The sequence below is a fragment of the Varanus komodoensis genome, unplaced genomic scaffold, assembly GCF_004798865.1.
Source record: "Varanus komodoensis strain SLA01 unplaced genomic scaffold, ASM479886v1 scaffold7_3, whole genome shotgun sequence".
In the NCBI taxonomy this organism is placed as follows: Eukaryota; Metazoa; Chordata; class Lepidosauria; order Squamata; family Varanidae; genus Varanus; species Varanus komodoensis.
The window spans coordinates 3,978,408-4,090,437 of NW_025336480.1; the positions used below are offsets into that span (position 1 = coordinate 3,978,408).

General features: G+C 45.6%; 1 protein-coding gene across 1 annotated transcript; it reads left to right on the forward strand.

The window, feature by feature from the left end:
- The first annotated feature begins 13,921 nt into the window (after nucleotides 1-13,921).
- NSG2 (neuronal vesicle trafficking associated 2) lies at nucleotides 13,922-88,933 on the forward strand. Its single transcript, XM_044454412.1, has 5 exons — nucleotides 13,922-13,983; nucleotides 14,761-14,911; nucleotides 39,022-39,141; nucleotides 83,711-83,821; nucleotides 88,634-88,933. The coding sequence occupies exons 2-5, from the start codon at nucleotides 14,783-14,785 to the stop codon at nucleotides 88,823-88,825; spliced, it is 552 nt and encodes a 183-aa protein (XP_044310347.1). The 5' UTR covers nucleotides 13,922-13,983; nucleotides 14,761-14,782; the 3' UTR covers nucleotides 88,826-88,933.
- The last annotated feature ends 23,097 nt before the right edge of the window (nucleotides 88,934-112,030 follow it).

Sequence of the window (112,030 nt, forward strand, 5' to 3'; positions counted from 1 at the left end):
CCAGGCTGAAGAGACCCAGTTCCCTCAGTCTCGCCTCATACGGCATCCCCTGCAAACCAGCCACCAACCTTGTGGCCCTACGCTGCACTGACTCCAACCTGGCTATATCCTTTCTGTAATGAGGGGTCCAAAACTGAACACAATACTCCAGTTGCGGGCGCACTAGAGTCGTGTAGAGTGGTAGTAATACCTCTCTTGATCTAGAAGCCACACTTCTGGCTATGCAACCAAGGGTGGCGTTCGCCCTCTTGACCACCGCATCACACTGCTCAGTGGACCATAAGTCTTAATTGGCACTTGCTAGATTTTACACTCGGAAGTTAGTAGATGTACATCCTTTGGTACATCTACTATGTACCAAAATGGTGTCTCCAACCCATTTTAACCCCTGTTTGCCAGGAGGAGGACTAATCTGTGGTCTTTGTTATTGTGATCCTGTTTATCCAATTTGCTGCTGCTCCAGCTATTGCTTATAATATTGGAGGGTTGTGAAACAAAGGTTCCACTAGCTTTTTTCTTGCCTTGCTTTCTCACTAGATTACAAGAAGAGTTAGAGAGTTTTGGAGGGTATCATCTGCATTTTATAAAAAAACCAAACAAACCTCAAATCTAATAGTCTGCCCTGATGATTATGTAGTACTTTCTCCTAAAATGCATCTTCGTCCATTGGCCTTGGTGAGAGAAACCACAGCCTTGTCATTAGTTTTGTTTGTACATTTGGAGAAAGGAATGGCCATGGTTATTTTTTCCTCACATGTGTTTTCTGATGCCCATTTCTGTTATCACCCATTTCTATTATCAGCCATTAGGAATTACATAGTGGTAATTATCTTTGGCTATAATTTGCATCTTTCTGAAAGCCACCATTATATTACCCTCAGTGCTAATTGTAGCTCATTTTTCCAGAGCTTTAATTGTGGCTCACTTATTAAACTCTATTTAGCTGAAAGCACTCTATTCTAATGCTTTCTTTCTAATTAGCGGATTTTGCACAATATTGCACCAAGGAAGGAGATAAGTTTTCTATTGATCTGAATTCTTTATCAGATAAGTAGAAGAAATAGATTAGTGGAATCCTAGTAGAACTGCAGTCACAAAACAACAAATTGGAATCAAGAAGCCTCTTTTTCCAGCAAGATTGTTTATAAAAGCAAAGTATTTTTTAAGGAGATGGTCGATTACAATGCTAATAGTATACATTGCCTCACAGGAAATATGGGAGTTATTTTCACTACAAATGGAAGTGATATTATTTGTTCCTTCTCATGAAATTCTTCTGCAGGCACAGATGCAAACCAAAATGTGCAAAATGGGACTCCCCCCATTGACACTGTGAGTAAAATAACTGTTTCAATGACAGAGGAGTGACAGAAAGTCCTAGTTATGAAAAGTGTGGTACAAGATCAGTCAGGGGCCTAATGTAGGTCTTCCGCAATTTTGCTAAAGCGCAAAATAGGTCCCAAAGATAGAAATCTGTTTCTGTTTTGGGGAGGGGAACCCATTGGATGCCTTGGCCCCCTGGACTCCTGCCTTCTTTCTTGTGGCTGTGAATGTGACTTCCTGGTAAGCATGTGGAGTGTTTGTGGGGGGGGAGGGTGCCCACCAGGAACTGAGCCCACCTGAATGCTGCGCAAGAGGTGCCCCCCTCTTCTGCTCACGTGACTATCTAGCAGCCAGACTTAGTCTGTGCCTGACTTCTCAGATCTCCAAATGAGAGCTATTATATTTCTACAGGAGATAATAATATGTATATATTTAGTGGTTGAGAGTGTGGGCCTGAGGATCAGACCATGTGGGTCATACTCCCCACTCAGTTATGGAACTCACTGGGTGACTTTAGGCCAACTACAGACTCTCAGCCCAGCCTACCTCTCAGGGTTGTTGTTGTGAGTATAAGATTGAGGGGAAGAGCAGAATTGTGTAAGCAGTCCTGAGTTCCTTGGAAGGAAAAAGGTGGGATATAAATATAATAAACACATGAGAGTTACCTCTTGCAATTGCATACATCAGGCTGCTGTTAGAGGAACAATAGCAGTGGAAAGAATCGTGATTCTACAAAATAGTTCATGAGTGAGTCAACAATTCATGAATCAACACTCCTAGCAAGTATAACTAAGTCTGGAAGAATTCTGATTTATTTCAGCTCCTGGGTAATAATCCCCTGTAAAAAGCAGGTGCCTAACTCAGAGGCGGGCAGCCTTTTTGTTGCTGGGGACTGCCCTGAGCAGTGGGTGGTGTGTCAGGGCAGCACTGCACTGCATCTGCAAGCTTCTCTTCCTGCGAGCTGATAGCAGAGGGAGGCACATGGTACAGACGGAGAAGACAGTGTCTCTGTTTATGTCATGGTCTTGAAAGCTCACAATCAGCCGTTGTGGGGAGGCTACTGGAATGGCCATTGCATGGGTGACCAGGGCACAGAAGTGCCAGAAGGCAGAGAAGGGGAAGAAATCCGGGGGAAGCAGCAGCAACAGGTACCTAGACTAGGTCTCACAAGAGGTCTCTGAGGGCAGCATGCAGTTTGCAGGTTTCCCACACAAGCACTGCATATGGTGGTTCTTGCGTGCGTATGTCTGTTTACGCTTCACCTTTCCTTCATTTTATCCCGACAACCCTGCGAGGTGGGTTAGGCTGAGACATTGTGACTGACCCATGTTCATCCTGGAAATTTCGTAGCTGAGAACCAGACCGGATGTGAGGCTGGGATATATGGATTTTAAAAAGATAACAGATGTGGGAGGGCCCAGTTTCCACTTGTGTTTCACAGCACATGGAGAAGGGCGGCTGAACTGTTCCCCCTCCAGCTGCGATTCTGATGAAACTCCTCCCTCGCCACACACTAACACACAGCTGTTACCGTCCACTCAAAAGCTTCCATCAGTGCCAGTGGGAGTGCTCCCACCCCTGGGATAATAACAACGTCAGTGTGTGAATGAGTGATGGGGGGCATTGTGACTGGGGAGAAATGTCAGAAAAAATCTGACATTATTGTGCTCTGCAGCACTGACACAAATCGGGCACTTCGCGCCTGCTATCGTTTTCTAAAAAAGCTGGTGGGCTCCCCACAGACATGCTTCGTATGCTGTTTAGTTTGACTCTCAGTGGGGCTTTAGACTCTATAGACCCCAAGACTCTTTAGATCCCAATTTAGAAATTGGGGCGATACAGCGTTCCAAGCTAGAAAGCTGAGAGTCTGAAGGTGAGCTAGACAAAGAAGAAATGCCAAGGCTAACAAGCAAGCGGCTGGGGGACCAGGTGGCCTCTGCTTCAAGGGAGACACTGTGGAACAATTGGGGTGAGAGGGCGAGGGCTGTGTGAGTTTGCCAACCCAGCCAAATGAGTGGACCAATTAAGGTCCAGAATTTCTGCTGTTTGACCCACAAGCAGCACAAACTTCCATGGGGCTGGAGCCAGCTCATTTCAGGAGAAAACAGAGGAGGGGGATTCAGTTCTGAATCAGGTCCTGGCATGGGCAGGAGTTAACTCTACTCACCAGAGAAATCACTAATTTGATAGATGTCACTTGTTAACAACATTATTGCTCACTCTATATTGAACGGGCAGCCTAGCTCTATAAAAATTGTATTTTAGAAGCTTTTTGCCTTGGTCTGCTGGAAAGTGAAATGGGGAGAAACGTGCTTATGACAAACTCAGCTGTCCAGAGCCACAGTCTAATTATTTCAGCATGCTGATTCTCCTATTTACATGCAAATGCAGAAAATATTATATAGAGTTGATGAACTTCACAGATAGACAAAGTTAAACCAAAATATTTAGTGTTTGACATGTGGAGTAAGGTCAACTAATTATTCAATGCATTTTCTTAATTAAAACAAGATTTTAGTAACTAAGTTGTTTATTTTTTCCCATTAGGATGAAGCCATTTTTGGATGGGTGTAAGAACCAAAGCTACATAGAAATGAAGATTTATTGTCAGGTTATGAATTCGATAGGGTTTTTTCTTCTTGTTGCCATTATCCAATTAACTATTCAAGAGAAACAGAGTGTTGACATCTGAGGTGCTTGAATACAAGCCCTGTGTAGGCTTTATGGAATTTCTTTCTGCCTTTTTAGCATAATAGCTCCATTTTTATGCAGGTTTGATTACATTACATAGTCAAAGATATTTTGTTTAAACCTAGAGCAAAAAAGATAGCATTACACTTACTACTATTTCCTTTTAGAAATACAGCACACTATGGATATAGCACAATAAAGATACTATAATTGTACTGGATTGTACATATATTGTATTAATTACTCTTCAGAATAAAATACAGTTCTATGAAGAAAAGGTGCAAGTCTAAGGCTTTTATGTCTACAAACTGATTTTTTTAAATTCCATTAAAATGGTGTATTTGAATCTCAGGATGTATTTTGAAAAATACAGGGTGGGCAGATTACAGGTCACTGTGAATAATACTGTGGGATCATTAAAACCACAAGGTGTGAATTTATGATGGTGATGAAACTGGGATGCAGTGTCAGTTTTTTATTAGTGTGAAGAGAAATACAGGAGCTATTCAACTAAATGCAGCCTACTGTGGATTTGAGAAGGTCCTTCCTTTGCCCAATATCCATTCTGCTGGTGCAGCTCTTCCTTATTCCCTTCCTGCTATTGGTAATTACCTGCAACTGCAAGACTCACAACATGGGATAATAGTTCCGGAGTCACACAATTTCTAATACTTAAATGAAAAAGATACTTTTCTGAGGACTGGAGCACCATTGCATTTCTAGCTGTACCTCCTCCTTTGGCTTGGGTTTTTGGCAACTCTAACTCTCTCTTACCTTGATAGGGCCTCCTTCAGTTTGCAATGCTTTGCTTATTTCTGACCTGATGCTGGTAAGAGGGTCTTAACATTTATTGTCAGAAAAAAGCAAACATTATAATTCAATAATAAACGTAGACATCTTATTCCACACTGAGCTACCTGCAGGTTTTGCCAGTGCTATGGGTCTATCAACCAAAAGTTTGCCCTTGTTCACATGCTAGTGGCATCAAGAAATCCAGGATGGGGTTATACAGATAGGCATACACTTGGTGACCAGCCTTTCTGTACAGAAACACATGGACTAGATGTACTGTGTCTCCATACATACTCTTCCATCATAATGCTACATAGGCACGTCCCCACCTGCATTTTGCCTGTGAAAATTCTTTGAACTTACCTAGTTATAGTGCAACTGTTTACTACCAAGTGGTACTAAAATATGTCACTTCCTTCTATCAGTCATACTAAAGTGAGAATCAGAAACAGGTCAAAACTATGAGTCAGGCCTGAAAAGTTCTCAGCCTGACCAAGAAAACAACAAAACCAAACCAAAACAAATAACACAACCCCCCCTTATTCATTATACACATGAATAATGGTTTTGACTTCTTTGCACTTCTAATTTTTGTTTAAAATTTCATGTAATAATTCCTAAACTGTGCATGAGCAAGTTCACAGTTTTTTTAAATATTTATATACCATCTTTCTTCCATTGTGCAACTCAGGGTGGCTACATACAGTTCCTACGTGGTCTCAGGCCAGGCCCAACCCTGCTTAGTTTCAACATGGTGGATGCCTTCTGTGCCATCAGATTAACTATACACAAGACAAGTTTAGTTGTGCAGTACCTGCCTTGGGATGTGGTGGAGCAGTGGGTTAAACTGCTGAGCTGCTGGGCTGGTTGATCGAAAGGTTGACAGTTCGAATCTGCACACAGGGTGAGCTCCCGTGCTTTGTCCCAGCTCCTTCCCACCTTGCAGTTTGAAGGCATACAAATGCAAGTAGATAGAGAGGTACCACTTCAGTGGGAAGGTAACTGCGTTCCGTGCACCTTGGTGTGTAGTCATGCCGGCCACATGACCACAGAGACCGTCTGCAGACAAACGCTGGCTCCCTCAGCCAGGAACGGAGATGAGCACTGCCCCTAGAGTCAGTCATGACTCATGGGAAGACCTTTACCTTTACTTTACCTGCCTCAGATGTCTTGGATTTGTAGACATCTGTTGAACCTGTCAGTGAAATGGCTTATCAATCCATTCGTTGCACCGTGTTCTGATGCTCACCTTTACTTGTGAACAGCCCCACTAAATTTATTTGGACTTTCTAGCTCCATCTGGGCGGTGTGAAAGTAACTTCTGTGTAAATATTGTGCCCTTCAATATGTAATTGGTAGCCAGGAGTGAATATAAAAAGAAATGTTTGAGAAAATGACCGTTGCTTCTCCTCCTGATCTAGCTGCCCCTAAATGCAATGCCCCTGTGTGAAAATGGGGCTCCCTTGCCATTCACTTCAGTAGAAGGAGCACCTCCATACATTGAAGGAGATGCACGTGCATAAAACTCATTCTCCCCAGTGAACTGGGAAGTCTGTATAAGGTAAATATTTATGTGCAAATCTGCACATCTGGACTCTAGACTGGGAGAATTGCCTCTTGCATTAATCATTATATGGACTTAGATTTCATTAGGAAGCAGTAAATGATAAGAAAAAATAGATTAGCTCTTGAGGGAATTAGATGTGCTTTGTGAGAGATACTGTGTTCTGTTCTGGACACCACACCTTCAGAAAGATTCAGATAAAATGGATGAATTCAGGAAAGGGCAACAAAGATGACCAGGGGACTGGAAAGTGAGTCCTTTGAGAACTTCCTTTGGACATGAACAACCTTGAGAAAAGGAAGTTGAAGAGGGACATGATAGCATTTTTCAAGAACCTAAAAGGCCACAGCCTGTTTTCTGTCATCTGGGACTGTATGATGTGAAATAACAGGTTTAGATTGCAGAAAGACAGATTTCACCTGAACATCAGGAAAAGCTTCGTAATGCTCAGAACAGGTGGACAATGCAATGAGCTGCCTAGCAAGGTGGTGGGCTCTCCATTGCTGGAGACCTTCAGGCAGAGACTGTCAAACCTCCCGTGAAGGATACTTGAAACTGGATTTTTGCATTGAGCAAGAGGCTGGACTTAATGGGCCCTTTCAATTCTATGACATACGATTGCTTTTTTCTTTGATTTCAGCTTCTCTCAGGACTAGAAGCTTTTGCTTTTCTTATGAATTTTACATGGCATATCAATGAATTTCCATGTGTCTACCTTTTAAGTCCAAATGTGAAAACACAAGTAAGGAAGTTACTAAGTAAGGATGATACTAAGTTGACTATAAATGTTAATGATGAATCATGATGGAACAAATAACAGTTGTTCTGTGAAAATGTATGGAATTCTTGAACAAATAATGGCGCACAAAAGCAAGTTTGCTTTCAGACATGATGATCTTTGGATGATAAAGTTTTTGCCTCTCAGTCACCCACAGAAATCCTGGATATTTGCTTCCTTGAAGTGCATCCAGAATTGGAGAGTTGCTTGTATGTACCTATACGACGCAGCATGCCCTTGCAGTATCTCTCACTATAACAAGCTTTATTTTGGGTGGTTTGATTAGTTAATCTATACTCTTTCCTTCTTAAGCGTAATCTTACCTAGCATAGCAGTTCGTGGCAATTTTCTGCAATCATAAGCCATTCATGTTGATAAGAGGTGATGCAGTAAGAAAGATATAAATAATACAAAGACAAGGAGGACTAAAGAGGGGAGCAGAGCTACTGAATGCCCACTGAGCATCCTTAAGGACTCTTAGAGAGGGAGCACCTGGTATCTGCTGGAAATGGCCTTAAATAACTAACACCTGCAAATGCTGGCTGTGTTCACACATGATGCTAAGCAATGCCACATGTGGCATGGTATCGCATCATGTGTCCTAGGTTTGCATGGTTTCTGTGCTTCCCCATCTCGCCTCCAAACGGCAGCATCTATCCCATCAGCCCCCATGGCTCAGATTCAAACCCAAGGTGCACAACTCCTGCCTGTGTTGCTTGCTTCTCCTTCATTGGCCTTAACACACTGCCCTTTCCCTTTTTTGCCTGATCCTCTGCAGAGTAGCTGCCTACCTACTATCGCATTCTTGCTCTAGAGGAACACTACTGGAACACTTCCTGCTGCCGCCCTGCTCTTCACCGATGTGTAAACACACTGCCCACGCATCCACCTCTCTCCCCAACCTTGCTGCACATATTGCTATGCTCCCCCATGTGCAGGACTTGCACACACTGCCGGGGGTAACCTTCCTCTGGACCCAGGCATGTGGATGGCATCAATGGAGGGGAAGAGGGAGTATGTCCCTATGCTGGGGCAGAGTTTTCTGGCTGGCCACAAGGAATGTGTTTGGCCCACAGCTGGGGAGGGGGACAGGGAACAACCGTGCTTGTTGACAGCTTTCGGGAAGGCCAGGGGCAAGACAGGAGTGGTGAGGAGGGCAGGGGAAAGGAGAGCTGGGCTTCTCAGGACAATTGCCCTGATGGCAATGCCTGCGCACAGCTCCCGTGCTCCTCCTGTGAAAAGCTGCCTTCAAAAGAGGAGAGTGCTGGTCCCCTAAGTGGAACAAGCAAGCAGCCATTTCACATAACTGCTCCAGCAACCAGGCAGATGCACCAAGCATGGCTTCCTCCATGGCTGCTGATGCTGGAGATGGCAGGGCATGGCGTGATGCCCCACTGCCACCAGTCTTCCAGAGCTGCAGCTGGGCATCAGGAAGGCAGTGCATGGGCAGAGCAGCCAGCCAGTGTAGCCTCAACAACGGCTAGGCAGAACAGGGCAGCGCTGAGGCTGGAGTGTCTACTGTAGCTGGGTCCACTCTTGCTGTTGAAATTAAAGGCAGAAATGTGGAAACATGGGGAAGCATGGAAACCTTAGAACAAAGCATTGCTTCTCCATGTGTTCTCATGGAAACCAAAGGTGCCACACGTCATCATGGATGCCAGGTTCACACAAAACAAGAAGCCACGCCTGCATTGTTTCCAGCATGGCTTGTTGTTGTCTGCGAATTCAGCCACTGTGTGTGAAGTGGTTTATCTCTTATATTCACTAGGGCCACATTTGGATGATTGTACCTCAGGTTTAATAAAGCAGGGATATAAACAAGCCTTTTGCTAGACAGCACAGCCCCTTCTCTCCTCCTTTTGTTGCATGAATCAATAAACTAGAAAATCTCTAACCAGACTTTTGGAAGCTCTTGATTTACTGAGGACCACTGCAAAGAGAAGAGCAAAGAGGCTGCACGTGCTTCTCAATTTATCAAGGCCAGATATGATCATCTGAACTGGACTGGTGAGTATCAGCACTCAGTTCTGAAACATGCACATCACCAACTGCAATGTTTAGTTGAATTCACTGCATGTGTTGGGGACATCACAAGTGTATTGTCTCAAACTTGCTCTATGCAATTGGCACCTACCTGTTGGGACATTGAAATTCACCTTGACAACAGCCATTGCTTAGGAGAGTGCTCCCATTGTGCATGCAGAAAGTCCTAAATTGAATCTCCAGGATACTGTAAAGAGCCATAGCTGAAAGTCCGGAGTGAGTGTAGACAGAGGAAGCAATCATACGTGTCAAGAAATCCATTTTTTCCTTTGTGGTCTAGCCATCTTGTAAAAACTCCATTGTATGAAGATGAGCCTGCATATTTTATCTTGTTCTGTTCTGGTCTCGGGACCCATCAAGTCTGGAACAGAACTCTTATCAATCAGAATGAATTCATCTGCGCGTCTTTGGTAATTTCCTGCTTGCAAGAAAGCCCTTGGAAACAGGCTAGCCGGATGGCTATTGGCTAAGGAGGGCAACCTGGCAGCAGTCAAAGGCTTTTGCATGCAAAAGGAGCAAGCCTTTGGCTGCCCTTCACTTTCACTTGGTTTTGCTTGTCTTTGCCTTGACTTTGGATTCCATATCGATCATGGCTTAGCCCCACCTAAGACCTAAGCTGAGGTGTAGAGAGGAAAGTTAGGTAAGGTTCCTTGCTTAGTTTTTTTCACCTTAAAACACTGTTGTGTTTTAGTGTATGTTATCTCTTTTTTCCCCTTTTGTAATTAATTGAATCAGTATGCTTTATTCCAATTAAGGCTTGGTCCTGAGTCCAGAGATCTTTTGCTTGTTTATTACTAGTTTCAGGGCTAGGGTTTTAAAATGAAACACACCAACTTAAATCCCAGGGGTGTTCTGGCCTGGCTCAGGCTGACTTAGAAGTGAGGGATGGGGGCACCTGCCTTGCTTGGGCGGCATTCAGCCTGAGCCACCCTTTGTCCCTGCTTACCCTCCTGGGAGTCGGGGCAACCTGCTTCCTGCTTCCAGTCTGACATAGGATAAGGTAGCTTTCCATGTTCTGGTGAGTTGTACTAGATGATACAGCATGTCTGGGGGGTGGGGTTGCCACATGCCCTCTGGTGAATATAGTATATGGGCTAGCCCTATGGGCAACATGCAGCCTACCCCTGACCCTCTGCCCAAGAGCACAGTTTGCTTGCAAATGAGGGCCATGCGGCCTTCTCCTTATTCCTTTGCAAAATGTCACTTTTTTGCTGTCACTGCAGCAGCAAATGCAGGAATTCCAGCAGCAGTAGCAATTTGACTAATGAGGTGTGGCCCCCTATGGGTGCAGGAAGGTAATGTGGCACCAGCCCCTGGAAATTGGCTACCCCTGCTCTATAGTTTTGGTAACCATATGGGCATTATCTCCTGGTGTTAGAACAGCATGCTAACAAAATACTGTTGCATGTTCTTTCTCTCTGTATATATGTTTGGTACTTTTAGAGAGGGCAGAAAGGGTTGTATTATAACACAGCAGGACTGACCTGCTAATAATTTTGCTGGCATAAGCCTGAGCATATTGGCTGTGTAGCCATTTTAGGTTCCTACCATATAAAGGGTTTGTTTTAATGTTTCATTTCAGTACTGTGCACGACATGGAAAAATCTTATTTGGAGTGTTAAATGCATTCACAAGAAAAGAGCAAATATGCTTGCTTGCCCATATTTCAGACTTGGCTAGAAAAGCTAGGGAGAGAAATTTAATAATGAAGCTAGCTTATGTTTGATCAGTGCTGATGCTAGGTTTTTAAAGGCAGAAGACGAGCTTCTAGGTTGCCCCCACAATTGGCTCCTGTGTGTTGCAGGCACTGAATACCAAGCAGCGGGCACCTGAGATGGGTGTCCTGACCCCTTAAACAGGGGATCACTAGAAGCAATAATGAAAGCACCAGTTCTCTTCTGATTTGTGTAGCTAGAGATTTATATACTCTGGGGCTCTTATTAAAAGAATAAAACAAGGACAACAGTATTCTGTTGGCAGAAAACTGTGCTTGATATTCCCACAGACTCTTCTACAGTATAAGTTGGCCCTGTGTGGGTGGATATGTCAGATTATATCTAATATGCAACAAAATCTTCAAATTTCTCTTTGATTTGTTATTGCTAACTTGCTTTGCTGTCTGCTGTCTTAATGGTGTCCCTACTGAGATTTCACTTGCTCTTAGTCTCTGGGTATTACTGACAGCGTTAAACATTAAGCACCCAGTTTATATAAACTCATTACTGCTACTTCATATAAATGTACAAAGAATTGATTTGGCGAGTTTCAAAGAGAAGGCTTTTCAATCTTGAAATCAACCTTTTAAACTTCTAAAATAGCTACAGGGGGTTTCCTCAGCCTTCAGGAGAAAAGCAGTCTCTCTTTTGGGACTACCACTCTTCTTTTTTTCCTTCCATTTTTTCCCTTCCAAATGTATGGAAATAAGGAATGTTGGTACATGGATGGTTCTGGCCCTCAGAGTAATGTTGCTAAACTCTATTTCATTTTAAATCCAGAAGATGCATTTGGGCATCATATCTGATGGAATGACAAAGTCAAGAGCATCTTTCTGTGATGCTGAAAAATAATTAAATGCAATTTTGTTCTTGCATTTCCCCATTGTTACCTCTCACATACATTCAGATAACACAGTGGTAAGAAATAAAGAGCAAGCTTATGTCCCCCTGTGATCTCTTATTTTGTTCCCTCCCTGCACTTCTCAGTCCTGGCTTCTTACTACCTGAATTCCAGGGGATGAATCCAGAAATCTTCTGCATGTGGAAGTTTATCGCGTCCTATACCCTATTCTCTCCCTGCAGCCTTCAGATTTGCTCTGGAGGGTTTGGCAATGGTAACACTAAAAGTATGAAGAACATGGGATCTATATTGCACCTTCGGCATAATATCGGAAGAGGTCTTTTGTCCATGGAAATCAGTTTATTTGAGCTGCAGTGCCAGCCTGGCCTGCTCCATTCCTCCACAGACTAGTCAAATGGAGCACTGTGACTTTAAGAGCCTTCTCTGTTTTGCTGGTGACAGGATAGCTACCCAGGGTGCGAGAGACTTTGCTTGCTCCACTCTTCATAGGTTTCCATCAGGGGTACTACAAATAGGGAGTACCAACCATCTCAGCTTTTGATAAGGGTAGCATGACATGTGTATGCTATCAATGGGGAATGCAAATGATACTTTCACACTAAAGACTTTTTAAAAAAACAACAGACAAAACCAATGCTCACATTCATGTGATTTCTCTTCCACATTCTAGCCTCCATTTAAAGCACAACAAGTGTAATGAAGGCTCAACAGAGATTGTTGGTTTCACATGTGAAATGAGAATAAAGACACAATCCTGTGCATCTTTAGAAAGAAAAGGCCTACAACTCCTAGCATGTCCTCACCAGCCATATAGGTATTTTTCTGTCCAAACTAGCGTAGGATTGCACCTTAAGTCTGTCCTTGTTGTGGGGGATGCTGCTATGTAGATAGAAAATGAGAGCTGCTTCACTCAACAGAAGTAAGAAAGTGGATGAAATCCTTTGCCTCGCCCCCTCATCCCAGCCAGGCAAACTGATCTAATAATTAACACCGAGGATCAGATCAGTGGTGAGAAGGTGCATTATATAAGGAGCTTCATTTTTTAATGATTAAGCATCTCTCTGCTTGGGGCTGAGCTAAAATGCTGCTCAGCAATAGGTGAATGACAGCTGGAAAGAACGATTACGTCAAAGCAGAGTCCTTGACACTGCCATGTCTACTGCACTTGGATACATTATTGGCTTTTCAGTAGAAAGGCTAAAAGGAAGCCCTTATCTTATTTTGCACCCTCCACATCTTGCAGGCTGATCCTGAGTATGCGAGTCCCTCTGCACCTTTGTCCGAACTGACCTTCCTCAACCTGCTCTGCGGGGTGTTGTACTCCAACACAGCTGGAGGGCACCAGCCTGTGGGGGGCTCTCCAAGTAGCTGTTAGGACTGCCCCGGCATCGGCTTCATATTGCAAACCTCAGGTTATCACGAAATGCGCTTTTTTTTTTTTTTTTTTGCAAAACACTGCATTGCCTTGAAGCATCTTCAGTTGCTTCCAGTGGCTCTTTCTTTCTGTCAACTTCTTCAGGTTTTCCTTGAGCTTGCCTATTCCACAAGATCAGGGCAAAGGAAAATAATCCCTCCCATCCATTTCCTTAGTCCACCAAGGAAAGAGAACGCTGGTGAACATAAACGCACAATTGCATAATCCCGTTCAGGATTTCCTGCGATTGTGCTCGCCGTGCTGCGGCTACGGCTCTTGCACGTTAGGGTCCTGTTTCCTGAAGTTGTGCCTCTCTGCGGATGACATCATAGCCGAGCAGGCGATGCACCCAGCGCGCTCGGAAAGCTGCGCGGCCCGGCCGGAGCTGGGCGGTGCTGAGCCGCGAAATCTAGCCTGGCGTTCCTCGAGCAGCCTGGAGGTGGCGTTGTGGGCAAAGGCCTCGCTCTCCTCCGCCGCCCCCCCCCGCCTCCCTCGCCTTTTCTCTCGCTCCGTTCGTGGCGCGCGTGTGTGGCCCTGCGCTGCAACAGCAGGTGGTGCCAGATCCCGCGCAGACTTCGCCGCCGCCCCAGCTGGCTTGGGAGGGTTTGTGTGCCGCAGACGCGAGCCGCTCTCCGCTCTCCGCACTCGCTCCCTGATTCGCGTTCAGTAGCGTTGGGGAGCCAGCCGGCTGAGGAGCGAAGCGCTGTCCGTTCAGCACCACCCAGGAAAGGCGCGGGGGGGAAGCCTGCTCTTGTGCGCGTCCGGCGTGAGCCTCCTCCTCAGAGCGTGCTGTGTCCTGCAGTAAGTACTCAGTGGGCGGCTGACCGGGTTCTTCGGGGGGGGGGGTCGTGTTGGGGGTTTTGCGCGGGGAGGGGGTTCCTTCTGGTTCTGAAGCTTGTGCCTGAGCCCCTTCCTACTGATAGAGATTTCTTCGCTGTAGAAGAAACCGAGGCGGAAATGGCCTCTTTAATCACCATCCTCAATGTGGCTGTTAAAAAAAAAAAAATACAGCCCCGGAGTATAACCGTATTCATTCTTTAATGACAGATACCATGAACTGCCTCGGCATAAGGGACTGCTAAATGCTCATTCTTATTAAGCACCACACTCTAAGGGGTTAATGTAGGCATTGTGTTTTAACACCCCCTCCACACACACACAGTCAACCATCCTCCCCAGCCTGGGCCAAAACCATCCCTTGTGCAGTCTACTAGTTTGCTAGCATTTATAACAAAGCAGCAAGGCGGGGTTTGCTCCTTTGGCTTGGTCTTGATTTATAATTGTCCTTGTTGTGTTTGAATCTGAGCAAGCCTGGTCCAAACTCTTCTGGAGACGGCTCGGACAGCATTCTGGATGGTATAGCCATGTAATGGGTACCAGGAACAAGTGCTATGAAGCATGAGAGGCTTCCCCACCCCTCTGGAATTCTAGCAGAGGCATGGAAATGGTATGACCTGCAGGGGTGACTGAAGCATCACGAGGCAACATTTCCAGTTTTCTCTCCCTGCTTCCCTTCATCAGTGTCATGCCTGGACCGTGACGCTCCACATGTTTAACAGTCATCTCAATATGTTTTAGGTCTGGAACGTGAGGTCTAAGGATGGTGAAACTGGGGAGCAATTTGAATGACAAGAACAAGCAGCAGCCGTCCAATGAGGATGGTTTTCAGACAGTTCCTCTGATAACACCCTTGGAAGTAAATCATTTGCAGTTCCCAGCTCCAGAAAAGGTAAATGGAAACCAAACCAAAAAAGGGTTCAGCTCTGTTCTGTTTTTAAATAAGCTTTTATTGTTCCATGTACATGTAACTGTAAAAAGAAGGCATGATTTTGCTGTGTGCTCTTTTCAAAAAGCACAGTCGACCGGGACACAAAACCTGGGAAATTTTTCATGATGGAAGTCTGCAGGGTCTGTTCATCCTAGTATTCATTTAAAATACATAAATACATAAGCAAGCCTGCACCTGGACCACTAAAATGGTGTTGTGCCTGCACCTGCACTGAGATTATGGTGATTTGGGAATGTTACTTCACAGTTCTCAAGGTGATGTTTTGGCTTTCCATGTTCAATCCAGATGGGTCATTAGATAATAGATAATAAATACTCTTCTACAGAGTGGCAAAGGATTTTAATTCTTCTGTGCAATGTGCTACAGAAGAACATTCCATGCCTTCATTCTACCCCCTTTTTCCCCATCCAATTGGCTTATGGGTTGGGATCACTGTTGTTGATCTCCCAGTAAGAATGCACAGATTTTGAGTGGCATGATCAAAGTGGGTATCATTGATTAGCTTCTCATTGATCTGTTATATTTATATAGCCTATTGTCTCTTCCACACACATGGTTAACTCCCATCAATAGTGTCATTGGGAGACAGAGCATGGTGCCATTAGCACATCTTGCCACAGATGTACCCAGAACAGTTATGTGATACAAATCTGTTTGGTGGGGGTGGGGGGAGTATGACTGCATTGTGTTGCTGCGCCTGTGTATTCTAATGGTGCTTAAGCACCAGAGAAAAGTGTAACTTTCATGGAATAAGAACAAAGTACATATGTGCAATTCTCAGAATGTATGCCATACATCTGTAGAGAAACAGTGATACTATGTGCATGGCAAGATGCCAATATATCTAAATGCAAATAACAGAAGAAGGGTGCAGATGAGCAGGCTCAATTAGTTCACCTCAGAAACATCAACTTCCTGCCAAAAGAGTAGAATTCTGCTCAGTACTACATCATTAATACTGCCAGGTACAGAGGAATTCCATAATGTAACTTTGAGATGCAGGCTCTAAAGGATGTGATTGGTATAAATGGAAAAAGACAAAGATAATTTGGGTACTTGCATATCTGATTGATATAATGCCAGTGATGTCTTAGAAGCAAAGAATGCACAGTTTGTAAGCTGGGTGTTTCTTGCATGGTGTGAAATTCCTGGAAACAGTTTTGATGTTGGAATTCTGAAAATATAAAAATGAAGCCCCTTCACAGGCTTGCTTTCTAAGTGTTAGTTTTCTTTATGCTTCTTTTCCCTCCCTCCCTCCTTCCCTTCCTTCCCTACCTCTCTTCCTTCCCCCTTTCTTTTTCCTTTCCTTCCTGAGCTCTAGTGTGACTACAAAAAACTTATAAAATGAGATTGCATTTCTCCACTGCTCCAATTTCTCAAGCTCTACACACAAAGGCACACCAAACTCTCACATTTTGCAAAAGCTTCAGTAAAAGTGGGGAAAGTAAATCTGCCTCCTTGCCAACCTATATTTCCTTTTCTAAAGGAAAGCAGCAGTACTGCATCCCAGGAGGGTAGCCTGCTCTTATGGACTGTGGCATGGGAAGCAGTCGCTTGCTTCCTCAAATGGATGAAGTGGGCAGTGAAGTGGGCCCTTCATATAACTTGGTAATGGGGTTGATCCAATGAATGGTGTGCTCTTCCTGGGACTTGGTGGTGTGGGTTTAAGTACCCCTTAAGGCAAATGATGGGTGGTCTTCGGCAAATCACTTTCTTAGCCCCATTTCTCCATTTTTCAAATGGGAACAACAGCAAGAACTGCTGGATCTGTCTCTGTTTAGGCAAACAGGCCGCAGTGCAAGGGAATGAATAATTGGGTGCTGATATCAGCGATCCAGTCTCCCATAGGTTATGTGGCTCTAATATCTGGCAGTGGGGGCTTAAGCAGGTAGATGTAAAGACCTTCAAGTTCATATAGCCCTCAGTACCTGAACTAGAGTCTCTAAGCAGCTAAGTCAATATAAGATGCTGCACAAGCAACCGTTGTCCTTACACTAACTCTGAAGTGCTGCCACTCAGCCGGGTGCTGTGGCTCTTCTCACTAGTGTACTATTTCAAGTCACAGGTCCTGTTGAGTAGAAGGATTAGCTCAGCTGAGAGTACTGCTGCACCGGGTACCCAGGGGAACAATCGATAGCCAAGGATTCAAGCCCATTAGGCAAGTTCAGGCATAGGAGAGGTCAAGTTCCAGGATAGCAACACAAGAAAGTTTCCAGAAGTAAGGGTGGACAAAACCAAGGTCAACTTCCAGCTAAAGAAAGCAAGGAACGGAAAGCACCAGGAAGAGTTCAGCTGGGCTGGAAGTCAGACAGACTCAGCTTGTATGTTGCTCCAACAACTGGCAGACTCCAACTGAGCCTTAGATAGGACTTGAGCTTCTCAGAGGCCGCTAGTTCCTCCCATTCACAACACAGTGCCACCACTACTGTTACTCCCATTATATTATCGTACTGTATTTGATACAAGCATTGGGACCTCTTTCAGGGAAGGATGACTGTAACTCCTTTGTTGACATTAGAACACAAGATAAGGCATTAGAATAGCTACATTTTATCCTCCTGAAAATGGAAGGAAGCTCCTATTTTCTTGGCCAAGAATGTTAAAAAAGGACACAACTGAAAACTCCTTTGAATAATAAACTAGTTCTCTGCCAGTTTTCCTTTTAAAAAAATATTCTGATGCCATCCCTCCCATGTATGTGTAGTAAAGTTCATATTTCTTAAGGCCAGTAGACATTGTTTCCATTGGCAATGTAGGACAGGGCAAGCTGTTGTCAATAGGATGACAGGGACACATTGTCTTGACCCATACTATAATCTAGCCAAACTGAATTACACAGAAGCATGATGCCTGAAAACCATAACTGAATGAAATGTGGATAAGGAGCCCTGTAAGTTAGACAGATTTCTTTTTCTTCTGAGACATCTGAAATCAGACACTGCTGAAGACATGTCACTTGGTGAGAGAGACTTAGTTTTGTGTATCATTGATAGCTATAATATCATTATACATGGCGATCCTAGTACTGTTTAGAATCAGATTAGTTTGTTTTATATTGAACAGTGTTATCCAGAAGATGGATCTTGGGCAAGTCCTATTAACTCTAGCTTTAAGAAATGATCAGGTGCTGAGGACAAAGTTCCCTTACTCACAAATCAGTATTTGTTCAAGCTCGGGAAACAGATGAGGAGGTTGTAAATCTGTGGCTCCCATTCCATCAGTCATGCACAAGCATTGGCACAATCTAACACAAGTTAAGCCAGTCAGTACATAAACTTCTATTTTAAAAAATAGGCCTTGAGTCACATTTTTACAAGCCATTGCAACTGGCACAGAATGTGGGCCTTGGCTCCCCAGATTTGCCCAAATGGCAGAATGGAGCCCTGGATTTTGCACAAATCTGTAATTATCAGGCATTTCAAGATGGTCAAGGAGGAGTGTGTGCATCTGTAATAAGGAAAGCATCCTTCCATATTTCTTACGTGAAATGCTGCAACAACACTATACCGCACACAGCTTGAAACCAATGAACTGGCCCTGATTAGTGTACACAGTGCTAGAGATATTATTGTTGCATTCCATTACTATACAGCCCATAGCCAAAGCTTTCAGGGCCAGTCACAACATTTTCAGTCACCCATCCAGATTTCAGCCAGGTTAATTCCTGCTTTAGCGTCCAGGATTAGGCAGGATCAGGCACTTTAGGCTATATGGAAGCTATGCAGTTCTTTTGCTCAAATATTTCAGCAGAAATATTGTCACCCCACCCCTGATTCATGCTGATTTGGCTGTCAGGTCAGAAATATGTCAAATATCCCACTGAGCTCAAACAGGAGTTTGTCGGTGTCTCACTATTCCTAGCTCAAGCAGCCATTGAGATTTTTCCTAGGTGATGTCTCATAGAATAATAGCATTGGAAGGGACCTATAAGCCCATCAAGCCCAACCGCCTGTTCAGTGCTGGCCTCCAAGTTAAAGCATCCCTTTCAGATGGCTGTCCAGTTGCATCTTGAATGCCTCCAGTGCGGCTACCACAGTCTTCCCTCTCCAGGTGAAGCATGCCCAGTTCTTCAATCCCTTTTCAGGGCTTTGTTTCCAGACCGCTGATTATCCTGGCCATTCCCTCCAGCTTTTCTACAACCTTCATGAAGTATGGTGTCCAGAACTGGATATATACTCAAGATGGGGCCTAACTCATGCCAAATGGAGGGGAGCCAGTACCTTACAAGATCTGTGAAAGGAATGAACATGATATCCTGAAGTAGCATCCAAGATTTATCTGCAACACAGCTCTTACAGATTGTTTTTGGGAATGCCTCAAAAGTATTAGAGCCCAATAATTTAGGTCCCCAAATGGATTATTTTAGTTTTTCTTTCTGAAGAATGTTCCATTTTCTGAGTAGTTCATTTCACACAGAATCTATGGAATGCCTTCCATTAACCTGAGAAAGTGTTGATAAAGCCAAGTAGAACGAAGAAATAGAATGAAGAAATTGCTTTATCCATGTATGTGAAGGAGAACAGCCTGCCCATGGGGCAAAGGAAGCCGTTTCCAGTGGTGGTCGTACATGATGGGGAGCTTTTCTGTCTCCCTCCTGGAGTTTAGGTCATCATGCCGTCCTGCAAGGCACTGAGATGTGGTGGGTGGGGCAATCCATAGGACTGCCCTGGACATCACCCTGTCTCTTTGCAAGCCTGGCATTTCCTTTTGGGCTGGGTGCACTTCACTATAAAAGTATGGGATGGTCTGTGGGATGCAGAATTCACTGCTGGCAGATGGTTCAATTTCCATCTGGCTGCTAGCCTTTAGGGCAAGCCTAAGCAACTCTGGGTGGCCCAAAGAGCCAATTTCCAGCCTAGGAACACCCCTGCTCCATGCAGTATGCCTGCTGCCATTGCTGAAGTCAGTGGCAAACTGCTACAGAGCCTCAGAAAAGCCAAGACCAGCTAGAAAGCAAGCATTTTCTTGGCCACTGCCATATTCAGCAGTAGTTTGGGCCACCAGAGAGGACAAGGGGATGTGTGTGCTTGTGGGGCCTGGGCTGTCTGTTGCCCATCCCTGCTTTAGGATTATGCATAAAAGCTTGATAAATGGGCAGTATGTGGCAAAATTAGACTGTAAGCCTGCAGTCAAAAACTACCTTCTTTTTCTAGTTATTTGTAAGCTGCTTTGGGAAGCTTGGTGGGATCAAAGTGATACAGATAACAGAAGTATAAGAGGTCATGGCTAGTCTGCAGGATGCAGGCCTGTGGGCAGTGGGTGTTGGTGCCACAGGTGAGGTGTGGGTAAGGAGGAGGGGGCTTCCTCAGAAGGTTCATAAACTACTTTTTGGGGATGGGATGGGGGAGGGAGGGGTTGCTTGAGCAGGGCCAGCCCTGCTGGTAGGCAGGATGAGGTGGCTGCCCCAGACGCTGGGTCATGGGGACTAGGGAGCGGCAGTGAGGAACCGGAGGGCAGCGCTGGGTGTGCCGCCCTGTCTCTTCTGGGCTCCCAAGCTGGCCTCCTGCCCTCAAGTGCGGTGAAAGCCCCTGTCCTGACCGCAGTGTTGAAAGAAGGCTCATCTGTGCGGAGAGGGGAAAAGGTTATCTTTTACCTCACATAGCAGAGCTTCTTGAGCAGGCCTCTGCTCCCGGGCCGTGCCTCCCTCCCTCCTCACAGCTGCTGCTTCTGCACACTTGCTGGCTCGTCCTGCTCACCTCCCTCCAGGCCCCATGCAAGCCGTGGCCCAGAAGAATTGTACAAGGGAGAAGAAGGCACTGCTCCGTTTCCTTGGTCGCCTCACTGTGGGTCGACCTGCCCTCGCAGAGCAACCAGGAGCAGCAGGGGTAGGGCCAGGATCCTCGCGGTTTGGCACCAGGCCTCCTGCAAAGGCACGGCCTTCAGCAGGTGCCACACAGTGCTCACTCCACAGGGTGGCCCTGGTATTTTGACTCAGAATAGCCAGTCCAAATATGGACTATCCAGTGGTTCATGCAGCAGAATGAAGGGCATGGTCACACTGACACAGCAGAGGGGGTTCTATCCCATCATCACATGCTTTTTGGAGGCTCTCCCATTTAAAAACAGCAACACACATTCAAGTAGAAAACCAGCACATCAGGGGCAAAGTGTCCAGCCCAACACTCTCCTTGCACTGCTGCTTTTCTAGATGAAGATTTTAAAAACAGCAACATGGGTGAGTATTGCAAAATGGTTCCTTCTGAAGGGATAACTGAAGGTCTAATCCTGGGTAGGCGCAGACAGAAAAAAGGCCAGTGACACCCAGCAGGCATGCTGGGAGTTGTAGGCAGCTTTTCTGTTGAAGCTTGCATGTTGTGCTGTACCACGTTTGCTGCCTTTCAGGACACCCTCATCACTTGCTCAAGGTAGCTGCACACCCCTCTCCCTAAGGGTAGGGCTTGGGCCAGGGGGAAAAGTGGGCTTTGGCTCTTTTTCTATTACCACTCAGGGACTGCTGGGCTGCTAGAAACTTGGGGGAGCACCTGGCCTGGCATTTAGACCCAAAGAGGCACCATGATCATGAAAGGTAGGTCATGGTACATGTGGCGGCCATTCTTCCTTTGAAATCGCTCAAGCTGCCATTTTGAGAGCAATTTCAAAGGGAGAATATGTAGGTGGTGTTGCTATTTATGCTCCCCCGCATGTTATAGAAGATGCCATCTTAATAAATAAATAAGAAAAAAGTCTTGTTTCTTCTTTGTTAACCTTGCCTTTTTCATGTCTGCATATCAGAAGGGATGGCACCCTTTTGAGTGCGCACCCTTTTTAAATGCATTCTGCATCTTGTGGCCTTATGCAGACATTCAGCTTTCGAGATACTTTTTGTGGTAAGAATGCGAGAAGGGCCTTTCTGGGCCAGACCAACGTCCTCCATCATCCACCACATGTAAGACAGCAGGCTAGCTCAGGGGGCTCTGGGCATAAAAGTCTCCCCCCAAGGTCACCATCCTTCTCTGCCTAATGGAGAATTCATCTGTGTGCATGCTCTAGAATTGCAGTTGCTGAATGACAGAAAAATCCAGTGCTAAAGTATTCTAAATGATGCAACTGGTGAAAAAGGAGAAGGGAAAAGTGTACCATTGCTACTAATCAGTGATGATTACTAATATATTAGCCAGCAATCCTTAAAAATAGGTTTTGAATAAGTCACTGAAGGTGTCTCTGTGTGCTACAAAACCAAAACAAACTGTTGGGGACAAATAGAACAGGGAGAGAAAATTCATCCAAGCCCAGCAAGATGCATGTAATATTCTGTTGGGCACCTGGATGTGTGTAGCCTAGCACAGGCTTTCCTCAGCTGGTGCCTCTGGATAGTCATCTCCTATCAGCCCCAGCCAGCATGGCTAATGCTCAGGCATGCTGGTGTTGTAGTCTAGAGCATCAAGACGGCACCAGGTTGGACATAGTTGGCCTAGAGTTATCCTGTTTGAAGAGGAGATGATTAAAATGAGGAATGTTTACACTTTGGGATCTGCTTTCCCGCTGTACAGTGGAGTAGAAGCACAAAGGGACAAACACAAATATTTTGCAATGGGTTAGAAAATGGTGGCATAGAACCACCACTATATGGTAGTGGTGGCAACCACTTGGGTGTTGGGTGGGAGAGACTGAACAAATTCATGGGGAGGAGGAATAGCAAGCCTGGATGGGCACCATGCTTCAGGTACGTATCTGCATTTCAGATGGCTCTCCTGGGGGAACTCAGCTGAAGAGGGCATTTTTCTGTGATTCCTCCTTAGCCAAGGTAGGGAGCCTGTTGTCCCGCAAAGGTTCCTTTGTTTCCAAATGCATCAGCCGTGGCCAACAGGCCAAAGGTAATGGGTTACAAGAGCTGGAGTCTAATGACACCTGAAGGGCTGCAGATTCCTCATTCCTGCTCTCCAGTATCCCTGAGAGAGAAAGGGCATTGCACGGCCAGATCCAGAGCTTCATCTGGCTGTGTGGTGCATTTTGTCCATTCTTATATGGGAGGAAGACATTTCAGAGAGTGATCCATTTCTGCTGCCGTGTTTCTACTTATTCTGTTGGGCCAGGGCCCCCCACTGCTCAAACAATGAGCATTTCTGGATTAGAACAGGTCAGCAGAGCTCTTTAAGAATGATCCTGCTTTAAGAATTGCCAGCACCTGGGTGCACCAGCATCGGGGGGGGGGGGGGCCCTGCTTGTGGACGTGAAGCATAGCATACAGCCCTTATGCTGCATGAGGTCACATGAAGAAAGAGGAAACTGCGGGTTTTTAAGTGGCAGGATGGTGTGGCGTAATGTCCTGTCATAGCAACCATTTCTAAATGTAGCTAATGGGACCTGTTCTAAATACACTGCCGCAGAAGGTGATAGTAGGACGTTGAAGTGATATGGTGGTGAACGGTGCCACTTTTTGCTGCTAGTTGGGGGTTTTATTTCTGAATGCTTTTTTCATATAAAATACCCCTACTTGCTGACAGGGAAAAGGATTCTAGGCTGGCCCATTCCTTGCTGTGTTTGTCTAGCTGCATGACTTGAACAGTGAATCCCTCATCAGCAACCTCAAGGGAGTACCTCAGAACTGCACTTGCTTATTCTGCTACATCTTTAGGCAGGCCCAAACAGGATATGGAGAAATATTGATGCATCCATTTTGAAAACAATGGGTATGGCCTGTTGCCCAGATCTACATGAAGCTATGTGGGGCTAAGGTGGTGAAAACAGTGCTTGTATTATGTTTCCTTCTCTTGAAGGATAGGTTGTCTTCAGGAAATTTCTGAGGCACTCTTCTCCAAGTTGCTGCCCTCCATACGTGTTGGACTACATCCTCCAACATTTTCAGCCTGCCATTGAGGCCACTATAAGGCTTCTTTGTCACTACCTGAGTGTCCTACAGCTAAGAGTGTCCTTCTTCTCCTCAAGGAGTTTGCAGAACTGAAGGGAGCTACTAAGTGGCATAGAAGTAGGCCCGAGACCTTAGCATCTGAAAGCCCGTGTTCAAAGCAGAGTAACACACTGGCTACTGTCCTGTGCTGACATATAACTAGCTTTTGTTAAATCCATTCTATTGTGTTTCATTCATTGTCAGATATATTTCATTCCATTATCTGTCTATTGACAGACTTGGATTATTTTTAGGGATGTACAAGTACTTTGTTTTACTCGTGTTAATTCACACTAACACTAACTCACACTTGCCCAATAGCAAATTTGAGCATATTTCCCCTCACAGAAAAATAAAAGCACAGCTTGCAAGTTTGCAGATACCACACAGGTGGATTCATAGAAACCCAAGCTCAGCTGACTCCAGTGCACATTTTTCCAGCATCTGCATTTATTAGAATTAATATCCTGTGCTTACTCTAAAAGGATTATTCTGAGGCAGCTGTAGCTCAGAGTAATTTAGGGAGGTGTGGCATTTCCCCTTCACTGCCATGAGGTGGGGAAATAATGTAATACTGTAGGGTAAGATATGTCTTGTTAGAAAACAAACACCCTTCTCTGGTTGGGATTCTGAAGTTACTGTAGGCCTGATCCAACTGTTCTCCTTGGTTGCTGTCTTGTGTGTAGTTCAGCCTCTGTAAATCCAGTGCTTTGATTTTAAACTATATTTCTTGGAGAGTAGCAAAGGCACCCAGACATAGTTGGGTGCAGCGGGCTCCATTAATTTCAGTGGGATAGTGTAATGTATGCTTACATCTCCTCCATTTGAAAGTTTGCTGGATCGTGACCATGCTTAGGAAGTCACTTACTTGAGTCTTGCCTGTGGTGGCAATGGAGGAGAAGGAGGGTGCCCTCTCCAGAAAAGCAGTTTCAGGTCTGAAGCAGGTGTCTGAGTGATGCTCACTCACTGCATTCCAATCTGTGGGAATAAATCAAACCTGAGGGACTGTGTGGATGCTGTACATTTGAATGCATCCCCCCTCCATAATCCTGTGCAACTGGCCACATACATACATCTTTTGGGCTTGTGATTAGAACTGTGTTTGCAGATTGTTATCCTTTAAGCCAGCCATACTGAAACATGCAATGTAATGTGATAGTATTACTTCCTCTATCTTGGATCTTATCCATTTCTATTAATGCATCCAATAACAGTATTTTCCTTTCTTCCAACAACAATTCAGTTTGTCATCCAATATAACTTCCATTTTCTTTGCAATAACATTACAGCTTACCCTTTCAGTTTTTGGTTGACGGCTCATTTCTCATAAGGCATATTTTGCATTTTTGTTGTCGGGGTTGTTGCTCAATTTAAATGCATTGTGTATAGCTAAATCTTCAGTTTACCTTACAAATATTAGCAGTCCATCTTTCAATTACCAGTTTGCTGCAAATCTGATGAGGTTATTCCCCATTTTTGTTATTGTTCATGAATTGAGATACACAAGTAAATAGGATATGGTTTTATTTACATATGAGGGTGAGCTGCCATTTACATATAAGCCCTATTCAGGCATTCTACTTCTGTGAATAATGAATCTGAGATGTTGGAGAACAACAAGAAGCAGGCAAATGATTTGAAGATCTAACAGAGGGCAGTCTCTCTCTGAAGGTGTCCTATTTAAGGGGCTGAGTAGTCCAATTCCAGTTTCAAGATCAAGGGCCATAAGAAGGCAGAGGCCTTGAAGTCACCCATCAAAACTTAACACCTGAGCAGCCAACTGAGCAGCCATTGACTTCCCTGCTGTGGTGACCTGTCTTCTATCTATATTTAAATTACAACAATTCTTTCAAAATGTCTTTAGATAAACACGTGCACAGTTTATGGAAAGTACTGTCCTCCTTAATGGTAATGCATTTTCCCTCTTGGGGAAGGGTATGTGGAAGGGCCCATCTTTGTCAGGGACCATCCTATGGCAAAGAAAATGCAGGCAGGGTGAGACAGGTGAACCAGGAATGAATTGTTAAAAGTCTTTAGAGAAGGAATAGAAAACTGCAGCTTGGAAGAGAAGGGAGAACACGATGAGTGAGGCTTTTACAAGCAAGGGGAACAGCATGGCAGGGGACATGGGAATGAGGGGGGTTTAAGGGAGGTGCATGACATGCGCTTGAGAGTAGAGAACTGGATGAGAAACAGTGTAAGGATGGGGAGATGGGAAAGGGGTTGTAGAACTGACCCGGAGTGCAGACGGACTGCTTCCTGTATGAATGCTCTCCCGTGGCAAATGCATACTTGCCTGTGGAAAGCCAGCATGGCAGGTGCCCAATGGTTCTACAGGCAAGAATACCGTGAGGTACCAAACTGCAGCCTGCCACTGGCAGTGTGAAGGGATGTGATGTTGTCCCAGGAGGAACTGTACCTTGTGACGTATTTATTTATCTATCTAGCCACATATTTATATGCCGCCTATAATGGCCAAAATGGCCTCTTAGGTGGCTCACATAATAAAAACATACAACATTTAAAAACATACACAAATCAATATAAAAAAGTTCATCAGTACAGAGAGCTTAGGTATTTTTTTTAAAGGTACATCTTTGCCTGGTGCCAAAAAGAAAACAAAAATGGTGCCAAGCAAATTTCCCTAGGGAGGGAGTTCCAGAGATGGGGGGCAGCAGTAGAAGAGGCCTTTTGCCTATTTGCCACCCCTCTCATTTCCCTGAGGGATGGCTCTCTAGAAGGGCCTCCTGGGCTGGTCTTAAGGGGCAGGTAGGTATTTACGGGTGTAGACGGTCCTTCAGATAACCAGGCCCCATATCCTCAAGTGTAGCCCACTCCATAGCCAGGCCTCACCTGTAGCAAGGGCTTGGGAAGGGGAGAGTTTTAGACATAAGGGCTGTACTTTGATAGGAAATGCTAAAGGAACCCTGTGTAGGGATGTTAGAAGGTGGGTGAGATCAGAACGTAGGTGTGAGGTGGGGTGAGGACTGGTACTGAGATGCCGAATCAACTGGAGCAGGGAAATCTGGCTGTTGAGACGGAAGCTCTAGGAGTCCAGGAAGGCAACGAGGTCATGGGCAAGGGTATTAGTAGCTGGCATGAAGAGATGTCTGGATTGGTACATCACAGTTTCTGGGAGATGCTTGAAGTTAGATAATTTGGTGCATGACTGGATATGGGAGGAGGGAGAAAGTGGGGATATAAAGAGGAGTCACAAGCTGTTTATCTCAAAGGTAGGGGAGGTGACAGAGGCGGATGGGATAAGGGAGGATTTGGGAGAGAAATACTATAAACCTGATGTTGATTGTGTGCAACTTATGACATCTGTGGAATAGGCACAAGGGAATTTTAGAAGAAGAGGAAGTATACTGGGGAGGGAAACAGGTTCATTGTCATAATAATACTATAGGAAGGCATAGGAAAGAGTCCAGCCTTACAGAAGAATGAAGGGGGAAGAGGCAAGGAACAGGCGGGAGTCTTGCTGGGTCCCCATCAAGAAGGGTGAGTGAGGAGGAGAAGCCTTCAGGGGGGACAAAGGATATACAGTCAAGGTGAGGAATGCTGTAGCTTGTCCGCCCAAGAAGCGAGGAGGCTGCTGTGTTGCAGTGAGGAGAAACGGAGGAGCAGCTGTTCCATCAAGCAGCAGCAGGAGAGAAGGGGAGAGGCTCTCAATTTGTTTTGTAAGAGGATGGGGTAGTCAGCCAATAAATGCTTTAAAGCACAAGAAAAGAAACCATTGAAAAGGGGAAGAAGATGAGATCATTTTCTTCCGGCTCTGAAAATGAAAGGCAGAGAAGGGCTAGCGGAAAGGCATCAATGGAAAAACTTCAGGAGCAAAATGAATTGTTTGACGTACAAGAGATGTATGTAATGCTTTGCACAGTGTTCAGTGTGGCTTACTCCCAGGAAAGAGCTGTTAGGATTGCAGCCTTAGGAGGTATGTAGGTAGCAGTTGTGGAAATCCTCATGTGGGATTTTGAAGGTGAGATCCCTGTGGGCCCCAACGGGCACTTAATCTAGAACCAGGCTTGATCCCATGTAGCTGTCACTATCCTAGAGCAAGTGTGAAGGACCCCCTTTAAGGCTGAGGGCAAAATTCCATTTTGGAGAAGCTCCCAGTTTTTGGTGGCACAAAAGGCACAGGGACAAAAATAATGGCCTATGTTACCTTAAAGCTCTCTCTGCCAGGCATTTCAGCCTGTATGAATAGGGGACAAAAATGGCTTAATGCCAAATGATTGCTGGTTGGGGGGAAGGAAGGTGGCCTTCTGGGGCATGTGAGGTGGGTGTATTGGGCCCCAGGCTTGAGGCACTGCAGCCCAGTCCTAGGAAATGTAGCTGGGAAAACATCAATGTGAGCATGAATACAGATTTAGATAAGTCAGGAATTCGCCTTCTAAAAATGAAAATACATGGCAGGGGAGAGAAATCTGCCTTTTGCTTTTCTCATTTCTTCTAACTTGGGGAATGCCCTGGCCATGAGCTTTGTAAGAGTGAACAGGCCAATGCCAAACCTGGAAGCAATCACTCTCCTTGGCAGGAATAGCATGTTTTATTTATCAGTCTTGCCAATCCCGGGGACTCCTGCAGCGAGCAAGACTTTCCATTATTAATAATCCCGAGAAGCAGTATTTTAAAATTTCATGATCTGCACTTTTTACACCACCTGACCTGCAATATATTATATACTCCTTTGCAGCAAAGTGGGAATTACAGCACGGCTACATGTCCTTTTCTTAAATGAATAATTTAAGAATAATCACAGTGCCCCGTTATGTTAAATGTTACCACTCCATCCTTGCTGAAGAAAGAAGGATTTAAGTGCAAGCATCAAGTACCAGTAAATGTTACTGGATTTCCTCGAGTGAAGAAAGGGGTTCTCAATCAATACAAGTGGAGCTGCTGGGTCTTCTTACCTTCCGGCCTGAAAAGAGGTCCAAGGTTTAATATGGCATTATGGTAGGATGCTGCATCTTCTCCTTTCCTACTTGCTCCTTCCTAGTTCTCTCATGTATGCACCTGAGTTTCCATTAGAGATGCTAGCAAAGCTCACAGGGCTCAGGGCAGAATATGACCACTGGGGGCTCCTAATGCTAACTGAAAAGATGAAGCAAACTTTGAGTGATTCTTTGACCCAGATTAAACTTTGGAGAAGAGTTCGTGGCTTACCCCTTTCCCACCAACTCAGCCCCAGTGTTATAGGGTCGGATTTGAAGTGCATGTGCTCATCATGTCAGTCCCCATAGCCATGCCCCAAGGAGAGTTGAAACGTACAGGCAGTTTGTACAGATCAACAAACCAGTTCTACCAGTTTTCGTCTCCATTAGGAGCAGGTCTTTTGTTGAGCTCATGGATCTCAATTGCCCATTCAGTGCCAAGCCACCCCAAAATACACTGTATTACAAAAGCTAGCGCCTAACTCCATATTGTTACTAGGAGAATCCTCCCCAGCTCCCATCAGTGAGTGTGATGATTGCTGCTAAATTCACAGTGAGCAGAAAAGTCTGAAGGGAAGGCTGGCGGAAGATATAACTGCCCTGCTAGCATCCTAGCATTTTAGCCCTGAAACACTGCTCAGTCTTAAACCTGCCAAATTATGGCTCTGGGATGCCAGGAAAGTCTCCCCAAGACCTCCTCTGGCCATGCAACTACCCAAGGGAGCTATGGATTGAAACTTGCAAACAGCAATGATCTCAGGAGTGGGTGGGAGTCACAAAAACCGCTAGAGAAGGGAGCCCACCCCCCTCAGAAGATATGCTTGTCCTTAGGACTCTGTGGGGGGCAGGCATGGGTTCACTACCTCGAACCTCCCAGCATCTTTCTTGCATGCAGCCAGTTTCAATCCCTGTTTTCTGTCTAAGGGAGCCACGCTGCTTTCCTGGCTGTGCACCTGTCCTCTAACTCTCAGCTATTTTTGCAAGCAATCCCTGACCCTTGAATGGGGTAGGTAAGGGCATCTGGTCTGGCTTGGCCAATTCGGTGAGCAATGGTGTGGTTTCTTTCCAAGCCTATCAGATGCAAGCCATGAGTGGATCTCCTGTCTCTGCTTTCCATAGCTCTGCCCATCCTAGGTTCATTTTTTCCTGCAAAGGATGTAGACTCTGGCACTTGTAAGGGATATAAGGAGCTTCCCTGTACTGAACTAGATTGGTCTACCTGGTTTAATATGATTTATTTTGACTAGTAGTATGCTCCAAAGCTTCAAGGAGATTTTTCCGAGTCCTGCAAGTTGAGATCCTTTGACTGGAGCTGTCAGTGCTTGACCTGCCAAGGGAACACTTACCTATGAAGGCTGAGAGTATTCCTGATGAGCTGAACCCTCCAAAAACCTGAACTGTTTCCCCACTCAGATGTGGGAAATGGCTCAGTTTGTTCTGAGCCCAGTTCTGAACTGAACTCTGTTAAGGACATCACAAGAGCACAGAGGCCTACAATCCTTTCCCTTCAGGATGCCTTTCAGACCCCCTTCTCCTCCCTTTTATCTGCTTTCTGGATTTCTTCTCACCTTGGAACTCCAGCTCCTCTCACCTGTTTACCTGGCCAAGGTTTGCTACTGCAGTGATAATGGTGGCGGGCAGGCAGGATGCCTTCCTCTCCTGCATCCTTCCCAGGGCCCAGTTTACAGCCCCAGAAGCACGCTGCGTCTCCTGAGTCCCAGCCCCACGCCGATAACCACTATGCCACCCTGGCTCTTATTTGACTTGCTAATAGTTCCACTTTGGCCTGGTAAATGTGAAATGGGCTGTTAATCTTTGGACTCCCAGTCCACGCTCAGCTGTGGACTCCTTGATGGTCTCCTGCAAAACACTACCTGACCCTGCATTCCTCACATGTACAAAGGGAGCCGTGGACTGTCTTAATAAAAATTAGGAGGCATTCCCACATCATGCTGATAGCCATATTAGAAACTACTTGGAGAGCAGAACTAACGAGTAAAGGTCACAGCAACAAAAGTTAATGCTCTTACTCCCAAAAGAAGCAGGGGGCCTCTTTGGTAATGATCCTTAATTTAGCCTGGTCCATTTTTAGATCTAGGTTAGAGCAGATTTATTTTGGTGACTAGCAGGCTCTTGTCCTTGCCATGTGCCCTGTTGCTCTGCACAGGGAATTTCACAAAGCATTCTGAAGAGGTTGCACTATGGCATGAAAACCAAGGATGTGCACGTAAATCCCTCCATGCCCTGTGAAACAGCCCCAGAGCTGCTGGGTTCATGCAGACGTTCTGCAGAAAGCAGGACTCGCATTGCCTCCTCTTGAGCATCCGCTGCACTGTGCCGCGTGGGCTCCCCTGCATCTCTCCTGCAGTAAGATTACTGATGCCACACCTCCGCCAGGTCAGTTGGAGAGGCAAGAGTGGGTGAGAGTCACGAGTTCCAGCTTTGGGGATTATACTAGTAGCACGAATAGAGGAGACATCACAACACATTCACTTTTCCCAGTTCTGCACCTTCTTTGCTCATGTCCAATGCTACTCTTGTCTCTTAGTGATACGACGGAGACTTTATGGGGTGGCAGGTGTGCCCCCAGATGAAATTTGGCTGTAATGCCAAGCATCCCTGATTACTGGCCATATTGGCTTGGGCTGCTGGGGGTTTGAGTCCACAACATCTGTGGAGTCCCAGTTTGTCCACTCCTAGCTTAGCAAAGATTAGGAAGGTAGTTAAGGATTTCATTGTGAGACATTTTGAATATGGGAAGAAACAGTAGACAAAGCCTTTTGCAGGGCTGCACTGCTCTGTTGCTTCTCTGATTTCCAGCCAGGAAGTTGCATAAGCTGGTGATGCATTCTGGGACATGGGTTCTCCTTCTGTGAGCAGTCTGGGGCAATCTGTTAGGTTGGCTCATCATGCCACTTCCATTATCCATGAAGTTCTCTCTCTCCTGGTGACCTGTGGATCTTTGCATCCATGTTAGCATCAAACTTCTCCTCAGTTATCCTTCATTTTCATTTTATTCTTTCAGGGAACTTTTTGGTCCCCTCAGCTGTACTTCTTAGGCCCTTGCTCCAAGCATGTTGGACAGGAGTAACTGTGTCACCTTCTCTGCATGGCCCAGGCAATATTTTAAGGAAATAGCCAGGCATTTTTGCCATCCACTGGGCTCCATCTTTGAATATGATCCCCTGCAGTGGGATCATAAAACCTTCTGGCTCAGGTGTAGCAGACAGGAGGAGAAAGCGGAGATGGATAAATGGGGTGGGATGTGGAATGTTTAGAGACATTCTTCTGGTTGCCGTGCAGCCTCGCCAGGCTGAATGCAGATGGAAGCTTGGGTATCACAAATACTGCTTTTGGAATCCATCAGCTATGACAAAGCCCCCTGCTTTGGAGGTTTTGTTCTGAAAGACATTTAGGAGCTGATGTGGGATGATGAGCAGTTTAAGTGCAGGAAGAAAGTATGAAGATTATATTTTCTTTCCTTAAGGAGGATTCATCTGCTATGTTTTAATGTAGAGCTTTTCTGCAGTTACAGATAATGCCATGTGAGAAATGTTTAAAAAAAGGATGTTGAAAGCTAACAGAATTTATGCTCCCTTAGCATAGGCCTAATAAATAAGGGAAAGTCGATATTTAATAATCTGAGTGAAGAATTTGAGAACAGTGTGATTTTGCTTGTGTGTGTGTAATGTGCATGTCAATTTAAGACATAAGGCCTGCAGGAGAAAAGTAGCCACGTAAGATGTTACTTTTTGTAGTGTATGCCTATTTGAAACTATGAGCTATTCACATTGTCTTACAAAATAAACTACATCAGCAGCCAAAGCTGAAACCAAATAGACAAGTTATAATGAATGCAACTTGTTTTATGAACTTAAAAAACCAAGGAGAGCAGTAAATGCAGTATATTTTGCAGTAAAGCAATGTCTGAAAGCTGTTTAAAGCCACGAAGAACACGATTCTGAGGCTTCCCAACATCATATGGCTGCAAGTGGGCCTCTGAGAAGGGGAAAGCGGACATGACAGGGGGCAGGGAGGGGAGGAAGCTGGGATGGAAGGCCTGCCCCAGTTCCTATCCATGCTCCCACTTCATTCCCTTCCCTCCCTGCTGTCTTGCTTAGATGGCTGAAAACAGCCCCCTGGATAAAAGGCAAGGCATGAGGTCTGGCAGTAGCAGAGAGCATTGCCACTGAGTCTCCCTGCAGCCACTGGAGTCACTAGAAGCCTCCGAGCCCAGAGGCTGACTTGCATCTGCTATGGGAATGGCTGGATTACACCCTGATCAGTTGATCCCTAGAATTTGTCGGAGGGAGCATAGGAGAGTCTGGACCAGGGGATCTGCGCTCCAGCCCTGCTCTCCCACCCCCTTCCTGCTAGCATGGAAAGAACCACCCCAGCTACCTCTGAGGTTGGGAAATCCTGTTTGGAGAGGGATTTAAGAGGTATTTGGAGGGAGGAGGAGAGACTGGAGCATTCGGAACAGATGCTACTCTGATGCCTCTCCACCCTCCTCCTCTCCCTCTCCAAGATGCTCCAGCTATACAGGGGAAACAGCTCTAGCAAGGCCCCTCCACTGCTCCTCCTCCTTGGCATTGGATGAGAGCGAGCCTCTGAGTTGGGTTCTTGCCCCCGTCTTCATAGGATTGCACCCCAGGCGCCTCATGGCTGTATCCAGGTGAGGCTTTCATTGCTCGTTGCTCACACAGTTCTGTGTGGGCTCAAATGCCATTGTCTTTCACTCATAACCCCCTGGTAATTTTCCATCACTTCATCCTTCCTCTTGCAGCAGAAAATCTGTTCAGGAGGAAAAAAAGGCAGAATAGTTGCACAGTGCCTTCTGATCAGTTGTGCTCAGAGCCCCCTGACTAGAGAAATCTTGCAGAACTGGATTGTTCCAATCCCTGCTTGGCTATGGAGCTCTGTGGAAGACGTTTGGCTAGTTGTCTTTCTCAGCCTAACCCACCTCACAGGGATGTGAGATGGCTTGGGGGGACATCATGTGTGCCAACTCGAGCGCCTTCAAAGAAAGGTGGGATATAAATGTAATAATTGACTAATCAATGGCAACAAACAGCTAATAGCCTTGCCTCGCTCAGCTGTTGGTGGAGGCTTTTCTGTAGGTGAAGTTCTACCATGGAAAAGACTGACTTTTCAGCTGCCACATTCCTGAGTTCACCTGGTATGGGAAGCATGAGGATACTTCTGAAGCAGATCCTAGAGTTTGGGCAAGCTCTTGTGGGTAAAGAGAATCCTTTAGCTACCACAGGTTTAAAGCCAAAATTTGATTGTTGGTAGAGGCAGCTGCATGCTCTTGATCCTACTGAGTCTTTTGGCTGTGCTAGATACAAGGATAATGAGCCTACTGCTTGAGTGCCTTTACTCGCACTTAGAAGAAAGGTCCAAATGTTTGGCAATAGCTGATGGTCCACTAGCTAACCAAGAACTCCTGTGACATACTTGTCAAGGTATATCTTGTCTTATTTCACAAACATCTGGAATGCACAAGATCGGGGAAGGCTGGCATATGCAATTCCAAATTGGTGGCAATTGATGATTTACCACATTCAGGAAATTAAAGCATGCATCAAAGGACCTGCATGAAAGGCAAATGATAAATCAAGGATTCAGCCCTGTAATCTGTTTCTTTATGTCAGGTTTGAAATCTGGGAAACATTTTTTTAAAGACTTCTCTGAAACATACTTAGACTGCCTTTTCCTCCCTGTTCTATAGCCATAGCATCAGTCTACCCAGAAGGCCAGGACTTTCAGGTGAGAGGATGGAGTTTCTAGACTGGCTTCTGAATTTTCAAAATTTCCAGTTGATTCTTACTGTATGAGAATCATGATGAGAGAAAAAAGTATGAGAGAAAAGCCTTCCTTCAAAAGGCCATCTACATGTCAGATATAAATTAAGCAAGAAAAGGGGACTGAAGGGGAGACAAAGGGATTAAAACGGGAAATAAATCAGACACTGCAGAGGGAAAATGGATGCTCTGGCAGACGGTCGGCATTGCATTTCATGATTAGATAGTGGAAAATGTACATCCACATGCAGCAGAGCTGAAAGGAGCTGGAAGCAATGCCCAACTGGTTTATAAATAGAATGCAGATGCATTTTCTGAACATTACTTTCTCAGGTGTTAATGGGCCACTTTCTATAATTAATGGCCCAGGCTGGACAAAGGGCATGGAGAAAACAAGCGGAATGTGGCCCAGCCAGCAATATAAGCACTGCTGCAGGAACAGGGCTAGAGAGGGATATTAGTGCTGCTTGACTGGGGCCCTTTGGCATGTATAAACAGCACTGAAGTGCAGCAGGCTAAGTGAACATATTTTAGCAGTATTTCAGAAGGCCTCTCAAAATATGCCCTGGCCACTTGTTTTTGTGTGTGCGCCAGTTCTCAAGTACGCCGTGCACAAATAATCTTTGTGTGAGTGCAGCGGGTGTGGCATTCCCTTGTTTGTTCTTCTGTTTAATTAACCATCTTTTCAAGCCCCATTGTGTGGTTTGCCAGCGCAGTTCTACACTAGCTGTGGGGGGAAACAGGCAGGAGGGTGGTGGTGCATGCATGTCCTGCTTGTGGGTTCCCACAAGGTACGCCTCAGTTGCATGTTTCAGCATTTCACTGATGTGCCATTTTAACAGGCTTTGCAATTAAATGCTTCAGAGTTAAGCTCTTAAGTCACATTGGTTTCAGTGGGGGAGGTTCATGAAGGAGGAAGCTACCTTCCACTGAGTCAGTCCATTGGGCCATCGGCCTCAGGGTTTTCTACCATATTGTCCACACTGACTAGCTGAGGCGCACCGTAGTTTCACACAGTACCCTCCCTCCGTTCCTCATGGAGATCTGGAGATTTAAGGTAAGACCTTCAGCATTCAGAGCACGTGCTCTAACGCTGAGCCGTGGCCTCTCCCTTAAGCTGTTAGTCAAACGACTCAATGGGGGCTTTGGCAGCTTTGCCTGCGCTGCATATTGCTTTTACTCAGAAGCATCAGTGGACATATAATTAGGGCCAATATCCAAAAACACTCAGTAAGTTTCAAGTTTTCCAAGTTTCTTCTGAAGTCTCAATATTCAGTGAACCAAACAAAGCTCCAAAATAGCCGTCTTAAGATGGCACGTATCTGGCTGGAAGTTTATAGTCAGTAAGCAAAGCCTCATTGAATGCAATATCTATGAGCAGTTGTGAAGAGAATATCCAGATATTTTGGGTGACAATTCCCATCCTCCTTGACCACTGCCCATGCTGGATGGGTGTCATGGGAACTGTAATCCAACATTTCTGGAGAGTTCTACTTTGCTTAGCTTGGTAGGTGCAAAGAAGTATCAGGTTGAACTTGGGGCTATTGATGTAGGGAAGAATGGATATAATGAAGTGAGTTTTTGACGAAGAATGAAATAGGCTGAGCTGGGCTTCTGGATGATGGCACAAATTACATTCCAAATATTCAGTGCTAGGAAAGACGTATATCGTGAAGATATTGCATTGGATCCAGGGTCTTTCTGCAAGAGGGTTCTTCTGTTTTGGGGTCCCTCAAACTGGGACTTACTCCATTCAACAGGCCTCCTGACTGTGTAGTACTTTCAGGGGGCTGGGGGGGGGGCTGCCTTGGAAAGGAGGGGAAGGAAGTTCACTTTCATCAGTGCAGTTAGTCCAGCATAAACCTGGATCCAGCCTGCACTAATCACAGTCATAGTTGGTTGCAGGTCTGTGGAGAATGCTGCTATTGCATCATACAGTGTACACTTGGATCCTCCATCTCGCTTACTTATAAATAGTAGCACATAGGCAGAACAACACAGAAAGCGCGAAAGATGGGCACGTAGGCTGTGTCTAGGACACAGGAGTGAGGGCTCAGACGGACAACACAAAACTACAAAAGCTACAGACAACGAATTCGCCACCTTCCAAAATCATCCTCACGTACTGTTCAAATTCTTAAATGCTTATCATGTGAGGTGTATATCAGTAGCAGCATTTTAGGGCCTTTGTTTGACTGGAGACAACAGATATGGTTTCATGTACAACACTGTCCGATTTTGGCTGTCTAGTGGCAGGAATGGCTGCAGATGAGCTAGGGGAAAAGAAGTGAAGTCAAAAGAATGTCGCAAGACACATGAAGCAGGCCGAGAGTGTCTCTTTCAGGTCAGCCGGGGGCACCCTGGAGACAAGATTACCATGCTAAATCAGGACACAAAACCCAGAGGTCAGTGGTGGGTCAGATAAAAGAAAGCCAGGCAGTGAGGGGGATTACTGCTACTGAGAGGACAGATCAAACCAAGTTAGCAGGATCCACAACAGTAGCTGCTCAGTAGCTCAGGGTAGAGGCTTAGAGGAGCCGCAGAATTATGTACTGGGGACATGAGGTGCGTTGACCTGCCAGAGAGCATATCCATTCTGTACATAATAGGATGTTCTTAGCTGTTGAGGGCTAATGAGCTTCAGCAGGAGTCGGAAGGAAGTGATTTCAGAGGTCTGAAGCTTCATTTTGTCAGTTCAGATTGCTTTTCAGAGAGAGGCAGAGATAATAGTTTTTGGAGCAGTGGGACCACTCTAGAAGCAGCTTGTATCGCAGGCTAGTATGCCTCTGTGTACCTGTTGCTGGGGAACATGAACTATGGGGTGCTATGAGACTCATGTCCTACTTGGGTTTCCCCAGGTAGGGGGTGTATAGATTTTGTCAAATCCAATCCACCAGTTTTTCATGGCTTATCTGATGTCTTTTCTTTTGTCATCGGCTCAGTGATGGGATCATTTTTTAAGGGACATTTGAGAATCTTGTTCTGCTTGGATTGATAGACATCAACGAGAATTTGTGCCCCTCGAAGTAACTGGTACTATAAGAACACAGAATCTGCACAAATTTTAAATTTGTGCCAGTCTGCCAAGTTTGCAAGTCTTGCCAGTCTGCTGCCAAGTTCGTAAGCTGAACCTGCAGAAAACCACAGTCATTCGAATCCTTTGCAGAGTTCTCCAACATACCTAGTTTGGCTTAACTCTCCCCCATAAGTATAGTTTCCTCTCATTTATTTTAGTCAAGGTGAAATGTTGAAAATTACTTTCTCCCTATTGAGTCTCACTGGTACTCTGTCCTGAAGAGCCAGAAAAGGATCTGAAGCTAATTGTGTGGCTTTGCAATCATTGGTGATTCGAGTGGGTGGGCTACTAGCAATATATTTTTTCTAACTATGGATTTTAAAATATTCAAGTCTTGAGGTATGATGTGAAAGTGAGTGGCCATACAGGCTGTAGCCACTATGTTCTGGATAACACCAGACCTTTGGGTCTGGAATACAAGCTTTGCTTAAGTTCTAAATATTTGTTTAAGTAGGCAGACAGTTGCAATGAACATCATCATCACCAAAAACAAGGCAACCCCCCTTTTCTCTCCCCCACATTTTTTTCAACACTGTTCAGCCAAAAGTTGTATTCAAAACTAAAATGCAATGAATAATCCAATGTAACCTTAGGAAGTGCTTCATGTAGGAGTGAATAGTTCATGCATGCAATGTCCATGAAGACCTTCCTGAATTTGTCAGTCTTTAAGGTGCTACAAGACACTTCACTGTTACTGGGAAGTGTGTGTGTGTGTGTTTATGTGTGTCTTGTGAGCCAAAATGACCAGCAGCAAAACTTGTTTCTTATGGGGTAAAGTATGGCTAGTACGCTCCAAACTTGTAGACAAGAGCAGGGAAGTTGTGTCTGGCCACAGCAATTCTCTGGCCCCTAGAGACCTTTTAGACGGAGTACATGAAGTTATCAGTTTTCCATTCCCCCACATCTGATTTTTTTCAATTTTAAGTTCCTTTGGTCCTGAATGCAGAGAACTTTGCAAATTTTAAAATTATAAAAACAAAGTATAGCAAATTCTCATTTATCCCCAAGGCATGGGGATATATGAGGTGAATACAAACCTCCCATAACCAAGACTGCCAAAATATACTGTTTCTGTACACCGAATAGAGGGAGGGAAGAATCAGGCATCTACTGAGACCTGGAAAGATGGGAGTTGTGACCTTCTAGATATTTTGGCCTACAGGTTTTCTGCTGCTGGCCAAAGGAGATTCTAGCCTGACTGGGATATTTATCCACTTAAATAAACTTTAGTCTCTCAAGGGAATTTCTGATGGCATACCTAATTTAAGGACTTCACTGTTTTATTTCATTCTGGTTATTTCAGTACGCACAACTTATTCAGGGATTAAGCTGGGAAAAATAATTGCTTTGTCCTGAAAAATTAAAATGTCAACATTTGCTCCTAGGTGATTGTGAAAACAAGAACAGAATACCAACCAGACCAGAAGAACAAAGGAAAACTCAGAGTGCCCAAAATTGCTGAATTCACAGTCAGTTTCACTGATGGTGTAACAGAAAGATTAAAGGTAAGAAATGCTAATTGCTAACGAGGTACGTTCAGTGCTAATTTTCATAGAATAATTAAGAGATGACAGCTGTCTTGAGTCTACTTTAATAATAGCACAAATCAGGGCCAACAGACATGTTGAAGTTCCAGGACTGGCACTTTCAGCTTGACTTTATTCTTCTGAAAGCAGCCGTAGGGCAAGGGAGTGGGGCTTGCAGCATGGCAGGGGGAAAGGGGAAAGATCACCCATTTCTCCCTGTTCTGTCTCCCCAACATAGCTTCTCCAGTTGTTGTCTGCAACAGGCAGAATGAGCACACACACAAAAAAAAAAAAAAAAACCAAGGAGGGGCGAAAGCGTTAACCCTCCCCTGAACTGCAGCTCTGATCCAAATGGCGCCTTTCCTCCAGGCTGCTCTTTGAAGATCAACACCGCAGGACGAGGCGTAGTCGCAGAATCCCAGCTTAATAAGTAGTTTGGCCCTCAACTAGTGCTGATCCAACATGTCTGATTTAATATTCCTTTCCGGGCACGCAAGCTTCAAGGTGCTGGATTTTCACAATAAAATCCCCTAATTAAATCAGTTTGCAACACAACAAGACATTAGCTTTTTGTCCAGCTTCAGGGTGCTTTTGGCTTCAACCCACACAGCCACAGAAAACATATTTCACTCCTTTCAAGGAGCTAAAGGTTTTGCGTCATCCACTTGCCAGGAAGCAGACACTTCAATTCAATCAGCATCCTGCTTCATCTGTTTCTCATTTATTTGTTTATTTCATTTTTATACTGCCCCATGGCTGAAGCTCCCTGGGCAGTTAACAAAACTTCAGCACACAAAATCAAGAAAGACATAAAACAATAAGACAAGCAACAAGACGACAGCAATTGTAGCCAAACACCACAGAGGTATAGCAGTTCTTCCTGATAAAATGCACTATTGAAAACTAAAGTTAAAAATCAACTGTTAAAATATTGGGCAAACGAAACATTTTTACCTGGTTCCAGAAAGAATAGCGAGCAGGTGCCAGGTGCACCCGTTTGGGAAGCTCATTCCACCACCAGGTGCCACAGCCAGCAAGGCCTTACTCCTGGTAGCCTCCCTCCTTATGTCCTCCTGGAGCAGGACCCCTGAAGATTCACTCAGGGTCCAGGTAGGTACATATGGAATAAGGGTTCCCCCAGGTAACCTTGCCCCAGGCCATGTAGGGCTCTGAATGTTAATACTAGTACCCTGAAGCAGGCCCGGATGTCAACTGGCAAGCGATGCAGTTGGAAGAAGACTGGCACGTGATGATCTTGTAAGCCAGTCGCCATTAACCATCTAGCCATCTAGCCATCTAGCTGTTTTGCATCAGTTGCAGTCTCTGGACTGTTTTCAAAGGCAATTCCATGTACAGTGCACCACAGTAATCCAAAAAAGATGTTACTAGGGCATGGATTATGGTGGCCGGGCTCAGTCTGTCCAGATAAAGTCATAGATAATGTATCAGCTTAAGCTGATAAAAGGTGCTCCGTGCCACTGAGTCCACTTGTCATTCAAGTGGCATTTCTGGATCCAGGAGCACCTCTGAGCTACGAACCTTGTCCTTAAGGGGCAGTGCCGCCCATCCAGAACGAGTTGAATATCACCCAGGTGGACAGACGGTCTCTCCCCACCGTCCCAGCAGCACCTCTGTCTTGTCTGGATTGAGTCTTAGTTTGCTGGCCAGTCCGTTACCATGCGCAGTCACTGAGTCAGCACAGTCATAGCTACAGCTCACCTGGATCAGATGAAAAAGAGAGGTGGAGCTGGGAGTCATCTGCATATTGATGACAGCTCAGCCCAAACCTCCATAGAACCTCCCCCAGTGGTTTCATGTAGATATGAAATAGTGCAGGGGATAGAATGGAGCCCTGTGGTATCCCATGGCGTAGCTGCCATGGTGCAGAACATTAATGTCACAGCACCACCTTCTGGAATTGGCAGGTCAAGTGGGAGCGGAACCACTGCAATGCAATGCGTCCTACTTCCAACCCAGCCAGCCTGTCCAGACGAATACTGTGGTTGATGGTAATGAAAGCCCCTGAGAGGTCCAGGAGAACCAACAGAATTGCACTCCTCCTGTCTTTTTCCTAGCAAAGGTCATCCTGCAAGGTGACCAAGGCAGTTTCCATTCCAAAACCAGGCCTGAAGCCGGATTGAAATGGATCTAGATAGTCCGTTTCATTCAAGAGCACCTGGAGCTGTTCAGCCACCACCTACTCAAGCACCTTGCCCAGGAAGGGGATGTTGGCCTGTAATTGTTGCCATCCTCTGGGTCCAGGCTGGGCTTCTCAGGAGTGGCTTAAATACAACCTTTCTTAAACAGGCTGGCACTAGTCCTTCTCCCAAGGAGGCTTTCTGGACCCTTCCTTAATTCTTATAGTAAGCAATGATGGGCAAGGCTCAAGCACCCAGGTAAGGGGCCGGACTTGACCAAACACCTTGGCCATATCCTCTGTCCTCAATAACTGAAGCTCGTCCAATAAAACCGGACCAGACGGTGGTCTGGATGTCTCTTTTGATGGAACTGCATTAATTGTGTTGTCCAATTCCTGATGAATCTGAGCAATTTTATCTTTAAAGTGCTGTGCAAATTCATCACAGTGAGCTACTGAAAGCTGCAGAATTTCTTTCTCTGGCTCAATATATAGTAGACCATGAACCACTTAGAAAAACTCTGCTGGATGACACTGAGAAGGCGCAGCACTGGTGGACAAGGGTGGCTGCCTTCTTGCCACCCTCGGCACCACAGAGGAGGCTTGATTAGGAGCTCTAACCCGGGTTCAACTGAACTCAGCACAAATTTTCCTCCACCTGTGCACTAGCCACCTCCCCTCTTGCTTCATTGCCCTCAACTCAGGTGTGTGCCCAGGAGCTGGCCAGGCTTTGCTCATGCGAAGAGGCTGCTTGGGGGCAATTGTGTCAGCCATCCAAGCCATCTTCATACTCCACAGAGTGACCTGGGCTTTGACAGGAGTGCCGGCCACACCAGCCAGAAGCTCCCCCAGAGCCCTCTGCAAACTGTCAGGATTCATTAGCCGCTGTGGCAGACCATTTTAACAGATCCCCCACCCTTGCAGGGGGGAAAGGGAGCCAAAACCTCAGCAGGAAGTGACCTGACCATGACGAGAGAGTTAATGTTAATCCCCCTACTTCCCGATCATCCTCCTCCTGTCCAGTTCAGAAAACCGGATCAAAGGTGTTTCCTTCCCGGCCAAATACATGCTCATTTATTTATTAGCTATTAAATTGTTATCCTTCCCCATAGCCAAAACGGCTCTCTGGATGGAGAGCTTGAGACAGCTCTATGTTTGTCCTGGCAGCCGTGAAGCCCTGAGCAGGCCCAGGTAGAGATGTAGAGGTAGAGGTAAACTCCTTATTGATATAGGAGTTCTTGTACACACATCCTGTTGACCTGGTTATAAAGGCTTCAATAAGTGGAGGAAGCTGGAATGCTTACATAGCAGACTGATCCTGTGCTGAACTGCCAAATCAGGATAATGTGGAAGGAGACCAAATGAAAGGGATACCATCTCCCTCTTCCAGGATGATAACTGTGCACTGGTGCTTGTGAGGGAAGTGGCAGTAAACAAAGTGGATTTGGAGTTGAATGTTGGATTCACAGATGCAGTCACCTGTTCCTACCTGTATATGCCTATTTGAAAGCAAGGCCCACTGGCTTCAGCAGTTTCCTTTGAAGGGTGCGGATCAGACTGTGACCATAGGCTCTGTTCAAACAGAATGGGAAAGCATAGCTTCCTGCTATTGGAGTGCTCCATGCGCTACATGCTTCCCCGCCCACCCTATTTTGGCTAACAATGACGTACATGTTTGCTTTCAGTTTTAAGCTAAGTTTCTGCTGATGTCCACACTTGGGGAAGCATTGCCTCTTTAAACCACCTCCAGGCTAAGAAGGCTCTCAAAACATGATCCACTCCGGGCTCATCCGTATAACTACATGTAAACAAAATTGTGCTTAGTGAGACCAAGGCAAGACTGAAGCCTCTCAGGGGAGAGGCATAGTTCGGGTGCAGAAGTTCCAGCACCTGGTGTCTCCGAAGGGGTGGAAGAAGCCTTGCTGGAAACCACAGAGAGTCATTGCTGATTAGCATTTCCAATATTGGGCTGGGTGAATCAGTTGCCTGATGTGATATAAGGCAGCTTTGCTTGCTCCCCTGCAAATGATGCTCTCAGACCCTGACCTGGCTTGAAAGCAGACAGTTGCTGAACAGCGCCTCACTCTGTGTGAACACCATAGGGCAGTGTGGCTAGCTTGAAGCTGAAAACGCCTCTTCTGCACAGAGCTGGGCAAGTGAGCCAGGAGATGGGGTTGTATGTGTCAAGGTTCACTGCAGCTCATCTTCATCCAGGGAAACCCTGGGTTTCTCTTAGCTCTGAACCAAGGATTAGGATTATTCTAGATGACAGCTTCTACCGCCCTGGGAACTGCGAATCTGGAAGCAAGCGAGGAAGTAGCTCAATTAAAAAGAATACCAATTATCACAGTAGTTTGGAGCTATCACTGCAGGTTTTGCATAATTATTGCTTTTCTTCCTATGCTTATCCTATTACTTGGTTTGGATTACCCTTGATCAGGTTTTAAAATATTTATTTATTCTACATGAATCCTTCTTTCCCTGAAGAAACTAAGGGCAGTATGCCTGGGATTAGGTGACTTAAAAACAAAACAAAGCACAACCCCCTCCCTCAGGGATAAGCACAATTAATGTTTGTCAGATGTCCAGAATACTATAATGCTAATCAACTGCAGAAGTGCCTCTCTTCCTGGGGAAAAGTATAATCCTCACAGTCTAACAAAGCTTGCACATATATTCCCTTACCACTACCAATTTTAGGAAAAGCTGAAGCTACCAATGGTGGGCAGTTGTATGAGAAGAAAGAGAACTGAATCTATATCTTACCCTCCCTGCAGGCCCCCAATATCTTCTCTGGGCTCAGGTGAGGAGGCACGAAATGGGAGGAGATGCTGGATCACTTCTGTTACTTGAGTTAGTTTCAGGACCAAGGACAGCAGCCTGGAAGCTGGACCACATAAGGGCTGCTCCTAAGGGTCTTCTTGAAATTAGGGGGCAGCAGAGCCTCCTGGGTAGGATATAAAAATCTGAGGCAGTTTGAAGAGGAGGTTTCTGTCTCTGAGGGCTTTCCCCCCATGCATAGAGGAACATTCTGAATTTGAGTTTTTGCAAATTGGTTATGCACACATATCCAAGCCCGTAGGCTTGAGCTTGGAAATAGCTCACACAGCACCTCTTTGTGTGCAGAATTATCCATCTGGCTAGAGAGATGCCAATGGAAGTGTACTTCTTCATGCATATGGCCTTTAGCTGGACCGAGCTGAAGTTTGGAAGTGTCCTTACTTGTGTTGTACTACAACTCCCAGAATTCCCCCAGTCAGCTATGTTGGCTTAGAGAGGTTAAAAGATGGCTTTGGTTATAGAGAAGGCTATCACATTGACTGGCAGTAGTTACTCATGTTGAACCCAGGATAATTCCTGTGTGAGAGCTATTCTGAAGTGTTCTAAGAACAGGGGCAGGCAACTTCCATTAACATTTAAAATTTGATTCACATTTGAAAATTGAGAAGTTTACAGATTCCAAATGCTAAGGAATCTGGATCAGAGAAGGGCCTTCTTGATATGCCACTGTACAACGTATAATGTTTTGAGCTCCTGAGTAATTATTGTATATAAACATTTAAAGGCCAAAATAGTGGGTTGAATTCAGGCTTATCATACTTACAGTAGACCATTTGCAGTCAGTGGAATTTAAGATTCCCAACGATTATAATGGGTCAAATCTTCCTTTTTTTCCCCCACAGCATCTTCTGTGCTGCATGAAATCTGCTCTGGAGGATTCTCCAGGCCTCTCAAGCAGATTTTGAGGGTAGGCAGGGGCTTTCAGGGCGAAGGGGATCATTCCTCTCCCATTACTGCTGATGGAGTGGCTCCCCTCACTGTGATGCTAGCGGTGGATCCAACTCTTACTCTCATAAATCCCCCAATGAGGCAAGTGGTGCTTAAGGAACAGGACTGCAGTCACCCTTATGGTAATGATGATGTGCCATCATCTACTTCAGGCCTGTAACCCAGTTATCATGAAGCTCCCACTGCAGTTTTTGGGCTGGTTCCATTCAAGGGCCAAAGTCTGCATTTTTAAAAGTGTGCAGGAATCGCCACGTTCAAACTTAAACTTCCTTAAGCCAGGGGAGCTGTTTTGTTCTTGAAGCTTTAGCTTCCTGAAGTGTAGGTGTTAGTGGAGATAAAGATACTTGCTTCATTTCATGTGATTCTTGTTTCTCTTCAGTCCATGGAGCGCGCATCTGGGGTCCTGCTCTGGATTCTTCCCTATCCATGGGGGCTTTCTTGCCCTTCCTCCTCTTCACACACGTATTGCTCCCCAGGGCAGCAAACAGAAACAGGAGGCCACCAGGCTAAGTAGGAGTTGCCACTGAGATTGATGGCACATCAGTTGAGCTGTGGAAAGGAGCTCTTCCTTCATGTCCCTACAAATGCTGTGGTGGGAACAACGGTCCTTCCTTCTCAGCCTGACAGTTTCCTTTGCAAGCCATTTGCTTCCCCTGAGAGTCCATCTGATGTCGATTCTGGCCTCTTATTCATCACCCATCATCATAACTAAATGTGGATAAGGCCATAAGCTTCTCCCGCCTGTTTTTCATAAGGGCTCATATGCATCATATTAACTTCCTTATATTATTTCCTGACCAAAATGAGCTGAGATAATAGATTATATTTTATTGCCTTCTGTACTTCTGGATATATACATTTTGTTTCCAATGAGTATTTTAGGAAAGTTATTAAATATACCTCCCTCTGGTTATGTGCATATCTATTATCTGAAGCTGATGAAACCATCTTGCATTTGTGTTTTTTGTGGCAGGAAGGCAGAGTAAATGCTTAAGTTTTATTAGCTCAGTTTTTGGCAATATAAAAAAAGGGGGGGGTGAGAGACATTATAAATGAGATCATCATATTTTCTTTTGCCGGGTGGATGCTTGTATAGCTCTCCAGTGAGCCATATGTAAGAGGTTTTATTTTCACCTTCCTGCAAAAGTACAATAAAAAAATCAAAGTGCTTTATGCATATACATAGGCTATATCTTCATTTTAGCTCTATAGATATACTCTAGGCTAAATGAGTCATCATACCATCCGACTGAAATAGGAGCAAAACTATAATCCAAGTTCCCTAGAGCAATCCCCTGGATCAAAAAAAGAAAAAGAAAAAAAAAAGGATTTGCATTACTGCAATTGAGAATTTGATTAAGTGCAATCCTGTATATGGCTACTTGGATGTAATTCTCTTTATAATCAATCGGACTTTCTTCCTGGCAAGTGTGCATAGATGAAATGTGCAGCCTTAGTTATACTTCTGAAAAACTTGTAATCGTTTCGGGTTTTGTGTATAACAGATTCCTGATGGAGTATGTTCTTGGTAAATCAACAGTAATCATTAGAAGGTGAGAACTGAAAAGACTTGCTGGCAGGACTGGACTGAAACAGCGATTCAACCAAAAGTAATTGGAGTTGATCTAGTATTTTAGGAGAAATAGTTTCACGACCTACACAACTTTGTTTTGATAGATCATTTCACTCATCATCAGCATATTTACTTGGGAGTAAGTCTTCCTGAACTCAGTGGGGCTTACCTTTGATTAGACATCCACAGACTTGCACTGTTAATTTCTGCTTCCCCCACACTTCTGTTTTGCTCCAGATGGCATAGGACACTGTTAACATTTTTGGGTCTGCTTTTTGAATAAACTTTTGAGGGAAAAATTGCAATAAACTCTTAATAAAAAAGTAAGAGAAACCCAAAAGGACCATAAACATTACTAATATTATTGGCTGAGAAAATACTGTAACATGTCTTCTTATATTTTTAAGAAGTCTGCTTCATTAGTGCCTTCTGTTTGGATAAATGTGTAACACTACACGTTTAAATAAAATAAGGTGCTAAAGGAATGATCCACTAGGTATAATTGGCAAAAGAGGCAGCCATTTTTCTGGTGGAAACCATTTTGAATCTCCCAAAATGCAAAAAAAAAAAAAAAAAAAAAAAAAAGATTTTCTAGGAAAATCAAAGTGGTGAATGCCTTGATTCTTTCTTCCTTCACCACCCAATGTTGGCTTACCCCAAAAGATAGTCAGAAACAAGCAACCAAGCATCTGATAAATGGTCTTTGTCAAGTCACCATGAGCCAGTTAGCTTTCCTGATCGTACAATAGTGAAGTCAGTGTTCCGTTAGCAATGTTGTGGTAATATGACAAAATGAGTTTCTGTCATCTGTGGCCACGAATGGAAATTAACAGCTGATGTTGCTCTGATTGTTCTCCACCTCTTCTTGATGAGCACCTGAAGCCATCAGCAACCTCCTACTCTGATAAAAGTGATTGCCAGAGTATTCTTCCAGGCATTCCTCAGCCATGATTGGTGTGAATGGCCACATACTGTTTCCAGTGAAAAAAAATTAAGAGGTTGGATCTAGCACTGTCATTCTGTCTGTGGAAGAAGATTGCTGTGGATGGAACAGGATTTTCACATTTTCTCCTCCTTTCACAAGGCCCTGCAAGCTCAAAATCTTTGGCAGTTTTCTTCTTCCAGTGATGTCTTTCATGATTCTGGAACTAAAGCAATGTTTTATTCGTAAAGCTTTTTGAGTGCTTTATTCTATCCCTATTTAATGACTGAGAAAAGTAAAAAGCCATACCCATACCATGCAAGAGTGGCAAAATTCTGTCTGCATATTTTACTTACTCTTGTTTCTCCATATACTTAGACAAGAAATTGTTCTTTCCACTTGTTCAGCAATACTTAAAAAAGAAAGGTCATTTAAATGTATAAACTATATTACTTTATTGGAAAAGGGAAATTTTAAATGAAACCATGATATATTTACTTATCTGTTTAGACAAGAATGTGCAAAAGTATTGTCCATTTTCTAGGGGGCATATTTGACCTCAGAATTGGATTGATAAAATGCATTTTACTGTTAGCAGGGGTAAGATAAGCTGGTCCTGGATTCCTAGGCTCTCTACAGCCTTAAAAGTTAATGAATACTGTGGTTTCTCAAGACCCCCACTTCTTACCTCATGGAAATGTTGTTCTCCACTGTGAGAATTTATATGAACTTTGCGTCACAATATTCTCAGGGCTTGGAGGTGGGCATTCTGACAACCTTACATGGTAGCCAAGTAATCATTGTCCTTTTCATTTTTTACATTAAACCAAGGCAGGCCACAGCATGTGTGGTGGAAAATAAGCCAGTGTGGTTTATTTCTGATCATATAAAGAGGGTTCTAGCGTGAAACAGATGGCTGTAGCCAGCTGCTAAATGTAGGGATTTGTTCTTGTTTAATAGGAACAAATGAAGTAAGGAGGGAAACAAAGGCCACTTGGGCACCTTGTGAAATTTATTTCTTATTCTTTGGGTGGAATTTCACTCTCCCTATGACCTATGTAAAGATCAGTTCTGTAAGGGCTGAACTTCAAATCAGACCTAGTTAATACCAGCATTAAAACTTGAATTGTGTTTGATGAAAGTTTACAACTGCCCTGCTTTTACCAACATCCTGGTGGCTGAGTTTTGTATCAACTTTGCTTTGTAAATGGGCTTAAAGGTAGATCTGCATGCAGTGAATCGTGGTTATTTAGTCTGGATGTAATAGCTTCAGCCATTGGGCAGTATAGAAGTGTAATAAACAAATACCTAGAGCTGGTGCATGGGCAGAGCAAGACACTACAAAGTAACGTGTGGCTGCTACTGAATATGGCGGCTGTGCATCAAATTCTTTTCTTTCCACCCATAAAGGCTAGTACAACTTACCCATGCTATTATGCTAATCGTTTCTGATCCCCATTCCACATGACTGGCCCGTCCCTCCTGGGGACATGGAAATCTAAATGTAATGTTGCCAGGACCTGACTTACCGTGTCACAGATGTTACAAAGAGGAAAGAAGAACTAGCTAGCATCAGGCTGTTAACAGAGGCAACCCCTTCTTTTTCCCAGAAGTTTTGTTACACCCTGTTTAAGAAAGATAATACAGCATAAGGAGGTTTAACTTTTCGTGTGGTCGTGTCACAGGGACAGTTGATTCATCTTTGCAAGAAGAACTGTTTGATAAGTAACTCAAAAGAGGCTGCCTATTTTGTGTCCACTGGTTATCATTTACCGAAGAAGATAATAAATGATTAGACCTCTGCTTCTCACAGACAGTGGAAAGGGAGATTATGCATGTGGATCTGCCCTCCATTTCGGATCGTCTTGACTTCTTAACCTCTGCTGAGATCGGTCAGGAGATGTTGTCCCTAAGCAACTGCTGTTAGTTCCTTGTTCCTTCTAGCTGAAATCTTGTCTAATTTCTGCAACTTGTCACTCCTGAAATATGATCCTATATTTCCTTGTAGTTCAGCCCACTTCCAGAGCATCCAGGCAGTTTGACCAATTATCCCTCAACGACATGACTCATCCTGTACATCCATTATGACAAGCTTCTTAGCTACTCTGCGTAGGTGGAGTACAGCAAAATGATGTTAAAACAACATTAAGGTCTGGCCACCAATGCCCTAAAGTAATTTCTTTAATTGTTGCATTCCCCCCACAGAGAAGGCATGTCAGAATGTTCTTAATTTAGAAGTTTTACTCCTGTACTACAAGAATCTGCCAAAGGAGGTTCCTCATCCTGCCTAAAAGGAATTCTGAACTGCTGGGTGATTGATCTGAGCTGACATGATTATCGCTTACTGGTATCCCATGGAAGGAAAGTCATTCGATCCACAGGAGGCTTCTGTCAGCAGTGGGTTTCATTATTCTTCCTGTCCCTTGCATCCTGTCCCTGTTCCCCTGTTTTCTATGGGGCTGGGGAACCATTTGGAACAGCTTCAGAGTTGGCACAGTGAGCTGTGGGGAGAAGGGGAATCACCAAGAGTGGCTCTGCCCCTGTTCTGCCGTCAAAATCCTCTGCTGGATCAAAACAGGCCTGTCGGAGGAAAGGCACCAGTGGGATACAGCCAACAGCGCTCATCTTTATATATCATGCAGTTGTTCCTCTTGGGGTAATATTTATGATTTGGCTTTTCCTTTAGTATGGATACACTCGTACAGTATATGGAATACAGAAATATAATCAGATGGGATTCCCACACTATCTTCCTCCTCTGGTACACAGCTGATACTAGATTTAGGGGTTCTTGAGTTCTCTTCCACAGGATTATATATTTTCCCAATGGGTTTTATTTGCACTCACCATTAAAGCAGTAAGAGTTCAGCCTGGTATTCAGCAAAAAGCCAACCTCTCAGTCAGTAGAGCCAATTGGGAGCCTAATGGTTGTTCAGGTGGCTCTCTTCTTTATACCTTTTGTTTTCATGCCTTTATTGCTTTGGCTTTCATTTTCTGTCCTCTGTTCAATGAATATGTGCACAGAGTTGAGGAACTCATGTTCTTACTCTTGGTCTTATAGCTGTGGGTGTGTTGTGTGCCATCAAGCCCTCTCTGACTGATGGCCAAAAGCCCTCCAAGATGTCCTGTCCTTGACAGTGCCATTCAGCCCTTCCAAGTTCAAGGCTGTGGCTCCCTTTATGGGTTCGATCCATCTCATATTTGCCATTCCCTTTCATCTTCTTCCTTTGACTTTCTCTAACACGATTGTCTTCTCCAGGAAGTCTTGCCTTCTCTTGATGTAACCAAAGTATGACAGCATCAGTTTTGTCATTTTCATATCTAGGGAAAGCTCTACTACTCTGTAAGAATTCCTTGAACTTTAGGTGGCATTAAATGAAGTTTTGAAGTGAAATAAAGCCTCATTCAGGCATTTCCCACTGGAAGAACTGACACAGAGTCAAACTACTCTTTACACTAATTATGTAAGCATGTAGCTGAGGGTTAACTTTTCCTTTCTCCTAGTGTAAGTGTGTGTAGTCCCAATTCTGATTTGGACCACTGCTCACTGGGAAGATTAAACCTCCCCACAGTCATGTTCAGGTCCTGAAATCCTGCCCACTCCAGCAATGAGATTAATGACAACAACAATTACTGCCAATTGTGGCTTCTTTCTTTCCTGGATCCTTATTGTTTAGGGAGCTTTCATGATTACAAAAGAATGCTCATTGCGTAAGTTCACCATAATCACACTGGGGGCTGGAGGAACTGTATGACCTTGGGGCTGGGTTAAATGCATGACCCCATAGCCCATGTGAAGAACACCTGAACAGGGCTAGAGAAAACTATCTTATATGTCCCTGTTTGTTCTCCCTCTTTTCCTTCTCTGTCTCTCTCTCCATTTGGACACTGCGGAGCAGGGGTGGGCAACCTCTTTCGGGCTGAAGGCTGAGTACCAGAAACTCTTGGGGCTGCAACCAAGTGATGCATAGGAGTGGGGCCAAAATTCTAAAAATGCCTGTATATTTTAACTGAAAGCTCCAAATGCCAGTAATTAAGCCTTAAGAGAGGGATTTCAACTTTTTGGAAGGGAGTGTGGGGGAGTGCAAAAGCTGAAAAACCACCAGACAGCAGTTTGGAAGAAGAAGTGCACATCTGAAGAATTCTAGTTGTCTAGACTGGGGTGCAGGAGGCCTGATTTGTCCCATGAGACTGGGTTTAGCCACTGGTCAATGAACGTGCCATGCAGGAAGCAGGATTGGGGTTACCCTGACCTTCAACTCGCACTTTTCCAAAGAGACCACTCTCCCTGCTTGAGCTTCAAATATGGATCAAGATCAGCGTTTTGTTTTGCACCTTATCTTTAGGTTTTAGTCTCATACTCATTTAATTTTAAATCTTTCTGAAGTGGAATCCGAGTCCTCCCAGGTGACTCCACACACTGCCACACGAGTGGCCTTCCACTGCCGCAGTGAGATTTCCCCTTCTGCTTCTGCCCCCTGTGCCTCAAGAGCAGATCTGGGTGGTGCCTCTTGTTCTAGCAACCGTGTCCGTTCTGCTTAGGGGTGTGGGAGGAGTCCAGTAGAGGTGTGGACATCAAAGAGAGTTTCAGGATGTGCCCCCCCTGCCCTGCTGCCATCCTTGTTCACTGTCCTGGGTTGACTCCAACTCATTATGGGGCACGTCAAGCCAGCTTGTGGATTTTCATCTCGAAGACAGGCTGTGATTTGCACATTTAGAAAATAGAAAAAACATGAAGAAGTAGTACATAACATCTGTGTAAATCAGCAACATGTGGTACTCTTATGATTTCACAAATCATGCTTAGGAGCACATGCTTTTCATGATCTGATTTTATCAAATTGTCTTCGTCTATTCTAGAGATGGAAGTCTGTGTGAAACAAATCCTGATTGGCCCATTTCTAACTACTGGATCAGAAACAAGCAGGAAGTCTGTCAAGCTCAAAGGAGTTGGATTTCCCTGTTTTGGCACATCCCCAGTTCTGCTGATGGATGGCCAGGACTGGATATGGCTCATCAGCTCTCTACGAATCAGTTCCAAGAATAGATGAGAATGGGGACTGACTCCCGGAATCTGCGGTGTGTGCTCAGTGCAAAAGTTCTCTCTGTATGGGAGAATCAGCGCTAGTGTGAGTGCCTGCAGGCCACCTTAGTGCCTAGTTTATGGGGATGCCTCATAGTGCAAACTTCTGGAATGAAGCCTTAACTCGGAGCCACATGGGGCAGGAATTCTTGCCCATGCTTTGACGGGATGCGTTCCTAGCAATTGGAGCGTAAACAAAGGCCACGATACTCAGTTCAGCAAAGCCACACTAGTGGCCAGATGTATTATGGTCCAATTGTAAGCAAGTTTAGACAGAAAAGAAAAGGTCTGAACAGCTGGCTGTGGCATGCTGGAGTTGCCAGCCCTTTTGAAGGTGTTTCTCATTCCTCTGGAAGAGCAGGCTCCTCTGCTCTCTTGACCAAGATTCTGGTTAATCCAGAAGTCACCAGAGCCTTCGCTTTGCTCGTACTGAATGCGCAGGTGCTGTAGCTTCTGACATGACCTTAAGAATCATTAACCTCCACCAGAGGAGTTCTGTCAAGCTTGCCTGCCAAGCTGAGGTGCTTCTTGCAGCACTAATGAAGACACTCTGCAGGTGGCATCCTTTACAAGACCTGCTTTGGTCTTTGCCTCTCTAGGATTTTTATTTCACAGAAGCCAAATACCTTGATTCATTTGTCCCCTGGCCCTTAGATAATTAAGTCACAACCCTGAATCAAATGGAGAGACATTGGGATAGTTTGGAAAAGAAAATTGGACCCATACATTGATGACTACTCCAGCGTACAAGACTTAAAATGTCACCCTTTCTTTGGGAAACCAATTTTTAGAATTAATTTGCTATAAGCCTTTGATTTTTTTTACAGCTGTCATAACTCCAGACCAGAGTTTCTGCTTAAGTGCATATCTTTCCATTACCGTGGTCCCTTGGCTCATGAACGCCTCAGTTCATGGCCAAATCAGGTCACGAACAAAAATTTCATAAAATTTTTGACTCAGGTCATGAACTCCGCATTGGGTGGCGACCGCGATTGTGGCTATCTCCCCACCCGCCCGAGTGGGGAGACGGCCACAATCGCAGTTGCGCTTGTGCAGGGAAGACAGGCACAATCGTGGTTGTGCTTGGGGGTGCGGGGGGGGAGATAACTGTGATCATGCTGAGGGGCGGGAAGATGGCTGAGATCATGCCCGTCTTTCCTGCACGAGCGCGCCCATGATTGTGCCCGGCTTTCCTGCAGGAATGCAACTGCGATCTCGGCCATCTCCCCCCAGTTCATTTCTTCCTGGACCCAATGGGTGTAAGATGCCTTTTAACGTGTGTGACACTGACTTCTATTCTGACTGAAATGGGAATGCACATTCTGATGCCAATGAATGGTTTGCTTAGAAATCTGTATTTTGCTAGAAAAAAGGGCTTTATCAAGGAAGAAGGTTGCTCTTGGCACTGCAATACACAAGCAGGCTTTATTTCTGGTACTTGATACCACCCTCCAATCTTCTTTTGCAGGATGCCGCACAATGTTGATAGTTGATACTCCATGTCATCACCCTTCCATGACTAGCACAACTGATGAGTCAATTATAAAAGAAAATAGTCTGGTAGGCGTGTGCATTTCAGTGTATCTGTTCAGTACAATTCATTTAAACAAACTGTTACAGGTTCAGGTGCCAACCCTTTGATCAACAAATGAGATGGTACCATGACAACCAGAGCATCTTGGGCCAGCTATATTTGGGATGCAGAGATACTGCTGTGGGGGAAAAACCTATCATAACCTGCAAAGCCACTGTCGCTTCAGGAAAATAACCCCTTTTGGTGAACATGGACTTGTTTTTCCTCCCTTAATTTAGGACAATTATCGTTGCAGCTCGATTACTTAAGTTCAGGTCTGTGTGCTGTCTTCAAATGTGTACTGTGCTTTTAATTCCAGGAAAGTCACGGACAAGGTGAAGAATAGTGAATAGGGCTGAGAGGGCAACATGCGAGGGTGAGGCAGCTTCAGAAGAGTGAGAGACTGAGACTGAACTAGCATCCTGTTGTTACCCTGAAGTAACTGGACCAAAAGCAACTTGAGGAAAACTTATTTGCACAGATGCTTGTTCTGCTTTCTTCTAACTCTGTTGATCAGCGAGGCAACCTCAAATTTGCTGATGTATTCTTCTCCCCTCTGTTCTGCACCTTTATATGAACACATTTAATCATTTCTTTTTTCTTTTTACTTCATGCAATGTTTCTCATGTCTAAAAAGGAGAAGTCATGAGCTAGGATACAGTCTCTCTTTCCACTTCCCAGGTTGGTGATGGGTGCAAGCGACACTGACCTGACTGTGCAGCGCAGTCCAAAGTAAGAAGGGGGTGTGTGGCTGTAGGCACTGAATGCAGAAATTCTGTGATGACCCTCCACTTGGTCAGCTTTAAAAGAAGAGTAGACAAAGTCAGGGAGGATAAGGCTATCAGGAGCTACTAGTCACAATGGCTATCTATATCTCCACTTTCAGAGCCCAATCAGCCTGCCGTTCCTTTCCTGTCTCCCTCACCCCATAGCCTGCCCCTGCCCCTGCCCCTCTGCCTTGCCCACTGATCTGGAGAGTAAATGCAGCATTGCTTCCCTTTTTCTCCCCTCCCCTGCCCTGCGAGGAACAATGACACGCCCACTCAGAAGCAAATCACATCATCTTTAATGGCTTTTGCTTTTGGGAAAGTCAGCCTGGGAGAGGGATCTCCCTTGCTTTTGAGAATCGCTTTTGGGTGGAGGAGGAAGGAAGTGGGCACCGAGCCCACTCCCTTCACCTTGTGGAGCATGGTGAGGCAGCGGTACAGTCTCTCCTGCTTCTCTCCCTGGTTTTTTGTGGGGGCATGGGAGGAGCTGTCCACTTCCCCCAATTTTTAAAAACTTCTCCATTCGTCCACAGCTTTGCGTTTGCACGTAGCTCAGTGGATTAAAACTGACTGACTCTTTAAAGGGCCCTTTCCCTCCATGCATCCTCTTTCCAACTTCTACTCCCACAATTGCATGCCTGTGTGACATAAGATCACATTTTCAACACAGTGGAAACTGTACTGCATTCAGTAGCATGTGCCTCAACAGCAGCAAATGCTTGCTCCAGAACATAAATACTGCATTAGAGCTCCTTTGATAAATGGAAGGGACTCCAGTGCAGAACCTTCCCTGGTCTCCAGTATCACTGGGAAATATGTTGTAAGCCGTCCTGAGGCTTTTTGCGAATTAGGACGGCATATAAATATTTTAAATAAATAAATAAATAAATAAATAAATAAATAAATAATAAAATAAAGGAACATAAGAGACAAGCCATTCCTATAAATGGACATTGCGGTAGAGTTTATCTGCCCTTATAATGCATTTTTCAAGTACTGTAGCCAAATCACAAGGCTAGTCAGAGGCTGGCATCTTTAAAAGTGTTATTCCATCCTATCTTATCAGAAAATTTAATTATATTTATTACAAAGATGCTCAGCCTGCCAACTGAGCACTAAACAGGATTGAGCTCGCTTCTATGAATAGTCTCAGAGCAGCTAGAATTTCAAAAGCATTCTTGTTATGCTCAAATGAAAATCTGTCCCTGCAAGGTGCAGGAAACCCAGGTCACAATTTTATGCCTGTTTAGACAGAAGAAATGTCCTCTAGCACCCGGTGTTCCCCAGACAGCCATCTTACCCATCTAAAGTGCACGACAGGGCCCCCTCAGTGGTTTTAAACTTGATATTTTATGGTGTGTGAATGGGAGCCATAGAGTTGTTCTGCTGTAACTCACTTGGATTTAAAAGTCCCTTCTCAAAATCTAGATTAAATCTAGAAATACAGGTCAAAACCCAAAAAAAGAAAAACTTGTTATTTATTACTCATTTACTTTTGTGCTATACCTGGGAGGGTTTGATTGTAAAAAGTGACAGAGTGTGTGCATGGGAGAGTGAATGAAATGATTCAGCGGTATCATTTCCTCTGGGTCAAGTTATACATCCTGCTGGGTATATAACCGAGACATAGCTTTTTATTCTGCTTTTACAATAAATGCTCATGGCCCCAGTTCAGTTGGGAGACCCAATGTGCACTGGGAAAGGGGGATTTAATACCATTCTCCCCAGCACTTCACACACACTTTTTGGTTCCCAAGAGAGCTAAATGAGAAGGAAACCATCTCCCTTGGCTTTGATGGAGAATTTCCTCTTTCTTTTAAACCTTTGCATAGATTGGAGGATTTGGACAAGCAAACGTGGTAGGAGGGGAACGGGCAATGGAAAATGAGGAGGAATCCCATTCCCCAGCCAGCTATGCATACCCATCCATGCATTCTTCCACTAACACGCTTCTTAAGTGGGCACATGGTAAATGAGTGGGCCTTGCTGCCACAGGATGGGGCGGTGGATACCGGTTCAGATGGCATTCAGGTGGGAGGCAGGTGGATTGGACAGACTGATGGAGGAAAAGCCTATCAGTGCATATGAGTCATAGTGACTGAATGAGAATCTTCACTTGCGTTCATTTTCAGAGACAGTAATCTGCTAAATGTCACTTGCTACTAAGAGAGGGCTACTAAATTTCCTGTCTTGCTTTTGGGAATCCAGACTGGCTGATGTGAGAAACAGGATGGGGTTTTTTTTTTGTGGGGGGGATCATTTTTTCACTTTGTGTTTTATGAATTTCAAATTATTTGTCTAATTTATTTATTTCAGAAACTTTTAATTCATGCTTAGTTAATTCCTATCTGGTTCTTCTGTATTTCAGATTTCACTTTGCAATGTGGTGGTAGGCGAACCTCTCCTTCCAACACACGACTTGATATGTGTGTGTGTGTGTGTGTGTGTCTGTGTCTGTGTCGGGGGGTGGGGGTGGGGGTGGAGAAGCCCAGCCTACCAAGTTTCTTGTGCTTCCTATTTTTCTATTCCTTCTTCTTCCGCCTCCATGCAGAGTACAGGAAAGGGAGGTTTGGTAGTCTTTCACCTGCTCAGATTTAGGGGCATGTTTTATGAACAATGCAGAAGCTGTCTGTCTCACAAAGGAGGTGTGCTAAATCAGAGAGAAAGAACATTTTTATACATGGTTATCTAATTTGGAATACATTTAGTACATTTTGAAACTGTATCAGAAAAGATAGCAGATAGGATTCTTTTGCATATATTTTTATTCCAAGTATCTAAATGAGCATTCCTAGTACAGGGACCAGTGGTCTGATCCAGTCGGGCTGCTCTTTCAGTCTGGTGGAAGAGAGGGAAATGCTTCTCTTCCTATTAGAAGTCCCTGTGATTGTTTCTTGGTATATTTTCATGTCACTGCATGTCATGGAAATGTAAAATCCTTTGGTCAGTGGCATAAGCTCTAAAAAGTGGTCAGGAGGCAAAATCAAACCAATGAGTTTAAAATTTGCAAGGTACCAATCTTAGGATGAAGGTCACTGCTATCCTTAGTTACATCAAATCAGAATCAGAGGCCACCACAGTAATTGTGCTTTTGCTGCTTTTCAGGAACTTAACAGATTAACAGTTAATTTTCCTTACTTTGTTTGTTTGAATGATCATAGACCTTTCTCTCTCTCCTTCCAGCATTCAGATGCTGGTGATGAACAATGCCAGATCCACCTATATCCAGGCTGGGGCTGGTGGACCCTGGGCCCAGGTAGTTCCCTCCCAAAAAACCCCCAAAATGGTCACTGGTCTGACTGCTGCATGTTGCTGCTTCCACCTGCCATTTTAATTCTCCCACAGTGCTTCTGGAGCCCCGGCAAAGCAACACCTGGTCTAGGCTGCATTAACAGAAGTGTCACTTCCAAATTGTGTGAAGAGCAATTCCCCCTTCAGGCTCTTATTAGGCCTCATCTGAAGCATCCAGTTTTGGGCTCCAATGTTCAAGAAAGATGCAGACAAGCTGGAAAGGATTCACAGGAAGACAACAAGGATGATCCAGGAACTGGAAACAGGGCCCTGTGAGGGGAGACTGAAAGAATTGGGCATGTTAAGCCTGGAGAAGACAAGACTGAGGGGAGATAAAATAGCACTCTACAAGTACTTGAAAGGCTGTCACAAAGAGGAAGGTCAGGATCATTCCCTGATCATCCCAGTATGCAGGACACGGAATAATGGGAACAAGTTACAGAAAGCTAGATTCTGCCTGGTTATCAGGAAAAATTCCTGACTCCTTCAGCAGTGCAGCAAAGACCTGGGGAGATGGTGGGCTCTCCCACTCTAGAGGTATTTAAGATGCAACTGGATGGCCATCTGAGAGGGATGGTTTAACTTGGAGTCCTGCACTGAGCAGCAGGTTGGACCCACTGGCCCTCTGTTTCCTCCCAGCTCTACTAATGCATTATTCTAGGATTCTGTGTGGGCAAAAAGCCAGCTAATCCCAGGGGATCAGATGCAACAGAAAGCGTCAGGTTCCTGTAACTTACTTCGGTAAGGGTAGTTGGGCAGATGGCTTATCAGAGATTTGAGCTTCGATCCTGGTCGGTTGCCCCCTAAAACTGTGTCTGTATCTGACCATGAGACATCAGAGCTGGAAAACATGGATCCCTCACTGCAGCTTGGGTCATTCGCAGCAGCAGCAGCAGCACAGTGAGGACCCTCTGCAGGGCACCCTCCCGGCAGGGCACCCTTCGCGTAAGTGCGGCTGGCCGAGGTGCTGCGCCACTGCTGGTTCTTGCCACCTCCAGGCAGTGCTGTGTTGTGAAGGAGCCATGAAGGTGGTCAGAGGCGAGCAGATGTGCAGGTGGCAATGAAGGCTGGCAACAACAGGGGAAGGAAAAGGGCTAGGCCATCCAGGGCGGGCAAGCCCCGAAGAGGGGCTGGGGAGAGTGCTGTGGCACTGGGAAACATTCGCCACGCTGTTTCCCGAAAGTGAGGTAGCTCTCAGAAGGGAGGTGCTGGGATGAAGGGCACTCTTCTGCTTGGGAAAACTGGCAAGCTTTCAGCTGGATGCCGGTTTCCATTATCCTATTTTAGAAATAATTAGAAGGAAATCCTTTAATTTGACTAGAAATAGCTAGCTAATCCCTGCCTGGTGTGGAAGACTGAACAAGCGGCCTCCGTGCCTTGATCTGCTGTCTGCTGTCCAGGTGCCACTGAAGAGCAGCTTCAAGATCCAGCTCTTCCCTCTCATTTTTCTTGATCTTTGTACTAGACCTGGCCTAGAAAATGCTTCAGATGAGGATGCTTTCAAAGTGGACATCAGTTCTCTGGCAGTCCTTCAAGCACAGAACTGTCCTCCACCAAAGAGGACACATGGCCATCCTGCGTCTCATATGTCTCGGGTTGGGGCTTAGCCCCAGCTCAGGAAGCCTTAGAATCCAGGGGGAGACTTGCTGTCCAGATTTCCTGGGGGATCATAAACATGGCTGAAAGTCCACAGATGGGGCAGCAATTTAGGGTGGCTGGGGAAAGGGGCAGGATCTGGAGTAGAACCATGGAGGGGGCCAAGGGTGACGCCACTCCGTGCAACAGTCCTGTCTCGATCACTTCTGGCATGTCTGTTGTTTCCTTAATGCACACACAGACACAAGAACTGGATGAGCAATATGGTGCCTGCTGAGGCCCTACAAGTCCAAGATGCAGGGCATGTGGCTGGACAAAATGCTCCATGGCCAACCTGTAGAGATGGTTGCGTTCCACCTGTAAGGAGGAAAAGTGGTATTGGGGAGCAGGGAGTGCCTGTTTTCTAGTCCGTGCGGGCAGACAAATGCTGTGCTGAATTGATTGCTGGCTGTAGCTGTCATTCTGGTAGGGGTTATCTATTGCCTGAGAAAAGAAAAGGAAAAAAAAAAAAACAGTTAAAAGAGAGACAGAACAAAAGAAGGCACTGCTTTACATAAATATCATGTATATTGATTTCTATGTAGAGATGCACATCAGGAAAGAATGAGCTAGAAACGCCATGCACCGCACAATCGTCATGTGGGAGGCAATCGTGTCTCGGTGACCCGCCTGGCAACTCATAATGCTGTCCAGGTGCTGGCTGACGATGGACGAGTTAAGGGCCCCGCTGTCCTTTCTCGTGTGCTGGGTATTCGGAAGCAGATCGGAGGCTGCTGCTGCCGCAGTGCAGCGGACTGGACTGGATGGCCCGCAGGTGCCTTCTGTTCATCTGTAATCCTGCGCTTTTAATGTGCAAGAGGAGCTGCTGTACCGTATGCAAATGTTCCTTCTCTTACCATTTTATTTCATGACCCATAATGGCATGTCTGTCTACTAAAGTGCATTTCATTACCTTGGCTTTCTCAGAAGGAAAAGAAACAAGCATGCTTTTAAACACACAAATGCTGCCTTTGATTTCATTTCAAGTGAAAAGTTCACTGGCTTTGGGTGGAGAAATTATTTCTCTGTATGGAGTTGTAAACAAGTTTCCGTCTTTGCAACGTTCTTGATGCCAAGGCCCCACTTCCAAAGGATATGCTATTAAATGTCAACAAGACATGCACAACTGAAATGTGAAAAAGTGATCTGAGGACACAAAACCCAACTCCCAGATAATTAAACATGTTTGCTCTCTTGTTAGGTCTAGTGAGGTGTGAGTGACATAGCCCTGTGTCGATGTTGCTGTAAATCTGTGCATTACTTCCAAGTGTGGATTGGAATTAAAATGGAAGTGGTGTGTGGAATGGTGACAGACCCATGTCAAGTATTTGTTCATTAGCATACATCCTATAGTTCTTATTCATCTATTCTGTTTTCATAGACTGAGAGCTATGAAGTTTCTTCTCCCTACTCTCTGTTTCAAAGTGTCTTTCCTTGCAGAATGCATTTTATTGAAAATAGATTTTAATTTCTTCTAAACTGCCCTGGGGAATTCTGTTATGGGTGGCCCATAAATTGTGCGAACAATGTGGGGACCTGTCTTTGTTACAGATCTGAGATTCTCCCTATCCTCTGCTGTGTGGTGCTTTCTCTGAGGAATTATGATCTGATTCAGGCAGTATCTTTAGAGCAGGGGAGGAGAACCTAAGTGGGGAGCAGATCTGTCCTCCCAGGGCCCCACTCTGTCTCTCCACAGTTTTCCACATGATCCTGACCCTCCCCTGGACCTCTTCTCCTTGACCACCGACCATTTGGTGGGTTCCAGGCTTTCACTGACCTCCCCACCTCTATTCTAAAGGGCAATCCTATGGCCCCTAGAGAGTGTCCAAGGAGCCATGGGATATTTCAGATTTCCAGATCTGAAGTCAGGCAGCCCTCCAGCCTTGGAATCGAATCTGTGCTCCGGCCCCCCTCTGCCTTGCAACTGCTGTGGAAAGAACCGTCTCTGCAGTCACCTTGGAAAAAGGGTAAAAGGGTGTGTGTCAGTGGACAGGAAGGAAAAGGCAGGGGAGTATCCCTCCCCCTGCAAGACGCTTCAGCTGGACAGGCAAAAAGCCCAGGTAGTGGAAAAGGCAGGAAGGGAGGAGGAGAAAACGAATGGTGAAGACTGACTCTTCCGCTCCACCTGCGTCGCCTCAGAGGACAAGAAGCCTCTGCAGTCACTGTTGGATTGCACGGAAAAAGGCAGAAACGCTTATCCTAAGGCTTAGTTGCTAGAAATAACAACTTGAGCTTAAAATGTATTGACATTTTTGGTCTGTTGTCCCCAGCACGTTTGCCTTCTGCCCCAGCTAGCACTGGAATGCAGCCCTCAAGAGCCTCCCTGCAGCTGAACGCAGTCCTCAGGCCGAAAGGGGTTCGGTACCCTTGCTGGACTCCGGAGCTGCCAGGACTGGCCCTCTGCTTGGTGGGGCGCTCGGCAGCCCCTTCGGGCAAGGTCTTCGGCAGTGGTGCTGCTGCCCATGGCTGTGGGCTTCACCCCCTTCTTCTCCCTTCTTCGCCTCCCTTTTGTTGCCGCTGGCACCTACCGTGAGCAGCAATGTGCTGGCCTAGCTGCGTCTGTGCACCACTGTCACTCCCCCACAAAGCTTCTGGAACCCTGATGGAGCACCTTTCCGTCATCAGCACAGGGGCATTTTGAAGGAATTGAGATGATGGATGCAAAGAGAAGCAGGTACTGGCTGGACCCCCCCCCCCTTCTCCTTCCTTCCTTCCTTCCTTCCTTCCTTCCTTCCTTCCTTCCTTCCTTCCTTCCTTCCCCTTCTTCTTTTCTTTTTTGCTGCTGTAACCACATGCCTGCCTCGTGGCAAGGGAAAGGAAGAAGGGATGGGGCCATGGCACTCTGGAGGGCTCAGGCCATGGGCAAGTGCACAGGGGTGTTGTTGGCCCCTCTGCTGGGGCCTGGGAAGCACGGTCGAACAGTCTAAACAGCTAACCTATGGAAAGAAGCCCCTCATGGGTAAGAGGGCTTTTGCCTCCCACGGCTCACCAGGGCAAGGCCTGGCACCACTGCAGTGGGCAGTGGCCTCAGAATGCTGCTGGTGCAAAAAGAGGCAGTACCAGTGCTTGGAAGGCCGTGATGAGCTCAGCCTTAAGAGTGCTGATTTCCATGGGCAGGGGCAAGAAAGATAGGAAGAAAAGAGGGACTGAACCCAGGAACACCTGAACAGGTGACCTCACCTAGCAAGCGCTGGTATTACTACTTTCATTATTTTGACTAGATCACATTTTCCTTTGTGCAAATCTCTTCCAGTGCTGAGCTTCCCTTCATGACACTCCTTCCTTCACTGTCTCTTGCCTCTTGCCTCTTGCCTCTGTCTCTCAGGGCACAATGTGTTCCTGTCTGTTCTCCATGTCTGTCTGTTCTGACCTAATGTGTCTGTCTGTCTATATATCTAGATCTGGCAAGTGAGGATTACACCTAGAAATAGGAATGTATGGATTTTGTTAAATTCTCCCTGTCTTTATTTTATGGATTTTCAGGTATCTTTCATGTATTTCTTGACTCATTGACAGAATTGAATTTTTCTTTTCTTTTTTTGGGGGAGGGACTGTATGAGAATTTTGTTTAATTTGCACTTACAGTAGTGTGCACTAACAAAAGTATGAGTTTGTGCAAATTCCCTCAAACATGAAAAAAAAAAATTCTGCAAGTCCACCAAATCTGCACAACTTGGGAAAAGCTGGTGTGGAATATGCAGGTTGGATTCAGAAAAATCCAAACTTGTTTGAATCTGTTGCAGATTCCTCTGGCATTCCTACTTAGGATTTCCTGTGCCCCAAAGGCACTTGATTTTTTGTACATGCTCCAAGTGAGCTTGTGAGCATCACTTTTTTATTTTATTTTATTGCCACTACTGCTTCCCTCTCCTGCTGCAGGGCTGAGGTTGTAGGTGTGCGAGCTACCTGGTAGAGCAGTCATTCTTAATGGGGAAAGGACTGGAATGACCACTCTCAGCATCCCTGGTAGAAAAACGGTGCACTTCATGTCAATTTCCACTGGGGGAAAGGCCATGCTCTTGCACTCCCTTAATCTGCCAGTGCAAGGAAATTGTTGGGTCTCAGGCAGGAAGGCCGACACTTAGTGTTTTCAGTTGAGCAGCTTCAGTTCATACCCCCTCTCAAGGACTGAAAAGGGGCACTCATTTTTGCAAGCTCACCTGATTTCTCACAAGATCTTTAATCACATGGTCTCTAGCCTATTAAAGTTTGTACCATATTATACAATACATGTGTAAATGTGCCACTATTTTCTTCACTGTTTCTCTAACAAATCACCTGAGATTTATCAGATTGTTTATGTTGTTATTCTTTTATAATCATAAAAGTTATAAATGGGCTAAGTGATTATATCTGAGGTGCCTGTAGTCCTGGGAGATATACTGGCCTCCAGAGAAAGAGAGATTCAATCCTAAATTCATTAAATTGACTCAGCAATTCAAGGAGTAAAAGTTTAATGAAAGCTACCTTTTGTTTTGTCATATCTTATCCTTGCTTGATCATCATAGTTACTTGGGGGTGAATCAAGTAACTATTTTACTTGGGTGCAAATCAAGTAAATGCGGCTTATTTATGGTTATAGATGCACTGAAAGCCAGCATGGTGTAGTCATTAAACTGCTGGACTGGGACTCCAGTTAATGTACTAATGATGATGATGATAATAATAATAATAATCTCTGATTGCACCCTCTGCCTACCCAAAATGGCATGGGTTTGCAAAGGAAGCACTCTCTTTTTTAATGGTAGTCACCATTTTGGATTGAAAACTGCACCTCCTGCATCGGAACAAGGATTTCTGGGAGCAAACTGGCTCCTCTTTTCCACAAAAGATGTTCCCCTCTCCACTGAGATACTGACAAAGCAAAATACCCCATTTTGAGATGGGTGAATTGGCTGTAAAAGCTCTTTGTCAATTTACTAGGGTTCTACAGGTAATGCACCAGAAACCAGATATCACAATACTTATGATTCCTTTGTGCCCATACAGGCGTCTAACGTCTGATATCTGATTGGTGAGTTGTATGCAGCATTGAGCTTTAAAGTGTCCTTTCAGCTCTGAGGCATTTATTAATACAAAATCCCACAAGTAATGAGGGTGGCCAAGTGCCGCAAATGAAACCTTGCACAATAGGCTGAGAAGTTAAGAGATGTCACTTGTGAAAGGTCGGTAGCTGGCTGATATGCCCATATAGGGTAGTCCCATTAATTGAATCACCTGCTTAGATTAGTGATCTGAAAAGCAAGTCTGTTCTCATTTTTCTCAACATAAACTTTCTTTTTCCTGACGGCACATATCAGAAATGCTGTTCCGTAAACTAGGCACTGATTGGGAACAATGGCTGGGAACAAAAGGATCTTATTCATACTATCATTTCTTTTAATTGCTAAAAAAGGCAGCCATAGTTTTTCTAGGTCCAAAGATGATGTATTAATAGTTAATAATTACATTGGCGTTTCCATTAAATAAGAACATTCCAGTGCTCATTTGTCAACTACATGCATTGTTGGACCAATGACAACAAGGGAAGAAAGTAATTTGCAAGTCTGTAGATGGAAAAAATGAAAGTGGATCTGTCATTTTGATGATTTTAAGAAGTGAACTCTCACTTCTTACTCTACCTTTCATTTGTATTTATTATTGTAAGTGTCTTGGTTGGATTAATGTATTTGTTATCATCTCTGCCCATGGCTAATCTAATCAATTTAGTATTTCAGCTGCCACGCATTCTGTGAAGGAGAAAGACACTGACGGAACTCTTGGATGCCCTTCTGGTTATTGTCAGTATCCTGGGAGCCCTCTTGACCCTCATTTTTACAATGGAAGGGTGGGACAGAAGTACTCTTAGATATATAAATAAGCAATGGCAACAAAACCTCTTGGCTTTGATCTCTCCCATTATCAGCTGTACTTGTGTTTATTAGTACTAGCATAGACATCACTTTGAATCACAGAATTCATACTTAATGAAAGACCAAGAGGACAGTTTCATAGAGCTCTGGAGGTCATAATCATACGGTTCACAGTAAAATTCCCATGTGACCCTCCCACGTGCCAGAGCTGTATGTATCAGAGCTGTAGAACTGATGTGGTGCAACCTTTAAAGCATGTACTCAGAGAACATTTCCATGTTTGCTTAACATCACAATGTTATTCTGGGAACAAGAGGAAACAAGGTGGGGCATTTCTCCAGAAGCCAAGTAAAATGAGACACTGTGGCTCCATTTCAGAAGTGCGTGAACTGAGTTTTATTGAGCTCTCTGCTTGATATTAATTATTTACTCCAGTCATTGTAATGTCACCTCCTGCAGATGTGTTGGACTACAACTCCTATTGCCCATACCAGCATGGTCAGTGAGTATGCTGGTTGGGGATGATGGGTGTTTTACTTCAACACAGCTAGAAGTACCAGATTAGGGGAGGCTGATTTCTTCACTGATACAAGGAAGTAGAGCAGAAGTTGTGCAAGTGCATGGGGCACCCAATTAATTGAAAATGAACCTTTTTTTTCTGATTTGAGTGGAGCCAGAGCTCCTTCAGGGCCCATCATACCAAAATGACATTGCTTCTTCTCCACGCGCAGAAGCCCACATTCTTGTGGGTGGAACAAATTAACCTGAATTCTGGCTCGGCAGTGGGAATTCATTCTCAAGCATGAAGGGAGGATTGCTTCCTTCTTATAAGACGTTTTAGAGAATAAGGCTAGAAGAAGATGCAAATGCATGCAAACAGAACTGCCTCAGTAGACAAGCTCATTCATTATGTCCGATGGAACTGAAGAAAGGTTTTTAAATTTTGCTCTCAGAGACCAAAGGGTCCACCACCACACCAATGTTGCAGTAGCATTCCTGGGCTTCTCAACTGCTCACAAAGTGAACTGCCCCTGTTCGGGTTGGGCTGGTTGTTCATTGGAGGCTGAAGAATTGGCAATGAAACACGTCCCCCAGCTGCAACTTTGGCTCCACAAACATTTTAAGATTGAATCCATTAGACTCTAAGCAGCCACTAGAAATTATATTAAGTGATGGAGATTGGCCAGTCTAATTGAGCCAGCTCCCTAATTTAATTATTTGACACATTGCTTGGAAACATGATGTCCTTGTTTGTTCTGTGCTCCTGCTGCATTGATGGGATAGCAGGGCAGGGGGAATTAGGAGCAAGGGTGTCACCTCCATCGATGGGCTTTTTCTTAATGGCAAGCTGTGCAAAAGACAGAGGCCGTCTGTTTTGGAATTGCTGCATGAGATCGCCGAGGCCCTTCAGGCCGTCGGACAAGTCTTGTTTCTAAAGTAGGGAAATGATTACAAGGAGAAGAGTCTGGTTTTGCATACTGGGCACTTTGCTTGACTATAGATGCAGCGCATTGCAGAACAGTGCAGCCCCTTTCTGATTTGGGAGCTGCACCAGAGCTCGCTTAGTCATGTCACCTCAGAGGAGGTGGATATTTATGCAACCAACAAGGACCAGTTCGTTTTAGTTAACTTTGCCTTTGTGCCACAATAAGCAAGATTTTGCACCTGCTCAGTACCGAGCCTTTTGCATACATCAAGTGGTGACGATGCCAGTTAAATCCATTCCAGTTCCCGGTTGTTGCACAACAACCCATGGATAAGTCAAACTGCAGAGCCTTGCCAGCGGCAGCAGAAGAATGGCCTGCTGTGGCTCACATGCCCTGTTCTCCGCCGCAACGGTGTCCTCCTGCCTTATGGGATGGGAGGTTTTGTTCCAGCCTGACCCCCCGAGTGAGCTAAAGCACCCTAGTTTAGGAATACCAAACACCCTCCTTCCTACTACCACTCCCTCCCCCCATCTATCAATTGTACCTTTGGAAGGAACATGGTAGCAGACAGGATCGTACCTCAAGTCGGTAGCATCACGAATGCCAGGAAGACTGGAGCAGCTTCCAATGGTTCTTGGAACCAGTGAAGGTGCCAGAGACCATTGGCGACTGCATTTCTCGTGCTTCCTGAAGTCAGCGGAAATTCCTCTTAGCAAATGTGTGCAGAAACATCGGCTGACTCTGGAGAGCATGGGAACTGCAGGTGCTCATGCTGCTTGAGACCAGGAAGCGTTAAGGACCACATTTCCCTTGCTTTTCTTTGGCATAAGTGCATTGGGTCTGACTAGCGGGAATGTCCAGCCCCTGAACTTGCCTCTTCCAACTGGATATGTACAAGTCAGTGAAAGTTGAATTTGTTGAGGTTCTCTCTGGGGCCTTGCAGGAATGAAGGCTCTGTGATTTCTACTTCATAGTTTGCTGTGCCTCACGTCTGTTTCATACTGTGAGCTTTGTGCTGTTCTGTTGTTTTTGTCTAAAAAATAGTGCATTCTCAAATGTACACATTAACTGTGCATTATTTGAATGTATATGTATTCCTTCTTCACTAAACTGCATTTCTGTACATTTTTCAAGTATACATATTTTTCCATGCATGTTTTACCAATGTATGCATTTTCTGAATTCCTTCCATTGTTGCACAAATCACACTACAAGCTTAGAAATGCAAAATTCAGGCTACAGAGGAGCCTGCTCAGTTTTAGGAGATGTGAATTGGTCAAAAATCTGTTAAAAAACAAACTGAAGTGAATTTCTACCCTGTCCCCATCTCAGAAATTTACATTACTCCTCCTATGTTTCTTTTGTAATTTTGTAAACTTCTGGGATGGTATAAAGGGAGCAAACAGCACAGGTGCTCAGTGCATAAGAGAAGCCCGAGCGATCATGGTTTTAAACATGGTCATAAGCATAGGATATTCTAGCCATTGTTACTCCTGTTATTTTCATTTCTATACCACCCCACACTTAAAGCTCTCTGAGGGAGTCACAACAATACAGACTTTACAAAACACAAATAATAGAATACCACAGAAAATGGCATTTTTCCAGAAAAGAAAGTTTGGTCCAAGGCAGGGAGTGGATGCTCCCCACCATTCCAACTTCAGAGATGCGGATGGAGCTCATTTGTTTCCATAGCGATCTGGCATAGCAGCTGCCACCTTTGATAAATGGTTGGGGATCGGGTGGAGGCAGGTGCAATATCTGCATAGAAGTGGTTCTTCTCTATAGAATCGGTAAATTTTATCTCTGTCTCCATTTTTTATTTCACTTTTGTGGAGATTTATATTGCTTTGGGACTTGTCAAGGTTCATGCTGTTCTTTAGAACACATGAACAAACCCATTCAGTTGTCTGATTGTGTGGTATTTGAATGTTAATGACATCCTTCATTTCCTGGCGGTCTCACAGAGTGGGAAGCCGTCCTTGTCACCCTCCAGTCCATGGGTAGCTTTTCATTTCCTCACTGAATTTGAGCATCGACTGACATTTTCTCCCAGATCAATGTTGCACAATGCTGTATTTCCGTGGGTGGGTTTGCATGTCACCCCAAGCCACCCCGAGAGGAAGCCCACCATGGACGGGTTGTTTGCTCAATGACCCATGATGGCACTGACTGGCAGTCGGCCTCTCTGAAGCTTCTCTCGGCCTGTTTCCACCTCTCTCCCCCCGCTGGCCTCCAGCACGTCTTCCCAGGCCTTGGGGGGAAAATTCCCGTCTTGCAACCCTTGACTCCCTCAGCTGCCCTTTTGTTGTTGGTCTGCCGGGTGCTCCGAGTGCTTGCCTTGACAGAACATTTTCGGATCCTTGCCCTGCCCCTTGGCTGATCAAAACCTGCTTATACTTGCTTTTTCAATAAAAATGGTTGACTCTAACATTCCCCTTGGTGCTTTTAATTTTCGTCTCACGCTTTGCCTGCAGATCATGCAGTGCTTTCTTTGCCTGCCTGAGTGGGAGGCTTCACTCCCATCCCTCCCTTGCACCGCCCTCGACTGGGAGAGCTGCAGAGGTAGCAGCCACTCCTTCCTCCTCGCTGCCTGTCCCTCGCTCCACCTCTCTGCTCCAGCAACCCGAGAGGTGGCTTCTTCAGCTCTGGCTCCATCTGTACCAGCCGCCCTGCCACCACCCCGCAGAAATGCCATTTTGGCTCCTCTTTGCTCCCAGGTCTTCTCTCTGTCCATTGGAGAGGCTTTGATGCATTCTGTGCCTCCTTTCCTCTCTCAGGCAGACAGAGAAGCCACCCGCCTGTCATTCCCACTGACCTGCTGTTCCTCCACACTTTGCTGGAAAAGAAATGCTCATGCTTAGTTCACTCGTGCTGCCAGTGCTGCCCACAGCAGATCCGCAAGAGCGTGATGAGCTGTCCTACCTGAGCCTCCCTCCTCGCCTGCCCCGCTGCCCCAGAGGCTTCCTCCTGTGCACACCCTCCATCTTCACATCGAAAAGTTCCCTAGTTTTCAGCTCCGTTTTTCCTTAGCAGCAGGCTCGGCCGTGCAGCTCTAAAAAACATTCCAAAAGCCCTGCGGTGAGCTGTGATCAGGACATGTTATCCAGATGATTCTTGGCGCCAAGAGAAAGCTCCTGCCTACTTGTTTCAATTAGCTTGATAAGACAGTGTGACGACCTTGAATGGGGAGTGCTGCCAAAAGCTGCACTGATGGGGTGGACAGTGCATAAATGGGAAGTCCCATGAAACGCAAGAACGGGGTGCAGTGATGTGTGAAAAGTGGGTAGTGGTTGCACTAATGGGGTCCAGGCTTCTGTGGGGAATGCTGTGAAGCAGATGATCGGGAGAGGTGGAAGGCTTATCAGGCTCAGGCTCGTCCAAGTTACGCTTGCGGGGAAAGAATGCTTCATGGACTATGACTGCCGTGGCCTCCGTGGGAGTGTCGTGGGCAGGGGAATGCTCACCTACTGCCTTCTGGCTCCTAGAACAGGGACAGGCAGGCAGGCTGGCCAGGTGATTCTGCCGCTGTAATTCCTTTGCAGGGCTGCACACTTCCTTTGCACGGCTGTTGCCCTCAAGTTCCTCAGCTCTTCTGCAGGCTTGTGTTGTCTGTCGGGGACTTGACCCATCCTTTTCTTCTGGAAAGCTGAAGGACAGTCCACTAAGATATACAAGAAGTCATCCCAAGTCCAGAAGTAGTGAGGGTGTTTCTGCTGCCCTCCTCAGCACAGTCAGACCTGCTCCTGCTCTGCTGAAGACAGGTGCCTGGGTAGAACAGGTGGGAGAAACGTATTCCCTTTGATGCAGGCATGCATACCCCCTGTGGGGAGGCTCAGCTCCAACTGCATTCCCCCCAAAAAAGGGCTACTTCCCAAATGATGCTGCCCATGTCCTTTGGTGTAGATGGACCATGCCTGGGTTTCTAGCATGCAGGAAACCCAGGATGCTTTCACACAACAGGAGGAAAATACGTTGAGGTGCTTGAACTCAGGGAGTGTGTAGCTGGTAAACTCGTTCCAGAAGGGGATTGGACAGCTTGCAGGGCCAGCGGTGCTGGATTCTTCGGACATGTTTTGATTCTTGAAGGCTCCATATGGAACATTTAGGAATCTTGGAATGGTTGCTGTACGATTTGGATATATTAGATAAAGGTGCTGGCAGGTCTGTCACCACATTATAAAGATTGATTGATTAGATAAGGATGGCTATGCATTATAGCATTCAGCATGGCTTGATGTACCTGGAGTCATGGGGGAGGAATCACGGATCGGCAACTGGCAGGACTTCATGGGATGAGCCCTGACTTTCTGGGGTCAGGGCAAAGCAACCCTCCTGCCAGTAGAGTAGCTGGGCACCACACCTCTTTGACCCAGCAGAATTGTGTCCAGCTTGTCATAATGCATGGCAGTCCTGGAGGGCTTCCTGTAAATTGTATTTTCATCCCAACATTTTCTCCAGTCCATGATGTTTCCTTGCATTGGGAAGTACACAAAGCTAGCACTGTGGGGGGAATCCAATTTGGGGGTGGGAATCTGTTGGATTTCTTTGGCTCATCTCCATAGACTCTGCCTTGCTTTTGCTATATCTTCAAGTCCACCACTGCATGGATGTCTAGCAGGAGGCAAGTCTGAGCAAGTCCATGAGGACAGCTTGTGCATACCCCACCTGTGCAAGTGAAGTTTTGCTTCCATACATGTGACTTGCAGGCTTTGTGTGATTTGCCTACTTTGTGCAAAGAAATATATACACAGAGAAACAGCAAACATTCCTGAGTGTTAATGGATTTGATCTCAGCTCAGATCAGCTTACTTCTCAGCCAGGGTTGAGTTCAGGAAATAAATCCAGTCAACAGCAGAAAGCTGAACTCTGGGCTGATGTTTGAATCCCTACATAAAACCTAGTGCTAACATTTCCTCTGAGAATTAGGGGAGACAATGATTGTGCCTGGCACCCTGCAAATATTCTTGTGCCTCTGGACTTATCCAGAGATCTATGCATGTGCCAAGTTCAGCCTCAGCCCGAAACATGCCCTAGCTCTACTCTGTGGACTCCAGATACATTGCAGACTCACTCTTGCAATGCTTGCACTGGAGATCTGGAGTGGGTGAGAATAGAGGGAGGGAGCACTCAGTGTTCACCTCCTGGGTAGGATCCATGATGGAGCGTGATGAGAAGTGGACTATACCTGGGAAAGGGGGTCCACTGTACATGGAGCAAGTACCGTAATCCTTCTGGGTTCATACGTCCCTCGGCTGGGGAGCAGATGCTTGGCCACGTGCACCTTAGGTCCCACACACATGCAACGACCTTAGCGAGGAGAATAGATTTATGCTCATCAACAAAAGAATTGCAGTTGTATGCCCTGTGTTATTTTAACGAATTATACATGATGAAGTGTCAGGGTACTGCCTATGTTACTTCAGTTAAAAAACTGGGGGTTTCTTCTCTGGGTGTCTTTCAAAAACCTGATGAAGATGCATGGAGGTAGCGTGCAATGAAGACAAGACCAAATCTGACAGAACCGCGGTGTTCTTCAAGGTCACTGTGTTGATTACGCACAGCTGGCCCACAACGAAAGGAAGGAAGGAAGGTCGCTGACAAACGAAGTGGCGAAATATGCCGAGGGAGGAGGGAGGACGAGAATGTCAAGGGAAGATGGCAACTGGGAGCAATGCAGGCTGTTGCTAGGCAAAGTTCAGGAAGTAAGATTGCTTGCAAAGGGCAGCACCTTTTGGCCACTGTTGCAAGTAACTCTGTGGCCCCCTTCAACAATTCATAATGAAATCACCTTGCTGTCTTTAGATGACCCAATGGGTCGCCGTGGGTATACAGAACCTTAAGGCAAGGCCTGTGTTCTCTGGGTCATTTGAAAAAGATGTGTCAACCTGCCAGAATTGTACCAGGTTTGAATGACATGACAACCCACCCTGGCTGAACACACATGGTGGGTTGTGTCATCGCAACCTGGTCTATGAGCACATCGAACTTGGAAGGGTATGGAGGGGCAGGTCTTGCATGCCAGCAAGGAGATGACAGTGTCATGAGGCAGGCACTCCTTCCCGACGAAAGCAATCCCTCCAGTTGATGCTACCCATGTCTTTATTCTTAACAGTATTACATGTACAGTTTAAATAGGATAGAAAGTGGTCCTCTCGTTCTAACTAAGTTCAGCCCACACTTGGTTTATGAGCCCTCTGTGGCCGCCCCTCCATGGGCAGAGAACTGTGACCCCTCTCTTTAGGCCATTCAGTCGGTCTGCATTCCAGCTGTCCCAGTCTGTGCGTGCGCCTGCGAGAACGAGCATCCTCAAATCCCCCTTGGCCCTTCTCTATTCGGTTCTCACATTCCGTATCAGAAGAGTGAGGGTCTGTTTTCACGTTTACTCCCAAATTGTCCTGTTTCCGCGCCTCTGTTTCGCCTTCTCTTTGCACTGCTGTATCTGTCCCATTCTTACTATCAGCATCTGTGAGAGTGGGGAGTAGCGTTTGTTCTGCTGACACCATAAATAACTCTTCATCAACGCTCTGGTTCTCATGAGAAGTTTCCTCCTCTTGTGCACCTAAGAGACTCTTCTGAGCATGCACACGACAGATAGGAATGGGAAAGGCTTTGAATCTGAGCAGGGAAGGCTGTCCTGTGAAGCATGGGGAGGCGCTCACATCACAATACCCCGTGCACAACTCCTTCAGTGGGTGCCCTAGAGGGCCCCCCAGCCACTTTCTCACTGGGACATTTGCCACAACAAGAAGAGGCTAGTGGGGTTCTCTGCAGTGACTGTTTGCCCTGGGTTTCCCATGTTTGGTGAAGACAAATAGCTTTGGCGCTCACATGGGAGCCCACTTGGATGTTGTGACACTTGAGCAGGCTCTTGCGAGAGCCCTGCGGTCACTTCTGCTGGCCTGTGGAAGAAGTAAAGGGCATGAGACAAAGAAAGCACATGTAGGTGTCACGTGGCACTGTGGGAAGGGGTGCAGGGTCGTGGTGTGGTGTGGTGTGGCAGCAATGTGTGTTCTCCCCCACCTTGGGCAGCCAGAAAGATTGCTCTGGGACTGAATCTGACTTACAAAACTGCTTGCCCAGGGAAGGATAAAACCGTGCTGCTATCTCTTAAAAGTATGTATGGAACCAGGTTTGTTCTAGTAACCTGCAGAAATGTATCTTTTCCAGTTTAGTGGTCGTGATGAATCGAATCGGATGCGTAGCACCGTTACAAATCTCCAGCAGGCTCTGTGTGATTGTGGTCTGAATACACCGGTTGGGGGAACAGTGGCACCAGAGAGCCATTGCCCTCCGATGCTGCTTGTGCATTTCCCATAGGCACCTGGCTGGCCACTCTTTCTCTTTCAATCTCACCGTGGTATCAGTATCCTCAGCCATGGGTGGGAGGGAGAGGGAGTGCTCCAACTCGGAGGGCTATCTCCAGGGAGACAGCGCATCCCTGTTGGCTCTCCTGGACCTCTCAGTGGCTTTCACTACCCTTGACCATGGGATCCTTCTGGATAGGCTGGCCAGGATGGGAGCTGGAGGCACTGCTGTGCTGGGTCCAGAAGGTGGTACTGGGGGGAGGATGGATCTGTGTCAGCTATTAGGCCGAGGAGTAGCACAGGGCTCCATATGATCCCCCATGATGTTCAACATCTGCATGAAACCGCTGGGAGAGGTCCTCTGGAGGTTTGGGCTGAAGTGCCATCTGTACGCTGATGACACCCAGCTCTACTTCTCCTTACCATCTGATCTAGGTGTGGTGGTGGCTCTGCTGAACCGGTGCCTGGGTAAGATGATGGACTGAATAAGGGCTAATCCATTGACGCTTAATTCAGACAAGATGGAGGCGCCATTGGTAGGTGGTGTCTTTGCCCAGATGGATGACATCTGCCTTGTCCTGGATGGGGCTGCACTCCCCCTCAGGGATGGAGTTGGGAGCTTAGTGGTGCTTCTGGACCCAGAGCTTTCCCTGGAATACCAAGTGAGCTCCGTGGCCAGGAGCACCTTTTATCAGCTGCAGCTGATTTATCAACTTCGTGCTTATCTGGACAGGCAGAGCCTGGCGACAGTGATCCATGTCCTGGTAACCTCTTGCTTAGGCTACTGTAATGATCTTTCTGTGGGCCTCCCTTAAAAGTGGTCTGGAAACTGCAGTTGGTTCAAAATAGGGCAGCTCACCTCCTACCAAGAGCTGTGAGGCATGAGCATTTGACACCAGTGTTATATCCTCTGCACTGGTTGCCACTCGAGGCCTGGGCCGGCCTTAAGGGGCTTATACGGACAGACAAGGCCCTGGATGGTTTAGGACCTGGATGGCTGATGGAGCTTCTCCTCCCATACATGCCTGCCTGGACCCCGAGGTCATCATCAGAGGTCCTTCTCTGGGAGCCACCTGCAAAGGATGTAAGGAAGGAGGCCACTTGGAGAAGGGCTTTTTCAGCTGTGGAGCCCTGTTTGTGGAACAAGCTTCTCAGAGAGGTGCACCTGGTGCTGACACTCTACACCTTTTGGCGCCAGGTTAAAGCCTTTTTATTTTTTCAGTATTTTAATTGTTGAAATGTTATAGTATGTTTTATCCTTTGTGGCGCTGTGTGTTACTTATTTTAATTATTATTTATTCATTATCATTAGTGTTTTCATATTCTGTTCTTTACTGTTACTAGTTATATATTTGATCATGATTGTGAATTGTTTTATTTTATTGTGATCTTGGGTTTAATTTTATGTTTTAAATATTTGGAAACCATCCAGAGAGCCGACTGGCTATAGTCATGGTGTAGAAATGTTTTAAATAAATAAATACTGTTCTGTCTGGTTTATTTTCTAATATGGAATTCTGAAGTTTTGTCCCTGATGAAATCACTGAGTTCAGTCAATGGATGGGATGAGGACTAATAAACTGGAGCTCAATCCAGACAAGACTGGACAGTTTTTCCTGATTAGGTGGCGGGTGCAAAGCTTGTCTCGATGGTGTTGCACCCAGCCAGAAGAAGCAGGTTCAGAATGCGTGGGTTCTCCTGAAACCATCTTTGTCCTTTGAGGCTGAGGGGGCCTCCATGGCATGGGGTTGCCTTCTACCGGTTGATCGGTGTCCTACCTATGACTCTCCCTGGTCAGGGATGAGCTGGCTTCAGTGGTTCATGATTCAGGTTAGATTACTGTGATGTGCTCTATATGGAGCTGCCTTTGAAGATGGCTCAGAATCTACAGCTTGTGCAACCTTGCAGACACAAAGGTATGAACATGAAACACCAATCCTTCCCTGCTTTCAGTGGCTGCCTATATGTTTCTGAGTGCAATTCGGGGTGCTGGATTTTACTTATAAGACCTTATATAGCACAGGGCTGCAATGCCTGCTGGACAGCCTCTGCCTGTATGAACCTATCCATATGCTCATCATCTAAGGCCCTTGTTTGGGTGCCTCCATCAAGGAAGGCTTGGAAGGTGGCAACAAGGGATAGGGCCTTCTTGGGGGTAGCCCCCTCAATTATGGAGCAAACGCTCAAGCAAATGCCAGCATCGGTATCCATTTCCTACTGGTGTAAGACCTTCTTCTACTCTTGGGAATTTGTTGGCATATGATGAAGTTTTAATGCAGGTCCTGGTTTTCTTACTATTGATGGTTAGAAGTGTCTGTTTATCCATTTGTATGTAACCATCTTAATACATTTTAAAATGGACAAGAGAGCTTTGGGCAGTGCAGAAACGGAGGAAATGAACTGCATGCACTGGGCATGTGCGCACACCATGGGTGCTGAACCCCCTCCAGGCTGAGGGCCGGGTTCCCTTTCAGAGGGGCTCCCTGGGCTGCATCTGAGTGATGAGTGGGGACAAAAAAATTAGGGCCAGGCCCCAAATGCCAGCATATTATTTATGAGTCACATTTGAGTACTGCCCTTTAGGTGAAATCTTCTGGTGGCTTTAAATCTCTTCCTGCTGGTAGCCAAGCCCAAGCTAAGCTCAGAGGCATTTCAACCTTTCAAACTGGGGTGGGGTGTGGTTCACAAACCTTGGTTGCTCCCAAAGGATCGATGGTTGGGGCAAAGGAACGGGGCCCATGGAAGGGGCCATGGTCATCTGAGGAAACCTTAGAGCTGAACTGGGGCCTCAGGAAAGCTGATTTAGCCCTCGGGTTGAGGTTCTGCACTCCTTGTGCATACACCCATACATAAAACACATGTTCTTTGGGATGCTGGCAGAAGCAAAACCAGGGATGGAGTAGCCGGGGAGGGAGAGTGCCGCTGGAAGCTCCAGTCGCTGGGGGACAACAGCAGCAGCAGGCTGTGGTCTTCACATCCTGGTTGTGGCCTTCCCATGTGCGTCTGGTTGGCCTTGAACCAAGTTCTTTCTCATGAGGAAATGGCAGGGAAGTTGGAAGGCAGCAAAAGCATGGCCAGCATTGTGGGCCTCTTGGGTGGGACACAGCAGCAACATGAGGGGCTACTGTGGAGAGAAGAGCTGCGTGGCTCGTGAGCAGCTGGCACATTGGCCGTGAGGTGCACCAGCTGGACTCAAGGGCATGCCCTGAACATTCTCGATGTTTGATTGCCCAGTGCCCAGTGATGGGTCTTTCCAACATTTGGACTGTTTCAGAAAGTCATGTGTTCTCCCTGACCAGTTCCCAGAGCGATTCTTTTTCACGGTTCATGAGGGCTCACGTTTCATGTTGACCCTCAGCTTCCCAGGTGCCAGGATATCCTGAGTGCAAGGACTACAGCACAACCTTGCGTAGTGGCATTTAGCAGCCAGGCTGGTTTTGTTGTCGATGGCATTCACCCAAGTGCTGAACTGTGCATGTTACGCTTTCCTACCGCTTGCTCAATGTCAGCCCTGATCAGCTTGCCCACTCTATATACACTAGAGAGTCAAGGAGTTCCTAACTTCGACATGTTAATATTGCTGACATTTCTCCTTGAATATTTGCTCGCTGTACCCTTTCCAGCCTTGCTTTCTACCTTCAGAGCAGCTTCTCTTGAGGGAATTGTTGATCTGCATTCTTAGGAACAATCCTGTATCTTCAAAAAAAGCAGGGGGTCCTGCTGAGCCTGTATCACTTTTGCACGCTGGTGGAGGAAAATTATCTTAGAATATAATATAACTCTTTTTATTTTCCCAGTATTTTAAGGTTTAGATTGAGATTTTAAGTGGGTTTTTATTGTATAGAACAGATGCTGTGCTCCACTTTGTAAGACCGTCCCAATACCATTTGGTAGTGGACAGTATACAAAAGTTTTAAACAAACAAACAAATAATATTTCAGAAAATAAACTTGAGGCTACACCTCTGAAGATGCTTTTGGTCCATTGTTTTTATTGACAGTCCCAGCTCTCTAATGTTGCATGGCCTGACCTGGATCAAATTGTCACATTTTGCCAGTTCTCTGAATGTTCAGACCCAATTAAGTCACTTTCTGGGGTTATATGTTATTCTGTACGAAGGTTTATATCACCCATATTCCTATTTGCATACATATGAATGCATGTGAAGGATGCCGGGCAAATTTGTATAGCTTTAAAGGGGAATTAGACAGATTCCTGGAGGAGGGGAGACCCTGGATCCAGCCATTCCTGGATCCAAAGAGATACAGCTGTTTGGCTGCTGTTTGTGGTTACTCAGAGACAGAGAGCTCTTGGTGGGGAAAGTCTGAGCTTGTTTCTGTGCTGCTGCGGTGTTGCCTTCACATAATCACCTAGAAGAAGATGGAGTTTGAATGCCGCACTTAATGTATGCCTGTATTATGCAGCAATGCCCTTCCCCATGGCCAAGATTTTCCCGTAATATTTGCTAGGACTAAATCTTGTTCCATAAAGATATGTCTCTGTGTTAATAAAAGAGTTTGGTTTTGCAGCTCCTGCTTATTTTATTGTGTAGGCTGCATCTGAGTGTGAGTGTGGGTGCTTAGTGAAGAAGTGCTCCTTAATTGCCCTCTGAATGGCCTTTCCGCATTGCTCCACTCCTGGCTTCTCTTCCTTCAGGGAGTGGGGATGCTTTAATTAATGAGATCCTTGTATGAGTGTTTCTTTCAGTTTATAGAGAAATAGTGCTTTTTCTATGCAGAATGAAAAGAAACCACTGAAGTAGTCATACATAAAGCCTTCCCCTCCCCAGCCAATCTCAGACATGAAAACGGACACGAGAGCAGATATGTGAGGCAATTTAAAGCACAATTAAGAGGCTATTATTCATATTCACACAGGTGAGTGGATGGAAGCAGACAGGAACCAGATGCTGAGAACTAGATGGGAGGAATCCGTCCCCGGGGCTTCTGCTAGACTGCGCAGCTGCGGCCTTCAGCACCATGGCTCCTGGTACCCTCTTGAGCGCCTTGGTCAGGATGGGCATGGGTCAGCACTGGCTCTGACCCCTTTTGGAAGGGCAGCCCCAGGAGGAAGTGCTGGGAGGCTGTTGCTCAAGACCACATCCCTCAGCCAGTGATGTCCTGCAAGGCTCTGCCTTGTTCCCATGCTTTTTAGCATACCCACGAAATCACGGGCAGAGCCCATATGGGGATTTGGAGCAAGTGTCGCCAGTGCCCAGCATGCTGTCTCCTCACCTTTAAATCTGGGGGAGGATGTTGAGTTTCCAAATGGGTGCTAGAGTTAATTGCAGATTGGATAGTAGAAAACAAGTGGAAGCTCAATTGTTGAGTTAATTGTGGATTGGATGGTAGGAAGCAAGTGGAAGCTCAATTGTTGAGTTAATTGCGGATTGGATGGTAGGAAGCAAGTGGAAGCTCAATTCAGACGAGACAGGCATGATCTTGGTTAGTAGCAGTGTGCTTTGAGAGCAGGAGTGCAATGGTCCTGGTTGCACTGATGGCCACCAACATGGGTGGCTTTGGAGGCCGTTATGCAAATTCATGGAGTGGCTCCTAGTCATGATGGCGATACACTGCCTCCAGCATCAGGCTGCTTGTTTTTGCATCTCTATACTGCTCAAGAGCTAAAGCCTTCATCCCCAGTTGCTGGAAAAGTTCAGCAGGAGGGTATTTTGGCACAAGCTGTGGGATGCACTGCTGTGTGGACAGGAGACTGGGCTAGATACATAGCCCACCACATCTTCATCTACAGATGTGAAGATCAGGCCAGAATGTGGTTCTCTGGCACTCCCTGAGCTTCTTTTCTGAACTCAGCCCTGGCCAGGAAGTAGGACTAGCGGAGATCAAGTCTACAAACATTCAGGAATGCTAGTGGCGTCTTTGAGCAAAGTATGCTAAACCTGGAGGTAATACGGCCAGAAGAGGAACTTGCTTCCCATGCAAACCCTTGGCATGAGGCAGAGAGAGAAAGTAGGCCAGAGTCCAGGGAGATGAGCTGAGAAAATCTGATGACTTCCCACTCCCACTTCTTTTTATGTTGTTTTAAGTCCCGCATGGGATATACAGTAACATTACCTGTGAAATCTCTCTGGAGCCCAGCTTTGTCCAGGAGAGAGAGGAAGGGGCCATGCCCAAGAGTGCTTTTGCCTAGCTTAATTTTATGAGACACCCATGCTTGTTCCTAGAGAAAGCAGATCAGGCCATTTTAGTGATCACTGGGACTGGATTGCTGCAATGACTCCACAGGGACTACCTCTGAGGAGTGTTCAGAAGCTTGTCCTGAATGTGACAGCTTGATGGCTGCCTGGAGCATTTTTCAGGATCATGCAGCTCCCCTTTTCAGATCAGCATATTAGCTTCATATTGATCTCTGGGTCTAACTCAAAGGACTGATTATTGCCTTCAAGGCGCTAATTAGTTTATGACCCGGATAGCCAAGGGACCACCTCTTCGTTTACAAGTCAGTCTGTTCATTAAGATCAGCTGGAGATTCAGCATTTGTGCAGCCAAAATCTGAACTATCATTGACTGAGACATGGGAAATGGACCTCTTTGTGGCTGCACCTGCCCTGTGGGATTCCACCCGCGACAGCCTGCTTTGCCCCCTTCACAACAGCCATCTGCCCTCTTGTGAAGACCTTCTTATTTTATTTATTTACTGCATTTCTGTGCTGCTCAATAGCTGAAGCTCTCCGGCCAGTTCACAGCAATTTAAACCAGAAAATGTAACAGAATAAAACATGTAAAACATGATAACATGTTAAATATTCAAAAGTGCAAAACGAGAATGAAAAGCAAACAAAACCTATCAGTCATGCAAGGATTTAAAACAACCAAACATCTGGGGAAAATGAGGTCTTCACCCTGCACTGAAAAGACTAAAGAACGGGTGCCAGGAGGGCCTCTCCGGAGGGAGTGTGTGTGTTCATTCCACAGCTAGGGTACCACAACAGAAAAGGCCCCTTTGCTTAGTTGCCACCTACCTCACTTCCTTTGGGGAGGGATCCCAGAGAGGAACTGCTGAAAATATCTTCAGGTTGCAGCAGGTATATATGGGAAGTGTCAGTCCTTCGGGTTCGCTGGCCCCAAGCTGCTTCGGACTTTGGCTTGTGACGCCACTGTTTTCTTTCTTGCTCCTTGGAACCTTTATCCATATTTAAATCTGCTGTCCCTGTCATTTTTAAATGTGGCATCTTTCATATGCTTAGTGTCGATCGGATCTTTTTAATATCACATGGAGTCTTGTATTCATTGTTGTAGAAAGGTGAGGTATCAGGACTTCCCAGCTAGAGAAGACTGCTTCACTGGGCTTATGTGGGGCTGCCTGTGGGGATAGCCCAGAGGCTGCAGCTAGAGGCTGGCTGATGCGACCAGGCTGCAGAGTAGGAGAGGAGACCATGGCACCAGCTCCAAGCAATGTGCTGCCTGCCAGTAAGGACTGAGCTAAAGCCAGGTTGCTTGTGGCGCCTTTCGCAGCAGCTTCCTGATGGAGCAATTTCTCCCTCATGTGCCAGCCTGCACATTAAGTTCTGGCTGGGATGCCCCCTTGAAGGTGCTACATGTGCTTGGCTGTATGTATGTATGTATGTATGTATGTATGTATGTATGTATGTATGTATGTAGGTGCTTATTTAAAACATTTGTATGCCGCCCAGTTGGGCCAAGCACCACAGCTTTGGCAGGTGGCAAGCCTAGAGAGATGTTCTCCATATAGCCACTCGGGTCTTCTTCCTCCCTTGTATGTATTTGGCCCCGAGTCTTGCAAAGTTTTGGTACTAACTAAAGATTTATTCATTTACCCAGCTTTTGAACAAATCTGTTTTGCTGTATCATGTCATCTCTTTGGATTGTTCAATTATAGAAGTTTTATTGTTTTCTACACACTAAATAAATAGTTATTCCAAAGACTTCAAACATACTGGGTATAAAATCTTATTTCTCTCTACAATTGCTATGTATTTCAGCCCCAATTAAAGTTCCAATTCTCTAGCCAATGGTAGAATGTCATCTCTTATTTATTGGTGTTAATGTTCTCCCCTCTTTGCTTGTTTTGGTCAATTTCATTGTTTTTATTAATTGTACCCTGCTTGGAGTTATTTTATAATTAAAAGGAACTAATAAATTAAAGCGATAGACTTACTGCAGTGGAAGGATTTTTTTTTTTAAATCCCTTGGCGTCTTTCCCCATAATTTTTCTTGTGCATGCCAAAAAATGGTAAGCTCCTGAAAACAATTTTTTAAAAAGTCTACATTGCATAAAGATTAAGCATACCTTTTACAAAGAATACATGGAATTTATACACTTAGTTATTACACACAGATATAAAGAGATTTAGCACTGCCAGTAGCAATCATTGTGCATAAATTTCAACAAAGGCTTGATAAATATCTCTGTATTTACACATATGTAGGTGGTATCTAATTTCCAGCTGGTCAGAGTTCAATAGATCTTCAATCCATTGCATTTTCAGGGGTGGCCATTTATCTTTCCAGTGTTACAATACCAGTCATTTAGCTGTCATAAGGGAGTCCATTCCCATTGATCCTGCTTTAGGTCCTCCAAGAATAGAGTGAATAGTTAAGTCAGACATGTACATCCAGAACTATTAAAGAGTTTTCCAACACTAAATTGATCTACAAACATGTAACAGTTTCCCTTGGGCATAAGAAAACCCAAGAAGGTTATAAATGATTATGCAAGATACTTGGCCTCCTTCGGATGAATAATTGATTGCTGCTTCCTTCCCATAATACTACTAACTGTTCCATGCTTGGTAGCACACGGATATGTTACCATCAAGAGCCAAGACACCGAAATAATGTCAATGCAGGAAAACAAAGTAATGTCTTCCGAATACTTTCCCAGTGTGAAACCAGTTGAAATCAGAGGAAATGGCAAGCAGCAATTTTGACTTTCTAATAAGAGAGCAATCTCACCATTGTTTTCTTATGGGTGATAAACAGAGAGAGAAATTCAGATTGAAGATGCATGTCGAAAAATGCTCATTATCAGGGACTTTTAGAGGGGAAATGAAAATAAAACCCTAGGGATATTGGGTCTAAGATTTACTTAATTTCCCTGCTTAGTTAAATAGTGCCACTGTAATAAAGACAGTAGTCTGTTAAGCTGTTAGCAGGAACCATTCAGCTGTGAGATTATGTGTGTTTCATTGACTCGTATTCCCTTTTGCAGGTTACTATTCTTATCAGTTTGGCTCTTGCGTTCCTTGCCTGCATAGTGTTTCTTGTGGTATACAAAGCATTTACTTATGACCACAGTTGCCCAGATGGATTCGTTTATAAGGTAAGAAGTTTGAGATGGATGGACTGTCTCTGCTAATGATAGAATCTAATTGACTGCATGGCTACAATTTAGTCCTGCATTTTCTCATCAGGATCAAAGATGTCATTTGTCAACAACATGCTGAGAAGTGGTTAGTATGTTAGGAAATTGGGGATTGCAGCTCCCGTCAGCAGCCACAATTATTTTGAACTTGACAGGTATAAATCTGCATGCAGACTACAGCCAGCACTGTGTATTTCTGAGCAAGCACACAAAAGTTTTAGCTAACTGTCAGGATGACACACTGAAAAGATTTAATACAGATATTTGGGAAGTTTTCTGGTGAGTCATCACAGATGCTCTTTCTTCTATGTTATTTATTTGGATGGCTGATGATACAATGGCACAAGGACTACGGGGTATGTAAAAGAGGAAATGGTGGTGGTTACTTACTATGCCCTCCTTCATGGATCACTGCCTTGTCGTGGCGAAGGGGCTTGTGTAGCTCAATGAAGCTATGAGCTATGCCGTGCAGGGCCACCCAAGACGGACAGGTCATAGCAGAGAGCTCTGACAAAACATGATCCACTGGAGAAGGAAATGGCAACCCACTCCAGTATCTTTGCCATGAAAACCCCATGGACAGTACCAAAAGGCAAAAAGATATGACACCGGAAGATGAGCCCCTCAGGTCAGAAGGTGTCCAATATGCTACTGGGGAAGAGTGGAGGGCTTGTACTAGTAGCGCCAGAAAGAATGAAGCGAATGGGTCAAAGCCGAAAGGACACTCAGTTGCAGATGTATCTGGTGGTGAAAGGAGAGTCTGATGCTGTAAAGATCTATACTCCATAGGAACCTTGAATGTAAGATCCATGAATCAAGGCAAGCTGGATGTGGTCAAACAAGAGATGACAAGACTGAACATCGACATCTTAGGAATCAGTGAACTAAAATGGACAGGAATGGGTGAATTTAATTCAGAAGACCATCACGTATACTACTGCGGGCAAGAATCCCTCAGAAGAAATGGAGTAGCCTTCATAGTCAATAAAAGAGGGGGGGAAAGCAGTACTGGGATACAATCTCCAAAATGACAGAATGATCTCAGTTTGAATCCAAGGCAAACCATTCAACATCACAGTAGTCCAAGTCTATGCCCCAACCACTGGTGCCGAAGAGGCTGAAGTTGACTGGTTCTATGAAGGCCAACAACACCTTCTAGAATTAACATCAAAAAATGATGTCCTTATCACCATGGGGGATTGGAATGCTAATGTAGGAAGCCGAAAGACAACTGGAATAACAGGCAAGTTTGGCCTTGGAGTACAAAATGAAGCAGGGCACAGGCTGGTAGAATTTTGTCAAGAGAATACGATGGTCATAGCAAACACTCTTTTCCAACAACCCAAGAGACGACTCTACACATGGACATCACCAGATGGTCAAGACAGAAATCAGATTGACTATGTGCTCTGCAGCCAAAGATGGAGAAGCTCTATACAGTCAGTAAAAACTAGACCAGGAGCTGACTGTGGCTCAGATCATGAGCTTTTGGTTACAAAATTTAGGCTTAAATTGAAGAAAGTAGGAAAAAGCACTAGGCCACTCAGGTATGACCTAAATCATATCTCTGATGAATATACAGTAGAGGTGACAAATAGATTTAAGGAATTGGATCTGATAGACAGAGTGCCTGAAGAACTATGGATGGAGGTTCGCAACACTGTACAAGAGGCAGCAACTAAAACCATCCCAAAGAAAAAGAAATGAAAGAAAGCAAAATGGCTGTCTGAGGAAGCTTTACAAATAGCTGAGGAAAGAAGGGAAGCAAAAGGCAAGGGAGAAAAGGAAAGATACACCCAATTGAATGCAGAATTCTAGAGAATAGCTAGAAGAGATAAGAATGCCTTCTTAAATGAACAGTGCAAAGAAATAGAAGAAAACAATAGAATAGGGAGGACCAGAGATCTTTTCAAGAAAATTGGAGATATGAAGGGAACGTTTCATGCAAAGATGGGCATGATAAAGGACCAAAATGGCAGGGACCTAACAGAGGCAGAAGAGATTAAGAGGTGGCAAGATTACACAGAAGAACTCTACAAGAAAGAGCTTAACTTCCCTGATAACCACGATTGGGTGGTCACTGACCTCGAGCCAGACATCCTGGAATGTGAACTCAAATGGGCCTTAGGAAGTCTGAGCAACAACAAAGCTAGTGGAGGTGACAGCATTCCAGCTGAGCTATTCAAAATCTTAAAAGACAATGCAGTAAAAGTGCTACACTCAATATGCTAGCAAATTTGGAAAACTCAAGAGTGGCCGCAGGATTGGAAAAGGTCAGTTTACATTCTGATCCCAAAGAAGGGCAATGCCAAAGAATGTTCAAACTACCGCACCATTGCACTCATTTCACATGCTAGCAAAGTTATGCTCAAAATCCTACAAGCTAGGCTCCAGCAGTATGTGCACCGAGAACTACCAGAAGTACAGGCAGGATTTCGAAGAGGGAGAGGAACTAGAGATCAAATTGCCAACATACGCTGGATCATGGAGAAAGCTAGGGAGTTCCAGAAAAACATCTACTTCTGCTTCATTGACTATGCTAAAGCCTTTGATTGTGTGGATCACAACAAATTGTGGCAAGTCCTTAAAGAGATGGGAGGGCCAGACCATCTTATTTGTCTCTTGAGAAACCTATATGCAGGTCAAGAAGCAACAGTGAGACCTAGACACGAAACCACTGATTGGTTCAAAATTGAGAAAGGAGTTCAGCAAGGCTATATACTGTCACCCTGCCTATTTAACTTACATGCAGAGCACATCATGAGAAAGGCAGGGCTAGATGAATCACCAGTTGGAATTAAGATTGCTGGAAGAAATATCAACAACCTCAGATATGCAGATGATACCACTCTAATGGCAGAAAGTGAAGAGGAACTACAGAGCCTTTTGATACGGGTGAAGGAGGAGTGTGCAAAAGTTGGCTTGAAACTCAACATTAAGAAAACGAAGATCATGGCATTCGGTCCTCTCACTTCCTGGCAAATAGATGGGGAAGAAATGGAGGTAGTGACAGATTTTATTTTCCTGGGCTCCAAGATCACTGCAGACGGGGACTGCAGCCAAGAAATTAAAAGACGCTTGCTCCTGGGGAGGAAAGCTATGGCAAATCTAGAAAGCATACTAAAAAGCAGAGACATCATCCTGCCAACAAAAGTGCATATAGTCAAGGCTATGGTTTTCCCAGTTTCAATGTATGGCTGTGAAAGCTGGACCATAAGGAAGGCTGAGTGCTGAAGAACTGAGGCCTTTGAATTGTGGTGCTGGAGGAGACTCCTGCGAGTCCCTTGGACCACAAGGCGATCAAACCGGTCGGTCCTAGAGATCAATCCTGACTGCTCTTTAGAAGGCCAGATACTGAAAATGAAACTCAAGTACTTTGGCCACCTGATGAGAAGAAAGGACTCCCTGGAGAAGAACCTAATGCTGGGAACAATAGAGGGCAAAAGAAGAAGGGGATGGCAGAGAATGAGGTGGCTAGATGGAGTCACTGAAGCAGTTGGTCTGAGCTTAAGTGGACTCTGGGGGATGGTGGAGGACAGGAAGGCCTGGAAGAGTGTTGTCCATGGGGTCATGATGGGTCGGACGTGACTCCGCGACTAACAACAACTTACTATGTCAATTTCACAGCATGTGAGAGGAGCAGATGATGTATTTTTTTGGGTCTGTTTTATTTATTATTAGGATCTATATCTCACCTCTCTGCCAAAGGCATTCAAGGTAGTTTACAGTAATAATACAGGACATAAGATCCAGTCAAAACTGACATCAGGATTGCAAACACTGAAAAGAAAGCATGCAGTGTGGCAATTAAGTATGCGGAAGAGAAAATTTGCTAAGGTAGTCACATTTTATACCATGTAATGGTTGACTCAGGATTTGCAGTGCATTGTTCGCATGCCTTGCAGCATGTAGATCAAGTCAGACAGAAGAGCAAATTTTAAAACATCAGGGAGAAAATAAAGGGAGGGTGCAATTAGGACCAGTGCCTGTGATTACCAGTATGTCCATGGACACCTTGCTTGGCAGGCTGCCCACATCATTTGAGTTCCATTTTCTGTCCTCATTCTCTCTCTCTCTCTCTCTCTCTCTCTCTCTCTCTCTCTCTCTCTCTCTCATGGGATGCTCTTGGTTCCCGGTTCCCAGATCCCATATAGCACCGTTAAATTTTGGTTCAAAAGAGAGGTTTTATGTTTTATAGCTCAGACTACCACATCACCATAAAATTTCTGAGCAAATTGGTCTCACCCATTTGCTTCCTGGAAAATGAGTGCTGACCCTAATCCACACCCACCATCACAGCCTTTGCATGAATGGGCACTCCTATGGCAGCCATTTTGTGAAAGTGCCTATAACACTTCTTGAAAATTCCAGATGTGTCCACTAACCCGGAAAGGTGAGGGACTTCTGCATTAAAGGAAGTTTATGTATGGAAGCGTGAAGTATGGTGATGCTGTATTAGCACATGTCATGGTTGACTGGAGATTTAAGCCTGGTTCCCACAACCTAACAAACCCCTCTGCCAGTTGCCTCATAGTGTACGTGTGTGAATTAAGCAGCACTGAGTTCAATGAGATTAACTCCAAGGTAAGTGAATATAGGTTGAAATTTTTTATTTAAATAAAACAAGGTAAGTGAATATAGGGTTGTGGCTGTGAAGTGCAGAATTTCAGAGGGTGGTGAGGGAAGTCTTACTATGTTAAGCAAAGAGAAGAAGAGAAAAGAAAAGCGTGTGACTGTCACTCACGGGTCTTGCATCTTCCTTTTCTTCAGCATAAGCGGTGCATCCCGGCCTCTCTGGATGCTTACTATTCAGCTCAGGATTCCAACTCCCGGGGCAGATTCTACACGGTCATCAGTCATTACAGCATGGCCAAGCAAACCAGCTCACGGTCCGTATCTCCCTGGCTTTCTTCAGGATCGGTAAATCATGAACCCAAGGCCACCAAGACAGAAGGCCATTAAAGCCATCGGGTGGCCTGGGGATGGAAGGGAATGGGGAAAACAGCATCACATCTCTAAAGCATTGCTCTAGCTCAGAGAGGGCACTGTGCTGTCAAGGATAAACAAAAGTGCAGATGTCATCTTAATGGATCTCTCTCTCTCTCCCCCCCCTCCCCCCCAACTCCCTGTTCAATCTCTCCTCCCCTCCCTTTGGTGCATTGTTCTCGTTAATTTGTAACTAAGTCAAGATCCTGTACAAAGGCATGCTAGGTGTTGACTATATCTTACAATGTACAAATATTTTTAAAATCATTGCTTAATATTTGTTAAGAAAATAAAAATTAAAAAAGAAACAAAAAAAGCAAATCCAGACAATATTCACAAGAAAGTAGATGAAAGGATGAATAAGATTTCTTGGGCCCTAACCTGGCTGAGAAGAGGGAGACCCAAAATGCACTGGCTTGCCAGAATGTGGCATGAAAGGAAGCTCTCGTTGCTGAAGGCACACTTCGTAACAGACAAGTAGAACACACAAGCATAAACCACAAAGGCTAGACAAAAGTCTAGCCTCTGGAGTTCAAGGGGTGTGTGTAAGTACACACAGGAAGCCCAAGCCAGTGCATTAGCGGGGTTTTGGGGCACATGGTGCTGCTCCCAACATTCAGAGGAATGGGGAAGCCCTTGTTATACGCCGAGGAACACGCTGCACTGCAGCACGCACTAAACCCCTAGATCCTGGCTGCCGTTCTGTGCGCGCTGCCTCCCACACAGGGAAATACTGCCAATGCACACATGCGTACGGATACATGCACATCTGCATGGCTCTCTTCCCTACCACCTGGATTTTAAACAACACCTCCAAGCCCCACCCCCAAAACACAAAGGTGAGTTCCAAAGTCCTGAATAAGGCAGACCAAGTGACAGCTAGTCAGATGGCAACCCTCTCTCTCTCTCTCTCTCTCTCTCTAAAGTACACATCAGATTAGTGACAAGCAGGCATTAGTTTTAAACAGTACTAGAAGCTTTATCTTTAATTATATTTACTCTAGAATAGATCTAGATCAGAGGTGATCTATATTTCTGTGGAAGGCAGTGTTAGGACGGCTTTTAAGAGCTGGATCAGGCCCCTGTGTCCACTCCAGGGTAAAAGTGGACAAACAGGGCTGCTGGATATGGAGCTCAAGGAATGACCCTTTTGACCCTTAGATGGAGCAAACACTGAATTAGGGGCAACTGAAATCACCTATAACTTTCTCCCCAAGAAGCCAGAAGGGAACTCATGGTCTCGTACATTAAGGAGCTCTTTGAAGGAGAAGAGCCACTTACATCTTCGTATTCAGTTGCTCTCTTAGTAGATGACAAAAGAGGTTCTACCAACGCAGTCTAGGAGTGTCTTCTGACCAGCACGGTTGCAGATGCAATTGGGACGTTCAAGCTGTTCCCCTTTCAACTCTCACTCCAAGAAACCAACAACCAGCCACACACACACACACACCTGCTGTGATATAAAAATTAGTAAATTCGTTACGCTGGAATTCAAGATGAAGTTCTCAGTTTTCTGTAAGTTTCCTTCATTTAGAATGGTAAAAGTTACACAAATCACTTAGCAAATCAAGAGTGCAGGGGTTAGATCTTTACAAGATGCCATGAAACTTCAGCTTAGTTATTCGTGTAATTTCCAGTTGACAATATATTGTACTCTAGAAGGGCTTGAGGGAGCGATACATGTGAAATTCTTGCTTTTGCAGAGTTGGTTTGCGTCATTTTCACTGTCAGCAAGGAATCCCGTGGCTATGATCCCTCAAGCATGGCTCCTGCCTGAATCTTGCTTGTATTCATGGGATTTGCTTGGGAGTGGCCCATGCTTGACTGATTACGCCACAAGTAAGAAAATGAAATTAAATGTGAAATGTTTTCAAAGGAGACTGAGGCAACACGGAGCTGCTGTAAAGCCTATGAAACTATACCGAGTGCAAGTGAGAAACTTTTAAAAACCAGATCTGATTTAAATCAAATCTTTATATTTTGTCTGAAAAAAGCCTGTTGAGTTGGAGCTGGAGTACAAAAGAAGTATTGATCAATGGTTGTATAATGTAGCCAAAACTGTAGTGCCAAATCTCATTGTCTGACTTCTTATCCGTCTCAACCCCGTCCCTCCTCATATGTCACCTGTAAATTCATTTCTCACCTGAAATGTACAAATACATTGGAAAAAAGAGAAAACAATGCCCAGAATAGCTCCTGGACAATTTATAATTTTGTGGTGTACTGTATGTCAGTAGGTAGAAGAGACTGAAGTATTTTTGGTGTAGTTCTTGACCTTTTCTGACAGGATAAATAAAGTTAGATGTGTCTGAACGTCTCAGCTGTGGTGTTACCATTATTTTCTTTTGTTCTCTCCAATGATGCTGAGAAAAGGAATTGATGGAGGAATGAGCCATGCTCAGAATGGTACAGTATCGATTTCCTTCATTTCCCTCAGCTGTAATGCAAGGGTTCAGTGTGTAGACAGATCTCTGGACATGCACATGAATTTTAAAGGAGTGTGCTGGAGACTCATGGGATGGGCCTTAAAACAAGTTAAGTCATTGCTTCGTCCATTGAATATCATCTACATTGACCGGTAGGGTTTCTTCAAAGGTTTTTCCAGTCTTCCCTGGAGATGGTGGAGATGGAACAGGACTTGCTGCATGTAAACACAAACCCTGTCATTAAGATAAAGCCCTTCCTGATTTGGAAGGCTTTGGTGTCAGGCCAGTAACAGGTTCAGGTGTGTCTAGCCCAGTCTTGCCTGCTCTGCCTGGCTGTGGCTCTTGCCCCGTGAGGAGCCTTTCAGTGGAGACCAGGGCTTGAATCTGGGACCGTCAGCACCAGAGGTGTGTGCTCCGCCGGGAAGTAGGGGCACTCCTCAGAAAGGGCCATTATGAACAGTAGTCCAGCCCGTCTTCTGCCATGCCGTGCCAACAGGACTGGCCGCCATTACTGTATGCACATCCTTATATCAGAGGTGCTGAATTCTTTCAGCCTGAGGGTTGAACTCCATTTGGAGAAACTCTTGGGGGAGCATAATCCAGTGGTGAGTGGGGCCAAGAGCAAAGGGGTGGGCTAATAATGCCAGAAATGCCATTGTATTTTACCTGAAAGCACTGCCTGCCAGTATGTAAACTTTAGGAGAGGCACTCTAATTCCAAAGATCAGTGGTTGAAGAAAAGGCAGTGGGGCTCGGGGAGGGGCATGGTCCTCTGGGGAACTCTAGGGAGCCACCTTTGGCCCCCAGGAGGCCTGGTCTACATGCTGGTCATACAAGGTGAGTCTTCCTGGAGTATTTGCCTTGGCTTGCAGGAAAGATGACTGGAAAGAAGCTGACGTTCCCTGCCCCACTGCAGCCACATGTGCCTCTTCCCTGCTCAGGGTCTCTCCTAATCAACCCAGGATGAGATGGGGTGGTGCTTCTGGGCAATTGTCCCTCCTTCACAACTGGGCAGAATCCTGCCTGATCTGCAGTGATTCCGTGCTACCCCAGCAGTCCAGTGCACCCCCTTCACAGGGGGCCAAGAAGGAGACCACAATCGAGGCCATGGAAAGCTGCTGAAAGGTCCAGCAGTGCCAAAGGGACACACTCACCCTGCCTACTTCCCAGCTGGGCTAGTTTGCAGACCAAAAGTGTTTCTGTCTCATAACCAGGTTTGGAACCAGAGCGAAATGGATCTAGGTGTTCCATCTCATTCAGGAATCCCTGGAGTTGGGAGGTATCACACACTCTAGTGCCTTGCCCATAAATGGAATAGTGTGGGCTGCTGGGCAAGTATCCAATATAGTGGAAGGGCTTTTTCAACATGGGTTTCACCATTGCCTCATTCAGGCAGGTGGGAACCCTCCCTTGCCCAAGAGAGGCGTTAGCCACACTGCATACATTCTTGGTCACTCCCCCTCTGGCTGCTTTCATGAGCCAAGAAGGGCGAAGATCCAGAGCACATGTTGTGGGTCTCATTCCACCAAGGATCCTGTCTTTGCTTCGGGATGTACAAATAGAAAAAATACCTAAAAATGCCGGACAAGTGGGAGCCAAAGTCATATGCACTGGGACTGTCTCAACTGCAGCACCCAAGTCACAGCAGAGGCAGGAGACTTTGTCTGCAAAGTGCTGAGCAAATTGTTCACAGTGGGCTGTCAAAACATGCGAGTCCTCCTCTTGTGGGTTAGTATGCCAAGGACTGCAAGCCACCAGACACAGCTCTGCAGAACAGCTGTTTGCATCTTCGTTGCTGCCTGCATTGCCACAGAATAGGCCTTTAAATAGGCTTGGGCATGTATTTGATCAGATTTACTTGTGGTTCCCCACCAACATTGCTCCGGCCATCTCATTTCATCACCACCAGCTGCTGCATTAGCTACAAGGCTCCCGGCAAAAATGGAGGGAGTGTGCTCAGGCGCAAGTGTGTCTACCACCCTGGTCATTTCTTCATTCTGGAGACTGGCCGTGGCTTTGACAGAGTCACCAGCACAGGCAACAGGAAAATTTCCAAGAGCCATTGGGAAACCATTTGGATCTATCAGTCCCCGGGGGTGGGCCATCTTACTTGGTCCTCCTGCCCCTGCAGAGTGTCCATCAGTTGAAACCTGATCAAATAGTGATCTTTCTGAGACAAGGGACCTGGAGAGCGTTCCTCCACTCTCGATCACAATTACCCCATGCAGCACAGAAAACAAGGTCGGCAGTATGGGTGAGGCCAGATACCCTTAGGGACAAGTCCCTGGTTGTCATGAGGTCCTGAGCCACTCATGGCAGAACAGACTCAGCATGAATGCTGAAGTTCCACAGCACAAGCCACGGAGTCTCCAACCCCAACCCTGAGACTACCCAGTTAACTCAAGAAGGGAAGTTCTCGAACAATGGGGTGAATGATGCACCAACTGAATCCCTGTTCTGTCCCAGGCACCCACCTTCAAATGCTCCCATTCAGGTCCAGCAGACTATGGTAGGGGGAACCTGGTCATGGGGATACAATCCCAATAAACCACAACCATTTCACCTCCCCACCCACCTTGCCTGTTGCTGACCAGAGAAGCTTAGAGGGCAGAACTAGGTGAGTTAATCCCCCAGCTACATCCAACCAGGTTTCTGTAATACAGACCAGGTCAACCGGCTCATCCAAACCAAGTGCTGGATGGCAGTTGCTTTACCACTCACAAACTTGGTAGCCACCAGCAGCAGTTCCAAGCCAGGGGTCCCTGGAAGAGGTCCCGCTCCCAAGCACAGAATTTTATGGCAGAGTGAAACAATGTCATCTGCAGTTCTCAGGTTTTCCATTTGTGCCCCCCCCCCTTTAAAACTGGGGTGGGAGGAGTTGAGGAGAAATGTTGGAACAGATGCACAGTGCCAGCATTGACACCACAAGGAGCTGTCAGTCTGGAAACACTCTGAATCTGTGCAGATTTACCTGGGAGTATACTTCATTAAATGCCATTAAATTTACTTTTGAGTAAACGTGACTAACTAGAATTGTGCTGCACACTGCAGCAATCATGGACCCAGACTTAAGTCATACTGATGACAGACCCATTGAAATCAATGGAACTTAACAGACGTCATCACTAATTTGTTCCATTGATTTCAATAGCCCCACTCTGAGAATGACTAAGTCTGGATCCAACCCAAAGTGAGTGAGTCCACACACATTTCCTGCAAATGCTGTTCCTGTTACAAACTGAATATAGGGAATTATATCCAAACATCAACTGATTAAAGTCCCATTGATTTTAGAAGGTCTACTCCAAGTCATTCCTCTTGTGGCAAAGGTGCTTCAATTTTTGAATAAAACCATATCAGAAATGAAAGTGGGAAAAGCCCTTGGCAAGAAATGTCAAAGCCATGGAAAGCTATGGCTACCTAGCCACAATCTTCTCAAATTAGTGACTTCATTCCAGGATGATTAATGGAAGCATATTGCTCAGCCATTTGAAATGAATATGTAACAGAAAACCTATTGACATATCAATTGGTGTTTTCAGTGTAATTGGTGTAATTTATCAATAACAATAAATTATACTGTTATTAACACCACTGAGCTATGCAACTCAAAGTTAGACTTTTAATGCTAAACACAGTGGTGGGTCCATTCAGAGCATCATGTTCTGTGGCAAAGTTACCTCAGCTTTCCTGGCTAAGACCACTTCCTGTGAATTCGGGAACGGTATCAGCCTCAATGCGGTTTTCATTTTCACAGGGATCTGACAGTACTGAAAGGAGACGGCTGCAATTTAAGCCCTTTCTTGTGGTGACCAGAGAATTTAAAAAAAATCATTTCAAATGCATGAGCTACTGTGATTACAGAAAGTTAAGAAGTGACGGAGCACCATGGATGTTTTTACGGGCAAATAACAGGATGCAAAGTGTTAGGGGAACAATAGGTTGGCAGAAGTGCAACGTTCAAGCTACGGAGGGGGAGAGCCAGTCGTGTGAAATAACTGCTTTTAGAAGTGGTACAGTGAATCACTGCCTGAAAAATAATGAGCACATTTGAAAAATGGTTGTCATGGTAGCTAATATGGGGAAGGGCCCTTTTACATTTGAAAGAAGATTCCTGCTTAGCAGCTATTCCATTTGATTCAACTCCGTTTCATCGTTCTTGTGTGAATCCATCTTGGCAAAGACAATGCTATGAGGCAAACGCAGGCGTTCCCAGAGGCGTGTCATGAACTGAGGTTCCTCCTTACAGCATGCAGAAGCCACAGACCTTGCAAAGCATTCTTTACCCAGAACGATTCTCTGTGCGTGCACAGAGCTGTTTGTTGAACCCAATCTAGTAATCACCTCCAGGAACCCTCCTTATGAGCATGCCTGGGCCCCACTGCTTTGGGAGGGGCCTCTGAAAGTGAGCATGCCTCCTCTCCATGTGCTGAACATCTGATCAGGCTGCCCACCTCTGCTGATGCTTCCTCAAGGGGTCAGGAGCAATGGCAGCCTTGCCTACATCTGAGAAACTCCCATATTCATGGTCCTCTTGCGCCTGCTGTATATTTCGTATATTCCCAGGAACTGCCTGCTCACCCACGGTGTCTAGTCTGGAGATGAGTGCATGCACCTCTTTCCTCTCAGTGTCTCAGCCTGGCCCTTCCTCCCCAGCTCCACTTTGATCTGCTTCACATTCCAATCCTGCCAGCAGTCCTGGAGAACGAGCGCCCAAAGCAGCCATCCTTCTCACTTCCAACATCATGAATGAGAAGGTAGGAGGATGCTTAACCTTTCTTCCCCACTGATTGCTTTTAAACTATTTTATTCTGAGCCGGCTACGCGGGTAAGGCTACCAGTGAGAGCTAGCAGTGGCCTCTCATATTGGAGGCAATGGGCACGTGCACCCATGGCGGAGGGACGTGACTGGGGGGATGCGACGGTGCGGTTTGCTCCAGTTCAGCATGGCCCATCGCGTGTTCCTGTGACACGGGGACCAGAAGGAGCCGTGCTGTGGCTGAATGCAGGCCCTGGCTGGGGAAGCACGGTGGGCACAGCTGGTGGGAACATGGAGCGCCTCACCTTCCCATCCACTGCAAGTGCCCTTCCTTTGCTTGGTCGTTCTGTCCTAGTGCATCTGGACATGGCCAGGCCTGAGGCCGGTTAGCTGGGGGAAGTGAGGAATGGGTTAATTCTGGATTCTTCTACCAATGGTTGTTGTAGGATGACTCCAGATTCTGGGGTGATGCAAGTGGGAGAAAAAACGTTTCTCTGTCCACTTTCTCTGCACCATATGCGATTTTATGTATCTCTGCCATGACTCTCCCGTCACACGTTTCCCTAGCCCAGGGGTTGGCAACCTTCAACACTCAAAGAGCCATTTGGACCCATTTCACATACAAAAGAAAACACCAGGAGCCGCAAAACCCTTTTGACATCTAAAATGAAGATAACACTGCATATATCGTTTGTTACCTTAATGCTATGTATATCTTCATTATGATTTAGCTGCAGCTCTTTTTCAGTCACTAAAAACTGTTATTTTTAATCTTACATTATAAACTAGTAGGACTCCTTTCATATATTTTGAATAGGAGAACAGTTTCCTGAAGAGTCAAAGTCAGTGCTAAAGGGCTGCATGCATTAAACAGCAAACCCCGTAAGTTTGTCAGCAGTAAAAGCAAATGAATCTATCCCGTGTATCATTAAACATTTGGTTTTCTTCAGAAACTTTTCTTTTCTTCGATTTATCCATGGTTGGCCTACCGGGGGAAGTTGCAGATACAGGTGTGTTTAGTGACTGATTAGCAGATAAACAGTCAAGTGCTGTGAATTGTGACAGGTCCCAAGCACAGCTTTTATCATTCAGAGGAAGGAGATTACATTTGGACAAAGAGAATCTTTTCAGCAGGTTTCGTGTAACATGAGAGCCTGCAGGAAGCTTGTTCCACTCTTTCCCTGCAATGTGCAATTTACTTAACCAGCTAGCGCAGCAGCTACATTCCTGAGAGGATGCCTCATCATCACGTATTGGTATTTTGTAACTCAGAGCCTTGGTTGCATATTGGCGGCTGTGAGGCGTATTTTGGGCAATGGAGCTGCAGCAGAGGGATTCAAGAGCCACGTGCAGCTCCGGAGCCGCGGGTTGCCGACCCCTGCCCTAGCCTAAACAATCCTGGATGTTGCAAACTTTCCCCGTAGGGGAGTTTCTTCATCCCCTTGACTGACCATTTTTGCTGTCCCTTTCCTCACTTTTTCCAATTCCACCATATCCCTTTTTATGTGCCGTCACCACAGCACAGTCTTCTAAGTGTGGTTGCTTCACAGGCCTGTACTGGGGCCGTATGATACTGACAGCCTTTCAGCCTTTCCTAATTATGTCCAACACGCAATTTGCCTTCTTCACAATAGCTGCACACTGGGCTGACATTCATCACAGCACCTAGATCTCTTTCCTGGTCACTCACTACCAGCTCAGGCCCCATCAGCTCATAGTAAAGGAGGAGGGCTTTTGCTCTAAGATGCATCACTGGACACTTGCTCACCTTGAACCGGATCTGCCACTTCCATGCTTTCTCCCATTTTGGAGGTATCCTTTCAGAGCTCCTTCCAATCCCTTTTATTTGCACTACCCTAAATAATCAGCAAACTTGGCCACTTCACTGCTCATTCTTCTTTCCAGATCATTTAGATTAAGATGAATAGCATTGCTCCTGATGCAGAACCCTGTGGGATTTCACTACCTGCATCCCTTTATTGGGAGAATTTACCATTTGTTCTTACTCCCTGCCTTCAGATCTTCAACCGGTTACTGTTTCATACGATGACCACTCCTTTTATTCCATGACTACTAAGTTTGCTCAGGAGGTGTTGGTGAGGGACATTGTCGGAAGCCTTTTGGAAGTTCAAGTAAATAGTGTCTACTGGATCACTGGCCATATGTTTACTAACACTGTCAAAGACACGGGACTTACCTTTGCAGAAACCATGTTGATTCATTCTCTTCAGAGCTTGTCCCTCTAAATGCTCACTAATTTTAGCTTTAGTTTTAGTCCGATGCTTTCAACCAAATTACCGGGAACAGATGTCAAGCTAACTGGTCTGCAATTTCCTGGAAACTCCCTGGACCCCTTTTTTTCCAAAATTGGAGTTACATTGGCCATTCTCCAATCCAATGAACAGAGGCTGATCTTAGGGACAAGGTGCTATTAGAACCTGCCCCCCTAAGCCTCCCCAGGCTTCCTCTTGTGTTCCGTCTTCCAACATGAGCTGAGCTGAGAGGAAGGCTGGGGATGCTTGCAGACCTGCAGCTGTGCAACCAGAAACTTTCTTCCACATCAGGTGTGACTATGCAAACAGTGGCTGCGCATGGCCTGGAGAGGGGCGCTGCTAGAATTCGTGTGGGGCTCCTTTCCTGGAGTGCCCCTCACAACCAGCCTCCTTTAGTGCTGGGTGTGGCTGCCCAAATAGTAGCCGCAGCCAAAGTGCGAGGCAGATGTTGCTTGTACCTGGGCTTGCTCACCAGGAACTTGGACTCAGGGCCTCTGCTCTCTGACCAGAGCCCCAGGAGCTGAGCCCAGGGGATCCACTCAGTTCCCACCCCCACATGCCTTCTTCACAGATCCCCATTACATACTTTCGCTAGATGATCAGTGTGCTTGTCAGGAGCCAGGATATGGTTGGCATGAGACAAGAAGGAGGCACAGAGGCCAGGGCACCAGGACCTGGGGCAAGAAAAGGTCCAAAGCCAAGGGGGGAGGCTCACTGGCAAAGGCCAAGTCATGGAAACAGAGCAGGCCAAGGCCAGGAGCCAGAAATATGTATCAGGGCAGGACAAGCGCAAGGTCATGAACAAGCTACGGGTCGAGAACAGCAAGCCAAACAAAGGTGCAGGTACCTGGGGGCAGGCTGGACAGCAAGGCAAGACACACCACAAGGGTCAGGCAAGATGCAGGAGCTGAACCGCAGCTAGCAGGCAAACCTGCCTTGCTGAGGCAACACAGCAAGGCAGGATACACGGCAAGTCAGGATACACAGCAAAGCAGGATAGAGCAGGAACTAAATGCAGCAAGGGTCAGGCAAGGGACAGGAGCTGAACCACAGCAGGAAGAGCCCTGTTGCTGAGGTGAGGCAGCAAGGCCGGAGACAGGCACTGCAGCAGACCCCATAGTGCTGCGGCCGCCTCTGGAGGGAAGCGCTTGCTCTCCCACCGGGGCTCCTGGCTGGAACTCATCAGGAGGCTGAGCGCTCCAGCAGGGCCTGGGGCTTCTGGCTCTGACCACCAAGGAAAGTCCCACGGTAGCTCAGATCCTGACATCAATTCTGTATTCGGATTTAGGCCAGAAATCAGATCTGAATGTAAGATAGAAGAGACAAACGTAAAAATGTGTCATGAGCAAAGGCTTTTAAGGATTCCCCTTCCCCGCTGAAGAGTAAATGGGGGAAGGGATGAGCCACTTCTAATTCTGAACCTGCTGCGGCTTTCTGTGGGCCCCGGTCCTCCTCCATGCCACCAGCAGCAGCAGGTCTCTGTGGCCCAGTGGTAACTCTCTGTGACATTATTAGAGAGAACATTTTTCTATTTTCAGGAACACTTGGGATTCTGTAAGTGTGATGCTTTGACTTTCCTATTGAGTGCTAATAATAATCCGACAAAAACGAGTCAGAAATGGGGGCGGCAGGGGGACTCGGGGCCTTCCAGTAACAGACCCTATTACTGTCAGGGTTTGTTCCTCTGAAAATGTCGACTAATTGGGCTCTCTTGAGTCAAAGCAAAAGGGGCTGAATTTCTCTGCATCCCATTTCTTTGCAGCAACAAAGTGCTCAGGCAGTCTCTCATTCATCGACTGGGTCTGGACATGAAAGGATGCAAGCTTTCCTAAACAAGCACACAGCTCAGGCTGTCTCCTGTGTTCCCGGAATGATAGAATCAAACACACGAGAGCAAATTTGAGGGGCCTTTTGCCTCCACGGAATAACGCTTCTTCAAATGATCTGGTTGTGCCTTTCTGAGCTAGGGAGGGCTTCCCCCATCCGCCCCGCTGCCAAGCCCAGAGCCTGGAAGAGGCAGTTCATCCCCCCCCCCATTGTTATCCCCATTTCCTTGCCTCTCTGGACCCCATTGACACTATCTTCCAGAAAGGGGCAAGACAAGATGCACAGAAAGTGCTGACCATCTTATTGCTTGCCCACTTGGAGACAAAAGGAGAACTGGAAGCACCAGCAAGGAGAGCAGGAGACCGGGCCAGGAGGAGTCCTGGGGACCGGCAGTGAGCCCCTTATGGGGGACAGGTCTCGGCAGCTGCCCCACAGTATCAAACCTTGACACTGCTACTGGCCAAGTGCCAAAGACATGGGATTTTTCCTCCCTCCCTTTGGAAAAGAAACTGAGATTTCACCATAGCATTCCAAATCCTGCTTCTATTCATTATATTCCTATCCTGCTTTTTTTTCCCTCCAACAACCCCAAGGAAGCTTGCATAGCTCTCCTCCCTCTCTCAATTTTACCCTCACACGGCAGCCGTGTGAGGTAGGCTGGGCTGAGAGTCTGCGACTGGCCCAGAGTCAGGGCTGAGTGGGGACTGGAACCCAGATCGCCCGGGTCTTGCTGCCACATGCTTATCCGCTCCGGCTGTTATGCCTCATCAAGCCATCCCTGATCAAAGGCTCCACAAGGTCCTGCCCTTGACAGCTCCACTCAGTTCTCTCAAACTGGAGGCGGTGGCTTCCTTTATGGGCTCAACCCATCTCATGTTTGGTCTTTTGTCATCTGCCTTTGACTTTCCAGCGAGTCTTGCCTCCCAGTCGTCCCTGTTCGTGTGTGAGTCCAGTTCTTTGCCTTTGCTATAGCAAGCAGAGCTTCAGAAGCTTGTTCTCGCGGATCTTTAACCTCACGTATTCAGAAAAGTCTGTCAAAGCACGGCTGCTCCTACGTAGGGCAAACCCTGATGGAAGCCCTAAAAACAGCGCTTGTCACCACAGCTGGACATACCTTTGCGCTGTGAAGCCAAGGGACGTGAAGCAAGCCGGTAACTTCGAACTCCTCTGGCCACTCCCCCCCTCCACTATCCAACTCAGTCGGAGTACGCAGAATGCCATTGACTCTAACCCTTGCCGCTGTTCATGAAAATAAGGAAACACCGGGGGAAGGGAGCAGTTGAAATGGAGCAGAACATGCCCTGGTTTTAAATGGCAGGAACTTGGCTTGCTGCTGCTGCTGCTACTGCTGCTGCTTGGCAATGCAGCCTAATAGGTGCAAACAGCTGGTGCTTGACTTCTCAAAGGGCCCTCCTGTGTTGGCACCTGCCCTCTGCCTGAAGGCATCAAGCACAGGCGCAAGCTGGTGGATGCTGCGGCTCCTTTCCTCGCTTCCCAGATGAAGCAGGAGGGGAAACTGATCTATGGATGTTAGAATGCTGACATCGCAAATTAGGGACATTTCAACCGGTCACCCTCAGCTGGGCAAAATCAGGAGGCTATTGAAGGACTTCAGGCTGCCCATGGGTAATGAGTCACACTGTTTATTTTAATGCCTGAAAATGGAGGTACATTTCCTTCTGCAGCATCATCTGTAGCTTGACCTCGATGGTGAAATAGATTGTACTCCAGTGATGGAGGTATATTGATCAAGACTGTTAGCCTAGTGCCCATTAGTCAGGCACCAACGAGCTGAGGGATGTTGAGCATCATGACAGGAAGACGAAAGGGGGCACTGGCTTACATAACATTAGCGTGTGTAGGTGCAAATTTAGAAGTAATAGCTACTATTTAAATGGAGGTAGAAGGCGTTTTATCTTTGTGGGGTGAGGTACCTCCCCGCCTTCTTGCTTGGTCTGCTGCCCAGTGGTGGCTGTTGACAGGCAATGTCAAGGTCTGTCTTGATGCTCTCCTTTGACTTTAAGTTGCGTTTGGACTACTCAATCCGTCTGATAGAGGGCCCTTCATTAATTGAAAGGGAGATTCCTGAAGCAGCAGAAGGGGGGGTGGGAACGTGAAATCCACTCCTCCGCCTTATCCCGAGGGACTTAGCAAGCAGTGGTTCCTCTGCCACCGCTGCAACTGGGGCTCGCCCTGCCCTTCTCCCTCTGGGTCTATGGGAAAGTCATTTCAGGTTGTTTCTTGACCGGCTGATATCTTTTGGCAGCCACAATGGGGCCTAATGCAACCTGCAGGCAAAGCTTGCAGTGAAATCTGTGGGATGGAAAACCCACATTCCGTAGAGAGTTCCTTGAAAAATGTGAATTTCAAAATGTATTGAAAAAACATTGGTATTGAAAAATGCACGCAAGCATATTTTAAACAATGGGAGAATAGGGTATACATTTTTAAATCCACGCAATCGATGCTTACAACATAGGTACAAAATAGGCATAAATTTTTATGCAACATTTTTTAGAAAGAAAACACATGCAATGCAATGTGGAGGTGGCTAGAAATAGCTTCAAGATGGAATGCAGAAAACCTCAATGAGTTTCAGTTTTGGCAATTCACAGATCCCTACCTGTTAATCTAGTAACCTATTAATGTGAATTATATTATAATATATTGTATTATTTTTAATTTTATGATATATCGTATCATTCATCTGTGATATTTCATGCAAAATATTTTGTTAGCCATTGGAATTCTGTTTCCAATGAGAAGTAATTTGTGGTAATAAAATTATGGATATAGTCTACCTACAGAAGCTTCTAATTTACTATGTGCAGAATGCTTTCATAATTATGAAAACTCAATAACATTTATGAATGGGTAGCAGCTTGAAAGAATAGTGAAACATTCAAGTACATTTGCACTAACTGGGATATTTTGAAACATCTTGATTTGCAGCTATTCCCATTTACACTGGGCATAAATATTATGTAGATCATGAGTGCAGAGGTTGCAGTTGAGCTATTTTTCTCTTTCTCATTTATTTTATTTTGGATAAAATCAGTTAGGTATGATTCTGCTATAATAGCGTAAAATATTATATACTGTTTAGTTACAGAAATTACTTGCAGATATAATTGCAATGTTTCCTCTAAAGGCTAAGGAAAGACTAACAAGAAACCAACAAACCTTATTATTTTAAATCTCTTTTGAAGGCATTCTCACTTCCTCTCACCCCCTGGCAGTATAATGGGGCATGCTAGGCACTGAAGACCGGCTAACCCAATGCCCCTGGCCATTTGGGACCGAGACTGCCTTTGATGCAACATTTTGGGAATGGAGAGCCAGGATCCAGGGAAGCCGAGCTACGCATGAAGTTTCCATGTTCTCAGGCAAGTTCTCAAATGTGCGGGCTGGTGTGGCGGGAAGGAGCCATGCAACACGGGCAGCATCCATAAGGGTGCCCAACCCCATCTTTGAAGATGCTTCTCCTGTGACTAAGAAGAGAGTTACCAAATACGCCCCACAGTACAGGGCTGGCCCTAGCATTATTTTGGGTGCCATGAAAGAGCAGCAGATTTCTAGCTGTACTTTCACAGCTATGCAGTAGGAGAGGCACTTGTCAGAATTTTTGCCTGCCAAAATAACTTGGCTGACCTTGAGTAATATGCACCTCGACTGCCAGCAGGGGCAGGGGGTACCATTTGCTGTTCTGCCTCAGGCAACAGAATCTCTTGCGCCAGCCCTGCATGTTTGGCTTCTGTCCTCGGAAAGTCATCTCATGCGATATAATGTATGTGAAAGTCAAAGGTATGTACCCTTCAGACCCACTACTGAGCAAACGTTATGCGTGTATCCCCTCTGTTTTAAATTCATGGCTCTTAAAAATGCTTAACTTCGGACATTTTGGGTCCCATCATGCCATTATTTAATGCAATGTTTAAAATGTAAGCTATGCAAGCAAATCCAATGATTTGCAGTAACAAGTCTGGCTGTCAGCTCGCGTGGAAAGCAGAATGGCGCATTGGTAGCCACAATATAATCCACACAACCTTGACGTAACAGGGGCATAGGATGGTTGGCATTCACACACACGAACCACCTTTTGAAGGGATACTGATGCGTCACAATTTATTGCACTTTAATGGGGAAATGGCCCAGTAGGGAGAGAGGGAGCGGTCGCCCGGATGGCGAGGAGGTGGGCTGAGCCAGGGCAGAGCAGCACACCTGGCTAGCCCATGGCTGCATCCCAGGAAGGTGCCTTGCGCTCCGCCAGAGACTGCGCTGTAATTTACAACAGCATCTTCCTTGCTCTGCTGCCAGCGGGGAGTCAGCAAACGATATAAAAATTCAATTTGAATCCTCCTCCATGTCTTGCCTGGAAACCACCAGGTTCAGCATCTATTCGAAAGGAGCACATCATAATTGAGATGAAATGCTCTGCGCCCCGCCTTTAGAAAGAATGTCTTCATTCACCCTCGCTGGCATCCATTTCCTTTGCTTCTCAAGGCAGCAATTTTTCCACCTTGTGCTTTGAAAAGAACAACACCACAACCCCGAGCAGAAAGAAACAATCAGAAGCAAAACCTCCTGTGAAATTGATGTTGAACTGCATAGAGGAACAAAAGAGCAGAAGTTTGGAATTGGTTGGGGTGGGGAAACTAACCCCTGAAGATGCTCTTCAGGTTATGGAGTGCAACGGTTTCTCTTATGAAGTGGGTGCAACTGTTGTGATTTGCACACTTTATTGTTTATATGTGTATCCTGCCTTTTCCTTTAAGGAACTTGGAGCAGCTTGCATAGTTTTCCTCCTGCTGCTCTCAATCCTATCCCCACAACTGTAGCCCTGGGAGGTATGTTGGGCAGAGAGTCTCTGACTGGGCCAAAGTCGCCCAGGTGGCTTCATGGCTGAGATCCAATCGCCTGAGTCCCAGACCTGTCTTCTTAACCACTACATCAGACTGGCTAATAAGATGACTAAGGCCAGAAGACTGTGGCAGCAGGGACGAAAGCACCATCTCAGAGCTGCTTCTTGCACAATGGCTGGGCTAAAGTAATTGAAAACTTTGTCATCTGCATAAACTTTTGACAAAATCATGTCATGTTCTAGCAACTGCTGGAAGAAAATGCCCCCTTCCTCTTTGCCACCCTTTTTGTAGAATGTAAGGTTAGGAGAACCCATTTTGGCAGTTTTGGGGATGGGACGTGATTAGGGTCAAGTATGGAGAGAACTTACCAGCAGCTCTCCTGTCATCTTTTCCCCTTCCAAGAATGAGGACAAGGAACATTGTCCCCTGAGGACTTCGTGAGCAAGCCACACCTTATCTTCATGAGAGATTTGTGGCAGGAAAATGACATTCAGTAGCAACTGGGAGTATAAGTGCCATCACTGGCCAGAGCACAAAGCTACCCAGCCTGCCGAAGGAATGTCCAGAAATGAAGAAGGGGCCTGGAGGGAAGCTTTATGAAGGCCTTCCCCACAAAGTTCTGGGAATAACCGTCAGTTTAGCCCAGATGGAGTGGGGATCCCGCAAATCCTGCAACAGACCAAATAGTGTCCCCGCTGGGGAGCAGTTGTGCGCCCTCTGCTTTGGCTCAGCTTTTGAATCCCTTGCACTGGATCCCAGATCATTGCTCCACCAGTGGAAGTGACGCTGCTGGTGGAATGGGACCTTCTGATCTTCTCATCATCCCTGTAGACCCCCTGTGCACCTTTCAAATCTAGCATGGAGGAATGGTGGATCATGGAGGCAGATTTGGAGGGCTGCAATTCAAGCCTGGCAGCAACGGAGGAGTGGTGGGTGGGAGGAGAGGACAGGAAGGACCTGTTGCACCAGTCTCATTCATTCTGCTGGTGGGGCAATGCTCTTGGATCCAACCTCCATTTTGTTATTGTATTTTAACCCTCTGCCTCCGAGCTCACACATTTTGCAGCCCCAAAACATCAGTGCAGAGTTTATATGGCTGATTTGTTCCACCATATAAGCCATTGACTTGCATGCCTGCATCTCACTTGTATACCATGTGCTGAAAATTCCCCCACAAGTAACAACAACTGCAACCGCAGTGTGAACAAGAGCAATTCACCCAGTACTTGTCAGTCTGGTTCCTGTCATCAGCTTCACAACACTGCACTGTTCTGGATGGTGACTGGATCATGGCTGTCCACCTGCTGTTGCCAGAAGGAATGCAGCCGAATGTTTCCTCCAGGTCACAGGGCTGCACTGCTTAGAAAGATTCCTGCAGCAACCCCACTTCATCAGTATTACTCCTCTTCCGTGAATTAGTATGCTCACAGCCATCCAAGCACCAGACTCGGAAACCCCTGCTGAATTTTTATGTTTCATCAAGTATGGGACGGATGGAATGTCGGTGACCCACATTGGATGTTTGTGCTTATGTTTATAAATTCATGCCTTCAATATTTGAAAAGACATTTACAAACAGTGGTGTAAACAACATTATTACCACGCATGCAAATAACTTTTCTTCGCTGGTAGAATCTCTCCCCGCTCCATGCTCTGCCTCTGCCTCCTCTGCCTGCACCGGCTTTCCCAGGTGCCATTGGTCAGCCTGCTGCAATGGCGCTGCGGGGTCCAGAGCATTTGTAAGCTGTCCCGAGAAGTTCTATAGGGGACGGGATATAAAAGCTTTTAAAAATAATAATAAATAAGTAAATACATACATACATACTGTACATACCTTTGGCTATCACTAACCAAGCTGCTGTAGTGACACCAAGACCTGGGCAGCGCCCATGTGCCAGGCTGCTCATGCCACCGGGGAGGTGGGAAACTCTAGAATTTCAGTTCTGCTGTGCGCAAGCAACTTTTCTTGCCTTGACCCAAAACAGTGTTCTACTACCAAGGATACTTGAGTGGTGACAGTTTTGAAAGAGATTGGTCAGAGCCCTTAGACTGAAGCAGGCAAGCAGAACACACTGGCAGGATGCGACGCAAGATTTTCAGGCGCATCATAAGCTTTCAGCTGACATTCATGCTTTATTAACTGTAAGACCTGTTAGCATTCTTCCTTCCTCAGATCACACTGGTGCTGTCAACAGCTTTTGAAAATGTGTTACTTTACACACACACACACACACACACACAGAACGAGAGAGAGAGAGAGAGAGAGAGAGAGAGAGAGAGAGAGAGAGAGAGAGAGAGAGAGAGAGATGAGTTCATGTCCTTCAGACCAGCTAAAGATATGCAGTGATATCCATGCACAGCAAACAATCCCCATCTGCCTTTCGCCTTAGAGAAGCTGAGTAGTTCTGGGGCAGCCTCACTGATGTCCCACTGATGTGGCAGGAGAACTTTTCAAAACTGTTTCCTGTAGGCAGGTTTCCTGTTAAGAACGGAAGAAAACCCATGGTCGATTAGATCCAAGCCATCTCTACTCCAATAGTTTGTTCACACATGGGCCATCCAGATGCAAGAGCAATACCACCATCCAGCCGGAGTTGCACTGGGTAACTTTGGACCTCCCTTTGAAATGACCACGCGTGTTCCTTCACCCGTGAGGGACAGAACTCGACACTCTCCTTCTCCTGTCATCGCTGTTGACATTGCCATGTCACGTTTTCCAACAGCTTCTGCTTTCCAGATATGTTCGAACAATAATAACAAACTGTTTTCCAGCCCCAGTTAAAAGGGAACAAACCTTCTGAGCAGATGCCATTTGCATTTTAATATCACTTGTGTTTCCAAGCAACTGGTGTCTACAGGCAAATTACCTCTGAACATGAAAATACTGTATTGCTTAGTCGGCAAGATCAGTAGCCATTCTTCTTCTGGCAACAGTGCCGAAATACCTACCGGAGTCCCTTTTTACAAGCGTCTGTCTGAGCTAGTCTTCTGAATGTCCTTGTTTTCTAATGCTCATGTTTCATGTAGGAATGAGAGGTAGAGAAAGAGGTTTTGTATTGCTTATCCTGGATGCGTATATGTTTTTCACTTAGGGATGCATGAGAAATTTGCTCTGTTGACTTTATAAAAAATGGATTTAGTCAACTCACACCAAGCAGGCCTGAATTCAGTCTCAAAAGCAATCTGTAGTTGAAACACCAGCACATTTCTGAGCTGGTACTACATTCCACAAAACAAGAACAAAAATCAGTTCAACTCCACACACATTAAAAGATGTGGAAAGAAAAATGGGCACATTTCCAAAATGTGCACAGATATGCTCAAGTCAGTAGATATGTGCATTTAAAATGCATACTTAAAAAAGTGTGCACACATGCATTTATTAATATGTACATTCTGAACATGAATTTTCTGAATTTCCTTATGGCTTTATTTTAATAAATAAATTACGCACTCATTTATAAATGGGATGGAACAAGCTTGACCTCCAAAAATGGATGCTCTTACTGAAACCAAGATTAACAGGGAGAATATATGACAGAATGAGGTATCTGTGACATGCAGGATTGTACAAGTGCGCAGATGGACTGGGGATTTTAAAAGGATTTTTCTGCTATTATATATGGATTTGGCAAGGTCCAGAAAGTGAGGGTTAGAAGAAGAGAACAGTCCAGACCATCTGAGGAGCCAGCAAAGGCAGTAGCTGAACAATACTCCAAGCTGACCTCTCATTTCATACTCTGTTTCCACCAGAATTCCCTGCATGAGCATTGTGGCCATCAGCACACAAACAGGCAACAGCAAAAGCAGCCCCAGCCCCAAACACTGAAGGCAACTTTCAGATGTGCAAGGCTTGTGGAAGCTTATTTCCTAATTCCGTTCGATACGGTCCTTCCAGAATCCGAGAAGTGTGACTCATTTATAACAGGATCCGTATTCCTAAGGAAGGCTAGGCTAGCAATAAATTCTGCTAGGTAGAATTCTGGCACGGGCACTGCATACTTCAGTTCTTTGTGTTCCCATGGTCCACGCTGGCCTACTCAGTAGCACGGCCACCAACAAACAAGGTACGGAAGGTCCGCTGACTGCATGGAAAGCCTCCACATTTGAGGAAATCTGAGATTCCGATACCCTGCCAGAAGAGCAGCAAAGAGCAATCTTTGCCTCCCTGTCTATGGATCTCCTTGATTTTCAACAGACAAGCTTGTCCGTGAGGGCGTTCTGGAGGGGCAGTGACGGAGGCCACAGGAACCTCAAGATGACTTACATCGCTGGTCTCCTCCTCTCCCTGCCCACTGGAATACCCTTTTCCTAAGATTCTGGGCTTAACTTTTCTGACCTCCAAGGGCAGCTGGTGGCATTCTTTCTGCACCTACTGCTGGCTTGGATCTCTGATGGCCCCTTCTGAGGCTGGAGTCCTGTCTGAGCCATCCTCTTCTCCTTGGGACACTCATCCAGGGAACATAGGGTTAATATCTGCATTGACCCCCAGTCATGGACTTTGCAGATTCTCTGCTATGTCTTCATTAACTCGTTAGGATACATTGCATCCTGCCATGCATTTGTTAATTTGCAGAACAATCCTAAGTAATGAAGTGATAGAACATCATAATTAGCTTGTTCTAAACGCACATGAGCCCAATGTTCGTATTTGCTGCAAACTTGGACCGCTGTCCCATGAATGTTACTCATTCCAGCTGATTGCAAGCTTCACTACATGCACAGCCCGCATCTAAACTGTGCCATTTCCACACAAGCACTAAAGGGGTTGGTTTCACTTCTTCTTTCCCACAGGAAATGAGATGATGGCTCCGCAGGCCTTTAGAGAAATGCCTTTTTTGGCATGTTGCTGTGGAGGTAGACGGGTGCTTTGGTGGATAGCACTGGAGCCTGTCTGAGAGGGATGCCCAGAGGAGAGATTTCTGCGGCACGGTGCATCCTGGAGCAATTGGCTGGCAGGTGCGATGGATGCAGGCTTTGGGAAATGTAGTGAGTTGGCCAGGTGGACCTTAACTAAAATTTCCCAAACAAATTAGATCTCAAGAGGGGATGACTATAAGGAACGTATAGGGTATATGGCAGCAGTGAAGGCGAATTAGCAAGCCCTTCTTTCTGATTATGCAAAGAATTTGAAAATGACCAATCAGAAAGAAGCATGAAGGATGGAGATGCATGATGTGATGATCTGCCAGATGAGTCTAGACTGCAGCTCGCAAGATGCAGGTTGATAATCAGGTTGTGCATCTTCAAGAACACAAATGCATAGAACACGATCTCACATTAAAGGAGGACACTCCTTGAGATTATAGAACTGGATTTGCTACTTTCCGAGGGAATAACAAATTCCCTTGGGGTAAGTCACTCATCCTGAAGGCATGGTGAGGAGATTCCATGACAGAAGAGCCCCTGCTTCCTACACCTGACTGTGATCAGGAGGGCAGCATTACCGGCTTGTCTTACAGGACTCCCGTCTGTCTTCATGTTCATATCAATGGGAAATAAAAGCTACTGTAGGTTGAGAACCTGCCCTGTGGGTGGATCAGGCCACCTCTGAGGCATCCATAGATACCACATTTCAGGTCCTCCAACTAATGCTCATGATGCACATTCATGCTTTGTACAGGTGAGTGTGTCTTTTGGTGGAAAAGTGCTTTTGTTGCATCCACTGGCCTTTGCCCAGGTTTACTTGTTTATTTTATTTCAGGAAAGTCCCATACTGCTTTTCATTAACCCTCCAAAACAGTTTACATGATGAAAATATGATATAATATATTTTCGGATTGCTTTGCCTGACTTCTTCAAGTTTGCACAAGCTGACACACTGAACTGAAGCAGAAAATTGTGGGCCTAGATCTCAGCTTCCCTTCCACGAATGTTCATACCCATGGAATGACGTTTCTCTCCTCTCTTTCCCCCTGTATCTCCTGCCCCCATCCTGACAACCTGCTTCGTGATCCTCTGGGAGTTGTGCTAAATATGATAAAGGGGACTGCAGTTGGAGTGAGAGAGTCAGCAGAATTCAGCAACTCCTTCACTTAAATGGAGGAACAAGCTGCTAGGTTCTCTTCTTGGAATGCCTTTGTATGGGGCTGAATCTCCTAGAAAGCACTGTTTTTTATGAATTGAGAATTAGCTGCTTAGCCATAGGTTGGATGTAGATTTAAGCTCATCATGTGAAGTTGTGTGTTCTTCCCTCCTAAGGCAGTTCCAGTCCTCTACTGTGCTGCATCGAGAGTTAGGAGGCCCTGCTGGGTGGGGTTTATGCATGGGGAGGGAGGAAACTCCCAAAATCCAGCAGAAGGGACTTCTGTGTGCAGGAAACCCTTCCCCTAGCAAAAGGCTGATCCAGAATTCAATTCCATCACTCATTAGGGGTTTGATCCAATATTAACATTACTTAAATCCTATTCTTTTTAATGAGACTGCTCTATGTAGGACTACCATTGATAGCTGTGCCTATTCTGCTGGGTTTGTGTCATACGCATGTTTATTTTTTTCATCCACAGCACTCCTGGTTTGCCTCCACCCCGAGTTTTCTCTTTTCCGTCTCATGTACGTTTTATAATTGCTCTCTTTGCAGCTTTTCAGTTGTGCAGTGTTTACGTTTATTCTTGTCCTACTGATACCACTTGGATGTGCCCTTCTTTATTAACCTCTGTCCTGCTTAGGCTGGTGAGGACTCTCTTCAATATGCCTTCCAGCTTTCTGTCTTTTCCACACCAGAAAGCGGAGGAAATGAAGAGACAAAGGCCTGTTTAACTGATGCAAAATGAAAAGCTACTCTGCCGTGGAAATACATTCTTTTCAATGTCCAATGTCTTCAGTTGTTTAAAAACCCAATGTGGAAAGCACAGGGATGCACACGCTGGAATCCATGCTGGGTCTATTGGCCTTTAAAACCAAATCCATGATGCTCCACTAAGAGGCTTGCATGGATGATGTTTGGGCCCATTTTTCCCTGCTGCAGCATTTGCTAGTGGAGCCTATTGGATTATTCAGCTTCTGAATAGCCAGTTTCCCATTTCATTCCCTAGC

Excerpts from the sequence above, each read along its gene's own strand:
- NSG2 (XM_044454412.1), top strand. The coding sequence starts at position 14,783 with ATGGTGAAACTGGGGAGCAATTTGAATGACAAGAACAAGCAGCAGCCG. Across the intron at positions 14,912-39,021 it reads AGTTCCCAGCTCCAGAAAAG|GTGATTGTGAAAACAAGAAC; the intron begins GTAAATGGAAAC and ends ATTTGCTCCTAG. Across the intron at positions 83,822-88,633 it reads CAGATGGATTCGTTTATAAG|CATAAGCGGTGCATCCCGGC; the intron begins GTAAGAAGTTTG and ends CCTTTTCTTCAG.